Here is a 108,617-nt window from a genome sequence, read left to right as displayed (position 1 = left end):
CTGAAGCCACATTCTAGGATTAGTGAAATCCTGGCCCCACTGAAGTCACTGGGAGTTTTGCCATTAACTTCAATGAAGTCAGGATTTCAACCTATGTTTTTAATATTTATATGGTACATAAGCCTAGGGCAAAAGGACAGATATTTTTCTCATCCAAATGAGTGAAATAATTGCAGCTTGTAATCTTAGGGAATCCAGCAGGCATGCTGTGATGAACTGCTTCAAACTAGATTTTTGTCCGTCAAGTTATATAACCTGTCATAAGATTTATGCAGGCCCCGCCCGTCCAATCACTCAAGTACCTGAACACCTCACAACCCCCCTGGAGGTATTATTCCCATTTTATAGGTGGGGAACTGAGTAAGTAACTTGTCCAAGGCCACACAGGGAGTCTGGCAGAAGAGGGAACTGACCCTAGGTCTCTCAAGTCCCAGGCTAGCACCCTAACCACAGAACCATCCAGTCTCTCACTGAGGCATAGTTCTCTTCTATTTGTTTTTTAGAATATGCTGAGCCAAGGAATACTATTCCAGAGTTAATCATATAGCATTCTTATCAGGGCCCCACAAGTAACAAGAGTGAGTACCTCCATCCTCTTTTCCTAATCATAATGCCAGCAGGTTTGTTTGAACTTCCTTTCCCTTGGCAACAGGGAGTGGTTTAATACATATCTATTTGTGTGTTATAATTATAATCCCACCAGCTGAGGATGGGTTTGTTACAACTTGTACTTGAATGTTAAACCTGCCATATACTGAGAGCACTGATCATGAAGGGTCTTGTACATCAACATCAGAATTTTCCTATTGAGATAAGGTGAAGCTTTGCTTATAGTCCTTTACATAATATACTGCCCTGGCAAGAGAGAAAATGTACAAGCTGTAACATGAAAACCACTCTGCTTGCAAATAGACAAACACTAACTTAACATGGTTTAGAGTAGATACAAGTTGAGATGAATTTCTCAGTCAGAGAAGGGATGAACATGGATGAAGAATGACAATAGTTTGAAAAATGTTATAATTTATTAACCAGCAGCAGCATGCACAGCGCTGTGCAAGCATGATGAAAGCACAGGGACAGAAAAGGAAATAAAGAACTAACAGAAGTAACCATGAAGGAACAGAAGCCAAAACAGGGAAAACAGACTAAAAATATTTAGATAAGGTAGATGTATTAGAGGCAGTAGGGCCTGATGGTAGGGAAGTTAAGGAACTACCTGAAGCAATTATCTGTGAGAAGTCCTGGAGGATGGGTGAGGTCCCAGCCGACAGATAGCATTTTTGCCATTCTCAAATTTTTTTTTTTTTTTTTTTTTTTTTAAAAGAAAGGGAAAAGATGACCTGGGAATTGTAGACCAGTCAGCCTAACTTTAGTTCCTGGAAAAATACTAGAACAAATTAAACAATCAGTTTTTAAATACTTGGAGGATAATAAGATAAGGCGTAGCCAAGAACAAATCATGCCAAACTAACCTAATTTCCTTCTTTGACAGGGCTACTGGCCTAGTGGATTGGGGAAACAGTAAATCCGATATGCCTTGATTTTATTAATGCTTCTGACAGTCTCGGATGTGCTCATAAGCAAACTAGGGAAATGTGGTCTAGACTAAATTGCCATAAAGGTAGGTGCATACATTGTTGAAAGACAATACTCAAGAGCAGTTATGGTTCACTCTCAAACAGGGAGGATGTATCTAGTGGGATCCTGAGGGGTCAGTCCTGGGTCTGGTACGTTCAATATTTTCCTTAATGACTTAGATAATGGAGTGGAGAGTATACTTCTAAAATCTGCCAATGACACCAAGCTGGGAGGGGTTTAAGCACTTGGAGGACATGATTAGAATTCAAAGTGACTTTAATGAACTACAGAAATTTGTCTGAAATCCAAGTGCAAAGTACTTCTCTGGAAGGAAAAAAGAAGTCTAATGCACAGCTAAAATAGGGAATAAATGGTTAGGTGGTAGTACTGCAGAAAAAGAATTGGGGTTATAGTGGGTCACAAAATGACCGAGTCAAGGTGATGCAGCTGCAAAGAAAAAAAAGCTAATATTCTTGGTGTGCATAAACACAAGTGTCGTATATAAAAATACATGAAAGGTAGTGGTCCCACTCTACTTGGCCCTGGTGAGGCCTCACCTGGAGCACTGTGTTCTGGATGCCACACTTCAGGAAAGATGTGGACAAATTGGGACATGTCCTGAGGAAAGCAAAGAAATGATAAAAGGTTTAGAAAACCTGACCTAGGAAGAAAGGTTTAAAAAAACTGGGCATATTTATAATTGAGAAAAGCCAACTGCAGGGGGAACTGAGTCTTCAAATATGTCAAGGGCTGTTAGAAATTATTTCCTAATATCTAACCTAAATGTCCCTTTCTGCAATCAAAGCCCATTACTACTTGTGCCCATCTCCAATGAGCATGGAGAGTAATTGATCATCATTCTCTTTTTAACTACAAAGGCAGGCTTCCAAGAGGCTGTAGAATCCCCATCACTGGAAGTTGAAGAAAACTTATCAGACTGTCTAGGTTAATTGGTCCTTCCTCAACTGAGGGGCTGGATTGTGGACTTCAAGGTCCCTTGCAGCCTTACATTTCTAGGACTCTACTGTCCTCATCTTGGAGAGCTTATCTTAGACCCAGAAAGACAAGATGTACTTGTTTATTCCAAGGAAGAAATTACTTTGGATAATGGTTTTTTAAAAAATCCTTAACCTGTTAGTTTTGGAGGTTTTCTGGGTATGTGCAAAGGTCTTGTGGAAGAAGTGTCCTTTAAGAGGGGTTTGAATTAGTCTATCATATCCTTACCCTCTTCTGCAACCTGAAAGTTCTTCCATACCTCAGCTCAGGGCCTCAGGGCCAGCTTAGAAAAAGATACAAGCTGAAAGCGATAGACAAAGGAGAGGTGTAAATTGGCATTACTGACAGAGGTATTGGTAGTGCTGATAAGTGAAACATACACTTAAGAGGCAAACTTTTTAGGCTGAACTCAAAGCATTTGAATTTACTCATGCGCACCTTCATTTGACTGACTTGAGCTGTAAAAATGACTAGGATACCTGATCTATTTCAGAGCAAGCTAACTAAGAAGCTGGCAAAGAATTACATTGAAAGCCATGTGGCTTTACTCTCAATATCCTGGATCCCTCTAAAAACCATTTCTAGCTGGGACACAGAATAGAGTTGTCACTTGTTGCACGGGTAGATATTCTTGTAATGTGAGAAGGTGCATATTTCCACGCTCATCTTGGTGGATCTCTCTGCTGTACTGGATACTGTGGAGCCTTGATACATGGAATGCTGCTCTCCCACCTTAGAGCTATAGCAGGAGTTGGTAAGAATTGGGTTCTCCACTGACAAGAAGATTCAGAGATAGTGCTGATCTTTCCTCTCACAGATAACACAGAGGATCACAGCACGCAACTGTTTTTCCACCACGAGATACAGATTTCCCATCCTGTTTAGCAATTATGTGATGCTACTAATTGAGACTACACAGACACTGCCCAGCTCTATACCTACTTCACAAATACACAAGACACCATCTGCCAATGCCAAGGAGGCATTGGCACCTGGAGAAAAAGAGCCACTATCTTAAGCTCTCCCAGCATAAGGCAGAGGTCATGCTCTGGGGAATGGGAAGCACTTCAATGAACTTGCCAGCACCACATGATCTTGACTGTCTTGAGGTTCTTCCCAATTCCTCAGTGTTATGATACCCCTAACTAGCTAGGACTATGAAAAATATCCTATTCCAACTATAGCTGGCCAGAAGACTGCACCGCCTCCTGTTAGACTCAAACTTGGCCATGGTGTTCCTCTCATTTGTGACATGCAAAGATGATTGAAGTGCACTCTGAAGTGGGTGTTTCCATTCCTAGTTAAAGCTCCTTTAGGTTTGGAGAGCAGCCACTGACCTTACCACCACCAGCTATGCCTGTGCTTCCAAAGACTTCTGTGTTGTCTGAAGTTAAAACTGCACATCCGCACCACATTGCTGAAACACTACATATGGTCAGTCCTCCAATATGGATGTGAGAGCTGGACACTTAGAAAGGACACAAGTGACTCAGGGCATTTAAGTTTTGATGTTGAGGAAGAAGGTTAAGAAGTTAGCCAGATATCACCTCATTGTTCGTAATGTTAGTTGGAGAGGGTGATTCTAAAAAGAGCACCACCATTTGATACCCTGGGTGAGAACAGCAGCTTTCTGTGGACACATTGGTGGCCGATTGCAGAGCGACTCCATTCAAGCATTCATACCATTAGGTAAAATTTTAGGAAAAATCAGAAAGGGGGGGGGGGGAGAAAGATCGCCAGCTACGTTGGGAATACCACCAGATGGATGGATATCTAAGGGAGTGGAAGTTTTATAACGGTTTTGCGAGTGTGAAAGATGGAAGGGGAGTGGTTCATAACCTCTGTATCAGAGCTGTCACTTGAAGAAGCCACTGCCACCTGTGCGGCACTAGGTCAAATACCAGGTTAAGTTCAAGGTCTCAGTCGTGCAAGGCCTTCCAAGGTGCTCCTTCTCACTCACTCTTCATGGCCATGGCCGTTGTGTGTCTCTGGAAAAAATGGAACCATCGATCAGAACAGTGAGACTTGCGAGCTCACATGAGAGATTTCTTGTTTCACAGCTGGGAGCAGCCACTGGAAAAAACACCAACAACTGCATTCCTATTATAAATAAAACACAAACCCTATTGGACTGGGGCAGGGGGGAGGATGGAGAGAAACAGAAGCTTATCTTAATACTTTTCAAATTTGTACAATGCTTCCATACACAAGTGATGAACACATTACAAGCACCAAGATTAGATTAGATTAGATTGATTTATATCTAGCCAGATTTGTCAAACACTTATTGTACAGTTAGATTTATTGAGTTAACCGTCAAATATATCTGTGAATCAGCAGAGAAACAAAACCTAGTATTGTGCCAATATTTCTGGCCCAAAGACAGTGTACATAAATAACGGGTAATAGCAAAGCCTGAAATTCAGTCTCTAGCACCAAGGACATCCAGCTCTAACATTAGGGCAGGAAGGGCTCATAGAGCCATACTGTTGCATACTGGATGCACAGACTTGTCAAACCAGTTTAAAACTGTCCCAGAAAAATATTAAAATCAAAATTGCAAGCAGAGACTAGTGGGCTCTAGCTTGAGTCACACCATGTCAAATGCCACACAGAGTTCAAAGTAAAATGAGAATTGACAGAACTAGCATCGGCATTTAGAGGAGGTAATTTTAAGAGCTTGACCTGCTGATCAGCCTGTGAGGAATTTCTCGTGTGTGTGTGTGTGTGGGGGGGGGGGGTGATGAGTCCCCTGAAACTCAGGCTAACTAAGGGAAAATTTCAGCACAAGAGACTTTTCTGAGGCTGCACTTTGTTCTCAGGATATAGTTTATAAAGAAGGAAGCCCCTCTCCAACACACACATCCTTCCTCCAACATATCTTAGTTGGGGGTTAGCTCATGGATCTCAGTTCTGCTTTTGGCCACAGGAATTTGGTGAATTAGATGCGGTCCTCCATCTTTTGAGTGGTTTCAGAGTAACAGCCGTGTTAGTCCGTATTCGCAAAAAGAAAAGGAGTACTTGTGGCACCTTGGCGACTAACCAATTTATTTGAGCATAAGCTTTCGTGAGCTACAGCTCACTTCATCGGATGCATACTGTGGAAAGTGTAGAAGATCTTTTTTATACACACAAAGCATGAAAAAATACCTCCCCCCACCCCACTCTCCTGCTGGTAATAGCTTATCTAAAGTGACCACTCTCCTTACAATGTGTATGATAATCAAGGTGGGCCATTTCCAGCACAAATCCAGGGTTTAACAAGAACATCTGGGGGGGGGGGGGGTAGGAAAAAACAAGGGAAAATAGGCTTGAATAGAGAATGGGAGTGGCTAAGTCATTATGCAAGGTAACCTAAGTTAATTGTATCCAATTTGCAAATGAATTCCAATTCAACAGTTTCTCGCTGGAGTCCAGATTTGAAGTATTTTTGTTGTAATATCGCAACTTTCATGTCTGTAATCGCGTGACCAGAGAGATTGAAGTGTTCTCTGACTGGTTTATGAATGTTATAATCCTTGACATCTGATTTGTGTCCATTTATTCTTTTACGTAGAGACTGTCCAGTTTGACCAATGTACATGGCAGAGGGGCATTGCTTGCACATGATGGCATATATCACATTGGTGGATGTGCAGGTGAACGAGCCTCTGATAGCGTGGCTGATGTTATTAGGCCCTGTGATGGTGTCCCCTGAATAGATATGTGGGCACAGTTGGCAACGAGCTTTGTTGCAAGGATAGGTTCCTGGGTTAGTGGTGCTGTTGTGTGGTATGTGGTTGCTAGTGAGTATTTGCTTCAGGTTGGGGGGCTGTCTGTAGGCAAGGACTGGCCTGTCTCCCAAGATTTGTGAGAGTGTTGGGTCATCCTTCAGGATAGGTTGTAGATCCTTAATAATGCATTGGAGGGGTTTTAGTTGGGGGCTGAAGGTGACGGCTTGTGGCGTTCTGTTATTTTCTTTGTTAGGCCTGTCCTGGAGTAGGTGACTTCTGGGAACTCTTCTGGCTCTATCAATCTGTTTCTTCACTTCCGCAGGTGGGTATTGTAGTTGTAAGAATGCTTGATAGAGATCTTGTAGGTGTTTGTCTCTGTCTGAACACTTCAATCTCTCTGGTCACGCGATTACAGACATGAAAGTTGCGATATTACAACAAAAAAAAACTTCAAATCCAGACTCCAGAGAGAAACTGTTAAATTGGAATTCATTTGCAAATTGGATACAATTAACTTAGGCTTGAATAGAGACTGGGAGTGGCTAAGTCATTATGCAAGGTAACCTATTTCCCCTTGTTTTTTCTACCCCCCCTCCCCCCCCCCCCAAGACGTTCTTGTTAAACCCTGGATTTGTGCTGGAAATGGCCCACCTTGATTATCATACACATTGTAAGGAGAGTGATCACTTTAGATAAGCTATTACCAGCAGGAGAGTGGGGTGGGGGGAGGTATTTTTTCATGCTTTGTGTGTATAAAAAGATCTTCATCGGATGCATACTGTGGAAAGTGTAGAAGTGAGCTGTAGCTTACGAAAGCTTATGCTCAAATAAATTGGTTAGTCTCTAAGGTGCCACAAGTACTCCTTTTCATCTTTTGAGTGATCTCTCAGAGCTTGGGAAAAAACAGCCGCTCCTTGCCGACCAGCAGTGCTCGGGGGATGGGCTTTCAGATCACAAAACTTCTAGGCCAGCGTGACCCAGTGATGACGGGTTGATATACTGTGTCTGCCAAACTAAACTCATGTTTGAGCTGGGTTTGGCAGACACAAACATGGCTGAACTAGGCCAACTAAGATTACTACCCAAACCACTTGCCTGACAGAGTGAGTGCATGCGTGCGTCTGTCTGTCCATAAGCATGGCTTTTCCTTTTGTACTGGCTTCATTCAAAGTCCTCTATATGCGAGGGCCCTGGTGCTATTGGTCACATGCTCACTTTTAATAGCAGCTTTTCCTTTCTTACCTCCAATCTGAAAATGTCACAAATAAAAAAAAAATTTATATATCAATGAGAATTTGTTAAGATACACAAGCCCTGTTTTGAAAGAGCCATTACACATGGTTGCCACTGTTTAGAGGACAGTCTTACATTTTTAAACACATTTGCACAGCTTTTCCATTTAAAGGTGGGAAATACAGAGTTATGCATCAATCTACCTCACAGAAAATCTGAGCAGACCTTTATAGTGCCATATTGGCAGCTGGAACCACATCAGTGCACAACATGGAATTGACATGTCTGCAGTGTTTACCTGAACATCCAAATGCAGAACTCGGATGTCCTGTCCAGGTGCCCATATCTGAAATCAAGTCTCACATTATTGTGTCTTCTACAAGTAACACATTAACATTTGTTGAGTTATTTGCCAAATGTCTTCCTGATGACTGTTCTAGCATCTGTTCATTTTGTAACCGAAGCTCTGAGTCTTTTTGATTTGTCACCGAAAGCTTTGTCGAGCCTCAATATTGAGGACTGCACTAAAATGTGTTAGATCTTTATTTGCTTACTGAAGAATTTGCTTACTGAACTGTTCAACAGAAATACCTTATTAGAGCTAATTTGTGGCCATGCATGACTGTACAGTAGGATCATCAGGGAAGGAAATCTCTGCTACAAAACCAGGCCTCCATATTGAGTAGAAGGAGGATCTCCAGTACACAGTTTAGCTGTTCTCATTCCATTCAGCAGAGGGAAGGGGTGTACATATACACGAGCCAGTTCGTTACAATATTGTCATTAGAGATGGGCTCAAGCTGCAGAATTTAGATCTCACTATCACCACCTCAGAAGCTGAGCAGGTGTTCAGGTCTTAGGTGTTTAGTTCAACCCATTATAAAAACAGCATCCACTTGAAAAATTTAGATCCAAATTATTTTTGAGATTGTAAACAACTCCCATAGCACGAGGGTGTTTGGTTCGGGCACATCTCTAATTATCTCTCTCTCAACTCCAGGATTCAACTAAAGTAAAAAAAAAAATCTCGTAATTTGTGGGTGTAGTTTCGCACCTGTAATGTAGGAGATTTGCTCTGTCATACTATCCAGGCCTTCAGAACCAGGGAAGATGCTGTGGCAATGAGCTGCCAAGGCCAGCTCCTTAACTGGCATACATTGCAGTAGCTCCACTGGAGTCAGTAAAGCTACATCAGTTTACACTAGCTAAGGATCTGGCACAAGAGGTTTCCAAAGTAGGCAACGAGTGCAAATCTGTCTGAAGACAACAATCACGGAAGGGAAGAACAAAGGAAGTGGGAAAGGCAGGGAGTAGCAGAGAGGAGAGGGGCATGGCAATGTAAAATTATTCATATGTGTAAGTGATGACAGGACTGGATCCTAGGAGAGGGAGAAAGGTGAAAGATAGACAAAGAGTGGAGGAAAGAGTGCTACCCTGTGCAGGGTATGGATTGGAGAGTTGAATTCACGCACAATTTTATATAAAATAAGAACAGGAGAGTTTTCAAAGAATCATGGAGCTAGAGATCTATTTCAGGGTCTGATGGACTATATAAATAGTCACTAAGTTACTTCTGGGGTATATTTTCTTCTAAAAACCCGATAATGAGCTTGAACCTCCACATTCATTATCAGTCATTTATTCCGATACATTATAACACGGATTTCCAATGATGGGTAGTTTCTCTGTTTTTCAGAAGTTGTATTTCAGCAAGTTCTGGTTAAAAAAAATAGCTTTCCATGATCTATATCGTTAACTGGCCCCCACTGCTGCCCCACACACTGGGGAAAGAGCTCTTGAACCTGGGAAAAGTTTAGTGGCTGCCAAGTGTTACCCAACATTGACTTTGGTCAAGAAACCCAAGTCTAGTATTTATCAGGATCCATGGTGATCAATAATTGGTCTTGCAAAGGGAGTGCAATGAGACAGAAGGATATTGGAATATGGGTGGTTATAATTCTAAAATGAGGCAAAGCATTCCAAAGCATTTATTTTTAAAAAATAATCTCTGCCACAGCCCTAGATACTTTGGAGTGGCACAAATGGGCTGGAGCACAATAGAAATTGGGCCTCTGCCTCCAGCTCTTTTCTCTAACCCCTCCGTGCCCTGCTCAAGAAGAAAGCTTTGATACATAGCGATACAAAGGGTTGGACAACATTTTCTAAGTTTGTAACTTAAGTGTAACAGTGCCAGAAAGGTGGCATTAAGCTGCTCTTCTTTGGCTCTGTATATAGGACATATTAACTCAAGTTACATGACAACATCAGGCATCTGTCCGTGTTTTAAGACAAATGTACATCAGAGGTCTGAGCACTGAGAATTAAAGCTGGAGAAGAAAGGAGGAGGGGACTTCTAGCAAAAGAGAATTACTAGACAGAACAGCGCCCCCTATTGGCAAAGTCTGCACAGCAACATGTATTCTTTCTAGGACTTCAATTCAGCATGACACAGAATGTTGCCAACAACCAGTGCTGAGCATACGAAGGTGGTGTTCACTGGCAATCTACATGGCATCTGCATGTTGGGGTTGAATCATATGTAGTATTGCCTGACGTGCCCAAATGGACCATTAACCTGGTTGAGGCTTTGAAGCCTTTTAGAACCAGGCAGGCCCCTTCTACAGTTCCAGCATCTAAATTTAAAATTGGCATTCACATCTATCTTGCATTTAGAATCTTCCCCAACCCTGTAGCTTGATATCCCTTGTCGCAGTAGCCAAGATGGTTTCTATGCCTCTCAAGAACATTTGTCATCTGTGCCTATTCCAGCGAACGTTGTTCGTATAGAAAGAATTTTGGCATTGATTCACTGAATCAAGTTTGTGGGCCTTTCAGCCTGTTTGCCCTTTGAAACTAGCTAGTGAATTGAAGGATAGTGGGAGTTGTAGTGTTACCTGTTTCCTATATGAAATCAGTCAGCCTGGTAGCAGTAGCAATGTCACTCATTCTGTTTTGATAAAAGGGTAGCCAAAGAGCTCTGGAATGAGAAGCATTCCACCAGAGTCCTATGGAGGCGGCATGTGTTCTAATAATACACAAGCTATGTGGGTTCCATGGAACACACTGGCTGTCTGCTGGGCCTTTATTTTCTCTTTCCTAAAACTAAATAGTAAGGGGATAATTTCTGTCGTCTTCTGGGGTGTGTGAAGGCAACCAGCTTTTTTCTTCTTAAGTGAAGAGTTACCAGTCTTAGATTTAAAGCTAGACTGGGGACTTATACACAACTGGAATATTGTTTCAACTATATAAAAGGAGTAAGGGATCATATATGTGATGAATATCTGTGTGTCAATTGTGCCTCTGCTGTGCTTCTCTGCTAAAAAGAGTGATAGCTCAAATCCAGAACTAGTTATATGGATTTTGGGTGGCCAGCAGGGGGGAGGGCAGCGAGGGGCAAGGAGGAAAGGGTGGATCTAGAGAAACCCAAGATGCTCAAAGGATTTGATTTTTCAAAATAGCTCTAGACTAATGTTGCTTTGTAAAACCAAAAGTCATACCTGTTTTTTCCCAGATTATGTTTGTAACACAGAAGGAATCGGAAGGACCATTTAGCTGAGCTCCCTCCCCAGGCTGAGTTTTAGGGTTCAGATATACAAGACCTAGACGCCAAATCAACCCAAAATTGGGTGTTTGCAAAACCAGTAAGAAAGGGCACAAGTGGGATGTGACTTCTATAGCTAGAACCTGGAAAACCTGTAGTTGCTGCCCTCCAGGCAGGAAAGATAGCAGTAAAGCTTCACTTTGTGTTCAGAAGTGACTCCTTCCACTTGGCACAGATGTAACCTTCATGTGCTCTGAAGAGGGTCATATCCAATCCTCCAGTGTTGGAATGGGCCTTTAAGGAAGAAACTCTGGGGAAAGGGAGAAATCCCAGCAAACCTTATATTTTCCCCAAAAGCTTACTCTGAAGTTTAAGCATCTTAGAACATTTGTATGTTTCACTGAAGTGTCTGTTTTGGCAGCTTGGGGTTGGCAGGGCATGGGGATGCTTTGATAGGGCAAATCCTTAGCAAAGTGAATACACCAGCATTTATAGATGATTTATGCTGCTGGAGAAGGACTCAGGATGTGGTCCATGGAATAGCAGAATGAGTATTTCTTGGTCTACTTATATATCTCCCATCATCATAGTATCTGAGCACCTCAAAAACATTATATTTTATCATCTCAACACTGTGATTCAGGTTAGAATAAACCTGAGATTCTATCAGAGCTCATGACAGAGTGGTACACTCCCTCTAGATCTCTTTAGGGCAGGGACTGCATCTGCCCATTTGTTTGTATAGCACCTAACACAGTAGAGCCCCCATCCTGAAAAACAACTCAAGCTGGTGTTCAGCCCAGGCCTGGGTATGGAGCCTGGCCTTCTCTAAGTCATTATCCCTTTTCTTTCCTCCCAAGCAGCCACAGTGTAGACCTTCGCTGAGAGCAGCTGGAGGTGTGATTGCAGCCCATCTAGCTAACTCAGGTACCAATAGCAGTGAAGCTGCAGGAGCATGGACTTGAGTCAAGCGGCTAGCCACTTGACTATGTATCCAGGGTCCTCGGCAACTTGTACAGCCTCTGCTGCCGGCGTCACTACTATGGGTAACCAACCTACCTTGATTAAAGCTAGCTCAGAGGACTTATACAGGGCAAGGGGAGAGCTGAACTCAATTTAATTCCTTGTTCCTGGACCCCTGGTTGAGAATTACTGTTTTAGAGGACAGTTATTTTCACAGGGGTGTGCCCAGAGTTATTTTACATTGCTCCGTGTTTTCCATTTGTTTTAAAAATGGAAGCGTATTAAGCATCAGCTTTAGTTCAGTGCATAAACATTTCAGATATTGTAAAGAAAAAATCTGATGACTTTCATGTAGGTCTTTGGGGTAGATTAATTTCGCTAGTTAAGGATGAGGCACAAGATATCATTCCAGTCATGACCTTTCTTAGCATTAAACTTGATTACATGGATTTGGAAATCTAGATTATCTCTGGCTAAATTAAAAAGACTGAATGAAGCAATGTGTATTAAAAAAGTAACATTGCATCGGGTGCACAAACTTTCTGGAACATAGTCTGCAAATAGAGTAGTTGCTCTGGGCAGAGTCCTTTTGCAGACGCTTTGATTGGGGTCAGGAATAAAATGACCACAAGCTATGTTCTGATTATCTCCGAGCTTTATGGAAGAGGATTTAGCTTGGAAAGAATTTTTAGAAGGATTGGCAAACAATTTGCGTAAGCTAAGGTTTGACGCAATTTTATTCATCTATGGATTGGAGCCAGGATTTTGATACTTGGTCTGAGGGGGTGTCTAGGCCGAAGACTCAATTATCCATTGGCTTGCATGTTATGGAGTCATTAATACCAGTGCAAAGTGAAGGTAAAATTGTATTACACCAAAAGGGTAGCATTTTACACTCACTTTGCACTGCTGCAAAGGACTGAGGTGCAGGGCAAACGTCAAATTGGGCCTTGAGAGAAACTTCATATGGGTTAGCAAGGCAGGAGGAGGTGGTTATATTAGCAGTTTTCTGTGAAGGGTGCAAAGGGCTATATTTACTGTTATTCAGATAATAAGCAGGTCATAATCCAGGTGACGACTTATCAGACACCTAGCTAAAGGATGTTTGTGCTTTGGGAATAAAAAGTTCCTATGTGCTGCAATTCAAACATGCTTTAAATTTTAGAACGTCAGCATCTTTTAGACTGCCTCTCAGAGCAATGGCCTGCTGGCGTGGGCAGGGTGAAGATGAAAATCAGAACAGAGTTCACTTTTCTGTAGCTCTTTCCTATAAAATGGCCACAGAATGTTCCACAGGCAATTGCATTCTCTCTATGGACATACATAGAAAATGACAATGGTTATATTATTATACCAATACATCTGCAGTCATGGTGGGGGTGTACAAGGGCCAGATTGCAGGGAGAATGACTAACCATGCAAGGGTGGGGGCTCAAAGTAAAAGTGGACTAGTTTTACTAGACAGCAGGCCAGAAGAAGAGAAAGATTTGTTAGACAAAGCAAGGCTACTTCAGATGATGGAAATAACAAGGGACAAGGATGTAAGAAACAGACTGGAGAGAAAGGGAAGAGGTACAGAGAAGTAAAGTAAAGGGGTTAGGGTGCAGAAAAGGAAATGAGATCAGTGAGACTGAATGATCTCCTTAGCCAATATCGTAATTTCTCCCCCCTCACCCTGCCACCCTTAATGCTAATTATGAACCCAACTACCCATCTGCTTGGCACTCACATCAAGCTTACAGTAAACTGTACATCACCTTTGTATGCAGAAATTTTTAGAAGTAATGCCAGATATAAACAATATTGGTCTTCTAGAAATAATTGGAATATTGCATACAGATGTCCTTGAGTAGATAAAAAGTAGTACTTGGTGCAGGGGTTAGAAACAATTGGAGTATATATTCTGTATACTTCAAAAAAAAGCAAACATGAATGCTCAATAAGGGAGAGGATGAAAGGTTTGTGCTAATGAGGTAGAATTTAGAAACTGTGCATCTGCTGTAGATAAGTGAGGTATAAAAGGGCAAGACTGAGATCATTCTTTGAAAACAGAAGATGAGCAGCAAACCTGTTCCCCAGATTGCTATGTACCTACCTATACTTAATAAACACTGGCTGAGCAATCAGACCCTGCTCCCCCTCAAATCAATAGGTGTTTTGCCACGGATTTCTGTGGGACCAACTAACAGCTTCTGAAATGGATAAGCGGCTAATGGCCATTTCAGGGGTTATGGGTGAAGCGTTATTTTTCAGGAATGGGTGGAGATATGAGTCAGCCTCCTTTGGACAAATTCAAGTTTGGAAAATTAGAGCGATAATGGGAGGGAATTACATTCCTGTAATCTTGACTAGATTTAGATGTGAACAACAAATATGTATCTGAGCTAATATCTAAGTGTGCAATGTTTCTAAGAGGACAATCTGCATTTTTACAGATATGGCAGGAGAGCTTTCAGGGTCAAGCCCACCATATTGGTTCATGACAGTGTTGAGGACTGAATCAAAGGAGGAGATGGGCAAAGGATTCAAAAACTAAAACAAAAAATCAACACAAAAAAACAAAAAACCACGTAGGTATTACGTATCCGGGGTAACTAGAAAATTGAGTTATGCCGGCTTCTAAAAGCCAAGGGTAGAAAACATATGGAACTAGTTACTGTGAAGGTGATTGCAGCAAGAGAGCTGAAATTAATTCAGGAGATTACTTTCTGGGGAAGAGGACTGAGTTATTGAAAAGAAAAGCAGGAAAGTGAGATTCAAATAAACGGTCAAGTACAGACATATTGGACTGGGTGGCCTTTCCTTAGGGCCGGGCTAGGAGCTGTTTGGCATTTTGAAGGTTCTTCTGATAGAAGTTTCCAAGAATCAACCACTGACACAAGCATCAGAGAATTATGTGATAGTCATTCATGCTAGGGAAATGAAACAGAATACAGGAAAAGAGACTGTGGGGTGCAGTGAAACAGCACTTTAGAACAGTTTTTTAGTTATGAAACAGCTACAAAACCTAATAGCCCACCTCTTGGCTAGGAGTAGCTGCACAGCGCATACCATGCTAGTGCTCTTCTTTGCCTTTATTTGCTCCCTGGACCAATTAAAGGTCTAGCGCTAATCTTTAGAGCCTTAATAGTGGAACCATGCTATCGTAGAGACCCTGGAGTCCAAAGCATTGACTAGTGACATGGCTGAGGCAAGAAGTTATTCTTTCTTTGCCCATTGTCACCTTAGGTTAAGAATACTTTATTTATGTATCTTGCAGGCGCTGCCATTTCCTTTATGGACATTTTATTCCTTAGCTACTGTAATTTCCTGCACAATTTTCACCTCATTCTTTACTGTTGATTTTCTTACGCTTTTAAATTTATTCTGTAATCTTTGAAGACAAAAATTGAAGGCGAGTGAAATGCTATGTCTCCTTGGTGGCAGTCACATCACTATTTGGTATGGGGCTGCAATCCTGAGGTCCTCTCTCATAAACATTGAGTCAGGTCTCCAAAGATCTCAGTTTTTCTTCCTTGGTTTTAAAATTCTACAAGCCTCCCTAATCAAGTGACTGGATCATGACTTTGATCAGAGTTATCTTTTGGAGATTCCTTGGCCTAGTTTCTACTGAAAGGCTTTCCCAGACTCAGATTAGTCCAACCAAAGATCAGTGCCTGCCAGCCACAAAAAAAAAAAAAAAAAAAAAACCAACAACAAACCTTCCCTCCCCCCACCAGCATGGTTCCTGTGAGACTCAATGAACATACTCCATTTTACTTCTACTGACAGCATCACTAAAAGACACATTCCTCCTATAAGCATGACTCGAGACTCTAGGCCAGTCAGAAGGTGGGGGGGGGGGAAGGGGGAGGGCTCTGTTGTAGCCTAGAGTCCAAACACTCAAGGGACTTTGTGAACCCATATTAAGACGGGATACTATGGGTACCAAGTCATCGCAGTCTCTGGTGCCTTTCCTACTAACACCCACAGAAACTTAATTTAGGATGAAAAAAGCCTTTGGAGACTGCAATCCGCTAATATAAAATGAATGAGACTCATCCATTCTTAACACTTTCAATTATGACTACTTTTCAGGAATGTCTGTCCTGCTGGTTCCCCTCTCTTTCAGCCTCTGCATTTCAGAAGGGTCTGATGCTTCCAGATCGCCCTCTCTTGTGCCTTTATAGCAGGCCAACAAGCTACAGAGGCGCTGAGCCTGTGACAACAACAGAGCAGATGTCTTGACATCAGCCCAGTGTGCTTGTAGTCACCCTCTTGTTGTGGGATGGCTGAAGTGCAGTGGTACATCCATCTCCTCTGTGGGCCACGTACTCGGAGCGTCTCTGGCACTTGACTGTAAGCACGAGGTCCTCTGGACTGTAATGGTCAGTTGAGTTCCCATTCTATCAACTGGCTTCAAACACTAGACTCCTCTCAGCACCCCGTCTCGGTGTCCAGCCTCACCAACCAATCTCCTCCCTGCCGGGAGGTCTTCCCCTCCTGATTATCTTCCTCCATTCAGGAGCCAGAAGAGCAGCCTGCCCTATCTGCTGCTTCATCTCATGCTAAACCTGCTGAGCTAATTATTTTCACAGAAGCCCAAAGTCTCTGACATCAGCCCAGCAAGCTAAAGTTGCTGAGCCAGTGTCAGAGATGCTGAGGTGGTTGTGTCACAACAGCCTGACCCTCACACCAGACAGAAGAGCTACAGGTAGATACTGGTCCTTTGGTATCAGCCCAGCAAAAGTAGAAATGCTGAGCTAAGAGCTTGAGATGACTAAAGCAAGGCGAAGGCACGTAGCCAGTTACTTCAAACATCTGTGCCATAAGAGTAGATAACAAGCCAGTGACTTCAGAGAGGTCTTTGACTGGACATCAGCTCAGCAATCTAGAGTGCTGAATAGGTATTAAAGTATATGGGGGAGTGAGCGCCCCTTCCTCTAAGGCTGGGTGGAATGAGGAGGAGCCCAGTCCCTGGTATCAGCATTTCTGCTTGCACTTCACAGCAGCGTTTCCTCAGTATGTCATGAAGCCATTGGGAACCTTCCCAGTGATGCTGCCTCGGGCACACAGGCTAGTGTGCTCTCCGGTCCCCTCTCCTTCACCCACACATCTCTGTTCACACACCCCTTCCACCTTCACCCCAAAGCTGAAAAACCAAACAGGGACAGGCCCTGAAAAGGATGTTCCTGATTTTGAGGGCGCACATTCCCTTTTGTTAGGGAGACAGAGCTGGGACAGAAAGGTGGACAAAGATATGAAGGACAAAAAAATGAATCTGCAGCAAGCAATTCCTGCCTCGCTATTTGAAAAAGGTTTTCATGAGTTGGAGCTTTTTTCCCCCCGAAAGTACATACATATAAGAGAGAGCGCAAGCATGCACAAGCAGCACTTAAAAACACGCAGTCTGGTCTGGACATGATTTTTACTCGATAACTTGAACTCTTGACTAGACTGTCTGGGATAGGGATTTCAGAAAGTTTTCCTGCCTCAAGAACGCTCAGTCAATGACTAACAGGAAAGTTTGTACAGTGCATTCTAAATTCAGATGTTATTGCTAAAATGAAGCCTCTCTGATGACACCTAGTGTTTCACCAAATTACAATAAGGTTTTATAATGTTTAATTCTCACAGTAGCCACACAGGGTTGGAGCTGTACCCAGGGCATCTAAAGGCATATTTAGGTGGTTTTCCCCTCGCCCTCCCGCATTCCTGGAGGGGGCAGGTAAGGAGTTCTAAAGCTGCTCAAACTTGCACCACAGAAATGGTTCCCAAGAGGCTATTTGATGGCCCAGGACTGTTGAAATGCAGTAAGCTTTGGCCATTCACCCTCCTGCCTCAAAACACCCCTTATACGAGGGGTGGTCCAGAGTAGAGGCCATAGAGCCAGTTGTGCACTAAAGGAGGTTTCCCAAACACAGAAAAGGCCCTAATTGGCTGTTTAAGTGAACTTCCACAGTGGCACAGAGAATTTGGAGCAGGGGCGAAGGACCTGGTCCATGGTTTCCAGTGCCAAAGCCTGCAAATTTTCATGGCAAGTTCAGCCTCTTTGGAGCAACAAGATGAGAGCTGGAAAAAAAAAATCCCTCAGTGGCTCTGTCAGGAGGTCTTTTTATTCTTTCTACCGAGATAACAGGAGCTGTTACAAAGAAAAGGAGTGCAATAAGACAAAACACTATCTATACAGCACATGTCAAATGTGGGGCACTATTGAAATATAAGAAATAGTCCCCCTAAACATTAAAAAACAGGAAAGAAAACAAAGGAATTGAAGTAGAACAGGAGATAGCAGTAAAAGTGGAACTAAAGGCCAATATGTTCCCTTCTGTAGTTCCCCTGGCACACTCCCTCTGCACCACCAACGCAGGGCTGTGTCTGTAAAGCAAAATCTGTCCCTAAGCCTCCAGGAGATAAGTACTCTCTCTCTTATAGCTGAGGAAATGGATTCAGAGAAGTGCACTGACTTGTCCATGATCAGTCAGTGAGTCAGTAGCAGATGTGGGACCAGCCCTAACTTACAGCTCCCTTCTCTGGACACGGCAGCATGCTTCTTTCCAGATTTTTTGGGGCTCACAGATCTTCCAAGCTCTGTATGAAAGCTGGTGGGCTTTATAATCACTGTGTTCTTAATTTCAGGGTTTTCTAAGTGTACGTGTTCCAAAGGGAAGCCAACAGAGATGACAGCTCACATGAGTAAGGCATGAAGACTCCTCACTCTTACCATTGTGAAACTCAGGAGTAACTATTGAAATCAATGGAGTCACACACACAAGTGTAGAACCAGTGGGAAAAGAAAACAAGGGTCAGAGAGTTAAGAACCGCTGGCACTGCAAACAAAAAAATGAGCACAGTACAAGCGTTGCCAGTTTCCCAGAAGACAGCTTATCAAATCTATGAGCCCTGAAATAGATTATGAATCACATACATTTTTAGTTTCAGGGGAATTATGAGAGATATAGAATGTGCCAGTGGAGATAATGTTAAAACAAGTTACATATTTTCATGCTGATTCATATGTGACAGCGCAGCCCCATCCCAAGACCAAAAGTTTGCCCAAAATATTCCCCCTCGGACTCTTAACTAAAGTTTATCATGGTAGTTACTAATGCCTCAGGGCAGCTAGCATGGCTGGTGAATACTGTGATAGAATAACTCTTTTCCTCCATAGGGCTATGCTGTATTTGAGGTGTGTGACTGCAGTACATGCACACGTACCTAAACGAGCTTTAATCTAGTTGCTTTGGTTACCAAAAGCAGGAGAGCTGCAGGAGCATGAACTGTACAAGCCCTCCTGAGACTATGGGGTATGTACTTGAGTGGCTAGCCTGTCCTGAAGTCCTTCACTGCCATTGGTACTCATGAGGTCTAGATCAAGCTAGCTCAGATATATGATCAGGGGGCTGGGGCACATGACTTATGAGAGGAGGCAGAGGGAACTGGGCTTGTTTAGTCTGCAAGAGAGAAGAGTGGGCGGGGGGTGGGTGGGAGGGATTTGACAGCAGCCTTCGACTACCTGACAGGGGTTCCAAAGAGGATGGAGCTGGGCTGTTCAGTGGTGGCAGATGACAGAACAAGGATATTAGGAAATGCTATTTCACTAGGAGGGTGGTGAAGTACTGGAATGGGTTACCTAGGGACGTAGCGAATCTCCTTCCTTAGAAATTTTTAATGTCAGGCTTGACAAAGCCCTGGCTGGGCTGATTTAGTTGGGGTTGGTCCTGCTTTGAGCAGGGAATTGGACTAGAGGACCTCCTGAGGTCTCTTCCAACCCTCATCTATGATCTAGATGTACTGCAATCACACCTCCAACAGCAGCGTAAACATGCCCTAAGAACGAAGGGTATGCATACCAGAGAGTTCCCCTGTGTAGGGAGCAAACGTAGCACAAAGTATAGCATTTCACAGAATTTACAAGCCAATTACTTCATAATAAAAGTTTTTACAGAGTATGTGTGGAAGAGAAGCACGTAAAAATAGGCAAAAAAGTTTACTATTCGTCACAGCACTAATGTGATAACGCTGCTAGAACAGACTGGAAATCAAGACACCTGGTTTGTATTCCCAGATCAGTCACTGAATCATGGTTTGATCATGGGCAAATCATGCTCAGATCAAAATTTTCAAAGCTGGTTGCCCACGGTTGGCCTCCTAAATCCACTTTTAGGCACGTCAATAAGTGCAGCCCCATTTCCAGAAATGCTGAACACTCACAAGTCCCTCTGGGGCATGCAGGTATTCAGTCTTCAGGCACCCACCCACCTTTGATAATGTTGGCCCTTATGCCTCAGTTTCTTCATCTGCGAAATGGTGATGAACCAGCACTGTTGTACCAGAAGCTCTGCGAGATTACATTCATTAATGCTAGTAAATGCACTGTGATGAAAAGCACTACAAAAGTGCAGAGACCACCACTACTAAAGATCAGAAAGGAAACAGGCTTGTCATTGTGGCTACATGAGCATAAAACAACTCTTCCCCATTTGAAGAAAAAAAATCAGCTAAAATTAATGTACATTAGTTTCTCACTGGTAGTCAGCCTCTGCTAGAGGATGCTGCTTTATGCTTGTTGCTAGAGAATTAATGTAACAAATGTGGCCAGACTTTTGCACAGCTATAAAGAGCCATGAAGTATTGTTGAAAGGCCCCTCTTAGGAGAGGAAAAAACCAGAAACTAGAAAATCTATGTACAATCCATAATATTAGAATCCCACTGATTCTTGCTGGAAGTTATGGAGCAGGTTCTATTAGTTCTCTGATAAAAAGGATTCCAAAAAAACCAATGTGCTTCACCACCTTTTTTAATGCTTTCAGATGTTTGGGGAGAAGCAGGAAGAGTGTGAAATAATGTACAAAGCCTCTAACTTTCTCCCTAGACACTGGACCTCTCACACAGGTTAAAAAAACAAACCAAAAAACCTCCACACAACTAATAGGAGTGGAATATGTATTTAAAGTGCAAAGTATCTAGGCCAATACACAGTACTTGTAACTTTGTAGGGTATCAGGTGAGGTCCACAAAATTGGTTTTAACACAAGGTCAGCTGAAAACCCTTGTAAAGTGCAGCAGGAGAAGATGAAACTAACCCAAGAGGAGGAAGAATAGGCAAGGGAGGGTGTGTCTACATTACAGATGATTTGCTGACATGGCATAGCTGTACAGGGCCCCATGGCAGAGATGTGGTGTAAGATGACAGGAGTTCAGCTTGCATATCTAAACCATCTCCCCAAATATTAGCTCTGCTGACAAAAAGGACTCTTCTGTGGACATAGTTCCATTAACACCAGAGGTTTTGATGGCATAGTTATGTCAGAGAGGGGTTTGTGAATTTTTCACACTCCTGCCAAACATAACTAGGCCAGCAAAAAACTTCATCACAAGGCTTAGCCTAAGAAATACTGTCATCTTTCCTTTTTTTTCCCCCCTGCATACCTACTGAAAGTGTGTCTTTTGGCCCTATTTAGCATTTTCCATTATGCCTATGGGGTTGTCAGAGGCATGCAGAATAAGGCCCTATTTTCAGTTCATGCCAGATTCCTTGGTGTTCCCATGGTGCAGTTACATGGCTGTCCTCTCTAACTTGACCTCAGACCATGAATAGACCTATACTGGGTGAAGATGAAAAGACAGAAGGCATATGCAGGAGGTCACATGGCCTATGGATACATTTCAATAGAAGCACAAGACTGGCACAGCAACATACTGGCCCCTTATGCCTGAATCCATCTGTGATGGGTTTGGTCACAGAGAACCCCTTGGGATTGTCACCTGATGGTGCTGAAACTACCTCTGAGCCCATTTTCCCTGCCAGCTTGGGACTCCAGAACCCTGCCCCGTTGAGCCAGACATGCTACCCTGCTGCAACACAGACCCAGGATCTGAATCATGCCCTCAAAGCTACAGACTAACCAGGAAACCTGCTCAGCAGGTTTCATATCTCCAGCTCCCAGTGGGATCCAAACAAATCCATTGTTTACCCTGTATTAGCTTTATACAGAGTAAACTCATAAGTTGTCCACCCTCTATAACATAGAGGTATGTACAGCTCTTCGCTCCCCCAGGTATTAATCACTTACTAATAAACAAAAGTGATTTTATTAAACCGAGAGTAAGTATAAAAAGTAGGATTTAAGTGGTTTCAAGTAATAACAGACAGAACAAAGTAAGTTACCAAGCAAAATAAAACACACAAGTCTAAGCCTAATACATTAAGAAACTGTTTACAGGTACATCTCAGGTGTTCCAATAAGATTTCACAGACTAGACTCCTTCCTAGTCTGGGCCCAATCCTTTCCCCGGTACAGTTTTATTAGTTCCAATAGGCATCTTAGGTGAAAAGCAGGGGCTCTCATGACTGGGACCCTCCTTTGTTCTCTTCCACCCCCTCTTATAGCTTTGGCACAAGGTGGGAATCTTGTCTCTCTGGATCCCCACCCCTCCTTCTAAATGGAGGAGAACCAGATTTAAGATGGATTCCACCATTCTTCCTGGACTGGCTTACACATACACGGGAAGGCTTGCAAGTAAACAGCCATTTACAACCAATTGTCAGTCAATGGGAGCCATCAAGATTCTAAACCATCATCAATGGCCCACATTTTGTATAATTACAATATCATCTCAGTTATACTTGATATTTCTAGCTTCAGAAACAAGAATGATTCATAGAAAAGGATGAACACACTCAGAACATCATATGCTTTGTAATGACACCTTACAAGAGACCTTTTGCATGAAGCATATTTCAGTTACATCGTATTTACACTCATAAGCATATTTCCACAAAACATTATAGACTGCAACGTCATACCATATGGTAGCATATTTCTCTCACCAGCACTCCATACCCATAAGCGAAGGGAGGACTGAGTATTTGCAGCCTAGCCGTGACATCAGGTTGACAATTGAGCCGATTTAAAGTGCAGTTCTCCTAGCAAAAGTTACTATAAAAGTGATACTGCAGGGTTTGATGCTTGGCTTCCACATCAAACATGAAACATGAACTGGGGCCTGGTCTACACTACAAGGTTTTGCCAGTACAGCTATGTCTGGCAGGAGCCGGGGCGGGGGGGGGAGAGGGAGGATTAATTAAAAACAAACCCACACCTCCTAGCCAACACCCCCTGCCCCCCAATTTAGATGCAACCATGCCAACAGAAGAGTGTAATGTGGACACAGCTACCCTTGATCTGGGAGGTGGTGCAGCTATCAGTCCTTTTATCAAACTCCTTGACAAAAAGGGAAGCTGGGGAAAACTATTCAAAATATATTGAAATTGTAGCAGGCAAAACAGAAATAAGTGGACATTTATTGTGCTTGTTTTCCTTCCTCCCCTCCCCCGCAGCTCTACATAGGACACGGAATTTAAACAGAGACTTCTAGGTCCTCCATCTCTCAGCCCTGGGTAACACTGGCTCCTCAGATGCTCTTAGGGCAATGGCTCCCTTCTTCACCTATTAAACAAGTCGCTAAATAAGAGGCTTATAGTGACTATGGGAATGCAACTTATTTTGACACAGCATTTATTTATGTTCAGTTTATGTTGGAAGATTCATCCTTAAAAGAGTGTTTAATCGAAAAGTGACTTTTTGGATTTCAACCATTCCTTGCTTTTGTTTGCTGTATTTCTAAAGCACACAGGAGTTGGTGGTTCTTTTCTGAACCAGTGAATATAAAACAGATTGAAATAAGGTTCCCACCCCCCCGCCCCATTTCTCTTCTGCTCACACATTACTTTTCTTTTGACATTCTGGTCCATCTTTCAGCAAGATGAATGATGAATTACAGCCTGTACCAGACAAAAGAGGTGCTGAAAAAGATTAACTGAAATGTTATATATGACTATTAATAGTTATGTTTCACACACCTCCTGTTCCAAAAGCCATTCCTTGCTACTTCTTGTCCACTAATGTCTGGTTAGACCTAGTTGTCCTGACAGAACATTCTTCTAGTCTCCTTACGACTCAAGTACGCTGAACAAACAGGTCTAGTGATGAAAAATGGATGGGCATTTAAAAAAAAAACCACAGAAAAAACCCACCCCCACCAAGTGTATCCACTTTCCTAACACCCATTACTCTCCTTCACCACTCTTTGCCGCCCCCCCCCAAAATCAACTCTCAGAATGCCTTCCACCTCAGACCTGCATAAGGCTGTGACCAGAAATCATCAGCAAGATGGTGATGACAGCAGTGTAGTGAGGTGGCAATGCACCCATGGGTGCCAGGTTTGTATAATTTTGGTGCTCCCAGAATGGGTCAAAGCAGAGCCATCCCATCCATCAGATGGGCTGGGGCAGCTGCTTCGGGACAACCCGGCCCCAGCCTGCCCCGCCAGCTCCCTGCACCACTCACGGGAGGGTGTGGCAGCCAGAAAGAGGTGTGGCAGAGGCTTGGGGGAAAGGGGTGGAGTGGGGGTGGGGCAAGCTGAGTTATTTGCTGCTGCTGCCAGGCCCCCTGCTAATCCCCCCAGGCCACCCTGGGCCCTGCGCTCCCCTGAAGAATGGCCCCCCTCCCCCAAAGTGTGGGCCCAGGGCAGTTGCCCTGGTCCGTCCTATGGATGGGATGGCTCTGAAAATTTAAGCCCAAACATTGTTGGAGCCGGGCCCACGTTCCTGAATATTGGTGGAGCATGGGCACCACGGACCCATAAAACTCACTGCCTATGAATGCAGCATCAACAGATTACCTTGGTGGATGTCAGGCAGAGTAGGACAGCAAGGTGAAAGTTAACACATCCTTGCCCCTGCTGTACACCTGTAACAGGTAGCCTTTTATCGATTTCTTGGGGTTTGATCACATGCTCGAATATATGCTCCAAGTGACCTTTGAAGCCACCACAGCAAATGCAGCAGTTGATTTTTTCCCCCCTTTAAATTACAGGATTTTAACTGTGATGTCTCCTGACCCACCTCACAGCAACCGTTTGCTAGACCAGTCAAGCCATTTCTATTCTCCTTATTTGTCACTTCCTTCAGCCAAAGAGAGCAATCATAGGCTTAGAGGCCCTACTTGCAGACCTTCGTCTCAGCCTCTGATATTGAGGCCAATTATTGCAAGTGAAGCGCACCGCCCCTTCTCCAAGGCATCACTCCATGCCCCACATCCCTCTGAGGGTGGGGAAAGCAAGTAACATTCACATGCTCACGGTCATTGGGCTGGCTCAGAGGGCTGGGGTGTGGGACAGGGTGAGGGCTCTGGCTGGGGCCAGAAATGAGGGATTTGGGTGCAGGAAGGGGCTCTGAGCTAGGGTGGAGCTGAGGAGTTTGGAGCATGTGAGGGGGCTCTGGGCTGAGACAGGGGGTTGGGGTGTGGGAGGAGGTATGGGCTCTGAGTGCAGGTTCTGGGGTGGGGCTGAGGAGTGTGGGGTGCAGGAGGGTACTCCAGGCTGTGACTGAGGTGGCTGGAAGGGGATCAGGGCTGGGGCAGGGGGTGCAGGCTCCAGGCAGCGCTTACTTCAAGCGGCTCCTGGAAGCGGTAGCATCTACCACCTCCGGCCAGCATGAGCCCCCTTGTGGTTCCTGGCCAATGGGAGCTGCAGGGGCAGTGCTTCGTGGGGGCAGCACACAGAGCCCCTTTCTGCCCCTATATGTAGGAGCCAGAGGGGGGACATGCCAGCTGCTTCCCAGAAGCTATGCAGCATGGAGGCTAGAAAGGAGCCTGCCAGCCCCACTGCATAGTGCCACCAACCGGCCGGTCAATGGCCCAGTCAGCAGTGCTGACCCAAGCTGGCAGGATCCCTTTTTGACCAGGTATTCTGGTCAAAAACCAGACACCCGGTCACCCTAGGCAGAGCATAGGGCAAGCCACCCACTGCGTAATCATGTCTTGCTGACCTCAGAGACTCCCATGAAGTATTAACTCCCTCTGGGTCCCATTCATGACTGCTACTGGGCAGCAGCAAAAGGAGTCCGCCAATGGCAATACTGCTTAGGAGCAGTGCTGCTAAGGGACAGGTGGAGCCACCAGAGCAGTGTGGAGAAACCAGCCCTCCATATGGATACCCTAGACTTCATAAGACTAGATTTTCTGGGGATCCTTGGAGCAGAGACAACACAGGACTAGGAGCCCACTCCCTATGCACTCCTCAAAACTGCTCCCATCTAAAGGGACAGCTGTGAACAAGCTCAACATCATCTGCCTTGCTAAGTTTCCTAGCCCTTCTACTTCTCTCCTCTGGGTCTCTGTAGAATGAGAATCTAGCTGTACTGCTGTGGAGTTCTTACTCTTCCTCCAAACAGAATAGTCACACTCAAAACTTAGCTCCTTCTAGGGGTGTAGTTTTTTGGTAACTCACATATATAACCTCTGCCTAAGGTCTGTCCCCCCGAAGCATGGCTATTGGTAGGGTTCCATGCAGGATCTTCCTTGCCCCAGCCTCAGCAACCCATCCGGTTTTCTAACAGTAGCAGATAAATGCTGTTATTACTTTGCACCTGTAAGAAGAGGTCAAACATTTGACATGAGGATTATTTCACCCAGGGAACCTGCATTTCTATGAAGAGCTTTGGGGTATGTCTACATGGCGATTGCTGGCCTGTATCACTGGCTCAGGCTACAAGACTAAAATTGTGGTGTAGACATTTGAGCTATAGCTAGAGCCCAGGCTCTGGGACTGCACAAGGGGAGGAGGTGGGGGAGAAGAGAAGGTCACAGAGCCCAGGCTCCAGCCCAAGCTCCATGAGCCCAAGTCAGCTGCAGGTGTTTTATGGCAGCTTAGACAAACCCTTAGAGTCTGCACCCTGGTTTGCTAGCTCTGAGTACCATGAAGGAGTAGCACTTCAATTCTGCTTCACTTTCTTCTGCACTTAATGCACTCCCTTGTGTTCTTGTTGACTGATCACAGCTCTGCAAGTGCATATTGCTTTTTGAATAGTCCGCTCATGCTGTTGAATCTCTCTGCTTTCTTGGTCTCTAAGCTTCACATTTTTATAGTATAAACTTGCCAATGGCATACTCAAATCTCTAAATTCAAAGCCATGATTGTGGCTTTTTTAAAATACAAGATCCTATATACAAATAAGTTGCCATGAACATTGACTGCATTCCTTGTTGGAACACACTATGCCTCAAACACATTATGTCAGCCTGATTCAAGTTTCACCTTCCTTCAAACTAAAAATTGTTGTAGATATCTAATACTTTCCCTGTTGCATGTAAAAATAGAGAGACCTTTGCCTCATCTGTTTTTTCCACTACTGTAATTGATATGTAGTCTAGCTGAAACCTTTACTGAAAGGGTTTCTGCTTTTCCATCAGACTACCAGCCAATTGCCTGTGACTGGAAGACTGGTTAATTCATCCATTAATGATGCCATTAGAGACTAGAAGCTCATGCATTCTCATTCCCTTCAGTATTGAGGCATTAGATATAGGCAGTGTGCCATTTGAAATGCAAGAGAGCAACTGTCACATGTGGTGCAGTGTAGCAGCATCACCACTCACCACTTCAAAATACATTAACGTATGTGGCCTTCCAACTCTCACAGGCCTTTGTTTTAGTCTATAAAACAGGTTGCTACCATCCACTAATGGTGTCCCTTTGTTTTTCTTGGAACAGGAAAACCGCAAGTATTTAGAAGAATTCCCACCAGATCCTGCTACAGATGATCAATAAAGGTGGTTGTGACCACGTTTGTATTTTTATTTACACGCAAAGAAAAACTATGAAAAATGCTGCAGAGCACAAGAGAGAATCAGTGGGCCACAGTCAGAGTCTCAAGAGTGCTAAGGATGTTGAACCAGTCATAAAGGATATTAAAAATGGAGGTACCTTGAGACATCCCCACAGAAAGAAAGAATTTAGCAAAATCCTGCTCTCACTCCCCAAGCTATATTTTGACTTTGCAGCCACAAAGATCAATAGATTAGTTTTTGCATCCGAGCAGCTCTCCTGATCACCACCTCAGTCACTTCTCTTCCCCTTAGCAGCCCTGCTGTCATCCTGCTAGGCCTCCATTATCTGGAGGAAAACTCCCATCTTTTAGATTAAAAGCATCCAAAAAAAGGACAAAGAATCCTCAACCTGTGGAATAAAACATTTAATCAGAAACCAGAACACAGAGTCCTAAGAGTCATTGCCTGTTTTTTTTCCCCCAGTTTTATAAAGCCGGCAAAATCTTTATAAGCCGGCAAATTTTCTTGTTGTCAATAGCTTATGATTAAGGCAACCCACCTCTTAGCAAAACAATGAAGATGCCTTTAAAGACAGGAAAAGCATGGGCTGCCACCTTTAAGTGCTGCATATGATGCAGTGGGGCATTATGGGCTCATAAGAGAGCTAAATTGTTCAGAACACTATTCTGCTATGGAGCGATGAATGATGATTATGGGTGTGCATTCTGAAGAAATCAAACATTACCAGCATTTGACGACGAGTCCTCCCTGCCCATAGTCTTCTTGTCTGTCACGTTTCACATAAGCTAACCACAATCTACATGCAGAACAGCAGTACCCTACAGCAGAAGTTCTATGACAGAGGACAACATATGGATGAGACATTACATAGATTAATATTTCATGTAATCAATTCCAGGAAAATTGCCTGTTGTTTTGATAGCTGCTGTTCACACTGGGAACTGTTACTATAACCCTTGAGATAAGAGAGAGACCAGATGTACTTAATATGTAATATTTTATATCTAGGTATTTGTCTGGTCTCCATCACTGTGGCATCTGAATGTCTCTAAAGTATTTAAAAATAGAAACAGGACCACCCCTCCCCTCCATTTCTTCCTTTCCAGCCTGTAGAAGAAATTGCTTGATACATTTGCTTATGTTTGTGAGTGTGTGTGTGAAGAGTTTATTATTGAAGAAGGAAAAGAAAGATTACTGATGTAAAAGGAATACTATATCCTCTGGGCTAGTCTACATGGTGCTGTAGTCTGCACTAGTGAGGTTTCAAACAGTTCCACATTAATACACACTAGGGAATCTTTAGTGCAGACCAGCAGGGTTCATAAAGGTCAGTTAGGACAAGACACACTAATGTGTATGAGAATTTGTACCCTTTAGTGAAGACTAATGCACCAGATAGATAAGCCCTTATGCTGCAAGGGTAGTTCGCCAAATTAATTTTTGGCCCTATTTTTGCAGAAGGTGCCGGGGAACTTAAACGGCCACAAGTAGTCAGGCCTCAAGTCTCACCAGACATACAGCATCTAAAACAGTACAGTTCCCTCTATCACAGTGCTGGGGTACTGGTCTGAATAGTGGGTCAGAAGAGGAGTTCCACTTACATCTCTTTCTGCAGCCGCCCAAGGTGTTCTACAGGACATCCCATTCTTGCAAGACCCATCCACCAGGATTGTGACCCAGCTTCCCTAGATAGAAAAAACATCTTTATAAACCAAGGAGACACTTCGCAATACTTGTGTGACTTTTCTTTTCACTTGTGACAGAAAGGGGGGAGGGAGGGATACCTCTACTCACCAGAAGTGGTGTTTTCTTCTGGTCTTTCTGGGGAGTAGCTCTGCATGGTCAATGCCCCTTCCTTCAGCTGTGCTCCATCACTCTCTCCATCTTTGCCTGCAATCCCTCTCTTGCTCCAGGAACTGCTGCTCACTCTTCATGACTTAGCCCTCTGCCCAGGTCATTAAGGGAGTTCCTCTTCTGAAATAGTTTTTCAGCATTTCTCCAGGTAGTCTTCTTGTCCACTACCCCCAAACAGTACCATTCTGCCGTGGTCATTAGGGGAAATCTGGGTCCACCCTCTACTCTAGGTTCCAGTCCAGGGCCTTGTAGGTAATAATTAAAGTCTACATCTTCAGCACTTACTGCTTTTGCCCCTGGATTCCATCTTACTAGACTTCTCCCTTCCCTCAGAAAGAAAAACTGCAAGCTTCCTGTTTGGGGCCTGCCTCCTTGCTTTATAGAAACCCCACCTGTTCCCTCACAGGTGAACCTTCTTCTAATTAGCTTCCTGCAGCTTAGCTCTCTCCCATTGGCAGCCTAATTGGCTGATTGGGCCCACTTGATGTAATTCAGCCCTCTTGGGGCTAGTGTGTGGCATACACCCCATCATTTTGTAATTCAAAAAGTGTTATGTTCTGGATGGAACAGGACTTTTCTTAGGTAACTGAAACTGGATGTAATACCAAATGGAGGAGGCTCCTTTCCTAGCCTGATTACATTTTAGCACTTTTTATCCTACACCTGTTCTCAGAGTGTCAGGGTCAGCTAGTATTGCTCTATGTGACATAAAATTAAAGGCTAGTAAGCAGCCTCTGATAATTCTTATGCTTTCCCCAGGTCAGTCAGAGGACATCAGCGCAGGTAATCATCCTCATCATCATTATCCTGATGCCATGGTTGGTTGGTGGAAACATTATTATACTGGTACTTATTGATAGCCAGTGAATTTCAGGTATGTGAACAACAGATTGCATGGTTTTAAATACCTTGCTCTCTAGGTACAAGTACAAGCCAACTTTGTAAGAGCAGGGACAGAAAGTTTTGGAGATATTCCAAGCACCATGTACAGCAAACATGCAGCATGAAAGTCAAAATATGGTCTGAAGCACTGCACTAGTTTTAATTGTGTGGTGACTTTCAAAATTGCCAGCATATTCTGGTGGAGGGTGCAAGATATGCCGACTGGAGGATCAGGAATTTTTACTGTACTATTATCAACTCAGCCACCTTATCGAGAGGGCATATTTCCCTATGTTTAGGATGGCACTATTTATGATTTCCAAAAATGACAGCTTACATTTGCTGCTAAGAGGCTTGGGACTAGTTCTGTACAATACTGTCATTTTAAAATAGGGGCTGCGGAATACTTACTAAGCTGTGGATAGTAACAAAAAAAAAAGCAAGTGGGACAAAATCAGGGAAAGTTTGGTTTAAAAAAGTACATTAACTAGATCTGAACATACGTATGAACAATCCCTGCCCCCCCTTTTAAAATGAATTATAAAACGTGTCAAATGTTATGGCAGATATCCCTGATTTTAAAATACAATTTTTTTATTACAACCTTTATAAATCACACAGGATTAAAGGCATGAAGGTAGAATCAGTGGTAATGCCTGGATATAGGCAGCATAAGTCAGCTTTTCCAGGGCCTGAATCAAAGCTTATTGGTGTCAAGGACAATCTTACCCTCAGCAAATATATATTTCCTTGTAATTATCTAGCTAAGGTAGTGGAACAAACAGGTCTTTCCTTTGCAATTTAATTAAACTGCTTTAGGAATAAAATAATAGATTTTTTGGTATTAATCCTACCTTGGTTTAAAATCTGATACTTTAAATGTTTTCTGCCCGTTTCTCTTGTAAATACCAGAACTTACTTTTTAGAATCTGTGAATGTGTCCAACCTCTGTCCTCTATTCAGATATTAAAAGACACTTCCCTTTGCTTTCTCACCTTTATTGCATAGAGGGGATTGTAAGGATAGGTAGCATGTTTTAAACGTGGGAGTGACTACTCACTGAGCCATAAGTTTATACAGTGAACACAGTCAGGCCTTCTTTCGTGAATGAACTGAGGTTTTGCCAACTACCATGCTTTTATCACAAGGCCCATGATATATGGTGTTTTTCTTAAAGCTCCAATGCCTGGAGTTGAGTTCTTACACGAGAATCTCAGTTTTCATAACACAATTCTAGGTGTAGCCCTTCTGGATACAGAGTCTGAAAATGTGAACACTAAGGGTTCAGAAGTAGAAGGCAAATAAAAAGGACCCTAAATCTACTGTTTTTACAACACCATGATTTTAAGCCAGTCTCATGATTGGGAGGGCCTGACTTATGTTTTGGAGATTTTGAATCTTGGGCTCAGCAATAGCCTCCTAATCATTTATTAAACATTATAGAGAGAATAGACCCCTATACCGCGAGGAGAAAGAGAAGCCCACTTCATCCATCTTTCTGTTATCCTGCTGAAGGTCCTTTGTACACACGGTGCCTTTGGGGCTCTGCAGCTTTTGTGGACGGATGGCTTGAGGGGAATGAGAGCATGGCTGGAGCCAGGGGATTGCTACTCTACACACCATCCCCCTCTGCCACACCAGCAGAATTTCCCATGTTAATAACTATAATGAGCAGTTTTAACTTCTGCACTTCTGTCTCTCAGGGATGGAAGGAGATGGGCTTTGCACCTCCATGGTCAGAGAACCTTACTGCCAGGAGGGAAGGAAAAATAAGAATGCAGCACTGAGGTGGGTGCCCCCTCACGTAAATCTCTGCCCTTTTTCCGAATGCTCTAGACCCATTTGGAAGAAAGGAGAGCAGCAGAATATGGACCTGGATTTCAGAAAAGCAGACTTTGACTCCATCAGGGAACTGATGGGCAGGATCCCCTGGGAGGCTAATATGAGGGGGAAAGGAGTCCAGAAGAGCTGGCTGTATTTTAAAGAAGCCTTAGTGATGGCACGGGAACAAACTATCCTGATGTGCAGAAAGAATAGCAAATAAGGCAGGCGAGCAGCTTGGCTTAACAGAGAAATCTTCGGTGAGCTTAAACACCAAAAGGAAGCTTACAAGAAGTGGAAACTTGGACAGATGACTCGGGAGGAGTATAAAAATGTTGCTCGAGAATGCAGGGGTGTAATCAGGAAGGCCAAAGCACAATTGGAGTTGCAGCTAGCAAGGGATGTGAAGAGTAACAAGAAGGGTTTCTACAGGTATGTTAGCAACAAGAAGGTTAGCAGGGAAAGTGTGGAACCCTTACTGAATGGGGGAGGCAACCTACTGACAGATAATGTGGAAAAAGCAGAAGTACTCAATGCTTTTTTGACCTTGGTCTTCACAGGCAAGGTCAGCTCCCAGATTGCTACACTGGGCAGCACAGTACGGGGAGGAGGTGAGCAGCCCTCAGTGGTGAAAGAACAGGTTAAGGACTGTTTAGAAAAGCTGGACATGCACAAGTCCATGGGGCCAGATCTAATGCATCCAAGGGTGTTGAGGGCGTTGGCTGATGTGGCTGATGTGATTGCAGAGCCACTGGCCATTATCTTTGAAAACTCGTGGCGATTGGTGGAGGTCCCGGATGATTGAAAAAGGCAAATATAATGCCCATCTTTAAAAAAGGGAAGAAGGTGAATCCGGGGAACGGCAGACCAGTCAGCCTCACCTCAGTCCCTGGAAAAAACATGGAGCAGGTCCTCAAGGAATCCATTTTGAAGCACTTGTCGGAGAGGAAGGTGATCAGGAACAGTCAGCATGGATTCACCAAGGGCAAGTCATGCCTGACCAACCTGATTGCCTTCTATGATGAGATAACTGGCTCTGTGGATATGGGGGGAAAGCAGTGGACGTGATATATCTTGACTTTAGCAAAGCTTTTGATACGGTCTCCCACAGTATTCTTGCCAGCAAGTTAAAAAAGGATGGCTTGGATGAATGGATAAGGTGGATAGAAAGCTGGCTAGCTCGTCGGGCTCAATGGGTAGAGATCAATGGCTTGATTCTAGTTGGCAGCCAGTATCAAGCAGAGTACCCAGGGGTCTGTCCTGGGGCCAGTTTTGTTCAAGATCTTCATTAATGATCTGGATGGTGGAATGGATTGCACCCTCAGCAAGTTCACAGATGACACTAAGCTGCGGGGAGAGGTACGTACACTGGAGGGTAGGGATAGGGTCCAGAGTTACCTAGACAAATTGAAGGATTGCGTCAAAAGAAATCTGATGAGGTTCAACAAAGACAAGTGTAGAGTCCTGCACTTAGGAAGTGAGAATCCCATGCACTGCTACAGGCTGGGGACCGACTGGCTAAGCCGCAGTTCTGCAGAAAAGGAACTGGGGATTACAGTGGACAAGAAGCTGGATATGAGTCAACAGTGTGCCCTTGTTGTCAAGAAAGCTAACGGCATATTGGGCTGCATAAGTAGGAGCATTGCCAGCAGATCGAGAGAAGTGATTATTCCCCTCTATTTGACACTGGTGAGGCCACATCTGGAGTGTTGCATCCAGTTTTGGGCCCCCCCGCTACAGAAGGGAAATTGGATGTGGACAAATTGGAGTGAATCTAGCGGAGGGCAATGAAAATGATAAGGGGGCTGGGGCACATGTCTTATGAGGAGAGGCTGAGGGACCTGGGCTTATTTAGTCTGCAGAAGAAAAGCGTGAGGGGGGATTTGATAGCAGCCTTCAACTACCTGAAGGAGGGTTCCAAAGAGGATGGAGCTAGGCTGTTCTCAGCGGTGGCAGGTGACAGAACAAGAAACAATGGTCTCAAGTTGCAGTGGGAGAGGTTTAGGTTGGATATTAGGAAACACTATTTCACTAGGAGGGTGGTGAAGGACTGGAATGGGTTACCTAGGGAGGTGGTGGAATCTCCTTCCTTAGAGGTTTTTAAGGTCAGGCTTGACAAAGCCCTGGCTGGGATGATTTAGTTGGGGTTGGTCCTGCTTTGAGCAGGGGATTGGATTAGATGACCTCCTGAGGTCTCCTCCAACCCTAATCTTCTATGATTCTATCTGGAACCTGGGACATGTGATTGTGTACTCTGGATGATGGAAAACTCCTCCTCCAGAGAAATAATACCCAGGCAGGAGCCGCGAGTTGTATGGGCCCATGGTGCCCGTGCTCCACCAATATGAGAGCATGGGGGCCTGCCTCCACCAAAGTTTGGGGCCCAGTCTCTCCCCTGGCCCCATCTGCCACCTCAGCCTGCCTCCCCTGGAGCATCCTCTTCGGCCCCGCCTATTGCCAACAGGAAATTTAAAAGGGTCTGGGCCCCCACCACCACCACCAGCAGCGCAACAGGGCTAAGGTGGCTTCCTGCCCGCCCGCTCCGCTTCCGGAAGTGGCCGGCAGGTCCCTGCTGCCCCAGAGGGCAGCCCGGTGTGCTGCCCCCACCCTGAACGCCAACTCTGCCAACTGCGGCCAATGGGAGCTAGGGGGGCGGTGCATGCGGGCAGTGATGTGCGGAGACTCCTCTGGCCCTCCGCCTAGGAGCTGCTGCCAGAGGGGGCTGTGGGTCGCTTTCGTGAGTTGCCCGAGGTAAGCGCTGCATCCCTCACCCTCTCCAGCACCCCACCCCCCTGCTCAAGCCCAGATCCCGCACCCAAACTCCCTCCCAGAGCCCACCCCCTGGCCCCAGCCCAGACCCCGCACCCAAACTCCCTCCCAGAGCCCACCCCCTGCACTGCCCCAGCCCAGAGCCTGTACCCAAATGCCCTCCCAGAGCCCAACCCCTCCCACACCCAAACTCCCTCCCAGAGCCTTAGGCAGGTGTGTGTGTATGTTTGTGTGGTGGAGGGGCGTGGGGACTTGGACCTGTTCCGGGCACTGCCAAAAATTATACAAATCTACCGCCCCTGTACCCAGGAACTCTGCATGGTTAAATTCACAAAGTTTCCCAAGTAACCTACAGTGTTGCCAATTCTTGCAACTTTATCATGTGTCTGTTGGGTGGTTTTCTTAAAGCCTCAGCTCTTAGAGTCAGGTGATAATGTGAAAATTTCACCTTTTAGTTCAAGAACAGGATGTTCCTAGCCCTCTTGGTCGCAGAGAACAGCATGAAAACATGATCCCTGATGGCTCTAAAACAGAAGGCAAATAAAAGCGTTTTTTTTTTTTACTTTCATTTTTTTAATCTTGCTAGATTCAACCTATGCTCCCCTTTTCCCTGCACTCAACTACACTGTGTTCAAAATCTGCTTCCAAATTTTGTGGCCTGAACCCTTCTCTTTCAGTACAGTTTGGAAACGCCACTACCATCAAAAACGGGGGCGGGGTGGGGGAAAGGCCTGGGGGAGTTTCTTATCTGGATATCCTACTAGCTCAATTGCTATCCCGGCCTGACAGGAACAATGTGGCCTGTAAACTTCACCCAACAAGAAATACATCATTGTCTCAACAGTACCAGAATGTGCTATTACCACCAAATGCTGAAAGACTGTCTGCGAAACACCTTCAAAACAGTGCTTAGAAGCTGTGCCAGGAAAAAATAATCATGCAAGAAAATAAATCCAGCCCAGCACAAAAACAATGGCTCCCTGAGGAAGCAGCCTGTGCCAGAAGGGACACATGCCAGAGCATCTTAAAGAACCACCGCAGCCACTCCCAGAGTGGGCAGCATAATAAAACAATACAGTACCACCCTCTGCTTGCCGAACTGCCTTGGCCTAACAGATCATCACTCAAAGCCAGTGAGGCCGAGGAGTTTAAGACTCAGGAGAAAGACAAACCAGACCATTAATAGACAATGCAGTTATTTTATTTTGCAGCCTTGAGGGAGCTTTGTGGCGTGACAAATATTTGTCCTACCTAGCAACGTGTACGTGGTTTACACGTAGTTCCTGTGGGCAAGAGGCAGCCACACACAAAAGCAGAAGATGAGCTGAGTCTTCAGAATCAGCTGCAGCAGAACCCTCTCCACCTTACAAAATCCACTGCATGAGAGGAATTCTCTTCATGAAGAGAACTCTGTTTTAATGATGATGTTCAAACTCATTTCCATAAAATTACCATGTGGAAAGAATGACAGAGCTTCTGTCCATTCCCCAACTATCTCTGGAAGTTAGGCTCCAGATCCTCAAAGGTATTTAGACACCAAACTCCCATTGAAATCAGTGGGAATTAGGCATCTAAATACCTTGGTGTATCGGGGCCTTAGTAACTAGACATGTTTGATGTGTGCTTCTTGTTAAGAAAGAAATTCACGACATCCTATTAGATCAGATGATAGAACATCTGCCTATTGTTTTACTCAACCACTAATTTAGGCTCAAAAACCTCCAGAAAGTATTTGAAACTCCCAATAACTCATTCAGCTCAAAACTTTGAGTCTAGCAGCAGGATTACTTGGGGATTTTTTATTTTATTATTGTGCCAAACTAATCCACTGTCCAAGATTATCCACTGTTTGATGTCCCTTTCATTAATCTCTCTCTCAGTCTAATTTACAAGGGAAGTTGCAGCCTCTGTGGAGCATTTTAGAAAGGATTTCAATTCCAGAATTTAAAGGAGAAATTAGTTTGTAATCAGCACATTCTACTGGTTGTGGCAGGGATCTTCACCACTTTGAAAATTAAACTATTATAGGTATCAAACAGAATCAAGAAGCTTCCTTTATACATTCAGAGTCAACTGATCAGATAACTTGATATAAATTCATTCCAAAACCACAAGAAGTTTTATCACACTTGAATCTTCAAACAGAATGCCTACTGTTCCAGTCTCCCATTAGAGGTGGAGTCACCCTCGACACCTACAATTAAGGTTGCCTAACACTTTCCATTGTAGACTCCTGGTTTGGTTGCTTAGAGAGTTATTAAACTGTAACCATTCCATCTGACATTTGCCACACTGCTGTCTGCCCAAGGCTGATTTTTTTTTATTTGGAAGTTTTAGACAATAGGGTTTGGCTGTTTCCGAAAACACTGCTAATAGAAAAACAGTGGTGCTGTTAAATATTTCCAGCTGTTTCTTTGAAGAGCTTCATTACTTCCATGCTTTGGAGCGGGAACTTGAAATTTGGAAGGGGGACACCTCAGGGAGGTGTATTGTGCTGTTCCCATTAAAATCCACCCACAGTTAGCTCAGCTATAAACCTCTGAAAACTACCATTTTCATAGGTGTAGTTGAGTTTATTAGCAGCTTACTGCTCAAACCTTTGAACAATCTTAATCTACTGAGCATGCTCTCAGGCACAGAGGTAAAGGGCTAACACTCTTATTATTTATAATTTTATTATTTTTTCCAAATACAACAAATATACCAAAATATCAGATTCATCATAATACAGAAAGGAAATAAAGAGGGTTAGGCTAACGGAAGGGGAAGGAAAGTGACATCTCTCTCTTCAGGGTCTATGTTAATTCCAGACCTCTAAAAAGTCAGCCCAAATTGTTTTGAATTCCCTTTCTGAAGAATGCCAGTCATTTGTTAGCTGTGAGGTCAGCCACATCACTGGTCGGGATAGACTTTTCCATTTTTGCAGGATTAATTTTGTAGGGACCAAAACTGCATGTTAAAACCATGCCGCCTTGTTACTAGCTAATCTCCAGGTATCAGGAATATATCCAAGAATTAAATGTAAGGAGACAGGCTCCAACTTAGCATCCAATATCAAATTGGTCCTTTAACCCACTTCATACAGGAAATCTTGATGAAGGATCATTCCCAAAACATATGAGCTCATGTAGTACCAAAGGAGTTACATTTTCAACAGAAGTCCGCATTTATGTGGCCCATAACCAATAGCCTATGTGGGGACCAGAGTACTGGAAAAAGCTTTTGGTTAATAAGTTGTAGGCTCAGGTCTATAGTTGCTTTTTAAAGATTAGAGACAATTGTTTTCCAGTGGGTTGCAGATAGTTGTGTATCCAAATTTCTTTTCTAAGCAACTTTCAAATTATCAATCGTTGGCCAAGTTTTTGGGCCAAACACTGGATACCATTGGCTGAGAAAATCCAGGAAGTTTCCTCCAAAATAATAAAAGTTCTGGAGGTCCCAATGCATCTGGTCCAAATTCATTCCTAAGTAAATGCTTTAACTGGAGATATTTCCATGCTCTGGAGCAGGGCAAGCCAAATTGTGGCTGAAGATCTACAATGTTTTAAAATGATCATTCTCAATTAGCTGTGACAGTGTCATAATTCCTCCATGTCAAGGTTTTGTCACTAATGTTTAGGACAGGATTGCTCCATTGGACCATCTCTACATGGAAGAATGGATGGAAGCAGAGCCTTTTTTACCAAGCTCACCTCACAACCGTTATTGCGAAGTGCGAACGCTGTTGATGGGGATGGTGCAGCAGCTGCCATTTTGTTCTTATTTTGACTTTTATATTTGGTGCACTCTCGCCAGCTCAGTGACTGGGAGTGTTGAGTTTCATTTGAAGGCTAGTTTTAGACGGAGGGGGACCCAGCAGGAAAAGCACAACTGACTTTTGAAATGATAAAAATTATTTTTAAAAAAGTATGCAAATATAAGCAATAAACAGCAAACATTTTTGGAACAAAATTTCTATTTTTGTATCAGATTAGAGGATTAACATTTTTCTCTCTGTGAAATATTTTACAAGGTGAGATTGTTTTACTTTCGATAGTAAAGGATTATGTCCCCATCCTTGTACTGTTTGTGTACTGTGAGCAAGAATTAGTGGTATGTATATGTAGAAATGGATTTGCATGTGATTTACATTTTCCGTGTAGTATAGAGTTTGTCGCACTAACAAGAAAATGACAGGAGGGTAACACAGAAACTTTATAAAATGAGTGACAGAAATGCGGCAGGACCCTTGCATGATTGAGATTTGTGAAAATATGTGACAGATTCAGGAAGGATGAGCATCCCAGCAGAAAAACACTCCTCTCATATAATTTTTCAGTGCAATCCCCATACTGGGATATTTATGTATAGTACCATGCTATGAATTATCAGCAAAATATGAACCACTGCCAGCTTCTGTTTGACCAGATATGTGGGACATCTGCTGATTCAGCGACTGCTCCTATGTCTGACTTCACTCTGTAGTTTAACTGTCACATGCATTTGAAATATTAAAGGGACACTATCAAGTGAAGCATGATTAATTCACACCCCCTGCCACCCCACATGCTCCACAGATAAAATAAATTTCATATTCTACACCTATATACTCCTGCCAGATTTTAGGGTGTTACAATCAGTTTCCTTATTTTTTAGACAAGGTTCTCCCCTCCTCTGTGTGAAAGCATACCACAGCAGAGGAACTCATTATTTATACAGGAGAAACTATGAAACTGGTTGTGCAAAAAGTGCTGGCAAATACATAAACAAGCAGAAAAATAGAGAAAAAAAGTGTATTTTTCACTTGCAGTTACATGTTACTTGTAACAACAGTACGTAAACAGCTTTCTGGCAGTAGTCTATGAGGGTTTTTTTTTATGTTGGTATTGCTTTAAATGAGGGGGTGTAATATGTTTGGGAACGCACACTGCAGATTTTCCAGGTCTTTCCAGGAAAGGGAACCAATGATATAATGCCTGCCCTTGGCCCCACCTGAACCAGCGGGAAAAATACTTCAGCATTCAAAGAGTTTAAATAAGGACTTATTTCTTATTCCAAACCTTTATTTTACCATTGTTTTAAACTAGAACAGGTTGAAGTCTACCTTCTGCAGCCCATTGATTCATGGGAAAAGGAAATGTTTAACAGACCTGCAGTCTAAGACTTACGTTACATATGGATCCAGTAGCAAAAATGCATGCATGGTACATTTGTTTTAAACAGAGAAATCACAGAAGCAAACAATTGCTCATTAATGGCTAGTAAGATTCAGGACTAAGATCAAAGTGTTTTGCCAAAGTTATTAATTGGTTTTGGTCAGGCTCCTCAAACTTGGGTGTCTGTAGTTGAAGATCTCAATAGAAGACGTCTGATTTTCAGACATGCTGAGAAACCAGTTTTCACAGAAATCAGTGGGAGCGCTGGGTGTTCAGCACCACTGAAAATCAGGCTACTCCTATTGAAATGTCTACCTTTAGATGCTAAGGCCTTAGCTTCTCACAAACTTCAGCATGAACCTAATGAGTGCATGCGAGGGGTCCCATCAACTTCAAAGCAACTCCTCACATGAGTAAAATTAACAAGTGTACTGGGGGGGGGGGGAATTAGAGCCCAAGTTTGAAAAGGTCGTCCCTTTTACTTTAATGTGCTCTCTCTCCAGCCATTCCTTTAAAAACAAAACAAAAAACAAAACAAAAAAAACTAAACACGGTTAGGACTTCTCTCCTTAATCCATTTGTATGAACAAATACATATATTTTCTAAAAGTGGGAGACTGAGTCCTTACTGTACATTTGTACGTTGCTCTTAATCCAAAAGTGCAAACAGAGTGGTTCACAAAAGTCTTCTTTTCCCCAGTCCCAGAGATTGCTTCGCAGCTGCTTCTGACTGCCCTGGTTTTTGGAAGGAGCAATGGCCTGCTGGATCTGTGTAATTGTGGATCCATAAGTCCTAGCTCCTCTCCTCTCCCATATTTCCCCCTCCAAAACCCCCTCACATAGAGCTCTGCTCCTTGGTATGCAGAGAATGTGGACACTCTGCACAGGCTTCAGCAGCCTGCCTCCTCATGCAGGAGAACTGCACTGGTTGTGCTGTGTCTAGGTCCCTCCTGCCACCAAATGTTATCACCAGGAATTGCACGTGTGTAATTGAAAGCAGAATTTGGCTCTAACACGCCTGCAGGAAAAAGAATGAACAGGGTGGGAGAACAAAGTTGCTGATAGGCACTGGATAGATAGATGACAAGACAATCATGATGGACAACATGAAGTCATAAGGAAAATGCGTGGAGGGCTAAAGAGAGAAGGTGAAAAGTGTGGATACTACAGATTGGTGTCCCAAAACCTTAAATGGTTGGACCTTTTGGGCCTTGCCCTCTTTCCCCTCACTCATTTTAGCAAACTACCAGGTTCTTTTTTTGTCCCGGTATCAGCTCCAAGAAAACTTCATAGTTTTCAGCTCAACTGGCTGGAAATCTTCAGTTCCTGAGGTGAACCGTGGAGTCTTCTGTAGCAGTGATGCACCAGCCAGTTCAGTGGAATCTGGGGTGTGTCTGAACTGCAGCTACAATGGAAGCAATGAAGTCTTTTCAGGGATGGAACTGCAGAGAAAGTTTCTGTAGGTAACGGATCACCTCCAGAGACAGACAGCACCCACAACAGTGTATATCTCTAAGCACTCTTATGGTTGAAGGGGGAGTCTAGAGTGACCTCTAGAAAGTGCTGGCTCCAGGTGCATGGAAGTGGAGAAAGAGTCATGGTCATGGAAATTTCAAATGTACTTCCTAACAAATTACCATAAACTTCAAAATTAATTATTGTTCTGTTATCTTAAAGCATCCTCAGGAGGTTATTTTCTAATGATAACTTGGAAACTGTTTTAACAAGTTACAAGTTTGTTTAGATTGTAGGGCAAGGACTGTTTTTTAATGTGTGTTTGTATAGCGCCTAGAACTATGAGGCCCTGATCCTGGCTGGGGCATCCTGACACGACTGTAATACAAGTAATAATTAATAATAAGGTATCCTGAGAGTTCATAATAGCATTCAATGTTATTTTAAGTCATGGCAGCTCTGTGCGTCCAGTGAGAGCAACACATGTACCAAAGAAGCTAGACAGACCTGTCTAATTCCCCCAGCTATCCCATCAAGTCTCTCAAAATTTCTTACTGACACCTAGCATCATTCTAAATGATGCCATTGTGGATGCATTCCAGCCCCCACCTTGATTTATCAGTTGTGGTTTATACTTCAGTTAACTTACTGTTAACACAGCTGCAAACTAGATTTGGCTTGTTTTTGATTTAAAAAGATAAGCCTGCAAGGTTTCCACATCAGGAGGAAAAAAAAAAAAAAAGCAAGAGATAGATCTTAAAAGCTCTTAGTGTGTGCACAGAACAGGGAAATGCTCTCAATATAATGTACAAGGCAGTCACTGGAATAAAACAGGACATTTTTACGAAGACTATGAAAACAAATTCAGAGGATCAGCTGCTTGCTTGACTTGAAGTCTGTTAAGCAAATTATGTTCTGTTACACCAGTAACTATTTTCTTCAGTGAAGTTAAACCCACATGAGAGAGAGCAGAATTTAGTCCATTGTGTGTCCCACCAGTGGGTGTGACTGAGAGAATGAGAAAGAGTTGGAGGATATGTTTAAGAAAAGAAAAATGGGGAAAGAAACAAAGCCACAAGGAACAAAATGCTAAGCAAGGAAGGTATTCTGAACTCAAGGAACTAATATGAATCAAAGATGAAAGAAACAAAACCATTATCCACAAGTCAATGTGTGATCTGGGATCCTGCAGTAAATCCCACATTTACAGTGGTATAGCCCTATGCTACTATACTCAATTCCCACTGGAGCAGCTGGGAAATGACAGTTGGGATAGGAAGACAAGGTGAGTGAGGTAATATTTTTTATTGGACCAACTTCTGTTGGTGAGAGAGACGTGCTCTCGAGCTACACAGAGCTCTTCTTCAGGCTGGGGTCAGAAGTCCATCTGAGGTACTTTGGAAGGCTGGTCCCTCACAGTAAAGTTTATGTATCCCCATTCTTTTTCTCACTGGCAGCTCAGAGGATAAAAAGCTCTTAATACCTGCCTTCCCCCGCCCCCCCCTTTGTATCCCACAAACAAGAAAACTGAACTGTAGTAGTTGGTGTTTTATTTTCATCAATGAGAGAAGCCAATTGTGAGAATCCACCCTTTGAATAAGAGTCATTACAGTCCACACATGCTTAAACAATACTGTGCACCCCAAGATACTCTAAAATGCCTTTAAGATTTGTTTTGGGGGCAGTATAACACCTCTAATCCTGTCAGTAATCCGTTGAATGGGCCTGGTGGCTGCCCTAGCACTTAGCTCAAATCTAAGCCCCTCTTTCTTACCCTTATTATCTTCTAAACAAATAATCACTTTTGTCGTGAACGATCCATTCATCTAGCTAGTACAGGAAACTTCCTACTAGAAAAAAAAAAAGACTTGATAAAAAGATGAAGGTGCTTCTGATTATGAGGTTGTATCAAGACTTGCAAGAGAGACTGGTACAGGGTGTCCACATTACTCACCAGCTCGGTGGGTGCTGCTGTAAAGTTTGCCATAATTTTGGGCAGTACTCTTCTGAAGTCCATACTGTCAAGAACAAATTTTGGTGTATGCAGTCACTACATAGCTTGTCCTGTGATGACATTCCAGAAACTACTGCCTTCTAGAGAGAATAGTACTTGGAAGGACGTTGAATCATGAAACTGCATCCTGGGCACCCACGTAGGAGAAGTATTCATTGGGTGCTAGATATTTCTTTGCTGGCATTCACCCATCTATGTTCAAAAATCATGAAGCAACTGGTTGACTTGAAATACGCCATTCTAGTTTGCTGCGAGATATTCCACTGATCATTTTAGCAGCACCATCTAAAAGTCTGTTTCAGTGTCTGAAGAGGTCTGAACAAAGATGGATTCAAAGACTGCCTAGTGACTATAATACGAATAAACAAAAAGTCTGAAGATTTAATCTGGAAGGTTTTAGTTATTTGGTATAATAATGTGGAGAATCAGCCAAGAAAACAATGAACAGAAAGTTTTCTTTTTTACACTTATGACAGAAACTTCTCAAATGCTTCAAGGAAATCTGTGGAAGGGTTAAGCCCGTCTATGTCCAACAAATTATTCTTGCCATGAAGGTGGAATAAATCAGTCTCTTCTGCCTCTCCATTTTCATGTTCTTCTTGTCCTTCAACGAGGTTGGTCTCGGAAGTAGGAATAACAATGATACGTGGGATTGCAGTACTAATGATGGAGTCCAGGCCTCTGTTTATTTGAGTTTCCCCTTGTGAGGTATCTGAGCCTCTTCCTTTGCTGATGCTGTTCAAGCCAACGGGAAGAGAAGCTGCTTTTAAGGAACTGGTCACAAGTGCTTTAGGGGAATTCTGTAGGACTGACCTCCCAAGCAGCTTCTGCAGGTAGCTGGAGGAGAGCAAAACCTAGGGTAAAAACAACACTAAATCTTTAGTACCATCATTTGACATATAACAATTGTAGGTTACCTCACCCCACTGAAACTAGTATTTGAACTCTCTTGTTCCAGTCCGTTACATTTTAGGTGCCAGTTCTCTTGAGCGGTTTCCCCATTAATATTTGAGCCAGTGCCCCAAAATAAAATCAGTATCATGTGATCAATGTATTAAAATTTACCGAACTGTCAGTCTTAGAAATGCACAACATATACAAAAAAATACTAAGTGAAGTAAACAGACACGTATTTGGTCAAACATTTTCAAAAATTTGTAGGTAATGGACATGATTCCATTTTATGGCAGGATCAGTGGAGCAGCACATTCTTAACCATATTAAAGCATTATTTATCCATTACTAATCTGGAACTGTATTGTACCCATTCTGCCATAAGTTTTTATGGTTACTGGGCTAAATCCTCAGCTGCTGCAAATCAGTACAACTCCATTGTCTTCCACTGGAGCTGTGACAATTTACACCATCCAAGGATCTAACCGACTTCCTGTTTAAAAAAAAAAACAACCTTCCAAGGAACACATTTATATATAAAAGGGAGAATTTTTTTCAGGCGTCCCAGTAGTGACACAGCATTATGCTGCTGCATGAAAACTCTTTGGGGATGAAAGCAGAAACTTCCATGTGCTCACTCTCCAGAGTAAAACTGAGTTTATTTCACAGCATCTTCTATTCTTTCTGTTCTATACAGGCTCTAATACTGCTCTCATCACTGTAATATCTGAGGGTACATCTACCCTGCAAAAAAAGAACTGGTGCACAGGCCCAGGTCAACTGAATTTGGAGCATGTGGCTTGGACTATGGGGCTAAAAAGTTGCAGTGTAGATGTTCAGACTCAGGCTGGATCCTGGGCTTTGAGACCCTGTGGGTGGGTGGATTTCAGAGCCTGAGCTACAGTCTGAGCCTAAATGTCTAGACAGATATTTTTAGACTTGCAGCCTCAGTCAGATGACACAGGCTCTGGGACTTGGTGCTGCGGAATTTTTATTGCAGTGTAGACAAACCTTCAGGGTTTTAGAATAGCCTCTGCCCCCACCCTTAAGAAAGTTCCAATCCTGGATCAGATGCCTCATACATGCTTTACATGTTATTTCTCAAACATTTTAACACATGAAATCTGTCACATCTGGAACCTTTTTTCTGTATAATGAACAAAGAAGGATCTCGGATTAAATATTAATTCTAACAGTTTGATTCTTCGAATCTTTATTTTCTTAAAATTCCATTTTCCCTGTCACAACCACAGTAACAATTTCAATAGTTATGTCCTTGGATGTTTCCCATGTACCTTGTCCTCCCAGTAGGTGGCTCTGTAACCATAGGAAATATAGATAGTACCATATTTAACAAAAATTAGGGAAAAGAAAAATAATTCCACTTCTTTGGCTTCAGAAGCTCTTCACTTTCTGTTCACTCTGATCAATTTATAATTTCATGATGACCATTTTAGTTTACCTGGGACGCTCAAAAGATCAATCATCATCAGGAGTATAAAAATCACAAGACTCACAAGAATGCAAAGAGCAGGGAGAACAGAAGAACGGTTTAATGGGGTGACAACAAAGACATTCGCGCCAGCAAGATACCTCACTGAATGATAGCGTTGTATCAGTCCTTGTCTTTGAAGGCTCATGACTTTCCAAGACTAGGGGGAATTGTTAAAAAAGTACCATTTGGACTAGTGTTAAAATATGGACCTTCAGTATTCCTATATGACAGGTTTCAGAGTAGAAGCCGTGTTAGTCTGTATCCGCAAAAAGAACAGGAGTACTTGTGGCACATAAGCATAGCCCACTTCATTGGATGCACAGAATGGAACATATAGTAAGAGATATATATACACACACACACACACAGATAAGTTGGAAGTTACCATACAAACTGTGAGAGGCTAATTAGTTAACATGAGCTATTATCAGCAGGAGAAAAAAAGTTTTATAGTGATAATCAAGATGGCTCATTTACAGTTGACAAGAAGGTGTGAGGATACTTAACTTAAGGAAATAGATTCAATATGTGTAGGTCTTCTATACATTATTGTTTCTCTGCCACAGGTATTTCTGTAATGCCTATCTGCATTGTATCTCAGCTAACAATATTTGCCTTTTAATCTACAGATATATAGGAACAGTAGATATTGCTATCTTTTGGGAGCGTAGGTGTGCAAAGCAGGTATGGAGACTGCCCTGTGAGATCATCGTAACTGTCTGCATTTTATGATTAGAGCCTCATTTCATACTACCCACATAGCCTAGTCACTGTCACATGACACATCTACTTTCCCAGACCTGAGGAAAAGCTCTGTGTGGCTCGAAAGCTTGTCTCTCTCACCAACAGAAGTTGGTCCGATAGAAGATATTACCTCACCCGCCCTTGTCTCTCACATGTTTTAGTGTCATTCTAGATTTGATGTGTAATCATGTCAGTCCATTGCCATAGGCCATTTGTATCATCCCTCCCAGGTGCTAACACAGCAAACACGCTCTCCCAACGGGCTGGCAGCTCTGGGAGGCATTGCCCCTGGGGTGGTAATGAACTACCACACTCTGGCCTTGGCTATAGGTCAGCACCCCGCAGCAATTTTGCATTTGAATCAACTTACGAAGATATTTTAGGATACAATAAGTTTCCTTACTGAATGAGGGAGGCAACCTAGTGACAGAGGATGTGGAAAAAGCTAATGTACTCAATGCTTTTTTTGCCTCTGTTTTCACTAACAAGGTCAGCTCCCAGACTGCTGCGCTGGGCATCACAGAATGGGGAAGAGATGGCCAGCCCTCTGTGGAGATAGAGGTGGTTAGGGACTATTTAGAAAAGCTGGACGTGCACAAGTCCATGGGGCCGGACGAGTTACATCCGAGAGTGCTGAAGGAATTGGCGGCTATGATTGCAGAGCCCTTGGCCATTATCTTTGAAAACTCGTGGCGAACGGGGGAAGTCCCGGATGACTGGAAAAAGGCTAATGTAGTGCCAATCTTTAAAAAAGGGAAGAAGGAGGATCCTGGGAACTACAGGCCAGTCAGCCTCACCTCAGTCCCTGGAAAAATCATGGAGCAGGTCCTCAAAGAATCAATCCTGAAGCACTTACATGAGAGGAAAGTGATCAGGAACAGTCAGCATGGATTCACCAAGGGAAGGTCATGCCTGACTAATCTAATCGCCTTTTATGATGAGATTACTGGTTCTGTGGATGAAGGGAAAGCAGTGGATGTATTGTTTCTTGACTTTAGCAAAGCTTTTGACACGGTCTCCCACAGTATTCTTGTCAGCAAGTTAAGGAAGTATGGCTAGATGAATGCACTATAAGATGGGTAGAAAGCTGGCTAGATTGTCGGGCTCAACGGGTAGTGATCAATGGCTCCATGTCTAGTTGGCAGCCGGTGTCAAGTGGAGTGCCCCAGGGGTCGGTCCTGGGGCCGGTTTTGTTCAATATCTTCATAAATGATCTGGAGGATGGTGTGGATTGCACTCTCAGCAAATTTGCAGATGATACTAAACTGGGAGGAGTGGTAGATACGCTGGAGGGGAGGGATAGGATACAGAAGGACCTAGACAAATTGGAGGATTGGGCCAAAAGAAATCTGATGAGGTTCAATAAGGATAAGTGCAGGGTCCTGCACTTAGGATGGAAGAATCCAATGCACCGCTACAGACTAGGGACTGAATGGCTAGGCAGCAGTTCTGCGGAAAAGGACCTAGGGGTGACAGTGGACGAGAAGTTGGATATGAGTCAACAGTGTGCCCTTGTTGCCAAGAAGGCCAATGGCATTTTGGGATGTATAAGTAGGGGCATAGCGAGCAGATCGAGGGATGTGATCGTTCCCCTCTATTCGACACTGGTGAGGCCTCATCTGGAGTACTGTGTCCAGTTTTGGGCCCCACACTACAAGAAGGATGTGGATAAATTGGAGAGAGTCCAGCGAAGGGCAACAAAAATGATTAGGGGTCTAAAGCACATGACTTATGAAGAGAGGCTGAGGGAGCTGGGATTGTTTAGTCTGCAGAAGAGAAGAATGAGGGGGGATTTGATAGCTGCTTTCAACTACCTGAAAGGGGGTTCCAAAGAGGATGGCTCTAGACTGTTCTCAATGGTAGCAGATGACAGAACGAGGAGTAATGGTCTCAAGTTGCAATGGGGGAGGTTTAGATTGGATATTAGGAAAAACTTTTTCACTAAGAGGGTGGTGAAACACTGGAATGCGTTACCTAGGGAGGTGGTAGAATCTCCTTCCTTAGAGGTTTTTAAGGTCAGGCTTGACAAAGCCCTGGCTGGGATGATTTAACTGGGAATTGGTCCTGCTTCGAGCAGGGGGTTGGACTAGATGACCTTCTGGGGTCCCTTCCAACCCTGATATTCTATGATTCTATGATTCCAGATCTTGACAGGATGGGCAGGTTTTTTTTTTTTTTTTTTTTTTTTTAAGGAGGAGCAGAGGAAAGTGAGATGATTCTCTGCCTCAGAAACTTTACTATATTGATAAATACAAGGACTAAATGATCCTTGACCTGACTACAACTCACAGCAAGATCAAGAATAGGTTTAAAGTGTTGCAACCAAAATCTGTTGTCGACAATCTGGTCATGCTATCTAGAAATCTAAAGTAAATGCCTAAAAGATCAGCTTTGTGTTTTTAGGGCAACCAGAAGACCTGATGTTGAAGTGCTCTCATTGATCTTGACAAGAGGATACATGCTGGAAGCTATTGAAATATGCTTGTGCATGTAAGCATCACAAAGAAGTGCTTCACACCCTGCACCTGGGACACTCAGTGTAAATATTGTGAAAGCGCCTATCTGCAGCACTATAAACCCCATATGTCAGTGAATAGTACTGAGAACAATAGAGTGCAGGAACCCAATCAAGGGCTACTTATCAGAACTACCTGAGAGCCATCCTTCGAGGACAAAAATCAGCATAGCCTCTGATTCTTCTTGTAGAGAACAGTGTGGCCAAGTTACAGTCATTAAAATAATGAATTACGATGGGTCAACATGTCTATGAAGAAAACCTCAGATTTCTACCCCCACCCCCACCCCCCCGCAGCTTCTCTCTCAGGAAAAAAAAGAAAGATGGGGGGGGGGAAGAAGAGAAGAGATTGAATTTGGAGTTCGGGGTGTCTGGAGGGAATCCCCTAACCCTTCTTCCTCTCCACTGTCTTAGGTATTATGTCCTGACATGGATCTAGCAAGGGAGCTCTGAAGCAAGGTGAGGTCACCCAGTTTGGGTTCACTCCTTCTGGCAGGAACTGAACATTTCAGGCACCCAGCCCTGTGACTGAGGGTTAGATGGAAACTTCACAGTCGGGCCCTTTTCCTACTTTCTTCTGCACAGAGGCTCTGATCCTCTACTGTTTCCATGGCTTCCAAAGCCAAGGCCTAAATATAGCACCTCTATATAAAACACTAGCTGCCTTCCTCACAAAGAGACAGGAACAAACTGGAGGTCTGGGCACAGAGGAACAAATCCTCACCTGTTGTATATCAAAGTAGCTCCATTGATTTAAGCGGAAATATGCCAATTCACAGCAGGTGAGGGTGTGGCCCATGGTGGTGACCGAGGTGGGATTTGGCACCAAATCTCTTGCTCCCAATAGGTCCTTCACTGACACCTGAGGAGCAGACCTACTCATTGTCCATACTGGCTCACCAAGCTAGAGAAAGCTGGCCTAAGTGGTGGCTCTTGATCTCTGTCATCATTGTCTTTTTTTGGTTTTAAAGTGATGAAACTGGTTGATGTGACTTTTGCAGTGGCACTACCTGGAATGAAAGAAAGTGAGGATTATTCTGTCAATAGAAGGAGGTATCACACCACACTAAATTATTTAATTTATGTTGCCCAAGATTCCATAAAGCCTTAATGTTACTCTGCAGCCAGCAACAATGTTTTATTGGGCCAGATTCCCATTTACATTAAGGCCCCTTTACACCATCCTAGCAGTGTAAAAGGGCCTTAAAGTAGAAACAAACTGCATTTACATTCACTTTAAGTCCCTTTTACATTGCTTTAGCAGCATACAGGGGCCACAAATGTGAATGAGGATCAGGCCCATTATTTATACAGCAGCAACTTTGTGGTGGATACTTTCACGGATGAGAGTGGAGGTCCCTGCCTCAGAGAACATGCAATCTAAACAGATAGCACATAGATGAAGTGCAGAGATGGGACCCAAAAGCACGAGCTGACAATACCGTACAACTTGTCAGTGACACAATCATTCTTATGCTGTTTTATTACTTCTTCAAAAACTATTTTCTACTGCCTGCTTTGTCAACGCTTTATAAAGGGGAGGACTAAGGTTTTCCAGGCCTTGTGGAAGAAGCAACATGAAAGAGACACCTGAAGGTAGAGTCAGTGGATGCGTTCAGGAGTCAGGAGATCAGTTTGCTGTGATTCCCAGGATAGCTTCTCACTTAAAACTATGCTGTCTCTAGAAAAAAGAACCAGAGATCCAGAAGAAAAGAAAGGTGACTGAATCAGGTGACACTTCTTATGGTGTATTGTTCGTTCAGTTAGACATGTCGTAGGTATTGCCATGAAGAGCTGGGTACCGAGAAACCTGGGAGTACTAGCCAACCTATTAGTAGGGTGGGTATTGAGAGTCTTAGACCTTTGTCTACTGAAGGTGTAGCATTGGCATATTTTCCCATGTGATTCACAGCAGTACTGTATCTGGAAGTCCAGTGAGACTGAAGTGTTGGCAAGAGCTGATTCAGGGGTGATCTGAAGTCATCTTCCGAAGTTGCACCTCTGGAAAAGTGACACTTCTGAGAAAATGACATCAAACTGCAGCAGTTTGGTTTGTAGTTTTATTGCATCCACAAGAGATGCGCTCAGTACTCACCATCTCCAGTTTCAGTGAGAGAAGGGGGGCAAGCTGCCAGACTTTCCCATTCTCAGGGAGAAATGGGAGTTTCTCTCTCCTCTTCCCCCTCAACAAAGATAAAACATTTTTTTAATGTATACTAAAATGAGGGTGCAAAAAAAAGTGGCTTCCACTACTTCTGAATCTGACTTGAAACCCTGATTTTGTAGCAAATGGAGTCGGTCACAACATGGAGGTGGGTTCCTTAGATTTGGGAGTGGGATGAGATCAACCAGGGCTGGAGGAGGTAAACATGCTGAGATGAAGCAGTCAGGTTCTTAAATTCATCCCTACTAACTGCGCTACAAGTCAGCATTTGATCTGGCTTTGGAATGGCAGGTTGCTTTTCCAGCCACGGCAAAGCAGCCGGGAAAAGAGTTAAAGCATTCATAGGGCCTCTAATGGTGGGGGTGGGAGAAACCTTCATACGGGTGAGGTCTTCAAGATGTATCCACCTGAGCTTCAAGGCTGAGTGGGTAAACCAGAGAAGACTTGCCAAAGAAAGATTAGACAATAAAAACAAGAAGCAATTAAGTCCTTCTTTTACCTTTTCTTCAGTTATTGCATTGAAGCTGTGTGCCTTCAGAAGCAGTTCCCTCCTCTCCTCCTGTCTCGGACCCGATGAAAAAGAGTTACTCCTGGAAGGCTGCAGTTTCTTATGAACCGGCTCCACTGGCTCAAGCTCTACGTCACTCCAAGCCTAAACACCAGGTGAGAATTATTTCAAACAATTATAGTCTCTCTAGCTTTCTATATTTTCTTTTTCATCTGCTGGTAAGCAGGTTGCTTTTGCATGTAGACAAAATGAGTGTGTTCTAAAATGGGTCATATACCCAGCCCAGATGAATCTCCCATTAGACAAGAATTATTCCACATACTTTTGATTTTCAATCTTTCTGCTCCCCTGAGATTTGTCTCTTTGGAAGCACAGAGCTTGTAACACACACAGTGCGTCCATTTTTACCCAGATTTTTTACTCACCTTTGATCTCTGTAGTATAGTGATGCTTGTGGCACCTAAGTATTAGATATCCAGTAGCAGAGAGAGAGTACAGTCTGGAATGTGGGCAGATACTTCGCTTATTTTTCCCGTGCCTCACTAGGAATGGAGCTCAGACCTGATTTGCTACAATCTAACTATTCCATTTCTGGACCTATCTTGTGCAAAGATTGTGAATCATGACAAATTAGATGTTGATTTTGTGATTCGGACAAAAGGTGGAGACCAAACCATTTTCCACATGCACTTGTTAGGATTTGAAATGAGGTCCATGAAGGTGTGAAACTAATGCATGAACCTCACTGGATTACTTAGTTCCCTCAGCTACGAACAGTCTTTTCATTTTTCCTTCCTTGTATAATTAAAACTACAGAGGCAATTTTATTTACGTTAGAAACATGCACACACTCAGAAAAGAGAATGTGTTCCGTGGAAACAGCTACATTTCCTACTTGGTGCTGCCAACTTGTGCGTTAGCAAGTGTGTTCCAAAACTGCCCCACGAACTGCTACCATGCAACACGCAAAAGCCACGGAGTTAAGCTTTTATTTCAAAGGGCATCTACACAGCTGCACTAAACGGGCATTTTAAAACCATGTTTCCTGTCAGTCACTGAAAGAATAATTGCCTCTGGCAATGTCAGATCAACCCAGCACTGCATGACAACAGCAGCAGCAGCAGTTTTGCTTGAGACCTGTAAGCAAAGGTTAGGCCAAGGGCTGACACCGTTAAACAACATTATCCCATGCCTAGAAAGGAGAATACTTTAAAAACAAAACAAAAAAAAATGACTCCACTGAGTTTACAGAAAATTAATGATGACTAACCGAACAAAAGAAATGGCTCAGGTCAGGACATGTCAGGTGCTATAGCATGACTACAGTGAACCTCATTTAGCATCCACTGATCTACTCATCCATAAAAAAACTTGAGAGGGAAATAAAGGAGAAAATGAGAGTCAAGGAAAATGGAAAGGTGAAAGAAACAGGAGGATACATAGAAGAGGAGAAGAGAAATGAGTTAGAAATCTTCCTTTTTTTTTAAACTCTTATTTTATCATCTCAAGAAACAACACATTTCCAGTGCCACCGTTGCATAAGCGCTATGTAAAACTAGTGACGTAGGCCTTGATCTAGCAAAGCACTTAAGCAAGTGCTTAACTCTAAGCATGTGAGTAGTCCCAGTGACTTTGCTGGATATGTATCTTACAGCAGAAAATATACCTGATTTTCCTATCAGAATGCTTCATATATTTTATACAATAGCCTAGGTTTCTGAGAATAATCTTAATGCTTCCACAAAATTTGCTTCAGTGCAATTACATTACCTCAACCTCATGAGCAATATCTTAACGTATCATCCCTATAGTCCGGAACTTAATGGCCGGTGAGTGTAAATTAGCTCAAAGGGCAAAAGTTTCCAAATTGTATTTACATTATTACAGAATTACTTATCCTTTTTTTTTAAACAGCTTCAGTTGCCATAGCATCCGTAGCACTGCACAATAAATACAAAAACAGAAAACAAGTGATTCACAGAGATTGTTCAATAAACAATCGCTGCAGTGTTTCTACCTGCAGTGTTAAGGTCCTTCATCCTAACATAGTGACAATCAGTTAAATGCCTGGTTGAACAGGGAACCCTTAAAATTTGCCCTGAAGGCTGAAAAACTCTGGGTCACATAGACTTATAGACCTGAAGATCAGGGCCATATGAAGGAGCAAGTTCCCAGGGGATGGTGTTCTGCAGACAATACTATTCCTGGAAAGTTCTGTTCCATTCAGCAATTGTAAAAGCACTGGAAGTAACTGTAATTGTTGCAGTGAGGCATTCAGGGAGAGGCATTCTCTCAGGTAGCCCTGACCCAGACCAGTTAGTGCTTTTACATGATAAAATTTTTGTATGCCCGCTAAAACTTTTCATTTTAGCACTGAAGCAGGAAGATTTTTTGACCACACACAAGAATCTCAAAGGGTACAGATATTCTCAGTTCAGTGTACGTGGATTTAGGTGTGTAGTTTCCTATGGCTATGTCTGCGCTAGCGTTTTTCAGACAACTGGTGCAACTCCACTGGAATCAGCTACATATGACAGATTGGTAATGTAAGGCAGGGACGGGTTTTTTCTACTTTTTTGTCCTGATTTTTCAGAAGACTGAAATGTTCCCAGCGCACTCTCCTAACAGTTTGGCTCAGGGCAGATCTAAATGACAGAATGATAAAATGACTGTGCCCTGTTTACAAAAGCAGGCACTCCACAACCTGCTACCTGTAATGGTGGGAGGTTCTGCCCAAAATACTAGTGTAGGCAAAGCTTGCGTGTCAAGGACAAACCAGTGTAGAATACTCTCAAATACAACTCTTAGCCTGCAAAATAACAAGAGGAGAAACAACTGCAAGTTGGTGATGCTATGTAATTTAATTTTTAAAATATAGTAACTTAGCATCTGTTATTCATTTTAATTAAAAAGAAATTTTGCAGTCAATACATTATATAAAAGCTAGGGGAAACGGTTACCACTTATGTATTACTGAATGTATAGTTCTACAATGAAGTAGCGCTGGCCAACAAACAATTAGTTGTGTTCTATTATATCTGTCACCATGATATTTGAATGCCCTCCAAGAGTGCATTAAGTGACAAGACTAGTGTATGTCACCTGTGGTTCTTGCCATATTATTATTTATTTGTATTATGGTAGCATCTAGGAGCCCCAATCATGATCCAGGAAACCATTGTACTGGGTGCTGTACAGAAAAAAAAAAAAAAGATAGTCCCTGACCCAAAGAGTTTACAATCTAAGTTAATTGTACTACTGAAAGTACCTCATAAGACAGAATTTTCCATTTCAGTTGGAGGTCCAATTAAAATAACTGCATGGTCTGTCTGGAAGAGCTGCAAAAGGAATGGGCTTTACACATACCTTAATCTAGTCCATAATTTGAAATATGACAGATAGGTTTATTTGATTGTGGTTTTACCACTAGATCTTTTCTTAAGGGAAGAGACAAATTATTTCACTATCTGTTCTGTGTTTAGTTTTTAAAAAAGATTGTGACAAATTAAAGGCCTGATCTTGCAACTGATAGTCCATGGGCAGAGTGTTTTGTAGTCCAGAACCCTACTGACTGGGGCTCTAAGCAGATGCAGCAGTCTGCCTGTGCTCTTTCAATTCAGAATCAAACCATGGTGTCCATCATGGATTTAAAGAGAATAAAGAATGTAAGATGCACTTAATGTCAAATATTTGGATCTACAAAGCATTAATATAGACCTAGCTTGAATGCAAAATGATGGTCAGTCAATTTAGTCTAGAACACCAATGAACAAATACTTTGACTACTCTGAGTGGTTTTCAGAACTGGCTGGAATGTGGGAAGAGAGGATCATATTTTGTAAAACAAAGGAGGATTTGGACTGTGTTAGAAAGTGCAGAGGAATGGTTTCTTCCAATGCTTGGTGCTAACCTCACTAGCTATAGTCACAACAACCAAACACAGCTTTTCTGTTAGTGTTTATGAAGTTACACAGTAGTTCAGTGTGTGCATGGGAAGGTGGGGGGGGGGGGGCAATTCCCTTTGATAGGTGACCAGGAATCTATAACAAAAGGTTTTGTTCATCTCTGCACCCTTGATTGGGATTTCTTCAATATGCCAATGAGTACTGTCTTTTTGCTCATTTTTTGTTTATTTTACCATTTGTTTACAACACAGTTGTTTAAAAATCTTTCTGGTGCTGAGATCAGTTCACAGAGAAGCAGGATCTCACATTCCTAAAGGTGGACTGGAGAATAAAGTAGAAAATAAAGTGCTGTATTTCCAGTCTCTACTCAGATATTTACAACTTGAAACAGTTGCAAATCAATTGGTGAACTGGGAAACAAAGTGTTACTATGAATAATTATGAAAGTTCAATATTTGTTTGCTTTCTGAGAAGTAACGCTACGTAGCAGAAGGAAGCCATTCAGGTGCCTTGATAAAACAGAATGGACAGTTTTTGATCAAGTTTTTGAATAATTTATGTTCTAACCTGTGTGAAAAAGAATCATCTTCAAGCCAGATTGTCATGCTCCCTGGTTTTGTTGATGTTCATCAACCCACTCCTAGATCTTACTGTTTTGTCAAAATCTATCTTATCTGAAGAATTTAAAGCATCTCTTTTGATATTTGGCTATGTTATTTTGGTCATGTTATTTTGACTCTGATATTAGTACCCTGAAATAAGTAGCTTGCAAGTGACACACGTCACATCCTTGAGTCCTTATCCTTGCCTAGACTGTTGTCTTCCAGCCCAAAGGACAGTCAAGGGGTAAAAACCTAACTTACTCTTAGTTCAACCTGTCACAGTGATTATTATCTTTGTGAATGTTCTAGATGATAGTCTGAACTGAGTGAACTTTCTTATGCTGGTTCAGCACAGTGTGAAAGAGCTGAATACAGTAGGTCCCTGGAGAGGGCTAGCACTGGCTGAGTGCATCCCCTATGCAGACCACTGATATGCTAAGTAATGCCCTAATAGGCACAGTGTCAATGCATAAGAGGCTGACTTTTCAGGAGTTGGGGGGAATGCTAAGAGGTCAGTCTGGGGGACGTGAGATTCCCCAAAGGGAACTTTTTATTTTTAGTACTATTCTGTCTGGTCCTACGGATATGAAGCCTACAAGGCCTGGGCTCTACTGAATTCTACCTGACAGATAAAGAGTGAAAAGACTGAGCGCGCCATTTTCATAATTTAACCAAAAAAATATACATTTTTGTAAAGTTAATGTGAATTTAATGTGCATGATTTTTCAGAGGTATACCCCAGGCAGAGCACCAGCTGCTATGACACCCAAGATTCCACTTCTACAGAACCACCACATTGGAATGCATGGTAAAAGTCAGATCAATAAACCAAACGATAATATTCCTGAACGACAGACAGTTAATCTCCTATACAGAAACAACTTTATTCTTCCAAGGCTTTCAGAAACAGATGCAAAAGTATGACTTTGGATCCATTTTTAGAGAATTAACTGGGGACCTGACTTGTTTCAGACAGGCAAGTTTTATACCCAATTTCCTCCATGGAAATAAGAAAGACTTACTGCTTCTCCAGTGGAAACTGATGAAACACAGCTACTCTTGTTCCTGGAGGCAAAGGAGCGACGACTGGAGACAGAGGACCTGAATGATGATTCATTTATAGAACCTGATGAGAGATCGCTCTTTGATATCCGTATGAAAAATCGCAAGCAGGGTACAGCACTGCGAATGGTTTTCCTGAAGGGGAACAGGAAAGTAAAAGTTACAAGCTGCATAACACCACAAATACTAGCAGCACTGTTTGGAAAATGGTCTGACAGAAGTTCTCTCTCTTTTGGTAATCTCAGTGTAGCTTTTTTTTTTTTCTTTATAAAGGTTAAAGATTACTTGGAAGTAGCTTGTTAGGGCTAATGTGAACCGTTAACAAGACAAAAGGAAAGACATCACGTGGATTCAGCGGCTTTAAACCAAAAGGTCCATTGCAAGGATGCGTGGATGAGTAGTGAGAATTGAAAATACAATGAATTTTTAGTAATATATTCAACTTAAAAAACAATTAGTTGTTAATTTGATTGCAAATAAAGGATTAATACTGCAAACATACAAAGCTATTTAACCATAATGGGTCAGATTCTCTCCTGTGATGAGATCTGTTCTGTGCACGGGAGAATGGGAGAAGCATTGGGGAGCCGATGATTATTTATTTGTATCATGGTAGTGTCTAGGAGCCTCAGTCACAGACCAGGACCTTAATATGTTAGGCAACGTACAAATACAGAACAAAAAGATGCTTACAATCTGCAAGCATTTACAATCTGCATAATGTTTAGTAGCAATCTAAGAGCCTGTCTATACAGCATGGCACACTAGACAGAGTCGGATTATGGATTTGTGGGGCCCTGGGCCAGAGCAAGTGGGCCCCGCCCCCATTACCTGGGGCTCCTGCAGGGGAAAGTGAGGTGGGGTGCAGGGGCTTCCCCCACCTGCCCAGCACTCCTGTTGGGGAGTGGAGCCGGCAGGACTGCCGGGTGGATGGGCAGAGTGGGGCAAGCCCCTGTGCCCCAACCCCGGCAGGAGCATCGGGTGGATGGGCAGGCGGAGGAGGTCAGGGCATAGCGATGCCCATTTTTCTGGGGCCCCCCCAAATGGCTGGGGTGCCTGGGCATGGGCCCAGTGGCTGATCCGCCACTGACACGAGAGGAAGTGCACCAATGTGTTGTGCACGAACAAGCCTGTACAGACCTGCTGGCACCAACTAAAAGTTCCCCAGCATGCTAGCGTAGCGTGGGGCTAGTTAGGATACATGGACTTTGCAATAAAAAGCCTGTAGCCCCGAGTGTCAGAGACCATGTCCATTCACCTGGGTTTGCAGGACTAAAAATTGCAGTGTGATGTTTGGGTTCAGACTGGTGCCTGGGGTCTGAAACCCACTGTCCTCAGGAGGTTTCAGAGCCTAGGATGTAGCCTGAACCTGAACATCTACACTGCAAGTTTGTAGCCCATCAGCACGAACCCAAGTTAGCTGACCCAGGCCAACTGCAGCCCTGCTGCATGTCTTTATTGTAGTGTAGCCATACCCTTAGCGTGCAACACACTGGCGTGCTTCAGAATTCACACCCCTCTCATGCACATTGCTGCAGCATGTAGTCAGGCCTTAAGTAACAGTTATGGCTCCCTGAGTTTTTGGGCTGATCTGGTGCTGGCCTAGCCCCAGCATGAATTAGAGCAACCTAGGGGGGTCTACTAATCCATGCCAGTTGGCTACACTCCACAAGGGACCATATGCCAGTTGAAAACTGGCAGATGAGAATAGGCAGAGCCTCTGGTCCTTCGCCCAACAACCCCCACTCCCCGTGATGGGGTGGTCAGTTGGCACAGGAGCCAGGCATTTTGACTTGAAGCGAACTGACCGTTCTTCCTTGCGGAGGGAATTCTCAGCTGGTTAGCGATGACTAGATTCCAGCTCCTCGAGGCTGCCTGTGTTGTGCAAAGCAGATGGTTCAAGGGCAGAGAATGTGGCCCAATGCCTTTGTACTTGGCATAATAAATCTAAAACCTCATATCACTCCGGATTAATTCTAGCACAATCAACAAAATACCAGCAAATATTGCTACAGACAGAAATGCACAAAGACCAGGAATAAGAGAGGACAAGCCACACATACAATGGACAACCACTACTGCTCTGTGCACTTGTGAATCACATATCAGTGAAGGAAGCTAAGACATATATTAAGCTCCAGAAGCACATGTTAGAGCTGCATGAATATTGCATCAACAACAAAAAAATCGCTTGAACATTAATTCAACTTTTTAAACAAATTTGTTTGACTATGTTTGATCCCTTGTTCCCAATTTCCTGTAAGTTTAACAGTGAACAACTTTGCATGCAGGAATGTGTGAGGAAATAGTGAATTTTCAGCAAATACTCCAATATTCAAGAAGATACTACATTTGTAAACGTGCACATAGGCCTCAGACATCTGATTCTGAAAGATACTCTCACATGAATAAGCAACAAAAATGTACCATGTGACGGCAGTACATTCAGTAGTCTGAGGACACCCCCAGAGCTTTGTCTGCACCATCTCTGACCTGGCTGGGACAATGGAATGGATGCCTTAATATTTACAGGAGATTTGGGCCTGAATGAGTGCTAGCTGGCTGAGTCTTAGATTCTGTTCTTGCAACGAGACCTGCCTATGCAATTGCAGAGCCCCTCACTGACTTCAGTAGTGCTGAGTGAATGCAGGGACCTGCCCCTGTGGAGCTCATTGCAAGCTCGAGGCCTTAATCCAGGTAAGACAGAAGTAATGCTGATTGGGTGGAGGAAATAACTGGAAGAATTAGCAACGGTTTTATTGGTAGCTGAGGGAATGCAACCAGTGACTGTGACACATGTTCATGGTTGAGGTGTTTTCTTGGACCCCAGGTGGCTGCTGAATTGTCTGACAGGAACTGCGGCCAAGAGTACTGTTTTCTGCCTGCAACAAGGAAGAGAAGTGCAACCACTTCTTTGCTACCATAATTCATGCCATTGTCACACTGGGCCTAGATGTTGTAATGCACTCTCCCATCACTATTCAGTAACTAAAGCTGGTGGCAACCTGCTTATTAAACACTGGAGCTACATGAACTGCACTAGCTGCCTGTGAATTTCCAGGAAGAATTTCAGGTCTGTTGTAACCTTCAAAAGAACTGAATGGCTTAGGACCAAGTTACCTGGGAGACTACCTGTGCCATTCTTCTCTCTTCAACTGCCATCAGGACAAACTGCAAAACCAAGCTTTTTCCTGAGGCATGTGAGAAACAGGTGGATTGAGAAACAGGATTTATAATTATGTTGGTCTTCTGGAGGTGATTAGAATGGGACATTGAAGCGAACATGGATTTTGAAGTGCGCTTTCATAATTTACATTTTAAAATTTAAAATGGATGCAGCTAGTGATGGGTACTTATGGGATGATGATTTTACTGTAAATTGAAATAAAAAAGTAATCAAATTTCATATATTGAGTACTCGCAAAGAACTACCTGAGAATAAGCTATAGACCAAAACTTCTTCATGGAAGTTATTTGGTGAATAATTTTGAACAAATCCATTTGAGAAAATTGTGATCTGCTTGACAAAGATTCACAAACATAGAAAAGAAAATTTTTGTCATTTGTTTTGAATGAATGAATCATTTAAAAAAATCCCTCCAAATCACAGTGAAAGTAACAGCAATAATTCTAAAATGAAATGAATGCTAAACTCTTTTTTATTAAGTAATATTTGTTTACCTTTGTGTACAGTTTTTTTTCCATATTTAGTGGGTTTCAAAAAAATAATTGTTATTTCCAGTGACCTCTATCATGGAGAGATGGTTTATTCCAGGCCATCAGAATGAACATGCAAACTTCAAGTCTAGTTCTTTCAAGTCATACTATAGATTATTGTACTGGCATAGAGAAAAATGATGAGATGTATTAGGAAATGTAACTGTTCATATCTCGAGTGAAGCTGGTTCAAAAATGAAAAACATTTTGCAAAAAAAAAAATTTAAGTTTTGGTCATTGATACTTCAAACAAAAAATGGACAACAATTTTAAAATTTGAAAAATTTTGACCAGTTGTAATATTGAGATCCTGATTTAACAGCAAGATAATTCTGGATACAAAACCATCATTTCAAATTGATTGAACTCCTGGTAATCCAATAATGAGTAAGCCAGTGTTCAGATATTGCCTTTTCAGCAGGTATCTGCAGTTTAAAAGTTCTAGGAATAAACACCTGATCAGTCCAACTAATGAACTTCCACAGGATTTACTGGACCTCAGCAAGGCTAAAAAGAACCTAATGCCATGATTATTAAAGAAATTCCTGACGTTGGTATGACTGTAGTTGAAGTCAGCACTATTTTCTCTATTCTATGCAGTCACTTTTTTGGCTTACAGTAAAAATATATCATACATAGGTGTGTTTCATTTCTTTGATTTTTTTTTTAAATTCACCCCACTCCCACCAGCAATTCTCAGCACCAAGGAAACATCCTGCACTGTGAGCATCACACCATCATTTTGAAGTGTGTGTGAACTCTTTAGTTCACTATTCCTGAACTCTCTGACTCATGTGTACCATCCAAACCTATCAAAGTCAAAAGGGAAAAGTTAGTTTCACTCTAGTCAGAAGATCAAAGACAAAATTGTTTTGTTTTGTTGATAGTCAAAAACTGAACAAAATGTCTCGTCTTTGTGATATTTAGAGTTGGATGGATGATTTGATTAATCCAACCCATTTCACCATTTGTGAATTATCCATAAACAGACTTTGATCTTGGAATATTTGCTCATTAGTCAGACTTATTGGGGAATGATATACGCAAATATATTTCCACCAATGAACTGCTTGCAAACTATTCATTGTGTCTATTTATTCACTATTTGTAACTTTCTATTTGGTCTGCATGATTTATTCTCCTAAGTGACATAATATTACTTCTACTGTCTGACTAGATGATTCTCAGACCCATAAAGTGCTTTCACAATGATTTCATGAATACTTCTGGTGTCAGTAGTCATGGAAATACAGATGGGAAAGAAGGGATGGGATTTTTAAAAGTGCTCAGTGGTGACCTAACTTTGCTCCTATTTAAATAAATGGGACATTTCCATTATCTTCAACAAGAATAAAATTAAGCCAATGCTGAGCACTTTTGAAAAGACCCTGCCCCATAATATTTTTGGTTTAGGAATTCGACTCAATGTACAAAGACTCTCAGAAGCAGTTCCTACAGTATAGTGCTTATTTTGGGAACAATCATGTACCTCTTTCCAAACATAAAATATAAATATGGAATCAAGGAAAAAAAAATAACTTTGGGTCAGAAATTCCAGCTTCATACTATACTTCCCTCTATTTCCGCAAACCACTGGAGGCTGGTGACTTCTGAAAGTAGATAGGGAAGTCTGACATATCCCCTATAAGCAGCCTGGGTAGATGCCACTCCAAAAAGATGTTGGCAATTTTTGATTCTTCACTAGCTCTTTATTTTTAGTAGTTATGTTTCCTGCAGGAGATATAGATCCCCTCTCTGTGTATGTCTCTCTTCCACAGGCTTTCAATAGTTTGGTCCCCATAGTCAGAGAAATGAGCGCAGAAGGGCTAGTCACCTCTCGTGAACACCAGTTAAGATGTAAACAGGTACAAAAACATTTTTACTGTACATTCGAGACATTTGACAGTCTTCCGAAATTAAGCAGGAACTCAACATTTTGGGGGTGCAAAATTGTCTTATTTGGAGTGGCACACATTTTCAGAAAAATATTGTCTCATTTTTCTTCCAATATCTTTATTAATTACATATCAGATATTCAAAGTAATTAACTATCTGGGTTTTCCCAGCCTGCAACTGTGGGAAAAATCAGAGCTCCAAATGAGACAAGGTTGCAATTTCCCCCCTACAACAATAACATCTTATAGACAATTTACACTGCCATCTAGTGATACAATTCTTTATATATTTACCGTCACCTCACATATTTACTTTGTTCAAAGGCTTACTATTATATATACGGCCGCTTTGCAAGAGATACTCCTTGAAAGAATTGTTGGTGAAATATTGTCATGTGAAATATTGCAAAACAATTATTGTTGGAAGAAATTCTCCTTCTAAAAAGTCACATATTTTCTGTTGAAAATGGGTATTTGGACAGAAAGTTGTGTGAAAAAGAAGTGTTTTCACAGGATTCTTGGAAATCAAACATTTTAGAATTTGTACAGGTGGAAACCACCCCTGGACTCTTTCCTACCAAGTTAGAAAACAAAACAGAAAACAATAGTGAGGAGAAAAATATACAATGGAATCTTCTGCTTTCCACATCCCAATTTGGTAAAAAAAAAAATTATTGCAATCCTATTCCAATTTAGGGTTTGTTTTCAGTTTTCATGGCCCTCTTCTTTTAGCCATTGAGATGAATCTTGTGTTGATGGGTATAACACAGGCTCAATATCTTTGAAACTGCTGAATTTGAGCTAGTGCTTGATCTGTTTGTAGTAGGCAAAACCTAAGTGACCATCATCCAGCGAGCTTTCCCACTGTTAGCTGGAACAATTATACAATATCCAACATAATCATTGATGAAAACCAGACACAATGGGTGTCCTAGGACCCGCGCCATCCTTAAGGCCAGTGGTCTATCTGGAATGAAATTTCACGGCAACTCTCAACAAACCGTTTGGTTTAAAGGAAGTCCAAGGCTTAAGCTGCTGCTGGGAAATGCAGTGTAAGTATGTGCTAGTTTGACACCATTCAGCTGGACCCCTCACTCACCCACCCTGTGATTTAGTGCTTTCTAATATCTTTTGAGACTATACCACTGAAAGGCCCCAGCCCTTTGATATATTTTGTCTTGTATAAGATGAGGCTGTGCTTTTGTGGAACAGACTCCTTTCAGACTGCAAAAGAATTTTCAGTATTTTAAAAATCACCTATTATGAATCTTTCTAGATTCTGACTAGTTGGAACAGCAGTGTTTCTACCATTTATAAATCAAAGACCAGATTTAATGACCTTTACGAAAAGCAAGATGTATGCTTCCCCAGGCTTTTCCTATGGTAGCAGGGGAGGAACAAGTTGGATCTTGTGGAAACTTTTGGAGGCCATGAAGGAATCACTAATGGAGATTGCAACAGGGCCTGTGCTGAGAAACAAAGAATTTCTGGTTCTTTGGAGATCTGCCTAAGATTTTTCACATTATCCTCCACCCACTCCTAAGTACTTTCCTAACCCACCTGCTCCTCTCCCCCATTTGACTCCATCAGTCTCACCCTAGTTTTATGGGTTTCCCCATCCATGTGACTGGGTAAAATCCTTCCCTTCACCCTCCCCCCTCCTCTATCACCTACATAATGTTCTCGGCTCTATGGGAATGGAAGGTCACTATACTCCCTCAACCCCTGTTTCACTGAGGTCAGAGGTGGTGGGTAAAACAGAATTCAGATGCCTCAGCACAGAAACCCATAAACCAGTTGTGAAGGAACCAGCAAGGAAATAAACAGGAGAAAAAGAAATAAATCAGGCAACAATGCACAACAAGCACACAGCAGATTTACTGCACTTGGGTATACTGGGATTTCAAAAAGCAAGACGACACAGCACAAATAGTCCATCCCCATTCAGAAAATTCTCCACATAAGATTTATTTTAAAAGAAACAACAACAAAATAATACCCGTATTTTCCAAGCAAATTCAGTGTGAAGTACTAACCCTGGGACTGAAAAGTTCTCACTTGTCATGTGCACAACCTGAGCCTCTAATCAGTGTTTCCTCCAACCTGCGCAGCTGCACAACATGCCACCAAGTGCCACACACTTGATTATTACAGCCGCGTGGGGCCGGGCAGGGCCCCAGGGTGGCCCGCCAAAGAGGGCGCTATGTGCAGGTTTTGCTTGAGTCCCATCTGACCTGCTGAGAGCCAGCTGGGCTAACGGAGGACCAGCCGAGCCAGGTGACTTCTCCGGTGCAGGGGTGCCCCTCCTCTTGTCCCCCCCCCCCCCCGGCCACGCTGCTCCGGACTCGGAGCATTCTCCTGTGTGCTGGGGGTGGGGGGAGAGGGGAAGGCTGATGCTGGGGTGTCCCATAGAGCCGAGAACATTATGTAGGTGATAGAGGAGGTGACCATCCATTCCCCCACCCCCCACCCATGTATCCAGTCTCCACTGAGCTGGGGTGACATGACAGGGGGAATCAATGCCAGCTGCTGCATCTGTGGGTGCAAGAAGGAGTTGAAGGGGTTATGGGTGAAGGGGGCACAGTGCAGGGGTTCGGGGTACAGCAGGGGAGTGTAGGGGTTGAAGTGAAGGGGGCACAGTGCAGGGGGTAAGGAGTGCAGGAGGGGGGGCAGGGACATCTGCACATAACCTTGATATTGGTATACATAACAAAATTCATGCCACACATGGATGGAAAAGATAAAAGGGAACATTGTGCAATTGCAATAACTTCTTTATCTTGTGGCCCACATTTTACAGCTATTGGGCCATATACACCACTGACAAAAGGGGGGCACAGATCTATTGATTTCAATGGCGCTGTGGCCACTTACTCCTTCAGTAAAGTGCCCTCAATAGAAGGAATTATTATTAATGTATACATTTGCATGTGTACTGACAGACAATTGCAATGTGTTCACTGTACCTGTATCTTGGGTGAATTATTGCATAGATGATAGGATTGTAGATTGCAGAAGCTTTGGCGATAACAGCTGGCACAGATTTAGAATATGGAGTTAGAGTGTCGCCATGGCTAAAATTAAACAAAAACAAAACACAGAGGTATTTTAATGGATGTGTGTTAACTAAATTACCAAAACATACTACTCTTTCTTGATTGATTATGTCCTCTGACAACAAATAGCTATGAAAAGTTAATTTGTTTCAGTGCATTCCTTGCTGAGACTAAGACCACCATGATTTGGTGCCATACTGGTTACATTTACTTGGAGAAGCCATCAACCAATGACTTCTCTGTTTCTAAGAATGACAAGCAGCCAGAACAAATACAATCGCTTCTTTCTCTGTTGCTCTGCTAGTCAGAAGCAGGAGGAGAGATTATTAATATGGAGAACAAGGTAGATATGGAATGGTAACAACAAAAGCAGATTCAGAATGAAAATCTCATATTGCCACCCCATTGTATCAGTTTCATTCTGCACACCAAAAGGCATCAAGGAGACTGAAATTCCAGTGTCCAAAAAGAAAGGGAGGAGAGTGAAAAAGGGGAAGTGGGCTGAGATCAGCTTTAGCTGTTTTTGCCTCAAACTCTCTCAGCTGCTAGGAGGAGTCTAATATCCACTGATCTAGTATCAGTGAAGTTGAATGTGCATCAACAGGAGAACAGGTCCCCCTACAGGGTAGAGCTGGGAAGGGGAGGAGGACATGATCTCTGAATTTAAAAAGTTGGGAAAAAAAGCCTCTTGACTCTCACTCTACTAGTCACTGTCTTGAGGAGGGGGATTCTTGAGAGATCAGGTATGAGGAGAGTAATCATCTGCTGAGATGCCTAGGATTACGCTGCATAAAATCAGAATACACACATAAAATAGCAACATGAAGGAAGTGAAAACAAAAATCTGTGCTTAAAAAAAAAAAAAAAAAAAAAGAAAAGCACACAAAGTTTCATGTAAGAAATGAAATAGACACTAGTTAATCTTGTTCTCTTTTATCCAAAGGCCTATCCTGAGGAATGATACATCACCTCTAATCTGGTGTCTATTTTAACTCCTTTTAAAAGGAAGATACACTCCTTATGGGTGACAACACTGAGTACATCTCATTTACAATCCAAGGAGGAGTCAAATTTCTGTGAAATATCCCAGGGCAGCTTCAGGCCTTGCTCCTCATTACTAACTTATCTTGACTAAGGGTCACCAGATTTCTACTTACCCCGCCCATGCAATCATCGTGACACAAGCATATGGAGACCAAGAAAAGACAAACACAATGATGACCACAAAGGCAATTTTTGCCAGCTTCCATTCATTCTTCATGGAATGCGAGAGGTAGGATTTATGACCATAGGACCCTAGCTTCTGAACATCCCTGTGAGAAGAACAACAAAGGAAGTCACCCAGTGTCAGAAAATGTTTGGTGCAAGACGCACAATGCATTATTAGCAATAAATAAAATAGAACACACTTTATCTTTCCCTGCCCAAATATACTCAATTATTTAATATCTTAAGGATAAAGATCCTACTCTGCTACACCCTGCAAAGGGGAGTAAGCATGCAAAATGGCCTCAATACAGCCAAGAGGAGTAAGAAGGAAGAGAGACACTGCTTCTGCAACATGCTTACTCTTCATCCTCAAGAACAGCCCAGATGGGGCTCTGCCGTTCTGAGGGATGGGGCTCACACAGCTGGGGAGTGGCACGGTCCTTTTGGAACCAGACAGATCTCCAGTAGTGAATGAGTAGGAAATCCCACTCCTTGCCCTCTGCGACAGTGCCAGAGGCACAAGGGGGTTGCTCAATGGTAGTTCAATTCCTTGAGGAGTCATTCTGCCAGGGTTGGGTGGGAGGCCAGAAAGCAAAGCTGTCATCAAGGCTGATCTCATCTCTGTATTACGAGATGTATTATGCATGAATTCACTCCTCCCAAGGGCAGCACTCCTTGCCGCCTCCATACTTCCACTTACTCCTCCCCGTCTCTTGAGGGGATGATGTCACATGAACTCAACAGATTCCTACTCACTGAGCCAAGTATATTGGTATTGTAGGCTGGCTACTTTGCAAAGCAAGAGCGCTGGTGAACCTGGCACGTAACGTTTAAGGAGACTATTTTACACTCCAGCACGTTTATCCATCGGACAATGGTATTTGAGCCAATGAGAGATGACATTCTTTTTGCTTGGAGATAATTTTTGGAGATTGTGGTTTAGCTGCAGATATTCTGCAGGAATCATTAGTACAAGCCTGAAGAAAGTCTCACAGCTATTGTGCAGGGATTCTTCAGATACCATCCTCACTTTTTTATGCCAGCAAAATCAGCTAATATCCTGCAATTTACAATAAACTGGTCTGACAGGATTTAGCATAAAAACAAACACATTTTAGTGAAGATTTACTTAAAAAGGAAGGCCACTATGCAAATCAGCAGCGTGATGAGCTGCTTCCATAAAATGATAATACGCAAATAGATGCACTATGGAAGAAGCCTACAGAAGACACTGTGTTAGCAAGTAGAATACATATTCAATTCTTGCGGCAGCCATCCTGAATGCTCACATGTAGTGATATTGCTTTAAGGACCAAGTCACTATTCCTTGTTATCAAATTTGCAATTGCAGAGAGCATTTGCAAGCCCCCATTCAGAAAAGCACATAATCAAGTGCTTACCTGTAAGCAGCTATGTGAGTCCATCCCTGTTCAGCAAAGCTTCTTAACCATGTGCTCAAGCCTCACGGTAGTCAATAGGGGTTAAACATGTGTTTAAAATTTAGGCATGTGATTAGTTACTTTGCTGAAACAGAGCAACAGGGCTTGATCCCATTCAGATCAGGGGAAAGATTCTGATTGACTTCAACTGGATTTGTATTAGGCCCTGAATGAGTAACATGCACATATTGAGAGGAAAAACAAGAGAGAGAGTTCCCTTTTTGATCTCTGATCAGGCCAAATTTTTAGTTCAAATATTTACAAGAAAAGGCCGAGAGTATGTGCAAAACAATTTGTACCTGCCCGTACATTTGCATGACATTTGGTCAAATACATGCACAGATAGGTATGTGTGCGCATTGGCCTGTCTCATCTCCCTGAGTTCAGCTGTAAAAGTTGCCATCTCTGGAATGCCTACAATAAATGAAACTCTTGAAGCATAAGGACTTTAATGTCTGTGGAGTGCGCCAAATTCAGGCGATGCCCATTTTGCTCTGTAACAGGTTTACACATTGTCATAATCTCCCAGGGGCTTAGATGATGAACCCAAACACTGAAGAAAATGAAAAATAGCTGAATGTGAGAAAACAGCATTTCTGCTTCTATTTATCTAACCTGACTGTCTATCTGGAGCATGTAAGCAGGGAGTTCTCTGTATTGTAATTCTGTAGGACATCAAAGGAGAATACAGATTCAGTGTAACCAGCATCATTAATATATCTACCGCCCAGCTCGATTTTCAGCCAGGAGCTTTAAAGTATGCTTTACAGCAAGAAGACAAGAGATTTAACTACTCTTGCTACCCTGCTTACCTGCCAGTACTTCTTACGGCCAGAAACATGAATAAATAGCAATGGAATATTATAACCAGGGGAATGAAAAACACACAGCAACATAACATCATGGTGTAACTTCTGTTTGCTGGGGAATAGGTTACATAGTCCCATGTACAAGATATCATCAACCCTTCTGGCACATAGGAACCTAAGAAACATGAAAAGTAAATAAATATGTACATATATATATACACACACAGTTTGTACAATTACTGGTGAAGGTCTAAGAACTGGATAGTTAACAAGCAAACGGTAATACTATACATGTGACCCTCACTGGCCATCCTGTACTGCATAATCACTTAACTGCTGTATTGAACAAGCCAGTTCTAGAATACGGAGAGCACCGATACAAAGCAGGCATGCATCTTGTCTCCCCACTAGTCTGAACTCATTAAAAAAACTGCATCATGCACAGACAATAAGAAAACTGCTAGAAATCTTTGAGGGGGTCAACAAGCATATGGACACTGGGGATCCAGTGGATATACTGTCCTTAGATTTTCAGAAAACCTTTGACAAGATCCCTCACCAAAGGCTCTTAAGCAAATTAAGCTGTCATGGGATAAGAGGGAAGGTCCTCTCATGGATTGGTGACTGGTTAAAAGATAGGAAACAAAGGGTTGGAATAAACGGTCAGTTTTCAGAATGGAGAGAAGTAAAGAGTGGGATCCCCTGGGAGACCAGTCCTATTCAACATATTCATAAATGATCTGGAAAAAGGGGTAAACAGTGAGGTGGCAAAATTTGCAGATGATACAAAACTACTCAAGATAGTTAAGTCCCAGGCAGACTGAGAAGAGTTACAAAAGGATCTCACAAAACTGGGTAACTGGGCAACAAAATGGCAGATGAAATTCAATGTTGATAAATACAAAGTAATGCACATTGGAAAACAATCCCCAACAACACATATAAAATGATGGGGTCTAAATTAGCTGTTGCCACTCAAGAAAGATCTTGGAGTCATTGTGGATAGTTCTCTGAAATCATCCACTCAATGTGCAGCGGCAGTCAAAAAATGAACAGAATGTTGGGAATCATTAAGAAAGGGATAGATAATACAGAAAATATCACACTGCCTCTACATAAATCCATCGTACACCCACATCTTGAATACTGTGTGGAGATGTGATCGCCCCATCTCAAAAAAAGATATACTGGAATTGGAAAAGGTTCAGAAAAGGGCAACAAAACCGATGAGGGATATGGAATGGCTGCCATGTGAGGAGAGGTGAATAAGATGGGGACTTTTCAGCTTGGAAAAGAGACAACTAATGGGGGGATATGATAGAGGTCTGTAAAATCATGACTGGTGTGGAGAAAGTAAATAAGGAAGTGTTATTTACTCCTTCTCATAACATAAGAACTAGGGGTCACCAAATGAAATTAATAGGCAGCAGGTTTTAAACAAACACAAGGAAGTATTTCTTCACCCAACTCACAGTCAACCTGTGGAACTCTTCGCCAGAGGATGTTGTGAAGGCCAAGACTATAACAGGGTTCAAAAAAGAACTAGATACATTCATGGAGGATAGATCCATCAATGGCTATTAGCCAGGATGGGAAGGGATGGTGTGCCTAGTCCCTGTTTGCCAGAAGCTGGGAATGAGCGATAGGGAACGGATCACTTGATTACATGTTCATTCCCTCTGGGGAACCTGTCATTGGCCGCTGTCGGAAGATAGGATACTGGGCTAGATGGACCTTTGGTCTGACCCAGTATGGCCATTCTTATGTTCTTAACTGTCAGTCTTCCATGAGCAACCTTTTAAAGTACACCAAGTGGTACATGATGGCATTCTGAATACTGGCTAGGGGAGAGACAATCTATCCAACTGCTCCCCCCACCTCTCAATTACTTGTAAGAAGGTCATTTTCAGCAGAAAATGAAACGTTTAAGAATCTTTAATAATAGCAGACATGAATTAAAGGCGCATCCACTGTAACTGAGGGTCTTTTGAGATTACCTTGGAGAAGGTCTCTCATTTAAAAGGATTCATAATGTTACCTGTGCAAATTTGATACAGGCTGAATCCTGGCAAAGTCTCATCCTAGAAGCTACTTCCCCTATGCCTACTTTATAAATTGATATGTCCTAAAAAGATATGGGCTGGATGTGGAGGGGCAGGAGGAGAACCAGAGATTCTGAAGAGGTATTTGTGATGGATCTCAGCAACCACCCTCAGGGAAAGGCAGGTGAAGGGGCTATGTGTGGGATAGGTATGTAGTGGTTAAAACTGGACTCATTTTACACAAGACAGATGCCAAAACTAGTCCCAATAAAATGTTCAAAGCCCCTCTGAAGCATTTCTAAAGCCGCAACATCTGCATATAAAATGCATAATGGTGTGGTCACTAGGCGGCTTTTACTGGCACTTAATTAAGATTTTGGACAACCTAAATTGGTCAATGTGTGTGCTCCACTCTTGCTCCCCGCATCTGCCACATGCCTGTGCTGAGAGTGGAGGGGGAGAGAATGGCACAAAGCTGGCTACAGCAGCTTTTTGCCAGCTGAGGATTTCCTTGTGCTGGGGGAATCCTCTGCAGCTGGCTTGAAATGGCTGCAATTGTACTTTGCACCAGTGGAAGAGTAAATATCTGACCCAGGATATTGTATTAATTCTGGGTCTATATACGTGTGTATTAGAGCAGGAGGAGCAGTGACTGCTGTAGTTAAGACTGCATAAGCATTTCCTAACCCTTCCCTTCCAGTCACTCAGAACTTTCACCTTAGTTCAGTGGAAGGCCTGAGCTCTGCATAGGCAGACTCTTACACCCACATGGAGTTCTGCTAAGGTTTATGGGACTCTGTACCAGTGCAGGCATGTGCTCATACAGATTCCTTGGCACAGTCAGGGGCTTAGGCCCTGGTCTTGCAAGCGGACTAGTGGAGTCAGAACCTTATGCTCAAGCTGAGCCTCACTGAGGGTATGTCTATAGTGCAAATGTATGTGTGCGTGTAGTACGGGTAGGCATACTTGTGTGTTATCTTTAATCTAGCTGGCGCAGGTAACAATAGTAATGTAGATGTGGCCGTATAAGGTTCGGCACAGGTTAGCAACCACAGGAAACTCTATTTGTTAGCTCCTTGCCACCATGGCAACACTGCTCTTTTCACCTCTGCTAGCTTGATTGAAGCTAGTGTGTGCACCTGAGCTGCATTCACACCCTCACCAGCTGTGAATACATACCCTGAACAGGGTTCCGTGCAGGCTCATGGATCAGCCTGACGGATTGGGCCTTAGATTTTAAACACTTTATAAGACACAGCGGTCCCTGCTTAGGCTGTGACCCAGAGTGTGAAGCACACCGTCATTGCTTAACAAATAAGAAACAATCCTAACAGGCTATGCAGTAAAACCCATTACTCCACCTAACTCCTTTTCTTGATTATGAGCTGTAAATATAAGACACACAGTGCTGAATATCAAAAGCAGAGCTGTGGTTATTAGAGAGCGAGTGCAAGCTTTGGAATGGATATAAGCAGAGATGCTAATTAGAAGAAAAAAAAATCAGTGAAGGCAAAGGAAAATAGCTTGAAGATGCTCAGTATAATTTTTCTTCACTGCATGTTAAATGAGATTTCTTCATTGTCTGACCCTTTTAGCATCAGAAAATCCTCTTCACGAGATGAAAGTAATTCAATTAGCATTTGCATGCTAGCTATTTTATTATGCTAACAGAATTTAGAGTATTCTCGCCATCAGGGTTAAACTGTACTGTTTTTGCTTTCCAGAGACAAGTCAAGGGAAACTTAACATATCAATTATGGGATTTTGTTTTTTTGTTCTCACTGCCCGGCTTTCCCTACCAACAACAAAAAAGAAAAATATCACTCACTACCCACTTCTATTTCTTCACTCAGAAAAGCTGAACAACAGTGGATGATGTCAGCTGCACTCTTTTAAAGTTTTTAGAGAAAGATCACTAGTATATCAGTGTATTCCTCCCTGTGCAGGGAGCAATGATATATTGATATAATGCACGTCTAACAAAGGCATAGTCACAGTCACTGCTGTGAAGGATGTGTGAGATGCCTGTAATATTTTATGAATATTAAGTGTGTGTTTTATTTTTATTTTATTGTTTGCTATATGATTTCAAGGATGTAATTCATGCATCAGTTCACCTGCATGTAAGCAGGAAAGTGGTCAAACACTTCTGACAGACACCTGTTTACCGATACGCCTTAAAAGGCCACGCAGAGAAGCAATTGCTTTGAAGTCTATCCTTGACTCCCACCTAGTGGGCCACATAAACCAGTTTAAACAGGGTGAAGAGACACAGGGGGACAAGGGGCAAGTCTACACTACAAATAAGTTGACCTAAGTTACGTCGACATACAGCCACTGCAGTAATTGAATCAGTTTTACACATCCACACTACGTCCTTGTGTCCTCAGTGCACATCCTCACCAGGAACGTTTGCACCGATTTAACTACCAGGGTGGGGCATTGGGGATGGTTTCTGAAAGGCAATCACAGTCTACATAAGCAATGCAGCATCTACATCGACACTGCAGCAACCTAACTACGTTGACTTAAGCGCTACACCTCTCGGTGAGGTGGAGTTATTAAATCAGTGTAGTGGGTAAGTTACATCAGTGAGAGCTACATTTTAGTGTAGAAAAATATAGAGATGGGTTGATGTAAGGCAGCTCATGTCAATCTAACTCTGTAGTGTAGACCAAGCCAAAGGATTTTGGGGGTGGATAAAGGAAAGCAGTCCCTAGAGGAGGGAGACACACACAGACTGCAGGGAAGCAGACTGAACCCAAATACCAGATGTGGGAGAGTCTAGATAAGTTAGGCCTACCTAAGCACTATGCCCCAATAGCAACTATGTGAGTGAAACCAGACAATCACTATGCTCTTGGATGAACTCTCAAAGGAAAATGATAAAAGACAAAACACCACATCACCTGTGGGTGAACACGTCTCACAAAGTGATCACTCTGTATCTGACTTATCAGTCCTCGTCCTCAAAGGAAACCTGCACAACTCTTTCAAAAAAACGAGCCTGGGAGCTTAAATTCATAATTTTGCGAGACACTAAAAATCACGGATTGAATAGACACATTGGATTTATAGCTTATTACAACAATCTATAACCCATCATCAGTAATCACCCCCAGATGCTTCCCCCTTTTCTTTTCTCCCTATTACCAGAGAGGTGTTAACGGGTCACTTTATCTTGAATGGTCCCATGAAATATGTATTAACTACTTATGCTGAACCATCTGCTCCATCTTATATTTAGCTGTGACTTTCTGATTAAGTTTCCCAGACCTGAAGAACTCCGTGTGAATATGAAAGCTTGTCTCTCTCACGGACAAAAGTTGGTCCAATAAAAGATATCACCTCACCCACCTTGTTTCTTTCATTTCCGGTGACAAGCACAGCTACACCACCACCACGTGTATACGCTTTAGGCAAGGCAGTTACGCACTTTGACAGGTTTTTAAATTTAAAAACGCTTCACTCTTGTTATTCTTTGTTCTTACTGTTGAGATTAAACTATGCTTTGCTTTGGAAAGGCTGTTTTATGTTGTCATGGCGTCCCCTCACTGGTAGGGTGTCTCCTCCTGGCTACTCTGGGGATTAGCTCCTTCCAGGTCCAACAGCTCCTTCTGTCACTCGTTCATGCACCCTGCTGCCCCGTGCAACTCAGGGTGAACACTCTTCATGGTTTGGCGCTCCCAGCCATTTCACTACAGTGCCTCCCTTCTGGGGTTTTAAAATCTGATCACATGACTATCCCAGAGCGTCTTCTGCTCCCCTGCCCAGTCTGTGCCACTTCCCCCAGGGGCTGGTAGGGGAACCCGAGCCCACCTACTAACCCAGGTTCCAGACCAGGGACTATGTTTAGCCAACTGTGTTCTGCTTTCTCCCAGACCCTGTTGCTCTTCCCCTACACACCTTCCTACATCTTCTAACTCCCCTCTCTCTGAGTCAACCAGCCCACACTCCCTCCTCCTACAGAGTAACTGCAGACTACATAGCTCTGTAACTCCCAAACACACCTCTCTTCTCCCAGAAGGAAACTGCAGACTACCTCCTCTGCAGCTCTTTTCTGCTGCCAGCTTCCTGGCTTTATACCAGCCCTGCATGTTCCTTCTCAGCTGGGTCCCATCATCAGTCAGCCCCTCAAACCATAGCTCTCCCTTAGGTGCAGCCTATCAGGTGAATTCACCTAATTTACCCTGCTCTGCCTTGCGTGGGGGTGAACATCCCATCCAATCCATCACTGTGTTCAAATACTGGTCACAACTCCTGAAGGGAAGACTTGTAGGGCTCAAACCATTCATGCCTGCTAAGGAATCATTGTTGCTACACACGGTGTTGTACTCCCAGTCTGAGAGGAAGAAAATTGTGTGACTCCACCCTGAGAAACAAAGACATGGGCTTGTAACACAGAGGGGGTGTGCTCAGAAAAACTAAGCAGCTTCCAAGGTGCAGATAGCCCTGGACAATGACAACTGTGTTTTGAGAAATCATCAGATGGGGCAACTGCAAGGCTGATCTGGTTTATTTTCTTCTACTGATAGCATAATATTGTTTTAACTCATATATTAGGAATTAGAGATAGAAAAGAACTATCAGGTCACACTGCAATTACCCTGTCAGTGCAGGACTGTTCTACTTGCTTTGCCCAGTTTAATTTTACAGGACTCAGGTGATGGAGCTTTCACTGAGAGACTATTCCACATCTTAACAGATCACATTAGTAAGGATTTACTTCCTGACAATTGGGCATCAGTGTAAATTTCAATGAAAAACCTCTCAGTGTAAATGGGACTCACACCCAATTTTTATTGTTGTTGTGTTGGCTCTTACGATGAAAGACCTTGCAAAATTTTACCGCAGGCTAATGAGTGAGTAAAATTTGCAAGCCTGATTAAAGGCAATAATTTTATGTGTTATTTTATTGACATATCCAAGGCTTTCAATTAAGCAGATCATTACTTACTATTACAAGAATTAATTGCCCCAGATATCTATGCTAAAGCCTTATTCAGAGTTAAATCCTACACAGTATACTCAACTGTAAAGCTACTGATTACAGGCAGATGTCTTTTGCAGTGTAGCTCAATGCAAAGCCCAACTGCAGGAAAAATGCCATATTCTATGTTCACGATAATTCAGTTTTAGATCCTGGTAACAGAAGAGTTGTAAGACAGCAACGATGATACAAAAATGCGGTTACTGGGATATCTAAAAATAGCCTCATTTGTTATCTTTTAAAATAAAGCTAGTTAATAAACAAATCAATGCAGAAAACTAGAACAGCAAAGCAAGGCATGGAATTGTTATCTTAATATTAAAGCAAGAAGGCTATTGTCAGTTGTTATACTGCAAGTGAACTTGCAGTAAAAGGAATAACGTGAGTTTAAATCAGCACTTCATGAGATTCTGATGAAGGGGATGAGAAGGCTAAAATGCCTCTGGATTTATAGGGAATTAATAGTTTAGGATAATATTAGGTCTGTTCCAAAAATGGAAAGCATTTTCAGTGAAAAATTAAGAAAAAATAAAATGTGGATTTGGCAAGTGATGGATCTGTGGGTGTGGGGACAGGCAGGTATGCAGTGTAAGTGTGTGTGTGCGCATGTGTCTGGAGAAGTTTAGTAGCAGAGAGTAAGAGAAGGTTGTGGCAGGCAGTGGAGAAAGAAAAGGGAGGGACAGCGGGAAGAGAAAGGAGGGAGAGATCATTTGGAAAAGAGAATGAAGGAAAAACTGGATCAGGAAGAAAGCAGGCCTTTAAAAAAGGAAAGAGAAAGGAAACTAAAAGCACAGGAAGCTAAAATTATTTATGATCAAAGTTTAATTCCAAATTAAATAAGTGGAAGCAAGTAAACAGTGATGGATTTTAGATGTAAATCTAAATTTTCAGCTTGGAAAAGAGGGGACTAAAGGGAGGATATGGTAGAGGTCTATAAAATCAAGAATGGCATGGCGAAAGTGAATAAGGAAGTGTTATTTACGCCTTCACATAACACAAGAATCAGGGATCACCCGCTGAAATTAATAGGCAGCAGGTTTAAAACTAACAGAAGGAAATAACTTCTTCACACAATGCACAGTCAACCTGTGGAATTTGTTGCCAGGGGATGTTGTGAAGGGCAAAACTATAATGGGGATCAAAAAAGAATTTGATAAGTTCATGGAGGAAAGGTTGATCAATGGCTATTAGCCAAGATGCTCTGGGTGTCCCTAGCCTCTGACTGACAGAAGCTGGGGAGTGGACAACAAGGGTCCATATTTGCCTGTTTGGTCATTCCTTCTGAAGCAACTGGTATTGGCCACTGTCAAAAGACAGGATAGTGCTAAACAAGATTAGAATTGTCAAACACTTCCAAGGAAAAGTTTAGGAGCCAGACTGAGATACATTAGCAAAGACAAGAAGGTAGGGGAATTTAAGGTCCTGATCCAAACACCGTTAAAGTCAATAGACAGAGTCGTCCTATCTTCAGTGGACTTTGAAGTAGGACTTTAAAAGACTTTAAATATTGTATAATGATTTTTTACGTAATCTCTATTCAGGCTGAAATGGAGATGACAAACTTTTCTCATTGAATAGGAAGACGTACTATTTTTCAGTATTATCTTTCAAAGCTACTTGTTTTAAAAGTGGGAACGCTAATATTTTACTCCTCCTGAGAGAGTCACTTCAATTTATTTATATAAGGCCAGTACAGAAGGAATAAAAATATTAGGGGTTAAGTCTCAGCCTTGCCTCAACGTGTCCGCCCTTTTTGCACACCCAATTTTGCATGTGCAAATAACCAAGGTTGCTATTGATTTAATGTAGATAACCAACTACCAGGCTGCATCTTCACCTCAGACATCTACATGACATTAGCCTCTCCTGCCTTTATTTTCAAGCTCAGAAGGGAAGGCAGGCTTTTGATAATATGTCCCTTAATCTCTTGATGTAAAAAATGACTATCTGAGAAAGTAAGAGTGTGCTGACAACTACTGCTGAAGAGAGAAGGTACCTACCCTTTCTGACTTGAGAAGTACTGAGATAGGCCTAGTATGCCATTGGGGTATTTGTTCTGCTTGAGTATACCTGGAAAAAAAGAACACTTGCACTGCAATAGACACAGATATACTATACTATAGCAACCCCCCAGGCATTAGCTATATATATACACTCAAGAGTAATGCCTATGGCTGTTTTACACATCTCCAACAAAGCAAAAGCGCCATAATGTACAAACACACACACAAAAGAGTAAACAACGTACTCCACCCAAGAAGTGGAGCCACGCTCCATCCCAGCGAGTAGAGCCAGACAATAACAATGATCTGCGATGTGTGTTTCTTGGAATTCCACCGCATGGATTGCAGAGGCTTAGTGATCACAAGGTATCGATCAATGGAAATAGCTAATAAAGTCATCATTGAGGTTATTCCAAAGAGCGCCCCGCAAAAAGCATACAGGTCACAACCTAAACAGAAAAGTGGAGCGAAAGATTTTTAGTTTTCTAAACAAATGTAGAACTCTCTCTTATAGCCTGATGCAATAAACTTCCCATTTGTGATCACACTGTTCTTGACTCAAGACACTTTCCTCATCATAGGAATTTATACAGCCTTCCTACATCACCAATTTATTTTTTGTTTAATAGGGCAAATATAAAATTAATGTAAAAGGAAGCAGGAAAAATGTCCCACCTTCTACTGTAGGCTATGACTGAGAATCATTTGTCAATGGAAAACTGCCTCAAGAAAAATCCAATACAATTAAAGTTACATTTTCCTGGAATGCTGCCCAATATAATGACCTTAACTATGCTGAAATAGACATTTGTCTCCTAGAGACAAAAGGATATATCAAAAAATGAACATTGTTTTACGCAGTGTTGTTGTACCTCTGTTGATCCCAGGATATTAGAGAGACAGGATGGGTGAGGTTAAATCTTTTATTGGACCAACTTCTGTTGGTGAGAGAGAGAAGCTTTTGAGCTACATGGAGCTCTTCTTCAGATCTGGGAAACCTTACTCAGAGGGTAAATCTACACTGCAATTAAAAACCCATAGCTGGCCCGAACGAGTTGATTCAGGCTCCCAGGACTTGAGAAGAGGGGCTGTGGTAGAGATTTTTGGGCTTGGGCTACCCTTTGGAACCCTCCCACCTTGCATGGTCGTAGAGACTGAGCTTCTACACTGCAATTCAGCCTGAGACCCGTGAGCCCAGTCAGCTGGCACAGGCCAGCTGCAGGTTTTTAATTGCACTGTAGACATACCCAGAGTGTCACAGCTAAATACTAAATACCGGGTGAAACAGATGGTTTAGCATAAGTAGTTAACACCTATTTCAAGGGACCATTCAAGGTGAAGCGGCCAGTTAATACCTCTCCAATCTAGGGGGAAAGGGCCACCCAAATACCCTGAGAGAACCTGCTTCAATACAGAAATAAAACCCCTCCGACTGCCACCCTACACTGGAACCCATGCGGGGTATCAACAACAATTACAACCCACACTCAGAGAAGACCACATCATAAAAGAAATCAGGATGAATCCCCTCTTTAGGCCTTCAAACAACCCCCCAACCTCTCCAAGCTCACCATCAGAAGCAAGCTCCCCATAGACCATGATATACCAACTTTTAATGGCACCAGGCCCTGCCAGAACAAGATACAAAAGCTACAGACCAGTGGTGGGCAACCTGAAGCCCACGGGCCGCATGCGGCCCATCAGGGTAAGCTGATTGCAGGCCAAGAGACATTTTGCTGATGTTGACCATCTGCAGGCATGCCCCCCTCTCCCCCCACAGATCTCAGTGGCCACGGTTCACTCTCATAGACTTAGTTTCACTGCTATGATGATCAACACCCCCCACAACACATCTTTCAAGATCCATGGGTCCAACACATGCCTATCACAACATGTGATGTGCCTCATCCAATGCACTAAATGCCCCAGTAACAACTATGACGGTGAAATGAAAATCACTATGCTCTTCAATAAATTCACATAGGAAAATGATAAAAGACAAAAAACACCGTATAACCTTTCACTTTTCATAGAATGACTGCTCTGTATCTGACTTCACAGCCCTCATCCTCAAAGGAAACATGCACACCTTCAGAAGGAGAGCCTGGGAGCTTAAATTCATAACTCTGCTAGACACTAACAGTTACGGACTGAACACAGACACTGGAATTATGGCTCATTTAAACAATCTGTAACCCATTTAATCCCGTGCAGTGGTGCTGGAACTCTGTTAATAGTGGGGGTGCTGAAAGCCAGCACCCTTACTCCTGTCCTTCCCCCCCCCCCAGCTGGGGCCGGGAGCAGGGTCGTGTCTCTGGGAGAGGGGGACCCAGACAGGGGTAAGGGGGCTGAAGATGGGGTCACAGCTGGGGGTGGGAGTGGGAGCAGGAGCAGGGCCAGGAGTAGAGCCCCAGGCTGGCACCGGGACCCGGGAGGGTGGGGGGTCAGCAATTGGGAGCCCCAGGCAGGAGCCCGCATAAAACCTGGGGGTGCTGCAGAACCCTCCGCACCTCTAGTTCCCGCGCCTATGATCCCACGCCTCCCACCCCAGACTCTTTCCCCAACCCCTTCCCCGTATGACTGGAGAGGGGTTAATGGGCACTTCACCTTTAATGGTCCCTTGAAATATGTGTTAACTACTCATGCTAACGATTCGTTCCATCTTGTATTTAGCTATGACACACTTGTACCTTTCCCAGACCTGAAGAAGAGCTCTGTGTAACTTGAAAGCTTGTCTCTCTCACCAATAGCAGTGGTCTTATAAAACTTCACCCACATTGTATCTCTAACTTTGTTTTATATGAATTAAAAATGCAGAGGTGCTTTTGACTTCACGCCTATTTAAAAGCCTAGATAGAGAAAACAGCCACTGGTCCTATGAAATATGGTACAAAATGTTCTTTAAAGTTACAATTTTCACTCTGAGGCAGAATGATTTTTCCTTTGTATATTCTGCTAATAGACAAAGACAGACAGAGTTGCAATTTGAAGAATTTGACCTGGAAATCAGTGTCAAATAGTTGTTTCTTAGGATTTTCTGTGACACTGTGTCATCACACATGATGGTACACTAGAGAAACATGATCGTATGCTAGAGACAGCACATAGTTCAAAATGACACAATTGACACCAAAAGTAATGTCAATGTCAGGAGCATGGAGGTAATGGACCAAATCCAGATAATTGTCCCATTTACGATCCTGGGATGACTTGTGTAAGCATGGCAGGCAGGATTTGTACCGATAGCTAAATAGCAAAGTGGGAGAGACAAACAATATTGCAAGCCCAGTGAATAAATCTCTTCTGCTGGTACTAAATAGGTTGTTTCAGGATCTGATTCACCACTGTGCTACTCCAGTTTTATGCTGATTTATTTCTATTGCTATCAATGGAATTATGCCAGCCTAAACGCAGAACTAACACAATTGTGAATCAGGCCTTTAATTGGAGCTTGCAATATTTTCGAAGGAGCTAAAGTTTAGACCTCACATGCTTCCTTGTTTCGGGAATGAGAGAAGCAGTTGAGGCCATCATTTGGCTCTCTTATTTTGCGATTCTCTTTACTGATTGAATTCTCCCAGGGGCCTCGCACTGGGTTCCAGGTATACATTTTGAAACAAATAAATACATAATTCACTGTCAATCAAGAAAAAGAAAAAAACTCTATATATGGCTTAACAAATTATGAATTATTCTACCCATCATCAAGCATGGTAACTGGCTTTACATGCTAAGTGGTCATGTGATCACTATGGTGTTACTCTTGAAGCCAGAGGTTTGATTCCTTTCATTCAAAGAACTGGAAGGGGAAGGAACCAAACCTATAAAAACACAAGAGGGTAGGGATTCAGTGACTTTGTGCCAGTCCTGTTGGTTGATGATGTCAAGACTCTGGCTTGTGCCTCAAGAGTCTTGTGTGGCTGCCTCCATGCCACAAGCTGATGGCTAAGATACGTTCCCATGCAGAGGGAGATATGAAGTAGTATTGAAAAGTACCTATTTTGCCAAGTATCCACTCTTTGTGCAAACTGTTGATAAAGCAAATGGGGGCCTGAGAAGCAGACATCAGGAAGTCACTCACAGCCAAATTCATTATAAAGTAGTTTGGCGCTGTCCTCAGTTTCTTGTTGCTTAAAAATAATGCAATAAAATAAATAAATAAATAAATACAAGCCAGAGAGTTAACTTTGTTTTTACTGTTTACTTAGTCAAAGAATCTGACACTTTCTAGGTTACAATTTTATGCTTCATTCATCAATCCATTACCACAGCTATGGATGTCAGGATTTTGGAACAATGACGAGGGGAAGAGGAAAGGATCTATTTTCCAACATTTTATCAATAAATGTAGAAATATATTGAATATACCCATACTTACCACACTCCATTTTAACAGAATAGGAGAGAACTCTAAATTTCCTGAGAAACATGTTTTTGCTCAATAGAGCCGGATCCTGACATGTGCTGAGCACGCTCAGTTGCCATTGACAGCAGTCGGTTGAGAGTGCTCACCATTTCACAGGGTCAGACCCTAACAGAGAGTACAGCGTCAAAGGCTGCACATGGGCGATCACTGAATTTTTAATAGCTGCTGTGCTGGTTTAATCAGTCACTGTATTAGCAGGACCTAACTCATTTTTTGCAAAGTGCTTTTTGATAACCTGAGCATCAAAGGAGATACACAAGACCAAATGACATTTTATTCATTTAGAGTCTTAAATTATAGAGCTGTTTATAAGAAGCAAACCTCTAGACTACATACTTATAACTAAAACAGTAACTGGTGTGTAAAGAGACAAAGTACCACAAGGTACCGTTACATATTTTCTTTTCGTCCAATGAGCACAGTAGTATTTATAACATTTGCATTAACTTGTATGCCACATTTCTGCCTGGGAGAATTGTTACATCCCAGCTATAAATCCTTGAAGATATACATGCAGAATGGAAATGCTGAGACAATTTTAACTGCTTCAGTGCCACCTAATGTAACAGGTACATGGGGCAAAATACACACTCATCACTGCTCTGTGTACCTACCATAATGATCACAGATGGGTTAATATTGCAATAGAATCTCCTTAGACGTTTTTAAGGTCAGGCTTGACAAAGCCCTGGCTGGGATGATTTAGTTGGGGATTGGTCCTGCTTTGAGCAGGGGATTGGACTAGATGACCTCCTGAGGTCCCTTCCAACCCTGATATTCTATGATTCTGTGATCTTTATGATGTGCTTCATCAAAGAAGCTGAAGCAGTTTATAACTACAGTAGCTCATTGTGGCAACCATAATTTTATCTGACCCCTCCATTGTAAAGAAGTTTGTATGCAATGCTGATTCTACTCTCTTGGCTTCTAAAATCATTAAACTGGAAAGTGACTGTAAAAGTGGCACTGTGGAGCTTTCATCTCAATGATTTTCTGTGCAGTTTCTCATTTGCATATTCATTTAAATTCAAGGCATATGCCAAAAGTGGCACTCAGCTTCCCCAAAGCAGTGACTTGCATAGAAAAGCCTGACCAAGGTGTAACCTACATTTTCTGCCTACTGTAAATACTGCTGTCTCATCTCTCGCTCTCTCCACTCAATCTTTGTTGAAAATTTTAGCTGCGCCAAATGGATCCACCCTTCAGCTATCAGAAAGTGCTTCAAAGAAGCCATATACTAACTGTCCAACTGCAAAGAAAAAAAACCCCACATTTTAAATGAAAGCTTAGATTTTGCAGGAAACTGCAGAATGCAGCAAAATGTGTGAAATTGCTACAACTGCAGTTTTCACAAAACCAGAACTTTCTTCTGTCCCTGATGTTAAACATTGCCAAGTTAAAAAAGCTATTTTTAAAAGAAAAATTTGCGTTATCTATTTTACTTGTAACATATCTAATGAGCATGCTCAGAAGTGATTTTCCAAGAGCATATAGTAATATTATCGAACCAATATTTTTTTAAAACTCACTGGCTGATGGAGGACTATTAACAGGTCAAGTCTCAAAGTTGAGCCATTTTTAAATTTTTGTATGAAGGGCAAAATAGTAAGTGTTGCAATAATATTTTGCTGTGGGAAAAGTATATCAACATCAGTCTGTGGGAATCAGTATCAAAATTCAGACAGCCAGGGCTGGATTTACACTTTATGTGCCCCTCGGAACAGCATCTTCAGCCCCCCTGGCCCCCGCCCGCCTACAGCTGACCCTGCACCAATATGAATGTGAAACTTATTGTGTATTGTATCAAATTTGTGCCGACCACAATATACTGGTCCCTTTCCTCCCTGCAGCAGCCCCTCAAAGCAGCGCTGCCCGCTCCTAGCCCCCCTCTCTGCTGGTGGAGCAGTCCCAGGGCAGTCGGGGCAGCCAGGGCACAGCCTTCCCTGGAACACACGAGACCCTCCGCTATGCATGGCATTCCCAGCCTGAGCCAGGCAAGGTGCAATGAGGGAACTGTACCTCTCCCCACTGTGAACAGGCCCTGGGTGTCTTCTGTCCCTCGTGCAGCCCAGCATGGCAGCCACGCTCCTGCTCTGCCTGTGCAAGTGAATGGGGCACCAGCCACTCCAAACCCTGTCCTTCCCAGGCACAGGGCAGAGGCAGCCGAGATTGGGAAGTGGCTGGGATGCTCCCAGCACCTGCAGCAGCCACCCCTCCTGGCCATGGCTCAGAGTGCCCTCATGCGGGCTGACTTGGACGCTCACCCTGCTCCAGTCCCACATGTTGTGCAGCCACCAACCCATGCCAGGAGACAACTTTTCACTTTTAGGTGCCGCTACTGTGCCTAATTGGAAATCCGGCCCTGCAGACAGCTGACCCAGATTCACCCCTCTGCTGCTGTGAACAAAAAAGATGATGAAGCCCTCAGATCTTGGATGGGAAGGTATAAAGGCTGTGAGTGCTGGCTCCACAGCATGCTCTGCATGTCTCTCCTGATGGCAGGAAAAATTTCTCATAGGTGTCAGGCCCTTGGTGTGGGATGGGCCCACTTCCCTGTGCCATTGTTCTCCACTAAACCAGCCTTTCCAGACGGGTGTGAAAAAACACCCCCAAGTAGCATATGTTTTACCAGCCTAAACGCTGATGTGCACATCGCTATGTCGGTGGGAGCTGCTCTCCGGCCGACACAGTTACCGCTGCTTGTTGAGCTGGTTTTATTATGTCGACAGGAGAACTCTCCCTGCTTTACATTGTCATGAGCCATCAAAGTATAAATACAGACAGGAATCCTACTGTCTGTCTGCAGGCGTGGAGAGCATTGATGGCATATCTTCATTTCATGTACCATGGCGCTTCCTGGATCCAAATCCCCCCAGCCCCAGCACCTTCAGGTGACTGTATGAGGCAGTCTTCATAGTATCTTTTACATATTCTTGGGCGGCAGAGGGTGAAGGGAGTCAGGGACAGAGCAAGAGAGAATATAATGGTGCAATTAAGCATTTCTTCAAATCTGTAATTTTAGTCCATCATAAAACAAATCCCACGTGTTTATTTTCTCATAGTTTTTAATTACTCAAAGGAAAAGGAATTTACAGTGATGCTTCTAGTGATAATATGCACATGGTCATTTCTGCATCTTACATCATCAACAAATATGTGCAGAGAGGAAACTGATTCAGAATATTCTCTCTCACACACACACACACTCTATTGTACAAACTCAAGTCATGGGGCTTGCTAAATCAACCATGTCTGGAACTGAATTTCTGTACCTGTAAAATGCATAAAAAACCAAAAGGTTTCCTGTAACTCCAATAGATCCAATTATAAGAACACAGGTTCCAGTAGCATAAAGGATATGATCAGGAACGTCTGCTTTTGTCACAGTGTGGTGACGAGTTCCCGTATCCAGGATCTGAAAAGAAAAGCAACGGAAAAATAAAAGTTACTACAATCAGTGCTTTTAATCAAGTGGACAATTAGTCTATACACTGTACCTCCCTAAACACATGCTGCAAATTAAAGCCAGATTCTTACATACCATTGAGACACTTTTGTAGGGCTGTGTAAAAAATTTGGCCTTACCATTGACAATGCTATATTCATACTATGTGTAAACAGAGCACTTCATTCTCCAAGCCTCTCTACCCAGCACCTTTCACAAACAGCATACAAAAAAATGTAAGGCAAAAATGAACTACTAGACTATGGGAGAGATTGCAAGAACAGTCTCATATTTAAGATAAGAAGCTGGCACTAAATATATCTAGATACTTACTTTTTTGCTGGGGGACATGTGGATAAAGCTAAAGAATATGGAGTTTAAGGAGCCTTCCTTATAAAATCCTCTTTTATTTATATTATTTAATATTTATGTCAAGTGCCATGATGCTTGCAAATCACTACCTATTTGGATAGCAAGCTGAGGCCTCTGCTTGTCTGCGAAGATTTGTAACCACATCCTCTCAACCCACCCCCATCCTCTGTCTGTTCTGTCTCCTGTCTCACTGTAGATTGTAAGCCTTTTGAGGTAGGGACTGTCTTTTTTGTATGTGCCTGTACAGTGCCTAGCACAATGGGGTCGTGGTCTTTGACAGGTGTTCCTAGATGCTACCATAATACAAATAATAGTTTTATACATGTGCATGTTGCTTTACAGAGGGAATTGAAAGTACAGTACCTGCCCAAAGGAACTACGAAAAATAAATACATACAATTTTTTAAAAAATTGTTCAGGTCACCCGTTAATGGAGTTAAATTTCCATCATAATCCTGAATGACCTTTTTTGGGTTAAATAATACAGATTTCAAGAAGAGGAAAATATTTTAAAAATTGTCAGAGGCACAACATACATGTTAGGAATTATGAGATTAATCTGATTATATGAAAAAGGCAAAGATGTGTTGGCATATAAATAGGCATCATATTTTCTGAAACAACAACCCAATCTAAATTAGTGTGCATTCTATATAATGCAACATAAACCTCAAAAAAACCCAAAAAACAAAAGCTCATCATGCCTCTGCTTTTATAAGTAGCATTGCCAACTGTCAACATTATTTCTAACCTTATCCCTTCAGTTGACCTTGGGAATGACAAAGACTAAAGTTTCCTTTGTTTCTATTCCCCCCCAGTCCTCTTGACTGATGGTACTGAGAACTCTACATGGAAAAATTTGAAGAAAAGAGGAAAAACAGCAGCTGTAGCAATGATTGTGTCAGTACAAACTCATTAAATAATTTTGACATTCCCATTACTGCCACAATCACAAGTGCATTAATAAAAAATGTCACCAATTCCCTGTGTATGTTTTTTTTTTTTTTACACAAGTTTAAGTCTATTGCTGACCAAATTCAGCAAACAAGACAGCCTGTGGCTAATTCACTCAGATCTTATTAGCATTGTCAATGAGATGACTGTGAATTGCCAGTCTAACAGATTATTTACTAATTGCTAATAGTGTGTTGCTCCATCTATAGCCATATAGGGGTCTTACAAACTAGTTCAAACACTAACAGTTTAGATAGTAGTCTTTGGACCTATGGCATTTTACACCAGCAGAGGATCAGGCTCACAGAGCCAAATTGTGCCCTCATTTGTACCCAGGGTTACACAGGATGTAAGGCAGGGCAGACTGTAGCCCGTAAGATCTAAACCAGGCGATAATACAAGCTCAAGAAGGTCTGGACTCTTCACCCAAAGGTATCACAGACCTAGTGGATTTGAAGAAGGTGAGTGAAGCTCCTCTTTTCAATTTGCCTCTCCCTAGTTCCACAGTCCTCCTTGATCTCTTTCTGACCTTTTCTATTACATGTTTTTCACCTCCTATTGCCTCAGTTCTCCACACAACCACCACCCTCCTCCCTGAAATTAATGGCAGGCCTGCACATAAACACAGATAATTGTGTGATCTTGTTAGTGTCACCCTTATCTGTGCCACCCACTGCTATCCTATTATTTACTATGGTATTGCTCATTGCATCTTACCTGTAATGAGATAGTAAGCTCTTTGACACAGGAATTTTTGTTTGTTCTATGAGGTGTCCAGTACATTTTGGGATGCTGTAAAAAATATAATTGTAATAGGGCAGGTATGGGATGTGTGGGAAAGAAAAGGGCATTCGAATATAGGGTCTCCAAAGGACAGATAGCATTAGCAGAGAGACCTTACAGTCTAAGTCTAGAGTCAAAGAGGAGAAGCCCTTTTCTGGAAAGCATTTGTTTTCTCTGTGAATAAACCGGCAAGAACTTGGACAGGCTGGGAGGAGGGTTTAGACATGGGAGATTATTTTATGGAACATCTTGGTAGAGAAGCCTCACCAGAAGTTGTAAGCACACCGTTGACTCATATTTAGCTTGTGATCCACTATGACCCCCAGATCCTTTTCCACAGTACTCCTTGCTAGTCATTTCCCATATTGTATGTATGTGACTGACTGTTCCTTCCTAAATGGAGTACTCTGCATTTGTCCTTATTGAATTTCATCTCATTTTCTTCAGACCATTTTTCCAGTTCGTCCAGATCATTTTGAATTTTAATCCTACCCTCCAAAGCACTTGTAACCCCTCCCTGCTTGGTACCATCTGCAAACTTTATAAGTGTACTCTCTATACCATTATCTAAATCACTGATGAAGATATTGAACAAAATTGGACCCAGAGCTGATCCCTGTGGGACCTCACTCGATATGCCCTTCTGGCTGGACTGTGAACCACTGATAACTACACTCTGGGAATGGTTTTCCAACCAGTTACGCACCCACCTTAGAATAGCTCCATCTAGGCTGTATTTCCTTAGTTTGTTTATTAGAACAGCCTCTCCACTAGTAGCTTTCTCCACCTTCTGAACTCAAAAATGAGAGCTGTTAACTTATGGTACAGCCAATGAGCAGGTACTGTACTGTACAACTAACCCATTAGCAAGGATGAGCAGAAACGTCATGCCCGATATACGGTTTAGACCCAGGCCGATATTGATCCACATTGTAGACATAAATTGGGTGATGGCTCTCTTATGGAACTATAAGAGGTTTTAGTCCAATCCTGCAAGGTGTGGGTTCCTGCTGTTAGTTCCTGAGCAACCTCAATGCTCCTTGGCCATGATAGGAAACTAGGTTGCTCAGAAACTTTCAAGATACACTAAGAACCTTGCAGGATTGGACAGAAAATGAGGACCTGGGAGACAGTGGGTCCTGGAGAATTTTTTTTAAAAGACAGAAGTGGTGAGTGGATTTGTGGCTTCTCTTTTGGATTTGATTGGGTTTCTGAGCAGAAATCTTAAACAGTTAAGAAATTCAGTTAACTGCCCATATTGACTGTGGAAAAAACACAGAATTTGAGAAGCTGTCAGAATCATCTGAGGCTTTTTTTCCCTTGTTATACAACGTAGGCTTTTTATGCCAGAGTACATGCTCTTGGGCTGTAACTGAACCTCCACAGCAATGGAAGAAGGTACTCCATGTTTGGCTTTGGGATTCACAAGTTAATTAGGGACAGATTCTGTTTTGCGATTCCTGAGAGGCACAGCACAGAAGACTCATCCTGAGGACTGGGTGGGGACAAAGGCAGCCTTAAACCATTTTTGTGCCTCCCAGATTCGGAGCTGCTGCAAGGACTGAAATAACATGCTCCACTCTCCCCTGTCCACCACCACCTCCACAGCACGGGTTAGAGCAGCCTCGGGGGCACAGATGATTTTATATTTATCACCGTAATTGCTTCTTTATGAAAAAGTGGCTATAAACCCACTTTAATTTACATTTTCTTCCAGTTCCTCTGTATCTATGTTACAATATATAAAGGGATATTGAACTCCTTTATATATTGACAAGTGGATGCACGTGGGTCTAAGAGAATCTAACAAAGTGCGACAGTGGATTAACTATTGCCCAAAAGAAACATACAATCTAAAAAAATTGATAATGCCATAGGAATAAACCAGTTATATTCTCAACATCACCTATCAGTAACCCCAAGTTCCTGGCATACCCAGTCTCATGACTCAATGTGGGGAGGGAAAATTACTAAATTCAGTTGTTTTGCAATTAATAGGACTAGACAGCTAGAATGTGATTCATATGAAGGCCTCACAGTCCACAGAACTAATCAATAAAAACAAAAATGTAATGATTGGTGAAGTTTATACTTTTGTTTTGTCTGTTACAAAACCGTCTAATTTTTCCACATGCATACTTTCATGCCTTTGAAGTTTGTCTAACAGCCTTAAAGTGCAAATTCTACTCAGAAAATTATATAAAAATGGCATCAGATCTGCTTTCTGGGTGTATTCAGAATTACATCTGCTGACAGTGATAAAAATATGTTTTACTTCTATTATTCCTGAAAAGTCAGCACAGATAGGAGAATGATTTGGATTCTATTCCTTCTTGCACATCATCTGCAGTATTATGACAGGAATGTCCAGATGGTGCTGTGACATCGTCTTACAAGTTACTTTTCTTTGCATATGAGCAAGTTTCTAGTCCTGGAAAGAATGCTGTGTTGTTTGCTCTGTTGTGGTTCCTTTAGGGGAACTGTGGCAAGCAGCTACGGAGTTTGCTCTCTGCCTTAATCTCTGTAACTATAGTCAGTTCTTGAGGCAGAGTTGCTCCCTGAGAATTGAGCATTGGTGTTTGTCTGAGAGTTCTTAAAGAGAAGATTGTTTGCATGCTGTTTGTGACCACTTCTGTTTCAAGACTTGTGTATATGTGTAAAAAAAACCAAGTTACACTAAGAATATATTCAAAGTCTGCACCGCTGATTTCTCCTCCAATCGAAAACTGACTTGTAAGACCCCAACATTTGCTACTACTCGGCAGAGGCATGATGATAAAATTCTTCATTAAGTTCCAATTACACATCCATTAAACCTGTATTAACCAACTGAAAGCAATATGGTGGCACAGACTCTACCTTAGAGCCAAATCTGACCTGCAGAGCTTTTATCATTGGTGATGGTCTGTGAGAAAGAATTAACTCAGATTTATCTGCAAATCCCAAATGGAGTTTCTGAGGCCGGCAATTAGGGAAAAATAAATGTTTTTCCATGGAAGCATATTTTATCTGGAAATCATTGAGACAAACACAATTCTATACTGTCATTTTTTTAGTCACCATCCAGAATAGAAGTGTACTTTAGATTAGTGACGAATGCTAAGACTCTATAAAGTACACAGAAGATATTCTCTGTTGAGCAGGATAAGAAAGAGGACTTTTTAAACTGTACATGTATTTTTCCATCTTCCCTATATTTGATTAAAGGTTATGCCTATTCAGTAAATGAAATTGGTAACAAAATGTGCTTTTCCCTAAATCTCTCCTGCACTATTTAAGAATATGCACACAGGTTATTGTGGGGCAGAGTTTCAAACATTATTATAAGCCATAGTGTGCACAGGGTCAAACTGACTAGGACCATATGGCTTCCCTTTGCAGCTGGTTTTCTATGCAAAGCACTAAAGAAGCCTTGCTTTGACTGTTCTGGTTAACTGGATGTTCCATTTCTCAAAGTACATATACACAGATGGACAAGCATGTAAGAAATGTGGTAGAGGGAATTTACACGTGGTGGGATCTAACATAGGTAACAGACTTGCAGTACAGATTTTGTGAGAAAATGGAATTAGCACATTTCCTAGCCAATTTTCAAGACTACAACCCCATTGAAGGATTATTTTATATTACAAATAAAAACAATTTAAATGATCAAACATTTACTTTTCGGCATGTCACATGCACCCATGCAGCTCAAAGAAATTGTGCATAAAACGTCCAAATTGTACCAAAGAATCCAAATAGACATCATCTAAAATGCACTTAATCTAATATGCAGTCAGCACAAATTTATAGAAAGTCCTCCTTCATCTTGAAGCAACTTTGCATATTTTTTAACTCACTCATCAAAACCTAACCCAACACATAGCAAAAATTATAAGCATAGGAACAGAGTCTGAAAGTAAAAACTCAAGCCAAATTAGAAAAACAATACGATCCATTGCTATCTATACTTGACGAATTGGGGGCCCAATCCAGCTCCCATTACCAAAACTCTCATTGACTTCTGTCATAAACATAAAGGGAAGGGTCATCACCTTTCTGTCCACAGTGCTATAAAATCCCTCCTGGCCAAAGGCAAAACTCTTTCACCTGTAAAGGGTTAAGAAGCTAAGATAACCTCGCTGGCACCTGACCAAAATGACCAATGAGGAGACAAGATACTTTCAAAGCTGGGGGGCGGGGGGGAACAAAGGGTCTGTCTGTCTGTGTGATGCTTTTGCCGGGAACAGATCAGGAATGCAGCTCAGAACTCCTGTAAAAAGTTAGTAAGTAATCTAGCTAGAAATGCATTAGATTTCCTTTGTTTAATGGCTGGTAAAATAGCTGTGCTGAATGGAACGTATATTCCTGTTTTTGTGTCTTTTTGTAATTTAAGGTTTTGCCTAGAGGGGTTCTCTATGTTTTGAATCTGATTACCTTGTAAGGTATTTACCATCCTGATTTTTCAGAGGTGATTCTTTTACCTTTTCTTTAATTAAAATTCTTCTTTTAAGAACCTGATTGATTTTTCATTCTTCTTAAGATCCCAGGGTTTGGGTCTGTGTTCACCTGCACAAATTGGTGAGGATTTTTATCAAGCCTTCCCCAGGAAAGCGGGTGCAGGGCTTGGCGGGATATTTTGGGGGAAAACGTCTCCAAGTGGGCTCTTTCCCTGTTCTTTGTTTAACACGCTTGGTGATGGCAGCATAGGGTTTACAGGGTTCAAGGACAAGGCAAAGTTTGTATCTTGAGGACGTTTTTAACCTAAGAATAAGCTTAGGGGGTCTTTCATGCAGGTCCCCACATCTGTACCCGAGAGTTCAGAGTGGGGAAGGAACCTTGACAACTTCTATGGCAACAGGACCAGGACCAGGACCAGGCCCTTGAGGTGGAAGCTAGGGCATTTCCCTCATAATACGCAGCATTGGATTTCTAGTCTTTTTGCATCTGATATTACTTTCAGATGCATCCCTGCAACTGCTATTAAGCTAGTAAGGGTTATGCATGCATATATGAGAGCAGAGTTGTGTGCTCTGACAGACCTGATCAACTCTAACATCATATAAACAATAATGCTAACTATTATTATGATTGCTTCTCTCTATCCCCTGTTTTCTTTTACACAAGTGTCCTACCCAGGAAAAGAGATGCTGCATCCTGCTGCCATACAAAATCTTTGGGATTTTCTCTTAGAATTTCTGTATAGATTGTTTTCACGTTAAAAAAAATACATGCTTTAGCATCCTGTAAGAGCCAACACCCTTTAGCAACACTTGCGGAAAGTGAGACATGCTAATTTACCAACAGACCTTTTCAAGTTAAAGCACCAAAGTTTAGAGAGAAGGTTCACTTTTTCTATGACTTTTCAAGGCATAAAGGAGAGGAGTATTAATAAGTGCCAAGTTAATGGAAGAAAGAGCTGGTTTCCCAATGGCATAATTCACTTTTAGTTGAGATTTTCATTAAATTTAAGACATTTAATAGGAACTTCAAACTAAGGATAAAATGTTAAAATTGCTTAAGTGACTTAGGAGCCTACATTTCATTGAAAGTCAGTGGGGCTTGTGCACCTAAGTGCCTAGGGTGCTCCCACTGGTACTGCAAACCTTTGATGTAACATGTTCCCTTGACCCAACCTGCCCTCCAGTCCCATACTCCCATCATGGCTTTCCCAGACTCTGTAGCCCATTCTTTCAGCTTCTGCAGCTGCCTGGCCTGCCAGCTCACCACTGATTCCTTTCCACCTGACCTCCAGTCAGCCTCTCTCCTACACAATTCCAAACCAGTGTACCCACCCCACTCTGAACCAGGTTCACAGGACTTGCTCCCTTCCAATATTTTACCTGATCCCTCACATCCCATCAGTCCAACCCACTGCTGCTACATCCAGCTGCATGCCTCATGACTGCCACTCTAGCTGGCCCTTCTACTCATCTCTCACTGCAGCAAACCCCCAAGATTTTTCTGTTCTACCTGACAAGGCAGCTACAAATTCAGGCAAGACTGCTTTCTCCCCATCCCTCCCCCACTTTCCTGTTATTGTTTTCAGAATGTGCACACAAAGAGCAGGAATTCTGTCAGTAAGTGTGGTACAGAATATACAGAAAAATTCAAGCAATCCTCAAAATAAAAAACAGAGGCAATAATATGTATTTAATAATGGGGGGAAATGACTATTGTCTTTTTTCAGAATATACTAAAACCACTTTCCAGCTGAGCCTTGGAGGCCTCTCCTGCAGCCAGGGATGTGGAAGACCCACTCCATCCAAAAAGGAGAGCTACTACTGGCTTCCCAGTAAAGGACAACAGTCCTTCCGATTAACCTCCATCTCCACCAGACAACTACGGCTTGTGGGAAGACACAGGGGGCATTTTTGTTATTTTACTTAGTTTATGGGCATTTTGTGTCCGATTATTGCTGTGGGACAGGTTGCTTATTCATCTGTTTGATACATCATTAATTCCTTTGCCTGTCCTCTTCCCTTTCTTTTAATTTACCCCTCTCCTTTCTGGGAATAAAATGTTGTTTATCCTTATCTGTTGGGCCTTGATTTCCTCTCATTGTGAACAGTAATGTCCTAGAGGTCATAGGGGTTGTTTGTTTATGTCTGCAGCCAGTAGGTAGAGGCACTGAGCCTCAAGAACCTAAGGCCCTGGACCACAGGGCCACTTGGAGGAAGGACTTTACTATGCTTGGGGATCAAGGCTGCCCCAGAGGTGGAGTACGTACTTATGTCCTAAACAGAATATATTTTCCAAGGTCCTTGATCATATTCCCTTCCAGAACTATCACTATAACAATGAACTTCAAAAATGGGAGATATACTGTCAAATCCAAGTGACAGATTCAATTATTTAAGAACTTTAGAGGAAGACAACACTGTTGGGTTAATACAGAGTGATGAGAATAAATGAAGAGTGATCATTCTGTGAAATAAGAAATTGCAGGTTATACATGGAAAATCTCTGATATCAGAAGAAAAAAAATCTTCTAAAACCCCATTATTTTAAACCTGTACCTTTATATTATTACTATTTGAATTATCATAGTGCCCTATTGAGATAGGCACTGTATCTGTATAACCTGGGCTGAATCATGGCTCCTTCAAGTGAGGAACTTGGAGATTTTCCTATGCTATTTGACTTCAAATACTACTTATATATTCAACGTACCAAGTAAATGCAGAGGTTAATAATATTTTAGTGCTAGAAGATGTTAAAATACTTGTCACGGGGCACCTCTGTTGCTATCCAGGGTCCTTCATTGCCTGGCCACTTTGCATGGTCACAAACACACACTGGGTTGTCACCCTTTCACCAAGCATGTATTCACTCTTTTGTTACAAAGCAACACAGTGTAATGCAAGCTTGCAGCAAGAGGACTCTTCCACACAGCCCTCACTTCTCAGCTGAGGCTCCCCCTCTGAACTTTCCTTCTCAGTCCCCTGCTTCCTGTTCCTTACATTTATATCCCCCCAATTAAATCATTAGCCCAGTGATTACCACCCAGGTGCTCATAATCCACCAACAGAAAGTGTTTAATTGCTCACAGCTAAGCCTGCACCTTCTTCATGCTGCAGCAACATCAATGATCTGGGGACTACTAATAATGCCCTGTCACAATACTGTCAAAAGAAACTGGACTGTATACCAATATAAGAAACAAATCCAAGCAAGCTATAATATGGACTGAAATATATCTGTCCCAAGCCATTTAATTCTTCTGTTTCCTTGGCTTGCCACTAGACTTCAGCTTTTTTGGCACCAAGAAAAGCCCTAGCCTCAGCTGGTGATCACAGAAATGTTACCACAAGTTCTAATGACTGATGGAATCTATTTTAGGATATCTTTAGGTTATGTGATGAATAAGATAAATGGAATTCTAATCCGGTCATTATTACTAACAGCTGTGACAACCCAACAATTTTTAATGAGTTAAAAACATCTTTCAATAGGTAATTATTTCATCCATTACAGAACCCATGTGCAATAACACATATTCCTTTTCAATCCCCGTTATGTTTATAACATACTTTTGTAAAAATTTTGAGGGGTCTTTTCCCTGGACACCTAGACTACATTAGTAAAGTAAGTGTAAAAACAGGGGTTAAAAGATTTCACACATTCCATTTTTGAGTTAATTTTTCCTTCACCCATTAGGCTCAATTGAAGGACAAAACTTTTTAGTTTAAATATATATATGGCAATAAATAAATAAATAAATACAGAATAACAAGGCTTTTGGTTAGCATACAGAAAATTATGAGAGTTTAACATAGAAAAATCATGAAAGTAAACATTTACTAAAATACTGACCTTCTTACCAATTTTGGATAACCCAGAAAGCCATGGCTGCAAAAAATGTTCTTTTCTACCTATCACAGCCCAGGAAACGATGGCATATTCTGACAGATTTGAACTTGGTCATGGTGTCCATGCATTTATGAGTTCCAGACTTCACTACTGTCATGCAAATCTAGGGATGACACCACTGACCTGAACAAAGCTCCAACTGGTTCAGAACATAGCAGCCAATCTGCACAACAAAAGACCCCCAAGAGCATTTCCACCTTTGCACTGGCTCCAAATGAACACCGCATCAGATTCAAGGTTTCAATCTTTATCTTCATAGCTCTCCAGGTGATTGGCCCAAGTTACCTGAGGATCTGCCTCACAAAGCATCGTGATCATCACCACCCATGACAGCTACATTCTACTGGAACCAAGGAACTGTTACGTTCAAGAATGAAACTTGTGTGACCAGGAAACAGAATTCCCTAGGCAACAGGTTTAGAACTGTGGAACTCACTTCCAGGTGAGATCAGAATGACAACCAACCTCAAAGTCTTCAGAGCAAAATGATCTTTCTCTGGCCTATCTTTCCCATTGTACCCCATCACCATAAATAAAAAAAATCTTGTGTACTGTCTAGCTAATGGAGGGGAAAACAAAAGAATTGTGTATGTTCACTTTAATACATTTGTAAAGCTTTCAGGCATTACGTTGATTGAAGGTGCTGTATAGATAGATCGATTTGTTAATGCTACCAAAACCCAGAGATGGAATTACAGTTTTATAGGAAGAATTATGGTGTATTCATCACCATAATTCTGTCTTGTTTCATTTAATCTGTGTAAGCCAGTGGTCTCAAAGAGCTTTCCCCTGCCATCTATTGATGAACTGGGGAAAAAGGGCTTGCGTATTTGCATAGACACCTATTCTGCCTAGATAAGTGACATGCTTGCTTGCCAAATATATCATTTTAGACTGTTTTGGGGTTAAAATTCACTTAAGTCATGCAAAGGGTAATGAAATGTTATCCTTATTGTATGACTAAAGGGCAGCAGGACTGTACATAATATACCCAAAGTGAGGGGAGTCCCCCTTAATTTAACCTCACTCACTCAATGGGTGTAGTGATGCCAAATCCAAGAAAAAGTTAGAGGGGGTGGAGACAGGTGTTCTTATCTGGTTGCGCACACTCTTTTAGATGCCATTTGACCCTCCCCTCTAATGTTTAAAGTCAGAGCTGATCAGACTCAGTTGGGAGTCCTTGTTTCTTCTCGGTGATCACTGGAGCTGAAATCACTGATAAGCTGGTCTAGGGGTCTGAGCCTTAGGCTTTGTCTACACTGCATTTTCGTCCGTTAAACTTTTGTCGTTTAGGGGTGTGGAAAAAACACCCCCTGGAATGACAAAAGTTTTACCGACGAGAAGCGCCAGTGTGAACAGCACTTTGTCGGCAGGAGAGCTCTCCCGCCGACAAAGCTACCGCCTCTCGTTAGGGGTGGATTTATTTGGTCGGCGGGAGAGCTCTCTCCTGCTGACAAAGAGCGGCTACACTGCCCGCCTTTTAGTGGCGCAGCTGTGTGGCTAAAAGGTGCATCGTGTAAACATAGCCTTAGATCTGGTGTGGGGACAGCATTGCAATGAAAGACAACTCAGAAGAGGCATCAGTGAACTTCTCCAGTACCCAGTGAAATGACGAAGAGCTGAAATCACGAAGGACTGGGGTAGATGATGGAACCTCAGAACAGACAGCAGTGAGCAGTGGTGGCAGCAGCATGCTGCAAAAGCAACAGCTATAGAGATGGGAGTGACAGAGGCACCACTCAACCATCACTCTCCCTCATGGGCAGGAAATGAACCCACTTGAATACACCCCTGGACTCTGGGATGTTGCTGACCTTGGACAACAAACCATGAATGGGAGGCAGCGCAGGGAAGGGAGAAATGGCATGTTACAGGGACATTCATCCATCAGACTTTCACACTGCAAGGAGGGAAACTGAGACAAAGGACTACTGCCAAAGATACTGTGGGGTGGGTGTTTACTTACTGTTTGTATAATTTTGAATAACTGTTGCTGTGTTTCCCAAATTAATGCTGTGTTCCTTTTCCTCTTAATAAAAGTTTTCTCTTCTTGTCCACAGACTCAGTGTTTGCAAGTGAGGAAGCAATGGGACTCACACGTATCCAGGAGTGGTGTTTAGTTTTCCCAGGTTTCTGGATGGAGGCTCGGCTAATTCTGTTTTTTAATGTTCAGAGGAAACCCTACTCATTGAACCCACCCCTTGTTGCTGCTGACACCACGTGACAGAAGGGTTATTCTTGTAGCAGTTTCTTTCACTGTGGCTTTAATTCCATAGGCATTAAGGGCCAGATTTTCAAAGGTATTTAGGTGCCTAAAGATGCAGATGGGATTTTTCTAAAGTTGCCTAATTCTTTTTGAGTGGGGTGAGGTGCCTAACCTGCCTAGGCACCTATCTGCATATTTAGATGCCTAAATGCCTTTGAAAATCTGGCCCCAAGTGATTCTTATATATATAAAACTTTGTATGGTCTTAGACTAAATAGCATACTGTCCAAGCAACCTTTGGTTTAAGGTCAATGGATGCTCCAGCAGCAGTGGGCAATGTTATCAGTCTAGAAGGCTGAATCAGCAATTTGTCAGGAGATGAACCATGCTTATTTATATGCAAATTTATACAGGATTTTAATCTGAGAAGAACACACGGTTATTTGTTTTTCGTTTATATATTTAAATTTCAAAACTGTTCTCCTCCAGAAGACAAAGGGACCTCTAGGGTGAATTTGTAATTAACATGTTCAAGGTCTAGGTCATGCCTTGGTGCAAGCAGATTATTTTGCATTGCCATGGGGAGAAAGAATTTTATGGAGAATAAACAAGTGTTTCAGTGAAAACAGGCAAATTTCTTTTAAATTAAAAAAGCTAACAGTATAGAAAGTATAAAAGTAAAATGTAGCACCAAAGATACTTTAAAAAGAAAGTTTCATACAATGCTGGTAAACAGATAAGGAAATTAAACTTGTGTGTATTTGGGGAATAATTTAAAACATAAGATAGATTTGTAAGGATGGTTAAATCAAATGGTAAAGTGGACTTTTACACCTCTTGTAAGACTGTCTATATACATAAATTAAAACTGACTTCTGTATAACTAAGAAAGCTTGATTAGCACACAAACACATTCCTTTTGGAGGGACATGTGACACTTCATATTGATAAAAGAGAAAGAATGGCATAGCTTTGAGCTGGGGAAGCATCCAGATAGCCCTAAAGCAACTATGTAGGGGAGATGGAGGAATCCTTATTCCTGCTATTGTCCAGTGCTAGGACAGCTGTGTTAGGGCTAGGGACAATCTAGCCTATAGTAGCAGAATTCTAAATGGGTGTCTAACTTCAGTAATTCAGGACATTTCTATTGCTCCATCATAATAGGAATTTGGAATCTATATCCCTGAAACAACTCTTGCATTAGTTTTCCAACATCAGCCCAGAACTTATAACAAAATGCTGGAGGGAACACTATGATGGAAGCCATCTTCTATTTTTGTAAAGCTCTTGGGTTTACCTTTTAAATTAAAAAAAATGAAGCCCACATATCAATTCAGATAGAGCCTGTTTTTATTATAGGACACATCACAAAACCCACAAGCCAGGCAGTAATTTCTGAGATTCCAACACTATTTTATAGAAACAAGGTGGGTCAAGTAATATCTTTTATTGGACCAACTTCTAATACAAAGTGGAACAGATTGTTTAGCATAAGGAGTTAACACATATTGTAAGAGCCCATTCAAGGTGAAGTAGCCAGTTAACACTTCTGTAGCAGTAGGACAAAAGAGGGTGATTAGCGGGTTACAGATTGTTGTAATAAACCCAGTGTAATAAATCCATTGTTGTAATAAACCCAGTGTCTTTATTAAGCCCATGATTTTTAGTGTCTAGCAAAGTTAAGAATTTAAGCACTCAGGGTCATCTTTTGAAGGTGTGCAGGTTTCCTTGGAGAATGGGGACTGAGAGATCAGATATGGAAATAAAATATTTATTTTGCAAAAACGGTTTCATTCTTCTGTGTGAGTTCATTTTAGAGTGTAGTGATTGTCTCATTTCACCTTTCTCCCCCATGCATTCTCAGAGCCCGAGCTCCAGTTCAAGCCCGAACATCTGCACTGCAATTTTATCGCCCTGCAGCCTGAGTGCAATGATCCCAAGTCTGTTGACCCAGGCCAGCAGCAGCCATGCTGCTGATCTTTTATTGTGGTGTGTACATGTAACCTCTGAGTACCTTTCTCAGACCTGAACAAGAGCTCTGTGTAAGATTAAAAGCTTGTCTTTCACCAACAGCAGTTGGTCCAATAAAAGATATTACCTCCTGCATTTTGTCTCTCTAATATCTTGGGACCACCAGGGTGTAACTACAACAACACTGCAAAAAACTATTTTGTCTCAGGCAGAAACTTACTTTCCTTTCAACCTATTATAAACAAATGGGCAGGCAAATAAGCAAAAAGACACATCATAACAACCACTAGAATGTGAGAAGAGACAAATCCAAAAGGTTACACTAAGGTTAAAATATTACGGCCAAGGAATCAGTTCAGTTATACCAGTGAGAGACAGGTATAAGTAAGAGGAAAAACAGGCCCTTACTGCTAGCATAAGGATCCTCTGTATAGTATTAAAACTTAGAGTTCAGTCCATGGAAGATTACTCAACTCTTCAAAGCAGTCATTCCAGAATTTTCCGGTAGCACTCCTAACTCAAACAATCTTAGCTCAAAAGCTAAAGGACCTGGAGAAGACTGACAAAAACTTACCAATGAATGTTCAGTTCTCAAAAGAAAGCTCAATCAAGATTCCAGCACGTACTGGGCTTGCCTTACCATAACTTTCCCCAAAATTCCTGGGGATTAATTAACAGACAGGCATTACATTTATTGCTTCCTCTCTCCTGGATGCAGACCATGTCCCTAGGTTCCATTGCCATGACATCCCTCACCCACACTTCCTTCCTCCACCTGGCTGCCCAGTCCATACCTCCTTCCTGCACAGTCATCCATCAGATTTTGGAATGTAGGAGGAGAGAGATATAGATGGAATGAGACTCTATATCTATGGATTATAAGGGCAGAATTTGGCCCCATTTATTTAACGGAGTACTGTATATCAGCTCATAAGAAAAGATCCTATTATTATTTTAAATATCCACCAAGCTTCGCTAAAAGCTTGCACATTAACAGTAATTTTTTGTCACTATTGCCCAGTGGTAATGTTAATAGTGAACAAACGATGAAGTTGTAAACCCTGTTTCCTGGAGATTACAGTTCATGAGGCTGAATATAAAATAGACCAATTGCTTACTGATTGTCTAAAGGTCTAGAGAGTTACCCTTAGAAGCCACCAAAGTAAAACTTGACACACTGTTAACTGCAAATATTTATCCCTGTCACTTGCTTAAACCACTCAGCATTCCTCACTTCTTGCTTTAGTAGCATTTTTAACAGAGAATATGATTGGTCTCCACCCGGAGAGAGACTGCAGTGCTGTACATCTTTCTCAAGTGATGCTGTACACAAATTCTGTGGTGCAATGGTTTTGAACTTACTCGTCAATAATAGCCTTTTCCCCTCTAACATTCCATCTTCTATGTGTTTATCTTTCGATGGCAACAGTGGGATTTATGTTGACTTTAATGGGAGCATAGTTAGGTCAATCCTGGGCATTTTTGAAAATCCCACTTTATGCTCTTCAGGGTGAGGATTATCTTTTGTTTTTATGTCCTGTCCTGTCACAAGAGCATTGTCATTACTAATAATAACTCTTAGAGTGAACATTTCATCAACAGTGCATATCTAAGGTAGGTAGAAAAATTAAACAAATCATGGCACATGATACTTAATGTATAAAAAACTATGTCAAAATACTACTCCCAAAGGGTAAATAATCAAAAACTAATTTCTCTTCATTGGATGATGAAATTTTTGCAACTTGTTTCACACAACTACTTTGTTCTCTAATTTTGTAATATAAAGAAACAAAACAAATGTACATCCATGAAACTCTCTCTTCAGTCACTGTTGATTAGCAGAGTCCAAGAAAGAACACTTTAAAGTGATTCTTTCTCTTCCATTCCAGTAGTTCTATAGTACCTTTATTTATTTAAAACTAAAATGTTCATGCTATTAGTCCATCATACGGAGTAACTACTTTGGCTAGCTGGACTTTTTTTTTTTTAAAGGTTATTTCATTTTAAATAGGAAGCACTACACAGCCACAACATATATCATAGAGCATTATTGCAGACACACCAAGGCTCCAATTCAGCACATATATAACTTTAAGCACACTCTTGGCACTTTGCCGAATTGGAGCCTTGTTGTACTCACACAGCACTTACTCAGATGTAGAGCTGTGCTGATTTTATACCAGCTGAAGATCTGGCTCACTGTACATTTACCCAATAGACAACAAAAGCTTTGATCAAGTCAGAAAGCTGCAAATTAGAAGGTCTCTAAGTAGTACCATCCATTAGATGGAATACCATAATCTGGAGCCGTACCTGCCATTTTGGGATTCAAAAGTAAAACTTTTCGGTTCACGTATTTATCTATTCTGGTTACTATTAGGTATCTCAAAACTATATAATTATGTACCTATTCCAGCGATATGATACACTTACATTCACAGTTGCCTATTTTTTTTGTGTGGCAGTTACAGAGACAGTTAGGTCAATTCACAAATAGGGGCTGGATTCTCCAGTCCATTGAAGTTGCTCTGTGATGCTCTGATGACTCAAAGTTGCCATAAGATCACCTTAACTAACCAGCAGAGGAGTTCATCAGCTCCGGGGAATCCTCTGGTGGCACAGAGTCACTGCCTAGGGTCCTATGCCATCCCCTTCTTGGCCTCTGTCCACTGAAAAGGGCACTAGCACGTCTCTATGCCCTCCCCTCAGCTACTTTAATGGCTCTTCTGGGCCACTGACAGCTGGTGCAAATACTTTTTGTTTGTTTTATTTTAAATACTGTAAAAATTTGAAAGAACTTAAGCACCAATAAATAAACAAACAAATTTAAACTGTGTCAATTTCATTAACAATCTGATTTAATCACATAAAATCAAGACAAAATATAAATTGCTGATCTGGGCCCAATCCTGCAGTTCCAGTTAAGTTTAGTTGGAATTCTGATTGACTGAAGACTGTTGGAACAGACACAGCATCTTAAACAGACCCCTTTGTGGCTTGATATTTCAGCACACAGAAAAACATCATGCAATCACATGAGACAGCTGCAATCCTACATGCAAAAGGCAATAAAACATGGGCAAAGACTTCTTAGCTTTAACTCTGATTTTGTCTTTTAGGTTTGAATTCTACCCTAAAGTATTCAAATGGATTCTTATATAGTTGAATTTATAGAGGCTGCTAAGAAATAATAATAATCAATGTGACCTGTTCAAAATAGAATGAAGAACATAATGACCTGGAACAAAATGTAGAGATAATTTTGCTAGGCTATTTCATTCAAAACGTATTAACAAATACACACCATATTATAATAAAGGTCTGATACAAACTGATAAAACCAGTTAAATAAGAAGTGAAGACCCAAAATCAGTTTTTAGTGGTGCCATTGTGATTACAGGTGTTCTTGGGATCGGGGCACTTGGTGCATTTAGGCACTTTGGTAAGTGGTCTAGTTTTCAAAAGTCCTCACTTCAGTGTGAGCTGCTGAGGGCTCAGCACTTCTGAAAATCATAGATTCATATATACTAAGGTCAGAAGGGACCATTATGATCATCTAGTCCGACCTCCTGCACAACGCAGGCCACAGAATCTCACCCACCTCCTGCGAAAAGCCTCTCACCTATATCTGAGAGACTGAAGTCCTCAAATTGTGGTTTAAAGACTTCAAGGAGCAGAGAATCCTCCAGCAAGTCACCCGTGCCTCCTGCTACAGAGGAAGGCGAAAAACCTCTTCCAATCTGCCCTAGAGGAAAATTCCTTCCCAACGCCAAATATGGCAATCAGCTAAACCCTGAGCATATGGGCAAGATTCACCAGCCAGATACCCAGGAAAGAATTTTCTGTGGTGACTCAGATCCCACCCCATCTAACATCCCATCACAGGCCATTGGGCCTATTTACCATGAATATTTAAAGATCAATTAATTACCAAAATCATGTTATCCCATCATACCATCTCCTCCATAAACTTATCGAGTTTAATCTTAAAGCCAGATAGGTCTTTTGCCCCCACTGCTTCCCTTGGAAGGCTATTCCAAAACTTCTGATGGTTAGAAACCTTCGTCTAATTTCAAGTCTAAACTTCCCAATGACCAGTTTATATCCATTTGTTCTTGTGTCCACATTGGTACTGAGCTTAAATAATTCCTCTCCCTCTCCGGTATTTACCCCTCTGATATATTTAGAGAGAGCAATCATATCTCCCCTCAACCTTCTTTTGGTTAGGCTAAACAAGCCAAGCTCCTTGAGTCTCCTTTCATAAGACAGGTTTTCCATTCCTCGGATCATCCTAGTAGCCCTTCTCTGTACCTGTTCCAGTTTGAATTCATCCTTCTTAAACATGGGAGACCAGAACTGCACACAGTATTCCAGGTGAGGTCTCACCAGTGCCTTGTAGAACGGTACTAAAACCTCCTTATCTCTACTGGAAATACCTCGCCTGATGCATCCCAAGACCGCATTAGCTTTTTTCACAGCCATATCACATTGGCGGCTCATAGTCATCCTGTGATCAACCAACAGTCCAAAGTCCTTCTCCTCTTCCGTTTCTTCTAATTGATGCGTCCCCAGCTTATAACTAAAATTCTTGTTATTAATCCCTAAATGCATGACCTTACACTTCTCACGATTAAATTTCATCCTATTACTATTACTCCAGTTTACAAGGTCATCCAAATCTCCCTGTATGATTTCCCGGTCCTTCTCTAAATTGGCAATACCTCCCAGCTTTGTATCATCTGCAAACTTTGTATCATCTGCCAAAAAAATCACCTTGGTGTAATTTTAAAAGCCCATTTTAAAAAATCTCATCCAAAAAGTATTCATCTGGGTATGCTATGAGAACAACCTATTGAGATTAAATGACATGTGCCTTAATTTGTGCCTCATTTTTTAATTTCTTTCACTTCAGTAACTGTCAGAACCCCTTCTGTTACTAAAATCTTGGCTTTTATAATAGTAGTTTACAGAAAGAAAAGAAAATATTTATCCTAGTGGATGCAATGATGGTCATTTTGGCTAACAAATTTAGTTTTGTGGGAACTTTTAAAGATCACAGCATTTTAGAAACATTTTATTCTAAAATATTTATAAAGCAACATAAATTTATTTAGATGGGAAAAGCATACATAAATTTATAGAAAGAATCATATAAGTAGTTTGGCAAAACTACCCCATTTCCCTCCAAAGGATTAAAAAGCAATTTGCAATGCACAAACAAATCCCCCTTTTGTTATAAGTTTATTAAGCTGTTATTTGAAAATTTTCTTAAACAATGTACAAACGTTCACACAGGTTGCTTAGCATGACACTTCATTAATCAGCTTCACACACAGATTGCAACTCTGAAATCTGCTTTGGGGCTTCTAATATATATTCTTTTCTCCAGCAACACTTTCTGGCTCTTATCAAAAAGGTCTAATGGGCGCAGATCCTGCAGGAGCAGCAGGTACCTGAGTGAGACATCACTTGGTGCATCAGTCCAATGGGGAGGGTTTAACTCGGAGAATCTTTCAGAGAGCCTACGGCTCTCTAGTTCCATAATAAAAATCGTTATTCCTTATGATAAAGAGAGCAAGTTTTCCTACGGGAAGATTCAGATTACCACCTCCTAAGAGCAGCAGTCAAAATGCATTGAAGCAGAACACCACCGAGAAGATTCATCAGAAAAATAAATAAATAAAATGAATACATTTTAGCATTAAGAAAGCAAAACAGCACAGAGCAATCTGTTTACACGACACACACCCCGCCTTCCCAAATCCCACTCCTATGGAAGAGGACTCCCGCGCCTTTAAACTTTAAAATGCTGGGTTTTTTAATGTCTCTCTCTCTCTCGGATGGAGGATGTTTGCCCTGTGTTTCAAAGAGGCGTTTAACAATAAGAAAGCAAGAGCCCTCCCTCCAAGTGACACCAGCGCCGGGCAGCCCGGTGTGTACGTGGGAGCACCACTTCAGTGGCATTAGCCCCCCACACACACCACGCCTGAGAGTATTCCGCCTCCCCCACTGGACGTGTGACGCGCCCCAGACTCTCTGGGCGGGGAGGCTCTGACGGCAGGACAGCGGGGATTCTTTCCAAACCCTCCCCGCGCCCTGAACTTCTCCGCTCTGCCCCGGCCACCAGAGCCGCTGCCTGTCCCACGCGCCCGGCCTCACCTGCTCCTGCGCCCCCGCCATCCTGGGCTCTGCGCCCCGGAGCATCCAAGCCGGCCGCGGGCGCAGCTGGCCGGGGCACTCAGCCCAGCCGGGCAGGCGGCGGAGGAACCGGCCCTACTGGTCCCCCAGCTCCATCCCGCGGGGACGCGGCCCCTGCTGCCCCAGAAGCCGCCGCCGCCGCTTGCTCCTCCGGCCGCGCCACGGCTGCGGGAGTCGGGGAGGGGAGCGGGCGGGGAGCGCGTGTGAAGGGCCCGCCGGCTTCTGGCAGCCGCCCGCTGCCTGTGCCGGGAGGGGGAGATGGGACTGGCCCGGCGCGCTCCAGCTATTTAAGCGGCTCAAGAGGAGCGTGGTGGGGGTTTCCCCGCCCCCTGCTCCCCACGCCAGCCGGTGACCTCGGCAGGCCAGAGAAAGCGGGCTCCGCCGCTCCCCCGCAGCCGCAGCTCTGGGCCACAGGGACCTGTGCGCCCCTGGAGCTGTCCCCCTCCGGCAGTGGGGCGGCCGGACCCCTTGAGCCTCGCTGACTGCAATGCTCCTTGTCCTCCTCTCTCTCTCTCATGCCCCTGCTTTAGGTTTTCCCTTCACTCTTCTCTTGAGTTCTTTCCTCCTTAGCCATCCCCTTTTCCGTTTCCTTTTTCTCATTTTCTATCCTTCCTCCTCTCCTTTTTCTCCCACTTTCCTTCTCCCAAGTTTTTCCCTTGGGCTCCGCCTTTTCTTTCTCTCATCCCGTTTCTTTCACGCTCTTTTCTTTCTTCTCTCTGCCTGGTCTCCCTCTTTCCCTTCCAAGTAACCCTCCACACCTCATTATCCACTGTGCCTGTTACCTAAAATGCAAATCGTTGCTGCCCTCTGTCCATGTTCCAGACAGCAAAATCAAAAAGGATTTGACATTGTGGATTGACCTAATTCTCTCCCCTCCCTTCCCTCAAAACATAGGCATGAGAAAGAAAAACACAAAATGCTTTATGATGTATTTGTATTGTGGTAGCACTTAGGAGCTCCAGTCATGAAGTGTATGGGGCTAGGTGCTGTACCAACACATCAGATGGTAGTCCGTGACCCCAAAGAACTTACTGTGGTGCTGGCAGACCAGGTGCCAGTTCTTGCCAGGGCTCTAGGCCTCAGCCAAGAACTGACAAATTCATTGCTGGAAACCAGCCCACCTCACGTGGGTGTTAGTATAGTTAAGATGGTTATTGGACTTACAACAACGTGTTTAGAGTTGATTAAATGCTTGTAAGCTGCTGCATACATTAATCTCACTTATGTCTTTATCACATGCTATAAGGTCACATTTAAGTTTTTGCTTTGTAATAGTAATAAAT

At 42.4% G+C, this 108,617-nt stretch overlaps 1 protein-coding gene across 1 annotated transcript; it reads right to left on the bottom strand.

The window, feature by feature from the left end:
• Window positions 1–43,070: 43,070 nt before the first annotated feature.
• Window positions 43,071–107,404, bottom strand: LOC141986274 (melanopsin-like). Its single transcript, XM_074950609.1, has 10 exons — window positions 107,296–107,404; window positions 86,320–86,462; window positions 82,618–82,751; window positions 78,867–79,070; window positions 69,590–69,761; window positions 67,287–67,442; window positions 66,040–66,147; window positions 57,422–57,596; window positions 51,884–52,036; window positions 43,071–44,426 (listed from the first exon to the last, which is right to left on the bottom strand). Exons 1-10 carry the CDS (start codon window positions 107,338–107,340, stop codon window positions 44,040–44,042), a joined length of 1,677 nt encoding a protein of 558 aa, XP_074806710.1. The 5' UTR covers window positions 107,341–107,404; the 3' UTR covers window positions 43,071–44,039.
• Between the last annotated feature and the right edge of the window lie 1,213 nt (window positions 107,405–108,617).

This window comes from Natator depressus, chromosome 4 (genome assembly GCF_965152275.1).
Source record: "Natator depressus isolate rNatDep1 chromosome 4, rNatDep2.hap1, whole genome shotgun sequence".
NCBI lineage: Eukaryota > Metazoa > Chordata > Testudines > Cheloniidae > Natator > Natator depressus.
This window is presented reverse-complemented; position numbering and strand designations above follow the sequence as displayed.

Coding starts and splice junctions, on each gene's coding strand:
- LOC141986274 (XM_074950609.1), bottom strand. CDS start 107,340: ATGCTCCGGGGCGCAGAGCCCAGGATGGCGGGGGCGCAGGAGCAG. Junction 52,037..57,421: donor CAGTTTCCACTGGAGAAGCA/GTAAGTCTTTCT, acceptor CCTGGTGTTTAG/GCTTGGAGTGACGTAGAGCT. Junction 44,427..51,883: donor ATGCAATAACTGAAGAAAAG/GTAAAAGAAGGA, acceptor TTTTTACCCTAG/GTTTTGCTCTCCTCCAGCTA.